Raw genomic sequence first — 144,179 nt, 5'->3', positions numbered from 1 at the left:
AAGCAATCTATAGATTCAACACAATCCCTATCAAATTACCCATGACACTTTTCTCAGAACTACAATGAACAATCCAAAAATTTACATGGAACCATCGAAGACCCAGAATTTCCAAAGCAATCCAGAGGAACAAAAACCAAGCAGGAGGCATAGATCTCCCAGACTTCAGGCAATATTACAAAGCTACAGTAATCAAGACAGTGTGGTACTAGTACAAAAACAGACACACAGACCAATGGAATAGAATAGAGAACCCAGAATTAAGCACAGACACCTAAGGTCAATTGATCTTTGATAAAAGAGGCAAGAATATAAAATGAGAAAAAGACAGTCTTTTCAATAAGTGGTGCTGGCAAACTGAATAGATGCATTTGAATCAATGAAACTGGAACACACCCTCATACTATGCACAAAAATAAATCAAAATGGCTTAAAGACTTAAACGTAAGACAAGACACCATCAAACTCCTAGAAGAGAAATAGGCAAAACATTCTGACATCAATTATACAAATGTTTTCTTAAGTTAGTCTCCCATGGCAACAGAAATAAAAGCAAAAATAAACCAATGGGACCTAATCAAACTGACAAGCTTTTGCACAGCAAAGGAAACCATAAAAAAAAGACAACCTATGAAAATAGTTTCAAATGATGCAACTGACAAGGGCTTAATGTCTAAAATGTGCAGACAATTTAACAGCAAAAAAACCAACAACCCAATTGAAAAATGGGCAAAAGTCCTGAATAGACATTTCTCTAAAGTAGATATGTGGATGTCCAACAGGCATAGAAAAAATGCTCAACATCAATTATTAGAGAAATGCAAATCAAAACTACTTGAGGTACCACCTCACACCTTTCAGCCATCATTAACAAATCACCAAACAACAAATGCTGGAGAGGGTGTGATGAAAAGGTTACCTTCCTACACTGTTGGCAGGAATGTAAATTGATACAACCACTGTGGAAAACAGTATGGAGGTACCTCAGAAAACGAAATATAGAACTATCATACGACCCAGCAATCTCACTCTTGGGCATATATCCAGACTTGAAAACGATACAGGCACTCATATGTTCACTGCAGCACTATTCACAATAGCCAAGACATGGAAACAATCTAAATATCCATCAACAGATGAATGGCTTAAGAATATGTGGTATTTACACACAATGGGATACTACTCAGCCATAAAAAAGAACAAAATAATGCCATTTGCACATGGATGGAACTAGAGACTCCCATACTAAGTAAGTAAGAAAAAGACAAATACCATATGAAATCACTTATATATGGAATCTAATATATGGCACAAATGAACCTTTCCACAGAAAAGAAACTCATGGACTTCGAGTACATACTTGTGGTTGTCAAGGGGGAGGGAGTGGGATGGACTGGGAGTCTGGGGTCAATAGATGCAAACTATTGCCTTTGGAATGGATAAGCAATGAGATCCTGCTGTATAGCAAAGGGAAGTATATCTGATCACTTGTGATGGAACATGATGGAGGGTAATGTGAGAAAAAGAATATATGTATGACTGGATTAATTTTCTGTGCAGTAAAATTGACAGAACACTGTAAATCAACTATAATGGAAAAAATAAAAATCATAAAATAAAAAAAATGAAAGTGGTAGAAAAAGAAGCTGACCTAAGTAATTCTGGAAATGACTGAAGTCTATAAAATTAAAGGCAAAGGAAACACTACATAAACATTTACTCAAGTTTAAAAAGTTTTTTTTTGCCATGGCAGTACCAGTTAAATATTCTGATACTGGTATATATGTACACTGGAAATGAATTGTTAATAAATAAATGGCTGATCTGGGGAACCATTAGAATGGGAGTTTAAAGATAAGCAAGGGAAGAGGCTAGAATCTCTTCGTAAAGAAAGATGGATTTGGAGACATCAGTATCTATTCACCATTATATCAATAGTGATACAGATTATTATGCAGAGAGATATTTATAAATATGCTATATACACAGGTTAATATACATACATGTATTAACTTGCTGTATCAGCTGAGAGGGCCTAGAAGAAAGGATACCCTGGTGGCCATGAGCAAACTTAGTACTAAGATCTCCAGTAAAAGAAATCAGCATTCCCTGGGAAATTAACTGATTCTAGGACTGGGGCAGAAAATGTGCAAAAAGAGGCTGGAGTGTTTTATAGTGCCAGAATGTAAAGAATTATTTAAAAAACAAAAGAAGACATTTGTCTTTGTCTTTCTGGCTCATTTCACTCAGGATGAGATTCTCTAGTTCCATCCATGTTGCTACAAATGGCATTATGTCATTCTTTTTTATGGCTGAGTAGTATTCCATTGTGTATATATACCAAAGACAAATACCATATGATATCACTTATAACTGGAATCTAATATCCAGCACAAATGAACATCTCCTCAGAAAAGAAAATCATGGACTTGGAGAAGAGACTTGTGGCTGCCTGATGGGAGGGGGAGGGAGTGGGAGGGATTGGGAGCTTGGGCTTATCAGACACAACTTAGAATAGATTTACAAGGAGATCCTGCTGAATAGCATTGAGAACTATGTCTAGATACTCATGTTGCAACAGAACAAAGGATGGGGGAAAAAATGTAATTGTAATGTATACATGTATGGATAACCTGACCCCCTTGCTATACAGTGGGAAAATAAAAAAAAAAAAAAGAAGACAAAAACCTAATGGTGATGGGGACATATCAAAAGGGACATAGAAGCCAACTGAATAAGCTTTCAATGGTCATATATGGGATCATTTGAGCAACAAAAGAAATAGAAGAGTTTTAGATTATAACCTCAAATATAAATACATACCCACACATGGGTCCATCCATACTCATATAAATAGATGATGACATAAATAACAAATAGGGAGAAGAGACAAATCTGTGCAGAAGGATTTGAAGTAATTTCTTCAGATGCTCCACCCTCAAAAAGGTGAAGCCTAAGTCTCCATTCCTTAAGTGTGGCAACTTCCTTTGGAGGAGTACAACACTGAAACTCTATGGTGAAGATACTGGTTAAACACTACTTCAGTCAGATGCTCAAGATCAACATCAATAGTGACAGGTTATGTTGATAATATGTATGCTTGATGTGATAGAGTGAGAATGGCACTTCGTCTCTGTGTTCTTCCTCCCCTAAACCTATATACCCCGAGTCTAATAGAAAAACATCAAAGAAATCATAGTTAAAAGACATTCTACAAAATGTCAACGAGTACTTCTCAAAACTGTCAAAGTCATCAAAACAAGTAAAGTCTGAGAAACTGTCACAGTCAAGAAAAGCCTAGGTAGACATGATAATTAGATATAATGTGGTATCAGGATGGCATCCTAGAACTGGAAAGGACATTAAATAACAGAAATTCTGAATAAAGTATGAACTTCAGTAAGAAGTAATGTATCAACATTGGTTCATTTGTTATAATAAATGTACCATACTAATGTAAGATGTCAGTAAGAGGGGAAACTGGGTGCAAGGTGTATGGGAATTCTCTGTATGAACTTCATAATTTTTCTATAGATATAAACCTGTTCTAAAAAATAAAGTTTATAATATTAAGACTTTTAAGTTTATTAAAGAGAATAAAAAGGATAGAAATCAGTGTAAGAAAATATTAACATTAATAGGGAAGACATAAATAAATACAAACAAGCTTCTATTCTAAAAAAATTTTCATTGAAATTAAATCTTCACAATGAGAGGAGCAGAATGTCATACGTAGAACAGAGAGAATCTGTGAACTGAAAGATGGAGGAAGTTACCTCAATGTTGAGAGGGAGATAAAGAGACTGAAAATATTAAAACAGGTTAAAAAGGCAAATGAAAAGGCCCCATCTAATGGACATTCTGGAAGAATGAAATAGAGAACATGAAAGGGAGGTAATATTTAAAGATCTGATGATTGATCATTTAGGAGAATTGATAAAAATCCAAGAATGGTTTTAGCAAGGTAAATAAAAATACACCTATACTCACACATTATAATGGAATTAGGGAAGAGTTAAGCCAATGAGAAAAAACTTAAAAGCAGCCTAAGAGAAAAGACAAATCACAAGGAACAATAATGACATTGCCAGAATCAAGTTTCTCCATCTGTAACAGGGAGAAGACTTATTAAATTCCTTCCTTATGGTCAAGAATGCCCTTCTGTGATATTTTTGGTGAGATTGTCTACTACACTCTCCTAGTTGCACATCTTGACTTGTCATTAGTGGCATGTACACATTTCCCTTGTTTTTATGTTTCTGCAGTTACCAGATGAAGAAAGGGACAAGACTGGGTAGTAAAAATGTTCATATAGTCAATTTTCACTTGTTTCTCCAATTCTCCAAGTTAACAAATAATTTTTAAGCCAATTCTAATTAGTGGGAACTGTTAGAAAATCCAAACAAATAAAAATCCCTTATCTCCAAACCCAGAGTTCTGGCAGAAGACACTTATCTATATAATAGCATGATCAATTCTAAGGGAAAGATGTGTAACAGCTGAGGCACATAGTGTCTTGATGTGGAACCTCATTTCCCAGAACACGGATTGAACCAGGCCTTAGTGGTGAAAGCATCACCTTCTAAACACTAGACCACCACAAAACTCCCTGTAATGTACTTTAAGAACCTATACAAGGACCTCTTAACTCAGACTGGAGTTATAAATATGATCACTATTGCTCATAGATCCTTTGGGGGAGAAGTGCAAAGAACTTCACTTATGTTATGACATTGAATCAGATATATGATAAGGGCAATTACAAAGGTTTTTTTTTATTTATGCATTTTTTTCATGTAATGATTTTTATTTGTTTCATTATAGCTGGTTTAATCTAAGCAAATCACTTCAATTTGACTTAAGCTTTCCTTTTCTTCACAACAGTGCTAATTTTGTGATTATGACCCCAGAACGTTCCTGTTAGATTACAAATTCACTAGTGATGAGACTGTACTCAGACTGAAGAGCAGAAAACATGGAATGGTACCCGCTTTCCTCCCCAACAGCCAGTGAAGAGTGTCTTCCATTCTTACCACACTGGTTTCCTACCTGAATCTCCAAACACTAACTATCCAGTTAAGCCAGAGAAGAAACGAGAAGAGAAATAGTGTTTGCAGTCTTTGGAGAGTGAAATTCTATAACTGTCTTGTCCAATACCCAGAATTAAGTTACTAGGTCAATATATCTTCAAATCTAATTGACTAAACAATGTAGTTTACTGTTATAAAATTTCTTATAGTAAATCTATCATTCTTGACCAATAAATGATGTATAACTGAATTTTAAACTTTCTTTAAAATAAAAAATAATAAATAACTAAAGCATAGATGGTAAAATGGGTATAAGTCTGACCCTAACTAGCTGCACTTGAAGGAACAGTTGTCATTTCCTCACCACAGTGTGTGACACTTTTATTTTAGTTTTAAAACTGTAGACACAGCCGCTAAGTAAAAACAGGATGTGGGTGGATAGTCATGCACAGGACTCACCAGACTAGACATGAGCTAAGATTATGGTTCTGAAACAGCAGTTCAGACCAGTGCGACCCTATTGCTTAAGAATCACCTGAGGAACATGTTAGGATGCCTATTCCCAGGCGTAAGATCCCAGGGAGTCTATCAAATAGGTCTGGGAGGAATTCAGAAATCTTCCTTTTAAACAAGGCCGCCAAGAGATTCTCACACTGGGAGCCAAGGTTATGTTCCATCCTCCTTTCTAAAGAATAGGGGGTCCTTGGTTGTGCTTTCAAACTTCCTGAAAAGAGAAATAGAGAATTAAAAAAGCCACTATTGGCTTGAGTTCAGTTACTGCTGCTTCTATTGCTCTCACAAAACGTCCTTAGCCAAATCCTGCACTGTAGAGTTCAAGGCACTGATTCCATTCCTGGTCCTGAGCCTTCAAGATCTTGGCATTTCTGGAGTTCCCTCAGTGGCTCAGTAGTTAACAGATCTAACTAGCATCCATGAGGATTCAGGTTCGATGCCTGGCCTTGCTCAATGGGTTAATGATCTGCCGTTGCTGTGAGCTGTGGTGTAGGTTGCAGACATGGCTCGTATCCTGCATTGCTGTGGATGTGGCATAAGGTGGCAGCTATAGCTCCAATTCAACACCTAGCCTGTGAACCTCCATATGTTCTGGTTGTGCCCTAAAAAGACAAAGGACAAAAAAAAAAAAAAAAAAGAAGAAGCCAGTCTAGATCTCCTGGTGTTTAATTCAGCCAAAAGAATGTGAAGTCCCAGACGGCAGTTCTTTTTGTTTTCATTCACATGCTCAGTCTTTTGTCTTCAAGATGCTTTTTGCTGTGGGATGGCTGAATTGGAAGGAGCTATGGTCTAATTTCCACACTGGAGCAACCTCTCTTTGCATGCGTTGCAAGGTTCTGGTATTGAGCAAAGTCCACTGGTTGGGACTGTTCCTTCCCTTGTGAAATCTCTTATGAACTTTGCCTCTTAGTGAACCTCATTAAGGACAATCTCAATTCATCAGAGGTCTTACATAGCTAATTTTAGAGTCTAAAGAGAGGGATCAGTGTTTCTTTCCTGGCTTCTCAATTCTCCTCCAATGCTATCCAACTTCACATACCAAGGGCAGCCATTGTTAGCTGATGAAAGGCCCTTTTTATCTTCACACCTGGGACAGTAGGTTGCAACTTGTGTTACAACTAGTTAACTAAAGATGCACTCTAGTGATTCTTCCCTTAGTAACAAAATCATACTCCAAGATAACTAACCTCCTATCTATACTTCTAGACTTAGAGAAATTTGCCATAATTTTATATCCCTTAAATATATGAGTATATATACAGACACAAGTATATGTGTGTGTGTATACATGCATATGTATACATCTGTGTATATGAATCCTCCCTTGACTGATTTCTTTTTGCATCTGTTGCTATATCTTTTCTTTCTCCTTCTGTTAACAACCAATCTTAGAAAAGTGTCATTGATAACCTTCTAAAGAACAATGCTATAGATTTTATTAAACCTCATTTTCTTCTATTCTTCTTCTCTTTGTAACATTTGATATCTGCAATCAGACTCTTTCCTTTAAGAAATACTCTACTCCTGCCTTCTTGATTATTCCATTTCTACTTCCTCTTTCAGCCACCACATTGGAGCCATTCCTCAGGTTCTCTCATCTCTATACTCTTTTCCTTGAGTTTCTTATTTGTACTTGTTCCCGATCGTACTTGTTACTTAAAAATTGTTGCTGAAGTTGGACAGAACAGTGTAAAAGATTGGCAGAAAGTAGCAAAAATACAAAATTCTGCACTTAGATTTCTTTCGCAAGGTTTTTTTTTTTTTTTTTTTTTAATTCTCCTTTCACTTTAAAGAAACTGAGACTGGATATTTTGGATAATGTTTTATATAAGAATGATGATGTTGGAATGCCAATTAGTGAACCTATACTCAAAGAAGAGTAAGTGGCCATCGGTCAAAATGGTGGTGAGTGAATCTACACCTTTATATTTTAGGTTAAAATAAATGTCTTCATGCACATACCCTTTAATGATTACCTACTTGAAGACTTTGTAGATTAATCAAACACCTGCCTAAATTATTTTGGACTGTATTTGACATTTTACACCCTCTCAACACCCCAAGTTTTCTTGACATTATTGATTTGTTTATGTAGTTCCCTCAGTTTATTTCTAATTTTCTAAAATCCAGTCCATTATTTATATATTGGATCCATTATTTATAAATTGGATCATCACTCCACATGTGTACAAATATACATAGGCACACACATCCATACCACACCCACAATTTTCCCTTGATTTCTCCATCTCGATATGAGTTCTCCATCCTTCATCCATCTTTGGTCTTGTTGCTTCTCTTTCCTGATGGCACTGATTCTATCCATCTTATGAACTGTTGTATGGATAGTCATTTGTGTTTTTATCTTATGCCTCATTCTTTGAAGGCCAATTTGTTTACATACTCATTTCTGTATCCCGCAATACCAAGCATTGTATATACACATGGGAAATATATAGACTGGTTTGGTTTCTTATACCTCCAAACTCTTCTCTCCCTTTTATTTAGGATCAAATAACACTGACTGGGTCACAAATGGATGCTCAAACCTGGTGGTAATCAGAAAGGTGTTTTTTTGTTTGTTTGTTTGTTTGTTTTTTCCTGGCTGTACCTGTGACACATGGATGTTCCCGTCTCAGGGATTGAACACATGCCTCAGCAGCAACCCGAGCTGCTACAGAGACAACTGCCATATCCTTAACCCACTGGTCACAGCAGAAACTCCAGGAATGAGAGAGTTTTGAATGACTGTATTTAAATACTTTGGAGACTTAAAATCTCTCTCAGAATTTTCAGGCCAGTAAAAATAAGTGAGTTTCTTCCTCTATCATCAGAGTTGGCACATGAACCAATCCATGGTAAAAACATAACACTGAACTTAGAAGTGGTATATTGCCAGGGTAGTGCTGAGTTGATGTTCATTGCTTTTAGCGAAATCTTTGGATTTTAAATGTATGATCATGTCTGCAGTATCTACACTGATTTTACCATTCAAGATTGTAAATTCATGTGCTTTATCTTTGTGCAGTTGGAGGTTTTTTGATGTTGCTATTTTAGGGGGAAGGATTTCACATTCAAAATTCTTGAATAAATATCCAAAAGATATTTATTGACATTTTTGCCTTTAAAGAAAAAAAATTAAAAATGTGTATATGCATTACTAAGCATGGAACAGACAAAAATTTGGCAGTCACTTTAGAAAGGCAATAGAAATATGTGTGCCCTTTGGGCTTATTTTGGAAACAAAAAAGAATTTGAAAATGTCAGGTTTACAAGAGCAGAATCCCTTTGTGAGATGCCAGAACGCAAAGTAGGCTTAGCAGGAATCAAGCATGGATTATTGACAGACCTCAAATGAGAATGTTCATGAGCATAGTTGCTTGGCAGAGACAAAACAATTTTTGTGTTTTTGTTAAATTTAAGATGTTCATATCAAGGTCTACTCACTTCCTCAGAGGCATTTTTGATAATATTTTGGTGAGTTTTTTTAAATAGGCCTTTGTCTTGGCATTGATACATTAAATTGTGCTTAAAATATTAATAATTTATATATTAAAAATCATAGTTTTTAATATCTAAACCCCAAAAAACATCTTATATATTTATGTAAACTGAATTATACCACATATAATTCTCAGCAACTTGATGTTTTAAATTTCATCAGAAGTATATTTTTGGAGCCTTGATCTATGAAAATGTCTCTGCCGTCTCGAATGAATGCTATGTTGGTAGGTTAGTGCATTTTAGAAAACATCACAGTCCTTTCTCAAGATGGGAATAAATATTATTTGCTCTTCTGGTTTTTAGTTTTGCAGATAAATGATCCAAAGCCAGTTTGTTTCTCTTGTGAAGTCTTTTTTGAAATACTTAGTCTTGGAATTAAAATGTCTTGCCTATAAATCAGAGTAGGAGTGTGAGTGGTATATGTTTTTATTAAACATGTCTAGATCGATCTTTTGATCAAAAATTAATCCTTTCATCTTAATGATAGTTTACTTCTTATTTCTGTGTTTTTTGACTCTGTACCATCTCTATTCTCTTTTCCTTGCATACCCACTTTTTATAGTTTAAAAATCCGAGTATTCTGTTCTCCAGGTCTTTTATCTTTCTTTTTCCTGATCTCCATCTTTACATTGTTTCTGAAGGCACTCCTTCACCAATCAAGGTCAAATTTTCTATTCAGTACCTCCCTTTATTTTCTAAAATTTAGAATCAAGTTTTTAATATCTAAGGTCTTTTTAAATTTAATTATATCACCTTGAAATTTCTTATTACATTTAAGATTTTCTTCTTCTAATTAGCATTTTAACTACCTTAATGAGTCCCCTGATCCTTGTGATTGCCCTTGCTTATGCTAATCATTTCCTGATTTTCTTCTTCCTTGCCTATGTTAGCTACAGATACCCACACCCATCCCCCCATCCTATTAAGTTAAAGATTATCCAAAACTGTGCTAGTGCTAATCGTGCTCCTGACTTTTTTTTTCCCCCAGGGCTGCATCCACCGCATATGGAGGTTCCCAGGCTAGGGGTCTAATCGGAGCTGTTGCTGCTGGCCTATGCCAGAGACACAGCAACACCAGATCCGAGCTGCATCTGTGACCTACACCACAAGTCATGTCAACGCCAGATCCTTAACCCACTGAGCGAGGCCAGGGATCAAACCCGCAACCTCATGGTTCCTAGTCAGATCCGTTTTCGCTGCACCACAATGGGAACTCCTGTTCCTGACTCTTAACTGAACCATTTTCCTCATAGCCCTGTGGATGAATATTCCAGTCCTTGAAGGCTTGGTAAAACTCAACTGTAAAATCATATAGGTCTACTATTTACTTTGCAGAAATACTTCAAAATTTTGATTTGATTTTTTTCTACTAATTTTATTATTATTGAAGAATTCTGTTCCTTCTTGAGACTTTTTAATAACTTATGTATTTCTAGACCTCTATTCATTTTGTGTAACTTTTCAAAGCCCCGAACATAATATTTTTCATAGTATCATTTTATTTTCTTTTTAATCTTTGCTAATTTTTGGTTATGTTACCTTTTAAAAATCCTAATATTGTTTATTTGTCTCTAATTTCCTCCTTCAGTCTTGGCAAAGGCTCGTCTTCAAAGAATACACTTTTATCTTTATTGAATTTATTGTATTTTTGTCTTTGATTTCATTAATTTCTGCTCTTTCAAAATTTTCTTCTTCCCACTACTTTTTTTCAAATTTAGTATACTATTGTATTTTCTAAAGCAATAATTTAGGGCTGTAGATTTCATTCTACTACTGGTTGGCATATATCCCATTGCTTTTGACTAATATTTGATATTTGTATTATTGTATTGTTGTTTAGTTCTAATATTTTGAGTTTGCATTATTACTTATTTTACAAATGGAGTATATAGAATTGTGTTTTCTATTTCTAAATGTATGCTTTAACTTTTTGTTATTTATTTCTTAGTTAACTATAATGCAAATAATATGGTTTGCATCATGTGTATTGTTTAACATGAGCTGAGATGTTCTTTTTATCTATGATAATCTACCTTTTGCACTACAATATGTCTAGGTGTTGGTTTCTTCTGTTTATCTTCATTGACATATATTTTGCTTCCATCTCTAAGACTTCCATTTAATCCATCCACTCAATGCTTATATCCCCTAAATGTTCTAAATGATTCTTTTTCAAATTTTCATCATTACTTAGTACTCTTTTGTTCCTTGCTTATCTAAAAAACAAACAAACAAACAAAAAAACAAATGAACCAAAAAAACCACACCTCTCTTTTATTTTTAAAAATACCTGGTAGTACATAGCCATTTTTTTATAGTTCCAATATCTGAAGAACTTGATACAATCTACTATTTCCAGTGACTCTTACCCAGGGTGACTTGTTTCCTTGGTATGTTCTTGGTCACTATAGCTCTTCATTAAATCCTTTTCAGAGTTCACAATCCTTTTATTTTATTTTAATTTGGGGTTTTTTGTTTGTTTGTCTTTGGCCACTTCCACAGCATGTGGAATTTGCTGAGCCCAGGGATCAAACCTATGCCACAGCAGTGACACCTCTGGACCCTTAACCCATTGAGCCATCAGGGAACTCCCATAATCCTTTTAATTTCATAAAAGGATAAGGTAGAGTTTGATTTTCTTCTTTATCTTAGGGTACTATTTGATTTTTTGTTGTTCTTGTCCTTTAATTCATTAAAAAAAAAAAAATTGTGGTTTCTGGTTGAGGTTCCCATGTTGGAATCTTTGTGTTTATTACTCTTCTTGAATGAGGAAATTAATATGCACCTGCATTTTGATTAAGAGCGGTGGGACTGACACCAATGGCCTGGGCTGGGGCTGAGGGCAGCTTTAGATTAGGAATGCTGCCTCACAAGTCCTCATTAATTCAACATAGTTTTTCTGGCCCTGCAGCACCATTTCCTTTCAGGATGAGCAGGTGAACTAGTTAGAGGTCATATTGAGTTTCAGTAGAGCATTTTGGCTTATGATGTTCTTGGAAGTGATTGTTCTGGATTTACGTCTGCTCAGTTGCATTTATCCTTAACTGCACATCAGGCCTTTGTTCGCCTTTAGTCTCCTCCTCCTCCTCATGTTACCTCCAGCTGGTGATTTGAGATCAAATGTCCCAGGCTTCAGGACACTTTCTCCTGTGCTATTTGCTGGTGTTTGCTTTGGCTTTCTTATGGCTCTACTAGAAGTCTTCAGTGGAAGTTTTGCTCTTAATTCTTCTTATAATATGTAAAATGCCATTGGATAAATCTTTGGGAAATCTTCTGGCTCACTTTATGATGAATTTATAGCTTTCTCTCTCATTATGACCCACATTTTACTGAACTCAGTAGATTTTGTATGAGTGTCCCCCTTGATTTTCAATTTGTATGTTTGTTAGGTTGGTTGTTAGTAATTTTTTCTCAACTTGTGAATAGTCCTTCCTCCCAATTTAAAACTTTTTTGGTATTTTTGGTAGATTCCAAGGGAAAAGTATAGAATAAGTATACCTTTAATCTGACATATTTCCCTGAAATTCCAAACCAAACAGTTTTAGAAGAATAGGGCTAATTGCAAGGCCTGCCTCTTTTTCAATATAAGCCTGTAGGATGGTCCTTTGATATGAGACACCATCCAAGGTGACTCCTGAAGAGCAAAACAGTACAAATTTCTTCTCAGAAGAACATTTTTAGGAGACTTTCTTTCCCTCCTATTACTTTGACTATGAAGAGTGACAACACCTTGCATTCCTCTTTCTATCCACCAGAGTCTTATAGATATTTTGGGTCAGAAAAATACTGTGGGAGCTTTTACTTACAGTCTCCTTTCTCCATAGTACTTGGGCACTGAGCCAAAGGACAGGGCCAGGCAAGATTAACCATCACCAACTTAGCACTTTAGCAATGTATAATCAGGTAGAAGTCTTTCCAGGAGGCTTCTCTGTCTTGCCATTATTGCAACTTGGTGCTTCATGGACCCAAGATACATGCAAACATGTTTGTTTAGAGTTTATCATTTCAATAAAAATTCAAATAACATCATTGGATAGAATTAAAATTTTCAGTAGCATTTATTTAATGCTTACAATGTAGGCTCTAGAACTCTTCAAACTCTTACAGATACATTATCTCATATTTACTCATCTCAATGTGAGAGTATTATATTATTATTATATTATTATTCCCATTTTTCATATGAGGAGATTGTGGCTTTTTGGGGTTGTATGCGTTGCCCAAGTTACACATAACAAATAAAAAGTTACACTAATCCAATGTTACAGTATCTAAGAGTTTGGCTTTGTTGTTGCATGACTCTGGAATTAAATCTTGTCCCTAGTTTTTGCTAGCTTTGTAGTGTGAGGCAAGACACTTTTTTGAACCTCAGTCTCCCCACATATAACATGGAGATAATAATAACATCTACCTATGAGATTTGTGAGGATAAATGGGATAAGTTACATACAGAGCTTAGCACTGTGCCCAGCACATACTAAAACTCAATAAATGCTAGATATAAAAAAAAGTAAAAAAATTAAAAAATAAGTAACATATCTTTATTGAAAGCAAGAGTTTACATCAGAGGAAGGAATTCTTTTTTTTCTTTTTTTGTCTTTTTAGGGCCACACCCATGGCATATGGAGGTTCCCAGGCTAGGGATCCAATAGGAGCTTTAGCTGCCAGCCTATGCCAGAGCCACAGCAATGCAGGATCTGAGCCGCGTCTGTGACCTACATACACCACAGCTCACGGCAATGCCGGATCCTTAACCCACTGAGCAAGGCCAGGGATGGAACCTGTGTCCTTACGGATGTTAGTCAGGTTTGTTAACCCCTAAGCCACAACAGGAACTCCAGAGGAAGGAATTCTTGAAAATCAATCTGATAATCAGAGTTTACTGAAATTCGTACCTATTGATACTTGCAAGAGGAATAGAAAATGGAGTCTTTTGTTTATAAATTCACTTAAAAAAAAAAAAGAAGCCTGATATGGAGATTTTCACAGGCTCTTTAAGAAAATGATCACAAAATTTTCAGACTGTGTCTGATGTTATACTGCTGGTCATGAAGAATTCGATCCCATAAGTTATGGTTAAACACCAGGAGGCTGTTATTGACAAATGGAAATATTTGAGCAGAAGCTCATGAGATCTATTGGTGTTGTTAAAAAGTACAGTGAAAGGATTGAGAGCTCGGACTTTAGGGTCTGATGCTGGTGTTCTGTCAAATAATTGTATGATCTTGACCTGTTTTTTAATTTTTAGTCTTTAAAAAGGAGATCAAAATATTACATACCACACAAAGTTGTTGTTTGATTACATGAGATTAACATAAACTCTTAGTACAGCACCTAGTCCATAATAAAGATTCAGTAAATATTAATTATGTTTAAAAACTGCCACACATTATTTGGTATTTATCTCCCCAACTCTTTTAAAAGTGTTAAAGTTGGAATATTCCTTCATTGGTTCTAGGATTTCTCTTTATGGATAATCCTACTTGAGTGCTTATAATTTAGATCATTACTTTCCAACTAACAAAATTCACCTTAAACAAATCCCCACTTTGTGTTTTCTCTAGACACTCCAATCCCTTCTCTGAAGATACCTTTGAGAAAGAAGAAATCGTCTGTCTTGTTAGCCTCTTACTTTCACTCAGTTCCTTTATCACTAAGGCTGTAAAAAAGGCAAGTTTCTCATTATCCTTTATCATGAGCTTCTAAGCTAACCAGAAGAAGCACACTTGTGTAAAGAGGTAGTTAACTCGCTGCCAATAATAAAATGTCTCAGTGTAATTACAGAGAAGGTATAGTATTTTAAGGGAAAATGAAAATATGAAATTCATTTAATTTTTATATTTCTTGATTAAATGCTGTTTTCCTTTAGATGCAAATCGATATAGTTTTTCTACCTACACTAGTGATAACACTGTGAATTAAATGTAAAAGTGTTCTAGTTATTACCTACCTGAGGGTCAAGTGCTTCTAAAGTAATGCCTTATTTATGTCTTTGAGCAAATAGATGAGATGAATTTTTGCATCTTAATTTTACAGTTAAGGACATTGAGGCTCAGAAAAGTGAAGTGACTGGTCTGAGATGTCCTGGCTGATAAGCAATGGAGGATGAATATAAAAATATCTTTCTTTCTAGATACTCTGCACTCTTTTTGTAATACTACATAGTTTTACAATAAAGCAGTTTAAACATGTGAATTAAGCTCTAATGCATAATCTTGCTTTTGATATTTTCCCCCAGGTTTACCTTAACCATCCACATATACTAGTTGTTTTTTCTCTATTGATGGAAAATACTGTTTTTAGAGAGGCACATTGGAACTTACTGATTACCAATATAAAGGAAAACTTATTCTCTACTTTGTATCACTACTTTTGTATTTTATATAAAAATAATGTCTCCCTCCCTCCAGCCCATTATTCAATTTACCTTGACCATTTTACCATGAAAAGTTCTATATAAATACTCAAAGTATAGCTTTGTTTTATTTATTCATGTTGACAAAATATCTTCTGTAACAGCTTTCAAGAAATGAGTTAAGAAGTTTAGACCTCTGAATCTTTAAATTTCTTTTACTCTTTATCCATGGCTAAAAGGAGCTGTCTATTTCCCAGAGGTAATGAGCTGGTAAAATTGGATGCTTAGAATTACCTTGAGACTTACAGAAGTAAAGCTTTATAACATTTTCTACAACCCAAGTCTATTTTCATGAGATTCTTATTGAAATCTCCTTGCATCATTTATAAGGCTATAAAACTAGGTTTACCAAAATACCAAGGGCCATGCAGTTCAAGGCAGATCTTTCCATTGGAAGTCTCATACAATCATATTTGTACTTCAAGGACATAGCCTGAGGTCCTATGCTATTCTTCCTCCAAGTACAAAGAGTTCTGGGCATTATGCTTGTAATACAAATACAGGTTTGAGACTTGTTCTCTTGGTTGTTACTGTTTATCTCCACAAATAGAAAGCATTGACAGACATAATGTTTTTTGGTTTTTTTTTTTTCCTAATGCCTGTCGCAGAACATTCAGACCTTTGCCTTGCCTGGAAGCCTGATGTATGGTTTCTTGATTGACCAACAAAAAGGAAAACAGGGGAAAGGCCTGAAATGCAGTGGTTTGGAGCCCCAATTCTCTGCAGAGTTTTTCTTTAAGCATCCATAACATTTGTTTCACTAAGACTTTCCTCTCACTCAGAGAGCTAACTTACTAAACCAAAAGGTTAGGTTCAGATTTTTTTTCCTCCATGGAGAAGGTCATCAGAAGACCTCTAAATAGGCCTTCCTCGGGTAGACTGATTTAACATGTTTCTATTAACAAAGACCCATTATCTGTTCTGGCCACCCTTTGAACACTCAGTTCAAAACTTCCTCTGTTCAAAAGTACACAGAAGCTGCTGATTAGAAATGAATTTGTTTTGTATTTTCCAGACATGTTTCAGGCTTCCCCCTCTATTTCTTTCATCTTCTTTGCCTATACATATTTTTTTCACTTTCATTTTGTTTTCTCTTCATTTGGCCACATCTACACTGACCAAATTTTATTGAAATTGTGTAATAGAGTTGTGGCTCTTAATGAAACATTGTGAAAAATGTATAGTATTGTGTAAAGTAAAAAGACAGCAGTAGAATAACCTGTTACAATAAAGGAAGGATATGGAAAATTCCACAAATCCAGAATCCTGGTCTTCCTACAATGATCTCTGAGATAGAGATTTACTTTTGCTTCTACAAGTGTCTCACAATGTGTTGTCCTGTAATTCTCTAATATCTAATAGACCATTCTTTGTTCTCAAACCTTCTCTTATTTAGATACTCTATTTTTATTACCAACTTTGAACTCCTACCGTGCAATGCAGAGACTGGGATAAAATGGACTGAAGAATAAAGTATGACAGTTACTGCCTCAATTCCTCGTTTTTACTTCACACATCACATCAGTCCAATACCAACTGGCTTTATCTCTGAAATATAGCCTGAATTTGATCATCTCTCACTGTCACTATTTCTTCTCCCCACCTGCCTTTAACAGTAATTCAAGCCATTAACTTCTTTTGGTCTGCATTACTAAATGTTTCAAAAACCTAAATGATTTCCCTACATTCATTCCTATCCAAATAACCAGAATACAAACTAGACCCTATTGGTCCATTGCTAAAAATCCTCTAATTGCTCCTTCCCATTGAAGAATACAAAGACAAATTCCTGGTCAGGGTGCCCATGTCCCTGCAGAATCTGGCTCCTGTTATCACACTGACCACATCTCCAACCACACTGATTTCCATGCTTCTGTTACGCTGGCCTCTCTTTCCTAAACATGCCATGCTTACTGGGGTGATTGCCTCTGCTTTAACCATTCTTCCTCCCAGTGTTCAAGTATCTGGCTTCTCATTACTCAGTTCTTCAGAGTCTGCCATAATCATCCAATAGAAGTAAGCTCTTCCAAAGACAGAGGGGAGGGAGTGGGATGTACTGGGAGTTTGGTGTTGGTAGATGCAAACTATAACATTTAGAATAGATAAGTAATGGGGTACTACTTTATAGCACAGGGAAATATATCCAGACTCTTGGAATAGATTATGATGGAAGATAGTATGAGAAAAAGAACGTGTATGTGTGTGTGGGTGTGGGGGGGCCTGGGTGTGTATGGATCATTATGCTGTACAGCAGAAATTGACACAACACTATAAATCAACTCTACTCTAATAAAAATTAAATTAAAGAAAAAAAGGACAGAAGTTCTTCCTTGTCCCCACCTCTGCTGCTTTTCCTTATTTTGTTACCCAGGATTTTTTTCATTATAACTCTTATCTCCATCTGGAATTATCTATTCATTTATTTTGTTTTTTAATGTCTGCCTTCCTTGAACAGAATTGTGAATTTATGTGAAAAGGCAATTCATTGTCTTGCTGAATGCAGAATTTTTAGCCTTGGGAACAATGCCTGGCACATTGTAGATGCTCAATAAATGTTGACTGAATAAGGAGTATCTAACACGAGTCATGTGTTAAGTAAAAGAAAAAGAGGCATGGTGCCTGCTATTTAGATCCTGAGTTCTTTATGAGTTAACCACAATGGGAAGATTGGTCTCAAACAAATTTATTGTTATGCACATAAAGATATTTAAATAATCCATCCAGTTGTCATCTTAGTAACTACAGCTTCCTGGCTACTCAGTGAAATGATTCCCAGTGGCTAAATATGTAGCACATTAAAATAAACGTTTTAGAGCTCCTGTCATGGCACAGCAAAAAGGAATCTGATTAGGAACGATGAGGTTGCGGGTTCAATCCCTGGCCTCACTCAGTGGGTTAAGGATCCGGCGTTGCCGTGAGCTGTGGTGTAGGTTGTAGACACGACTGGGATCCCAAGTTACTGTGAGCTGTGGTGTAGGTCACAGATGTGGCTTGGATCCCACGTTACTGTGGCTGCGGTGCAGGCCAGCAGCTATAACTCTGATTAGACTCCTAGCCTGGGAACTTCTATATGCCACAGGTTCAGCCCTAAAAACCAAAAAAAAAAAAAAAGGAAAATTAAAATTAAAAAAATAAAATACAATAACCATTTTTAAAAAGCTTAGTTGTGTGTTTGACAAAAAAAAAAAAAAAAAAAACAAAAAACAAAAAAAAACACAGGAGGTCTATTTTTGGTGACATGTCATGTGAGTCTTAACTATTATCTCTGCTTATGCCAGAGAACAAGAAATATGTCATGGCAGTCTCTTGGGTATTTTCCCTAGGATTTATTGTCTAAGTTATAAGTCAATGTGACTTACAAAGACTAATAAGAAATATAGAGTAATTGTTGTTTCTATACATATTAATTAAGGGAAATTAAGGGAAAGCAAATGGGAAAGAATATGGATTCGGGAATGTTGAAAATCAAGACATCACTATTGGCTGGTAGTGAGGTTGTCACCTAGAAATGTGCCTAAAATTCCAAATACCCGATTTTCTTACGAGCACCAAACAGGTACTATACAGTTTCTTGAAAGAATATACCTTGGTAACTGGAGATACTGAGGAAAACAAAATCCTGTGATTTTAATCATTTGTGGATTATTGATTAAGGGTATTAAAGAAATGTTTGCAATTTATAAGGAATTATATAATTTGATTCCTACATCCTGAATGCCAGGTGATAGTCTCTGCATGTTCTGAATAGGGAAGCGGAGTCTCAGATTAAGAGATTTGCTTAAATTCAGCAACTAAGAGGCAGGGTAGAACTTGTAAGATAGATGTTTGAGTCTGTTTACTTCTATCTTCTTCTCGTTTCCCTCTTTGATCTTGTTAACAAATGGTCTGGGTTAGAGGCTTCTGTTGGCAGAAATAACATTATGTTCAATTAATGTTTTGTAGTAAATATGAAGCCAGTGAGTCCACTATTTCCTTAAGACCTAAAATTTAGTTTATCTGTGTGAAGAAAAATAATGGTTTAGAGTTATGTTCTAATGTAATAGAATACTGGTGTTGGGAGAGACTATAAAGGAGATCTTATTTAACTTTTCATATGAAACAGAAGCGTGATTCTGGGTGATTCTTATGAGATGGTGGTATTGGTAAGTCATTGAAAATATCTGCTATTTATATCCCTGCTAAAGAACTTCCTTCATGAAGACTGTGATGTTTGCTATCACATGACCACCGCATCCTAGTAGAGGTGGAGGTTGAGTGGATTATGCTGGCCAGCTCTCCTGCACACACCTATCTAGGGAAGGTCAGAGAGCCTGGTGAAGGAAATCTAACAGTGATGCATTCCACTGGATGTTGGCAGGCCAATACAATCAGACGATCTCCAGGATGTTTTTAAGTAAGTCATAGAGAGAATCATCAGGTAACACAGATGTCAGAAGCCAAAGAAAGAAACTAGTGAGGACATTCCATGGTGCAGGTTCTCCTGCCCTAAAGCATCAGAAGCCATGAATAAAAGAAGCCATGAGATAGAAATTAGTCAGTCATGGGCCAGGTCAAATCTTCAGGAATAGCAAAGAGGAGAGGCATTGCCACAAGCGTAGCCATTGACTGGATGTGCTATGCTGGGTGAACAAAACAGTTCTTTGATAACTTTTTTTTTTTATGTTATTGAATTTGAAATATCAGTAAATACAGTTCTATTGCTTCTTTAAACATAGATCTGAGATTTGCTGTATCAGCGACCTATGCTGCAACTTGCAGCAATGTTGGATCCTTAACCCAATGAGCAAGGCCAGGTATCAACACATATCCTCACGGATATTATGTTGAGTTCTTAACCTGCTGAGCTACAATGGGAACTCCTCACTAATGAAATTTCAGAGTGAACCTCTGTAAAATAACTGGGAAAAATGCTTCTGTTCCTTGGCAACTTCAAAGAGACTACTAACAGGTCTAATTGTTTTCTTCTCAGATACTTTATTGAGTCATTTTATTATGCTACACCTAAACTTAACCTCATAACTATAATTTCTTAGTTCTAGTTCAGCACTCTAGAAAAACACCAACTAATTCGACCTCATTATCTTTATGATAATCCATTAACTATGGAAAGATAACTACCTCCTCTTAGCAACCCCAAGCCTACAGCCAAATATTTACATTAGTTAAAATGTTCTCAAATTCCCCAGTAATATCAAGTGATAAAACTCCCAGAACTTTCAACTTTGTTATCAATATTTGATTCTTCTTTGTTAACATTCTACTTCAAGTTTTCATCGAAGGCCAGGCATACATCCTCACCTGCCTTGATATAGGCAAATTACTTCTTTTAATGTAGCCTAATTTTTCATTAAATTTTAGTTTTGTCATCATCTTTGGACTTACGGCAGTGCTCCTCCTGGGGATTTTAGACGACATCGTTGGCCTGAATTTGGTCCTTGCATAATCAGACCTTAAAAATACCCAACGCCAACTCTAAATTGCTCTATAAAATGCTCTTTGTTAAACTTAGTCTTATTAGTTTAGCTCTATTATAGCCTTTTGCTGTCTTTTCCAAAATGCTTCCTATAGAACATTCCTGTGATTACAAAGGTAGTAAGAACACAAAAATGTACATACACAGGCACACACACATACACATTTCTCCTCATAAGTTTGAGAAGTTCTGGGTTAAAGAAAGGTTTAAAACATTTATCTCTGTACTGCCTCTCCAAACCTAATGAGAGAAATAGCATAAGTTTTTTTTTTTTAATTATTTACCATCAAATTATTTTCTGTAGAGTACTTACCAACATTTGCAGAAATGAAAGTATCTCTGTGACCTCAGACACATTTTGAATCTTCCAGGATCATGGCCTCTTAATCCATAAAGTGGAAATAATGATATTTGTTCTTATATTACGAATAAGTGGTTGTTCAAGGTGATAAATTTGTACCATAGAAAGAGTCTAATATTAAAGGGGGGGGCAATGTTTCATTTTAAAATTCCTTATCATTAAGATTTTTAGTTAGTTTATGATTTTTCTTGACACATTATTATATTTAGCCACCTAAGGCCACAAAAATGTTTATGTCTGTCTTAAATTTTTCAGTGAAATCTGGGACTCCTCTATGATTCTTTCTCTAATCTTCTATTCTAGAATTCTCTTGGTCTATTCAAATATCATATTGAAATTCCACCTTATTAGCTGTTTTTATTAAGTGCAATTCAATGCTGTTTCTTGAACATTCTCACCATACATGTTGACCTTGACCTTCTTAGCCATGTATCACAAGTCCTCATTCCTCCTCTCCATCACCTTTTCTGCTTCTTAGAGTGCAATCACATTGAGTCTAGGGCTTTTCAGGCTTTCTTTGATTGTCTCAACCCAACCTCTAAATCAAAAATTCAGCTCTTGCCTGAGATGAATAGTCGTTTGCAGTAAAGTAATTATTTTAATTGAGAACTCAATCTCAAAGTGATCTTGGCTGATATTTGCAAATCTTTTTCAGTTTCGTTTTTTTGCCTGGTAGAAAACGGAAGAAGAGTTAAAGGAACACATGAAAAAGAGACAGGGATTAGGACCGTACTTGGAATTCTTCTGTTTTGGTGGATCATCTCTTCATACAAAAGTAGCAGTCTCTCTTTTGTCTCTCTACCCAGGTGTCTGGGGCCATCACAGAGAATGCCCCAGCTGCTGCTTTCAGCTGGGATGCGCAGTCACCCGAAAAGGGCAAGGTAGTGAAGGGAAGGGAGCCAGTGTGAAGGAAACATGTGGCTGAGCCAGCACATTTGCTTTAAAATAACAACTCCTAATCATTTGGGAATATTAGAATCTATTTTACATTGTTGTCTCAGGGCCTCTTCCTAGTAATAATTCATACACAAGAAATTCTATGTTGGGAAATTATGTGTATTGACAGAACTCTTCAAATTACTCAGAGTCCACTCTTTCCTTTGAGACCCTCAGAAGCTGATAAGAGGGATTATGTATAAAGGGCAAAATGGAGCTTGGTCTTTCACAAAGTAGTTATACCAGATTTCTTCTTGAGGGCAGATGGAAGACTGGGAGAATGCTTGTTATCAGCTAGTAGCCTGCTCATTGTTCAGAAGGTCCAGAAATCTAGGCTCTGATGACCAATCTCACATGCCAGAGGAATGTCAGAGTTTCAGATTCTAGCCAATGGTGTTATTTTGTTAGTCAAATGTCACTTTTTAAAAAAAACTAAAGGCCTTAAGAGTAATAGTTAGAAATAAAGAAAAAGCATATATGGAATTGGTGTGAAATTTACTACCTCAGCTTCAAGAGCAGATTTTTTTTTTTTTTTTTTTTTTGTCTTTTTAGGACCATGGCAAATGGAGGTTCCCAGGCTAGGGGTTGAATCAGAGCTGTAGCTGCCAGCCTACACTACAGCCACAGCAATTGGGGAAATGAACTATATCTGCAACCTACACCATGGCTCATGGCAATGCCAGATCCTTAATGCACTGAGCAAGGCCAGGGATCAAACCTGCGTCCTTAGGGATACTAGTCAGATTTATTAAACACTGACCCATGATGGGAACCCCGAGAGCAGAGAATTTTGAATCTACCTTTGGCTGGCCTTCCATGGAAGGCTTTGGTTTTCCTTTTAGATATTTTAATGGTAAATTATGCTTCTCATGAATATTGAAGTATCTTCCAAGATGAGGTGCATAGAAATATTTTTCCTTCCTTTTTGGCCTAGGACTTTGAGCAACCTTCTTTGGGAATATGTGGAGAGGTTATTTTCTTTTTCCTGTTGGATATGAAGGATTTAGGTATTTCAGACATGAAAATGTCAGAGACCCACAAGCAGAGAATATGGATATGGATGAGATCCTTGAAAAGTCAAAATGTCTCACTTTATGAAGGTTGTTAAAGCCTCCCTTTATAGGATATGTGTTGTCATGGTGACGGGAGACAGAGACTGAATTTGGAAGGGATTAGAGAAGACATATATAATTACATTTAATGATATATAATTATTATTATAGCACATATAAACTATGGATAAGAGTATGCTTCCTTGATCTAGTTTTGGACATCACACAGTCTGCTCCTCGGGTACTGGCAGACATTATGCTAAGCAGCTAAATATTCCGTGAGTCAGACTAGTTTATTCATCTCTACATTATCTGAGCTATAGCTTCAAAGTCAAGAGTAGGAGTTAGGTGTGGAAATTGTCCTGCTAGTTAACATGGGGAGCTACTTTGAGAGGAGTTGGGAGGCACTGATATCTTAAACAGAAACTTTCTTAATATAGTAAATGTCAGTTCAACACATTTGAATATTTACTTAGCAGCACTTGTGCACTCAGTGCTCTGTTACCATAGGACATACAGAGAAGGTAGGATATTATCCCTAAATAGAGAAGGTAAAAGTCAGATACCAAAAGAAAGTTGCATTTTTTATTATTTATTGAAGAATTCTTCTAAAACTCTGTGTAAGATGCATTGGGAATCCAACAAAAGAATGTGTACCAAACACCAATTTTCAAAGAATTATTTGTCCTTAGCAATATATAGTAAGAATATAATTTCATTGATAATACCAGTATAATATATTAAAATGTGTACACTGCATTATGGGATATTTTCTCAGTCCTTTTTATACTAATTTCATAATATATAGCAGATCTTAAACCATCTGTACTGATTTTTACCCACTTAAAATAAGTCAATTTTCTTTTTATTTAAATTAGTTTATTTGAAAAATAAATGGGAACTTGAAAACACATAGGGCCTAAATGAAGGTAATTATAAAAACAGCTAAAGTTAAAACAAAATAATGTAATTAAATTTGAGATAAAGTCTGTCTGCTGAAGGGAGGCATATGACCCACTTTCTTTGTGTAAAAAGATTAACAAGTTCTAGAAAGGTGTAAAACTATACCAGCCCCAAACAGAGATTGTCTTCTTTACATAATTTAAAAAGCTTTGAAATAATTTAATGCAACTTAATGTTTTTTAGTACATATCCAACAGCCATTAAAGAAGCCATCATGTTCCACAGTTTGAATTCGTTGCTTTGAGGTTTTCAAGGTTAAGATCATGTACTTATTTCATTTACTCTTACAAAAACGTTACGAGGTTAGCATTAACAGCTTGTTCAGTTATTAGACCAATTTTAGAGATGTGAAAACAAAGGCATAAAGACTCTAAAAGACCTCCCTGGAGGGCATTGATAATAAATGAACTCAGAGAGTGGCTCAGTGGTTAACGAATGCATCTAGGAACCATGAGGTTGCGGGTTTGATCCCTGGCCTTGCTTAGTGGGTGAATGATCCGGTGTTGCCGTGAGCTGTGGTGTAGGTTGCAGACTCAGCTCGGATCCCGAGTTGCTATGGCTCTGGTGTAGGCCAGTGGCTACAGCTCCGATTAGACCCCTAGCCTGGGAATCTCCATATGCCGCAGGAGCACCCCTAGAAAAGGCAAAACGACAAAAAAAAGAAAAAAAAAAAAAAAAAAACCTCCCAGTGTTTAGTCAGTGTTAGATACAGACTGGAACACAGATTTTTGAGAAAGAAATCTCTTTTAAATTACACATTGTGTTATAGTATTATGTTATATGCTGTTATATGTTACACATTATACAACAATTATCTCAAGCTCTTTTCTCCCAAGCTTTATTGAGATATAATTGACATATAACATTGCGTAAGTTTAAAGTATACAATGTGTTGATTTGATACACTTATACATTACAAAATGATTATCACCATAGAGTTAGCTAACACCTGCATCACATCACATAATTACAATTTCTTTTTTGTGATGAAAGCATTTAGGATCCACTTTCCTAACAACTTTCAAGTACATAATACAATATTATTAACTATAACCACCATACTCTGTAGTAGATGCCTAGCACTTACCCACCCTAACAACTAAAAGTTTGTGTCCTTTGACCACATCTCCACTATTCCTACCATTCCTCAACCCTTGGTAACTACCATCCTAGTCTCAATTTCTGAGCTCAGTTTTTTTTTTTATTCTATATTTAAGTGAGATCATATAGTGGTTGTTTTTCTCTGACATTTCACTATACACTTTAGTTATTAAATATCTCATATAATTAATGGTAGAAATTATCAAAGAAATTTTTAACAAGACACAGGAAACTGATTTCCCTTACTCAAATACCCTGATGGTAGACATTGTATTAACTAGTATTCAGCCTCTGCTAGTGATTTATTTCAAAAGGGATCTAGGTTGGTAATTAAATTTCATTCATCTGCATTCATATGTAGTGTAAGAGACGGATGGAGAAGGAAACAATTTGGCCTAAGTGGTGGTATAGAAAATGTACTAGACTCTCCAATGACCTCAGATTTAGAGCAGTAAAAATAGGGTATCTTGATATTGAAAAATTTCAAGTGACAGCAGAAGGGGAAGCAAAGATCTGAAAAATCAGCTTTGGGAAGGCTAAGGTCTAAATTGGTTTGTAACATGTGAGAAAATCCAGGATGCCCAAATGATCTTATTACATTTGGGAAAAGAATACAACCATCAAAAGGATAGGTTCAGGGAGTTCCTGTTGTGGCTCATTGGAATCCAACTAGTGTCCATGAGGATGGGGGTTCCATCTTTGGCTTTGTTCAGTGGGTTAAGAATCTGGCATTGAGACGGATTAAGATGGTGGAATAGAAGGACCGGAGCTCAACTTCTCTCCTAAAACCAACAAAATTCACAACTAAAAACTGAGCAATCTCCACCCAAATGGACCGGAAACCCATACCTTACTCCAGAAGAAAAAGAGGAGGCCACATCCACAGGTAGGAGGGGTGATTTCGTGATATAAACAACCCCATACCTCCCGGGTGGGAAGCTCCACAGACTGAAAACTAACTGGCTCACAGAGACTCGCCTACAGGAGTGAGAGTTCTGAGCCCCACATCAAACACTCACATTCTGGGATCTGTCACTGGGAGAAAGAGACCCTGGAGCATCTGGCATTGAAGGCCAGTGGGGCTTGTGCGCAGGAGCTCCACAGGACTGGGGAAAACGGAGACCCCATTCTTAAAAGGCACACACAGACTTTCACGTGCACTGGGTCCCAGGGCAAAGCAAAGTCTCCATAGGAATCTGGGTCAAACCTGGCTGCAGTTCTTGGAGGACATCCTGGGAGAACAGGGGTGAATGTGGCTTGTTGTGAGGGAAGGACATTGAAGGCAAAGCTCTCAGGAATATTCAGCAGTGTGCTTTCTCTGGAGGTGGCCATTTTGGGAAAATCTGGCCCCACCCGTCAGTCCTGCTGAGAAGTCTCAGGGCAAACAACAATCCAGGTGGGATCACAGCCCCACCCCTCAGTAAACAGGCTCCCTAAAGAGCCTCAGGCACACAGCAGCCCCTAATCCCGTCCAGAGACTAAGCCCCACCCACCAGAGGGATTAGAATCGGCTCCGCCTACCAGTGGGCAGGCATCAGCCCCTCTCATCAGCAAGCCCCCCATACCGACTTCAGCCATAAGAGGGGCAGACACCAGAAGTAAGAGAGGCTACAGCTCTATTATCTATAAAAAGGTCACCACACCAAAAACCTATAAAAATGAAAAGACAGAGAACTATAACTCAGATGAGGGAGAAAGGAAAAACCCCAGAAAATCAGCTAAGCAATGAGGAGATTCTCAGCCTCCAGGAAAAAGACTTTAGACTGTCGATGCTGAAGATGATGCAAGACATTGGAAATAAACTGGAGGCAAAGATGGATAACTTACAGGAAACACTGAGCAAAGAGATACAAGATATAACACTTAAACAAGCAGAGATGCAAAATACAATAACTGAAATAAAAAACTCACTAGAAGCAGCTAACAGCAGAATACAGGAGGCAGAAGAACGAATAAGTGAGGTGGAGGACAGATTAGTGGAAATTATGGATGCAGAACAGAAAAGAGAAAAAAGATTGAAAACAAATGAAGAGAGTCTCAGGGAACTCTGGGACAATGTGAAACGCACCAACATCCGTTTTATAGGGGTGCCAGAAGGAGAAGAGAGAGAGAAGGGGACAGAAAAAATATTCCAAGAGGTAATAGCTGAAAATTTCCCTCACATGGGAAAGGAACCACTCACTCAAATCCAGGAGGCACAACGAGTACCACATAAAATAAACCCAAGGAGGAACACACCGAGACACATAATAATCAAACTGACCAAAATTAAAGACAAAGAGAAAATCTTGAAAGCAGCTAAGGAAAAGAAATAAGTAACACACAAGGGAACCCCAATAAGGTTATTGGCAGATTTTTCAGCAGAAACTCTGCAGTCCAGAAGGGAGTGGCATGATGTACTTAACGTGATGAAAGGAAAAAACCTCCAACCAAGCATACTCTACCCAGCAAGGCTCTCATTCAGATTTGAAGGAGAAATCAAAACCTTCTCAGATAAGCGGAAGCTGAGAGACTTCAGCAACACTAAACCAGCCTCACAACAAATACTAAAGCAACTTCTCTAGGCAGGAAAGAAAAGATCAGCAATAGGAAACAAAAATTCCACAAATGACAAGGCTCACCAGTAAAGGTATATATACAGTAAAGATATGAAACCATCCATGCACAATTATACCATCAAAATCAGAAATCATGAGAAGAGGTGAGTACAAATGCAGGACACCGGAGATGAACTCGCAATTAAGAGAACAACAACTTAAAACAATCTCACATACATATAGACTCTTACATCAAAACTTCAGAATAACTGCAAACCAAAAATCTACAATTGATACACAAACAAGGAATCTCTGGAGAAGAAATATATCTCATAGTAAATAAGTGCATAATCCACCATGAAGGGGGTCATTTGACATCATTCTTGGAATGCTGAGGTCTTCTTACATCTGATTCTGATTTCCTCTCCATCAAAGAACTTATGATAATTATAATTAAATAATGCCACTGTACAATTAAATAATACGGTTCTACAATTGTATTATGAATAACCGTTTCTCTCTGTGGTGCCATGTAAAGTCTATAATGTCTTGTTTATCACATCACCTAGAATGGTGTAATGCCTTTATTGAAGAATCAATGAGATGGAACAAATTGTGAGGACATATTTATATAGTTACACTGTTTTTTAACCAACTTATGCATGTTATATTTTACTTATTTTTGGAGGGTGTATTATTTTTGTTATGCTTACCAGTTATGTTATTCTTTTTACTATGCCATATAAAATATTTAATGGTATATAAGGCTTTCTTCTTTATAAATTTTAGTTGCATAATATAACAATTTAATATAATGCAAATTTTTAAAGAAAAATTGAAATGTAATAGATAAAACTAATTAGTAAAGATGAAAGCCATAAAATTGGGATAAAGTATAGAATAAATTTTCTATTTGTCTCAGCATATTTTCCATTCCACTTCTCCAGTGGGAGTCACTTAATCTGTTTCTTAAGATCCATTTTATAATAATCTGTGTGAATGTAATTGTGTGTAAATGTATGTATTTTATTCTGTTAAAAAAAAAAAAAAAGAATCTGGCATTGCAGTGAGTGCGTGTTGTAGGTCACAGACATGGCTCAGATGGATCCTGCATTGCTGTGGCTGTGGTGTAGGCTGGCAGCTGTAGTTCCAATTTGACCCCTAGCCTGGGAACTTCCATGTTCCACAGGTGCGGCCCTAAAAAGAAAAAAAAAAAAAAAAGAGAGAGAGAGAGGTTCAGGAATTTGCAGGTATAGGCATTTCACCATTATGGTATAAAGCTGCTCACTGACTCACTGACATAAAAAGTAGAACTCTTTAATTTCTAGTTGTCTTTTCTGTGAGATACTAACTTCTACACTAAACAGAATAAACATTGGTAAGGCAGACATAAGATAAAGATGGGATAAAACAGTCTAAGAGATAATCCTCTGACTATAAACGAATTCAAATTTCCTGCTGTGGCAAATCAGGAGTACAGTTTCCTGCGATGCAAATGAGGGCACCAATATATGAAGAAATTTGAGGGATAAAGGGAAAGCTGAAGATAGGAAAATGCAAATGTAGCTTCACATCTTAAAAAGAGGAACAAAAAAGAGTGTATTCTGCCATTCTAGATTAGTGAGCTTTAAATTAATGTTGGGTAAATTTCCAGAATAAATTATTAAAGAAATAATTCAGAAGAACCTAGAAGAAGATCCAACAAGAGTTCACTAAGATCAGTTCATGACAGAATAACATTATTTCATCTTTTAGCAAGAAATATTGCCTTTTGTATGAGTGTATCTGATTTTATACAAGTATGCTGAGAGTTCCTTCATAACATTTCTGGGGAAAGGATGAAGAGTAATAGGTTTAATGCACTAATATATACCCTTTTGGAAAATTGTCCACATGTCTGAACAAGGACTGCTTAAGAAAATGATGTCATCCAAAGAGGAAGTTCTAAATGCTACTTCCTAGGATTCTTCTGTGTTTAACATTTCTTTCAATAGAATTTGTCTTTAATAAATGTTAACCACTACTGGCAATTTAGTTATTATATCTAATCTGTTTGTAATTCAAAAAAAGAAAACATTTCTTTCAGGATAGGTTTGCTTATGATTAATTCCCTCCATTTTGTTTGGCTGAGAAAAATATTTCTCTCTCATTTTTGAAGGATAATTTCACTGGATATAGAATTCTACATGAGTGGATGGTTTTTTTCCTTCAATACTCTATTTCACTTCCCTCTCCTTTTGTTTCCATAGTTTCTGATGAGAAGTCTGTGGTAATTCTTATTCTTGTTCCTCTATGGGTAAGATGATTTTTTTCCTTCTAGCTTCTTTCATGATTTTTCTTTTTTGCATTCGGTTTTCTGCAGTTTGAATATGATACGGTTAGGTTTTTGCATTGTTTCTCCTATTTATTCTGCTTGGTATTCTCTGATCTTCCTAGATCTGTGGTTTTGTGTCTGAAATTAATGTTGTAAAGTTCTTGGTCATTATATTTCAAATATTTCTTCTGATTCATTCTTTTTTTTTTATCTTGGTACTCCAAAGTATGTTATACCTTTTGAAATCACCCCACAGTTCTTAGATGTTATTTTTTTCTCATTATTTTTTCTCTTTGTATTTCAATTTTTGGAAGTCACTATTGACTTATTTTTAAGCTCACTGATTCTTTCCTCAGCAGTGTTGTATCTATCAATGAGCCCATCAAAGGCATTCTTCATTTCTGTTACTGTGTTTTTTATTAGGAATATTTTCTTTTTTAGAGTTTTCATCTCTCTGTTAGCATCGCTTATTCAATCTTGTATGTTGTCTACTTTTTTCATTAAAGCCCTTAACATTAATCTAGTTATTATAAATGATCATTCTGATATGTCACATCTGAGTCTTGTTCTCTTGATTGCTTTGTCTCTTCAAAGTATGGGTTTATTTTATTTGTTTGTTTCTATGTTTTTTTCTTTGGGAACTCCTAGTAATTTTTGTTGTTGTTGAAAGTCAGGCAGGTAAATAGGTAATAAGCTTTTAGTGTGATGATTTATGTTAATCTGGCTAGTAGCTGAGCTGTGTTTAGTGTTCACTAGTGTTTTAGGTGCCAGAGGTTTCAAATTTGTTCTTAATTTTGTCTCCTCTCTTGATTTTGGGCTTCCCTGTGCACTATTCCTCAGAGAGTCTGTGTCTTGAAGCTCCATCATTAATCATCCACTGTTATACTTGAGCCCCCTTGCTGTGGTCAGAAGGTAGGGGGAGCAGAAAAATTAAATAATTTTATGATTAAATCTCAGTCCTTTGGGGGGCAGTGTTTCTGGGCTGTCACCTTCACAAGTGTTTGGTAGCATACACTTTTTGGTTTCTCTCTTAGGTGAAACAGGAAGGCTAGAGGGAGCTTAAGAAGGATAGCTTCCTTCCTATAGTTGGAATAAGGTTCAGGGAAACTCTTTCCTCAGAGAGAGGGGGCCTTTGTTGTGAAGAAACCTCTGAAGCATATTTCATGATTATTCTTCCTTTTTTTTTCTGCCAGACCCTGTAGAAGATCTTCCTCAGATCCTCAGCATGAGAACCTGGCTGGGTTCCTGGAGGTAAAGCCCACAAATGTATGGGGGCACCCATGAGACAATGGCCCCCAGGAATTTCTCCTCTCACACTACTCCTCACTCAGCATTTGGCAATTTGTCAAAATTATTGTGTAAGTGTTCCTAACAGTTTATGGCTCTTGCACCTTCTGCTCTAAGTAAGAAATATGAACTGTGTCTCTCTGGTTGAACCTGTCTCTTCAGATTCGGGGGTAATGTTTTACCCTCAAACCTCTATTCTCTGACAGGTCCAAGAAAAGTCAGTGATTTTTCAGTTTATCCAGATTTTAATCATAAGAACATAGGTGATGACTTCCTACCTCATGATAAGTTAGAACTGAGACCAAAAGTCCTCAATTCTTCTATGTTTAATATTTATAATTCCCATTCTAGGTGAAGATATAGAGACTATGGTCATCCAGTGTGAGGATGATTAAAACAAGAGGAACAGTGACTACATAGGATGGTAGATGTGTGGTATTGACAAGCTAGAACAAGACAGGAATTGAGCTAAAGGTTAATTAAGAAAGACAAATTTAGGTTTTCGCCCTTGGGTTCAAAGCATATTGAGATCACAATCTTTAATGATGACATCCATGAAAAAGATCTGGTGCTTTAGACATTATTTAGATCACCATGAACCAACAATGAGGACCAGCTTCCAAAATAATTAAAGAATCTATTCTCCTAAGTGGTTATGTGTAATAAATAACCTCAAATAGGCTGGGTAAATTCTTTAGTGAAGAATGTCTTAGAACCTTCAGTGTGCTCAAGTTCATCATGATTTTCCATGAGGATAAAGAACCTGTAGGATTTGCCAAATTTATTTGACCATTGATCTGTTTTTGAATTTTGGCTCTGGCCTTAATAGTTGGAAAACACTGGGTAAGATATGTGATCTCCAAGGATCTTAGTGTTCTAATTTCTAGAATAGGAATAATGATAAGTACTTCACAGGCAGGCTATGACAGTTAGAAGAGAATAATGTTTGAAAAAACTTGCCATATTGCTGGGTACCTAAGAAGTGCTGAGTAGATATTGGAAATTTTCTCTCAGTTTTTTTTTTTTTTTAAATTTTCAACCATTACTTTAAAAAGATACTTAGAAATAGGTCATGTTTAAAATATCTTTCAAGTGATATGATTTAGTTATTTACTAATCGACACATTGTTCTAGAAATAACACTTGGTTATTGGTCACGGAGATGTCATGAGAGTACCAGGTGATGGGCAAGGGCAGTGGTGGACACCAAGAGAGAGACTTAGAACCACGGGGTTTTTTAAATCAATTATGATGAAACTATTTCAATATTTTAGTAGACAGTGTGTCTACACTCGTATTTACCTGACCTCTGTAAGCCCTGTACATGAGTATATGGAAGTATGTTCAGAGAAGAATGTTTGACAGTGTAAAGTTACTCAATACAATGTTATATGATGAACAGCTAAAGGAATCAGAGAAGTTTATTCCAGAAAAGGAAAGACTTGGGTGATGGGGGCGGGCATGAAAGCTGTCTTCAAATATCTGAAGGGTTGTCAGGTGGAAGACAGGCTAGACTTGTTCTGGGTGGCTCCACAGGGTTCAATCAAGCAGAGCTGATGCGTGAAAGCTTCAGGGCATGAAAGTTCACCTCCACACAGGGATCAGTTTTCAGAACTCAGAGCAGTTCAAGCATGGCTGTCTTCCTGAAGTGCTGACTTCTCCATTATTTAAAGTTACTCCAAAAGAGAATAGTCAAATGCCTAGAGTGGGTGTTATAGAGGAGATGTGACTATTGGACAATCAGTGTCATAGATTTAACTCAAAGTTCTCTTCAAACTGAACGTCTTTGATTATATGACCAAGAGGTAGGCGTATCAGTGGTAAGTCTGCCATTTCTGTGAACTACTTACCTACATTATGTCAAATTTATTCCTCTCTTTAGCCTTAAAAATAAAATAAGGTCCAAGAGCAACATGAGTTAACTAATAAGATAAGCTGCTGGTAAAACCTCTTTATCCCTGAAGGCTACTAATCCAAACACCAGAGTATTCATATCATGGAGAGGTACACAGCAAATCAAACCTAAGTTCAGGTAATGTTTAAGAAGCCTGTTTAAACATTTTTTTTTTTTTGTCTCTTTTATGGCTGCACCCATGGCATATGGAAGTTCCCAAGCTAGGGGTGGAATCAGAGCTGTAGCCTACACCACAGACACAGCAAGGCCATACACAACTGTGTATGTAATGTATACCACAGCTCATAGCAATGCTGGATCCTTAACCTACTGAGCAAGGCCAGGGATTAAACCCACATCTTCATGGATACTAATCAGGTTTGTTACCACTGAGCCATGATGGGAACTCCCTCCATTTTTTCTTAATTCTATATATTAACAGAGTATTTTAGTTACATTAATGACAATTAATTTAGTGAACAAGGAGCCAAGAGAGGATAAAAAAGATTCAGAGGCATACCCAAGAACAGATGAGAGAGAACTAGGAAAAGGGAAGGTATCTGGCAGAAGGATGGTCTCATTTGTTTGCTTGGCTCTTTTGCCTCTCTTTAAGCTTTACCTTCTGCTTTGTGAATCTTTCCATTTCCATGAGGTTTGAGTTTTTCATTAATAAGTATAGGAGGTTGGGTAAGATACTGTATTTATTCATTTAACTAACATTGGATGAAGTACATCCTTGGTGGCAGGCACTGCACTAGTTCTCTGTGATGTAAAGACACGTGGCCTGGCTCACCCTCAGGGCTCTGAGTCCACAGCAAATCAAAGGCAGGATTGCTGTGACTCTGGGCTGCCAGTGTTGACTTTGAAAAGCTTCTAACCAGGCTCAGCCTGAAATGATTTGCTTCAATAATATCAAATAAATGACTGTGGAAGACTGTAAACACTGGAACACTCCATCTATGCATATAATCTCATTATCCAAAAGCCTGGGCACAGAGTGTGAGGGATTAGAAATGAGAAAGGAAACAAACCACTGTTGAATTGCCCTTATGAGTTCTGAATCCTGTCATTCTCATATTCATTTTTTTTTTTCTCCTTCAGGATTTTGGATAGAAGAAGTGGCAAGTTGCTCCTTAAAATTGGTTGCAAACCCCAGCCTTAGGCATGAATTTTATTCTCAGCCATAGAATATCCTGAAAACAGAGCCTGAGAGATGTTATGCACTAAGTTATGTCTCTTACTGTTGATAGTAAAATCTAAGCAAAAGCTTTAGGTTTATTGATACACATTAGCTCTTTCCCTCAAAACCAGCCTTTCATACCCATTGGTAGGACCTCTCTATCCCTTTAGTCTTTCTGAATCTTGACTTTTCAGGAGGGGGCATTGGTTTTATCAGGAAGCTCATTGTTTAATGAAAAATGCAAGCAAGTGTAAAGATGCAAATCTATCCACAAATGTAGACTAAAGCATGTTAAAATGGAAATTCAACATTGGGGTACTATAAAGCAAAATAAGTGAAGACTATTAGAACAAATTAAAAAATATATCAAATGTCAGATGGTGAAATGCATTAAAAGGTGGCCTGCGACTGTAATATTACTGTTCCCCTGGGGTTTCTAGAAAATAGAAAATGTCTATAGGAAATTTGGTCCCTTATTTGAAGAATAACTGTTTAGTCCTTGTGACTTTGTTCTGTAGTGAGTATTGCTGTATTTTGATAAAGGGTGGATTGCATTTAAGAGCATAGGCTCCAGGACTTCCCATCATGGCTTAGCAGAAACGAATCTGACTACTATCCATGAGGATGAAGGTTCGATCCCTGGCCTCGCTCAGTGGATTGGGAATTTGACATTGCCATGAGCTGTGGTGTGGGTCGCAGACATGGCTCGGATTTGGCATTGCTGTGGCTATGGCGTGGGCCAGCAGCTATAGCTCTGATTTGACCCCTAGCCTGGGAATTTCCATATTCAGCAGATGGGGCCCTAAAATACAAAAAAAAAAAAAAAAAAAAAAAAATAGCATAGGCTCCAGAGCCAGACTTTCCTTGTATAGATAGGTTCCAGCTCCTGCTTCTATGTCTTACTAGATAAATGACTTTGACAAGTTACTTAAATTTTCTGTGCCTCAGTTTCCTCTTCTGTAAAATGGTAACCACAAGAATACCTATCTCAATAATTGCAAAGATTAAAGGACTATTATATTAAAAGCTCATTGACCAATCTTGGTGCATTATAAGTGCTAGAGTGTATTGGTTTTTCATTACTATTGTTATTTTTTATTGTTTCTGTCATTTCCAGAAGTATATTTGTTCTGAGTCTTTAAGTTCTTAAGTAATATGAATAATGAAAATTTTTTTCCCTCCAAGAGTTACTGCTATTTACTTTTTTTTTCAGGTGCTTGTTTATAGCACCTACTCTGGTCCTGAACCATGTCAGAATATCTGAGGATACAATCTAGAAACTTGGGTTTAAGTGAAATGTCCACAATATTCTGAGGCAAACTGAATATTCAAGATGACTGAGTAATGCAAGCATAGCCTTTTTTTTTTTTTTTTTTTTTTTTTTTTTGCTGAATCATGGCAACAGGCCATCTCCAGAGTAGATGTTAGATACTAGTCACTGAGATCTCTTGTTAGGACCTCATTAAAACCCTAGAAGAGGCCTCTGAGGGCAGGTTCTATCATGACCTCAGTTTTTTTCAGATCTGGAATTGGATCTCTTGTGGGTTAAATAATTGCCCAAGAGCTCCAAGTGAGGGAGTACTTTGGGGATGGGATGAGGGTCTACCTGATCAGAACCTAGGGTTCCTAAAAATGTCACACAAATCACATCCTGAGTACATGCTCCTCCTTCTGCTGAGTCTTTCTGCTCTGGGAAATCTGACCCAGAAGATTCACCTCCAACTTAGAGCTGGAAGGAAGATTGTATTAGCCAATGGGTATTTTACTGAGACAATCTGTCCAGTGAACAGCCAGGAGGATGAAGATCAGAATCTTGTGAGAAAGGTCTTCTGTTGTACAATGGAGCTCTATTAATTCATTTTCTAACTTAAACTCTACCTATTTACCAGTAGGTGGCGCCTTCTAAAGCCACGTCACAATCTTAAACCATAGAAAACCCAACTCTTAGATCCTGAACCCCTAATACTTAATTTTAATAGGTAAAAACAGGTTTATAAAAGAAGGAAAAAAATGTGGTGGTATTAAAATGAATTTTGCTGTAACATTGTAATGCCAGAAAGCTCTATTGCCATCTCAAAGCATTCGTATATAAACTAGACCATGAACCTGCTTGCCCCTAAGGAAGAACAGAAATGAGTCACGCAATGCCTGCAAGGATCTGAAAATATGTTAATAAATAGCACTGTTACTATTCTTCAACTCTCAGTATGTGTCAGGCACAGTGCCAGGTGATCCACATATATTTTGTCATGTAATTTAATCTTCTCAAAAACTCCATGAAGTAGGCATTCTCCAGATGTTCTGAAGCTCTGAAAACTAAGTAATTTGCCTAGATTCACCTAGCTTTTCAGTGCCAGAACTGAGCTTGAAATTGAAGTCTTTCAGTTACAATATAAATGTTTCTGGTAGTGAGACAAGGCAACTGTGCCAATAACAATGCAAGGCAAAATAATGAGGTGTTATTAAAACAAAATAAGATGAATCGTTAAGGGGGCTCACAAAAAAGTACAAGTAGAGCCTCTGGGGAAAAGGGTCACAAAATTCTCTGTAGAGGATGTCATGTGTGAGATGGGCCATGAAAGCTGGTTCTGGCTTTTGTAAAGAGAATGAGGGGATACCAGGGGATGTGAGAAGGCAGGCATTCCAGAAGTGGGGGAAATAATAAGCTAAGGCATGGAAATGGGAGTCACATTTGGTAACATGCAATACTTTTTTGAGGCAAGGGTAGTAAAAGGAATGGGGCAATTTTGCATGATTGATCTGAAAATAAGCTTATTGAGTTATAAGGAGCTGGTATTTAATATGACAAGCAACGGCTGAATTTATGTGTGAGAGAGTGAGTGTGTGTGTGTGTGTGTGTGTGTGTATGATTGGAAAATAGAGACTTTTAAAAATTCATTTTTTATTACTGTGAATCAGACAATGTATCAATATTATCACTTGGAGGTAGGAGATAGAGGATTAGAAACTGGAGGTGGGAGAGCAGTTAGAAGACTATTACTTATCAATAAAAAATATGTCATGTTAAATACATATATATATACACACACACATATGAAATAATATATATAGGAATATATATGGAATATATATAACAGAATACTATATATGTATAAAAATGAATATATATGGAATACTGGAATATATATATAATATATATATATGGAATATATATAACAGCATACTACTCAGCCATATAAAAGATATGTTGTGTATGTAATGGAATACTACTCAGCCACAAAAATAATGAAATAATGTCATTTGTAGCAATAAAGATGGACCTAGAGATAATCATACTAAGTGAAGTAAGTCAGAAAGATAAAGACAAATACCTTACGATATCACTTATATTTGGAATCTAAACTATGACACAAATAAGCTTATCTACAAAACAGAAACAGATTCATAGACATAGAGAACAGACTTGTGGCTGCCAAGGGGGAGTTGGGGAGAGGGATGGACTGAGAGTTTGGGATTAGTATATTAGTAGAGTTTGGGATATACATATTATATATAAATGTAATATATATATACATCTGAATTGCTTTGATGTACAGCAGAAATTAACATAACATTGTAAATCAACTATACTTCAATTTAAAAAAAAAAAAGACTACTACAATTCTCTATGGCAACAATTCTAAGAACCTGCGTATACTTTGTATAGACCCCACAGAATGAGATTACTGTACTTCTCCCATGTTTCTTTGAGTTGAATGGTTCCTGGAGTGCATTTCATGTCTGGCTTCAAATGTTGGTGGGTAAATAAGCTAATCAATAAATAGAGCTTTCAAATCATTGCTCTCTGCATCTAAAAGTCGGGAGAAGCTCTACATCTGTCCAGTGTTCCTCCTTTGGATTCAACTCAGAGGTTTTACAAGAAATTCTAATCTCTCTGCAGATGTATTTCATGCCTTGAGAGTGTGTGAATTTTTCCTGAGTCTTCTGAGCTAAATTACCAGAGGCATCTTAAGAGAGATTATATTTGTCCACGGTCCCATCACTATCACCTTTGTACAAAAGCAGAGATGACTTGTTTATTTTTTTTTCCTTTTTTTCCTGAAGGAAAAATGTGTTTAATTATTATGGTGCCCTTCTCTTCTGAAAAAACAACATGTTGCCTTAAACTCCTGGTGACATTCAAAATAGTTCAGGCAGGCTGCTGCTGACAGTGATATGACTTTCATACTGCTCTGCTTCCCCAAGAGGATTCTAAAATGCTTTCAAACTACCAAAGCGTGTGTATGTATATACTGTTAGAAATTCTCTTTCTGTGGTTTTATAAACACCTGCCCAAATTCCATTTCTATCTAACTAACATACATGGACTGTCAATGCACTAGAGTTTGTGTAGTGGCCATAGGCTGGTACCCACCAAGTCAGTGCACTGGGGTTTGTGTAGTGGCCATAGGCTGGTACTTGCATTTTAATCCCAATTCAAGATAGGAAGTATGAAGCTATGGTACTCACAAACAGTGCGTTTTTAGGTGGAACTGTTTGCAAGGACCCCCTACAACAAACCATCCAAAAGGGTGTCAGTGAAGTTTTCTCAGGCACTACAGGAAGGGACAGCATTGAAACCACATTAGGTCTAAACTCTATGTATGTGTCTCAGTCTCAGGAAAAGCCCCCATATTGCCTCTACTGAGCAAAAAATAGCCTTTCAGTGATCTAATTCTACTTATCTCAGAAGTCAAATTTCAGAGTTTGGCTTGTAAAAAATCCATGAATATGTAGATGAGATAGTTGTGGTCCTGTTCCTTCTTTCTCAGTAATAATACAAATGATATCTACTCTTCATGGCTCTCTCCCATGTTCCAGCCCTGTGCTAGGCATCTTGTACCCACCAGCTTACTTTTCATTGTCATGTGATCAGGGGTGTGTCATATGAGCCATGGGCTTAGGCATGTTAAGTGACTTTTCCAAGGCTGTAGCTAGTACTCATAATAATAGCAATATAACTAAGTAAGAGTAAAACAGTAAAAAATAAATGTGAATGAATACTCACTATGCCACACTGTGCTAGGCAGTTTCCCTAGATTAACTCATTTAGTTTTTATAACAATTCTACAAGGAACATCATACTAGAATCTACCCTTTAGGAGTTGCCTTCATGGCTCAGCAGTTAACCACCCAATTAGGATCCTCGAGGTTGTGGCTTTGATCCCTGGCCTCACTTAGTGCATTAAGAATCTGACATTGCCTTGAGCTGTGGTGTAGGTCACAGATGCCACTCGGATCTGGCATTGCATGGCTGTGGTGTAGGCTGATAGCTGTAGCTCTGATTCAACCCCTAGCCTGAGAACTTCCATATGCTGCAAGTGCAGTCTTAAAAGCAAAAAAAAAAAAAAAAAAAAAAAAAAAAAAAAAAAAACAAAAAAAAAAAAAAAAAAAAAGAAAGAAAGAAAGAAAGAAAAAGAAAAAAGGAATCTACCCTCTTCAAAGGTTAGGCATCTGCTGCTGTCTGGGGTTTTCTTGTCCTATAATCTTTGTCATTGTCTATGCCCATTTTTCTGTGCAGGAGTGGACACTGGCTAAGGAATTAATCCTTATTCCAAAGTGGTCCAGTGAGGACATCCCAAGGACTTAGGCTGGAATTGATGGGGAAGACAAGGCATGTTCCCATCTTTCACATTATAAGCTTATGGTTACCAGAGGAATATTTGCTATGGCAAAAAAGCCAGTATAGAGGAAAGTAGAATAATGAGAGAGAGAAAGAGAGAGAGCAAGAGAATATGAAACTTTCTGGAAGACAGAATAATTCTTATTTCTGTGAAACTTGTTTTGAATTGAATCTCAGTTTCAACCGGTGAAATATTATATATCAAAGAAATGACAGCAAGAGTGAATTGTAAATTATAGAACTTAAAAGATTGACGTGGGCCACTGGAGAAGCCATGAGAAACAGTGAGAATTCTCTTATTCCTGATTGTGAAGCTGACCATCCTGGGTCAGCTTGCTATAGCAAGCTATCCTCTTGACTCTTCATTCAAACCATTTCCTACTAAAGACTGAATTTTGAGTAGACTTGATAGAAAAATATCAGAATCCCAGAGAGTTTGTTATTTTCTTACAATTTTTAGTAAACTGCTACAAGTTTCAGTCAAACATGTACTGATGGACAGATGAGAGAGAAGAAAAATATAAGCTTATTTTGAGGGTATGAGAGGTTTTTCAGCCAGGATGGAGTCATCCAAGTTAACTGAGATTCAAAAATAAGTATCTCATAAAGAGTTGGAAAAGCTGACTTTTCTGCCCTTAGCCAGTCGAAGAAAATAAGACAGAGAAACAAACAAACAAAAAATCAGTGTTTTAATTTCTTATTGCTGCTGTAAAAAATTATCAAAATTTAATAGCATCAAATAGCACAACTCTATTTCCTCTCAGTTCTGGATGATGGAAGTCTAAAATCAAGGTGCTGGCAGGGTTGCTTTTCATTCAGAGACTTTGAGGGAGAATCCATTTCTTTGCACTTTCCAGCTTTTAGAAATGGTCCACGTCCTCGTTTTTTAGCTCATGATCCCTTCCTTGTATCTCTCCAACCATTTGCTTTCCTGTCACATCCCCTACACTTTCTTGCCTCTCTTTTATCAGGGCCCTTGTGATTATTACATTGGATTTAATCTGATCATCTAGGATAATCTCTTTATAGCAAGAGCCTTAATTTAATCGCACCTGCAGAGTCCCTTTGGTCTTGTAACAATTCACAGGGTATGCAGACCTTTGTGGGGTGGGGGTCATCATTCACACTCAGCTGGAGATCTTATGGAACCTCAAAAATGGGTTACCTGAGTACCTCCTAATCATCACCTTCCTTGGATTTGAGAGAGAAAGGTTACCTGTGACATTGTTTAAATCCTCAGATCCAAACAAGCACAAAGCCAACTCTGGACTTTGTAGTAAAATGATCTGTTATTTTCACAGATTAAGATTCTTTGACTTGAGTTTCTGTAATCTGCCACCCAAACACATCTGATTTGTACTATGGCCCAGGGTCACAAAACAGTAGAGCTAGGATTTCATGCCACATCATTTGATGCCTGAGTCCCTTCTCTTGATCACTCCAGGGGTCGCTGACCATAATGCTCATTTGCCTTCTATCTGAGGGATCCTCTTAATTCTTGGTTAATTCTCTCCTTCCCTACCCTACTCTGCCTGCTTGACCACAGGGATTTATGTTGTTGCTTCTTTGTTCAGGGATACAATTTCCTCTAATCCCCATCAAATTCCCAGACTGTTTCTTCCCGTATTTATATATATAAAAAAAAAATGTATTTAGTGACTCACTCAAGTCCCCAGATTCTAGGTTTGCAGAAAGCTATACCTTTCCTGGGGTACAAGAAAAGCTTTGTCTTTAGAGAGATGATTGATGATCCCCTTCTAACCTGACCCACCTCCAAGGTTGGAAAGCACATTCCTAGTATGATACAGTTGAGTTGTCCAATTCTGTTACATTAAATTCTTAAAACTCACGTGCTACCCATGAACTTCACTCTTGGCTGCCTGGAAGAAACTTTCTTTTACTTCAAGATCTTATATTGCCCAAATGACAGCTGTTGCTTCACACTACTCTTAAACATAAGGTACAAAGATGGCATGAGATGATTAACATAATCTAATTTATACAAAGTGGCAGGCAATTAGTGAGATATATGATTACTGACTGACTTTATTATGTTACAATATTTCATATTTCATGTTTCTGTAAGAGTTCACTTTAGCTGGGCTATGCCTTCAATTTTGAATGTTATTCCCTTAAGTGACTCAATCAGGTTATGCTGGCACCTCAGGGCTGCTCAGGTTCTCATATTCCCTTGACACGTTACTCTATCCTCTCTAGCAGATTCTGAGGGTTATTAGTAGGACTTGGCACTGAAAGATTGCCTGTGGGGCCACACTGGTTCAGAAAGATGTTGAAAAACCATCATGAAGGTGTTGTTTGGTGTCAACTTGACCAGTCTAAATTTCATTTTCCAGTATTATTTTTCCTATATGATTCTAGAAAAAGAAGGGTAGGCCAAAAGAGGCAGTCTAATGTTGTTCAGGTAGGGCAGCACTGAAGCCACCACTCTCTGTAGTTCACACCCACTCTGGCCCATCCACCTGTTACCTGGGGCACCCCTGGGCAGCAAGGGCTTCAGCTTCCTTTATTTATTCCTTCAGCTTCTTTGATTCCAGGGCCATGGCCAGAGGACCAGCTTACACCCATGCCCACCACTAATGTCAGAGGCAAAGTGTTCCATCTTGCCCTTGTGTCTGCTCCTTGTTCTTGCTCTTTACGTCCTGCTTCCTGCCCTGAAGACTTCAAGCTCCTGAGCCAGACTCCACCACAGACTTACAGAGACAGCTTCAGCAGCACCCAGAACTGCATAGAATTAAATCTCTTCAATATATGGATGGATGGAGAGAGAGAGAAACAGAAAGAAATTAAGAAATAGAAAGAAAAAGAAAGAGAGAAAGAAAGAAAGAAAGAAAGAAAGAAAGAAAGAAAGAAAGAAAGAAAGAAAGAAAGAAAGAAAGAAAGAAAGAAAGGAAATGTAGATACACCTATCCATCCCTTATAGGTTCTGTCTTTCTGTTTCAATCATGATTGACATAACACCCATGTCCCAACAATGTTAATTTCTATTTGTGTAAGAATTTGTTTCAATCTCCCAGGTTAAAAAAATGATCTCTAAAATCCGTTCCATGTTTTCAGTCAGTACTCACTAGCCATATTTTAGCTATATCATTAACTTGTGGCTTAGCTTTTCACATATTATTAAAGGTCAGGATTTTATGACTCTTCCCCAAATCTTGTTTCTGGACCTAATATAACCTTAACATTATCATTTGGCATATGACAGGGGAAATGTGGATGTTAATATAATGTTATTTTGTTACTTATTACCTCCCCATGTGAAAATTCTTTCATTATCATAGATAAAATAATGTTTTCAATTTTGATTATTTTCTAATATTACTGCCACATTTAATTCTGACATTTTAGCACCATGAATGTCTATGTAATCTTACTAAACATATTTTCAAAGTGGCCAGTGAGGGTCTATGCCTCGACAAAGTGTCATGTATTACTTCAGTAAAGTGACCACATACCCTGTCTGTCCAGGATTCTTCATTATTAATAACAGTTCCCTTTTTTCTCTCTCAAAAGAGAGTCAGTCTATTTTAAATAATTTTGTACTAATGTTTCTGATATAAGTTGGATTTCAACCAAAGAAATGAAGCAAAAATTTACATTGCATTAAAAAAAAGAAAATTCTTTCATTATCATATTTTGTTAGAAATTTGATCATGATTACATTTATATGATATCCTTTACCATTAAAAATAATGACGAGCAGATTTCCTGTTGTGGCTCAGCAGGTTAAGGACCTAATATTTTCTCTGTGAGGATGTGCATTTTATCCCTGGCCTCGTTTGGTGGGTTAAGGATCAGGTGTTGCTACAAACTGCTGCATAGCTGAAGCTGAAGCTGAAGCTCCAGTTTGACCCCTGGAACTTTTCCCAGGAACTTCCATATGCTGCAGGGGCAGCCATTAAAAAAAAAAAAAAAAAAAAAACAAAACAAAACAAAAAAAAAAACAGGGAAAGAAAGAAAGAAAGAAAAAGAAAAGGATGGAAAGAAAAGGAAAGAAAGAGTAGTAACTAGGGAAAAAGATTAATACTCCAGTAAATTCTCTTAAAAAAAAATTCATGTTTCATACAGTGATGATTATGCACTACTATTTGAATTAAGGATTGTTAGTGCAAGTTCTAACATACATTACAAATCATAGCTTGTTACAGACAATGGGTGACAACATACCTCTTTATGGATAAAATACTATATGCTTTATTTTGTGTTTAGATAGACTCATCTTGGAGCTAAATGTTTCTTGTGTTACCATCTACTTGTAGGAAAACTAATACATGTAACAAATCATTGTACCTGTTCTCCATTATTCTGTAAAACAACATTAAAATACTTTTTATAAAAGTGAACATGCTAGTTAGCCAAGGCTGACCGAACTCCGGATCATTTTTCTATCTTTTTAAGTCTGAAATAATTCTAATGCCAAAAAAAAAAAAAAAAAAAAAAGAAAGAAAAAAGAAAGAAAGAAAAACCAACCTGTTAAAGCAAGACATTAGGGGGAAAAAAAAAAGATAATTTCCCCTCCCCCTACTACCACTGATTTTAATCCCCATAAAAGCTAAATGTAGGTATAAGTTGCTGTCCCTGAATTGAAGTGCCTGGCATTCTCGAGGGAGACATTTTATGTTTATTGCTGGACATTCACTTGAATTAGTACTGCTTCTTGCCCTTAAGAATCTCACAGTCCCATGTGAGATTCCCATGTGCCCATGTGTCCCTAGGCTTGGACTTAGGCTTTTTGTCCCCCTGATCTGATACTCCCCAATATTTTTTCTTGTCCTAAATCTGGGCTGTTCTAACTCTAAATTAGTGGAGGTGTACCAACCTGGCCCTGAAGCTCCAGGCTCTGATTTTCTTTTTAGCCTTTTTTTAGGGCCACACTCAAGGCATATGGAAGTTCCCAGGTTAAGGGTCCAATCAGAGCTACAGCTGCTGGCCTACACCACAGCCTCAGCAATGAAGGGCTAAGCTGCATCTGTGGCCTACACCACAGCTCAGGGCAACGCTGGATTTCTGACACACTAAGGGAGGCCAGGGATTGAACCTGCATCCTCATGGATACTAGTCGGATTTCTTTCCGCTGAACCATGATGGGAACTCTGGTTCTAATTTCTGAATTAAGTGAATAGCCCTATTATTCCTGGGAGGAAAATCCCAGCATAGGCTGGGAGGGAGGAAACTCCATGACCCTTCCAACCCTGTCCTTAGCAGCTCAGGTGTCTGTCTTAGGAAGGCCTGGATATCACATCAGGCCCTCTGGTGCCCCTTCCTGGCAAAAACAACTTCTGCTGCTTAGGTGGTTAATTCCTCAGGCTGGAGCCCAACAGGTTCTTTGGCTTAAGGAAACATCAGCACCCAGACCAGAGATAGTGCTTGGCTTCATCTAAGTGGCAAAGTCAACAACAGTATTGTACTAGCTGTGTGACCTTAAGCAAGTTTCTTCATCTCTCTGTGCTTCATTTTTCTATTCTGTAAAAGGAAGTTAATCATAGCACCTACCTGACAGGGTTGTTCTGAAGATCAAATGTATTACTGTTTGTGAAGCATTTGAGTAGTGCTTGACGTAATAAATGTTATATGAGGGTTGGTTTAAAAAAAATTAACAATGAACAAATGAAGAACAGCAGAATATGCTACCCTGACATATGTCTCTTTGCTATAAGGATATTTTGAGCTAATTATTTTTGAGAAAAAATAGATACTGGAGAAGCTCAGAAAAGAGAAATTTACCTTTTGTAAGGGACATTGACATTTATAAAGGAGCTCTCCATTTGTAAGGGTGTTTCCCTCTCTAGACAAGGAAAGGAAGGATGACTCTAAATCATAACAGAATCTTGTCAGTGGAGAAGGTGCCCCAAAAATCTGCATAATAAAACCTCTTTTTTACTGTGCTTTACCTGGAAACCTCTAACTAACCTTCCCACTCCTCTCCTAGCACACACCTCACTTTCTGTCTTTAGTTGGAGATGATATTTAAGGGTGTGTCTTACATCATCTTAGGGAGTTAGTTTCCCTGGGTCTCTCCCCTGAATACAGAAAGCATATGTTATTAAATTAGTTTAACAAGGATACCATTGGACTAATGTGGCTCTGATGCCTGATGGCCTATGTAAGCAAACCAAAATCAAAGCCTGTAAATGCCTCACAGTTACACAATCAAAACACTAAAGATAACCAGTCACAACCTCCTGACTAGACTTTAAGCTGTATCACTAATTCCCTTACTTTGCTTTTGCCTTTTCTTTATAAAACTTTCTCCCCCATATTCTGTCCCATGGAGAGCTTCAACAATTTCCAGTTGGAATGGAGTAGATTTTTGCTCAAAAAAAGCCTCTTAACACTTTAACTATGCCTCAATTTATCTTTGAACATGACAATTAACTTCTATTCCCCTTTCTCTTCTTGTTAATCTGCCTTATTACAGGGATCTCAGATAAGAACTTGGAGGGTGGAGGGTAACTAATTTTCCTCCCATACAGGAAAAAAAAAACAATCAGTGTGCTGGGTACAGAAGCACTGTGATGACAGGGAGAGGGTTCTAGGATTGTAGAGGTGTCCTCCAAATACATGGGAGAAGTGGGTGAGACCAGCGTGCCTTGTCTTTGTCATACCCTAATGGGCTCAGCCCTCAACACGGTTTTAAAGGTGGTAAATGGGCACTTACTCTTCAACCTTTACTCGTCTTCCTTTTAGAAAAAACTATTAGGAGTTCCCGTGTGGCTCAGTGGTAACATACACAACTAGCTTTCATGAGGATGAGGATTTGATCCCTGGCCTCACCCAGTGGGTTAAGGATCCAGCATTGCCTTAAGCATGGTGTAGGTCGGAGACACGGCTCAAAATCCCACATTGCTGTGGCTGTAGCGTAGGCTAGCTGTTACAGCTCAGATTCAACCCCTAGCCTGGGAACTTCCATATGCCGTGGGTTTGGCCTGAAACAAACAAACAAAAAAAACCTGTGTATTCTCTAGGGAGTAACATGTATTCATTTATTTAACAGTGTTTTTGTTTTTTTGTTTTTTCTCCTTTATTGAGTACCTACTTATTTTAAGGCAGATGCTACATGCTGGGGTCACACATAAGCCAGTTAACTATGGTCCCTGCCTGGAGAAAGCTTAGATTCTAGCTGGTGAAAGAGACATTAAGCAGATAATTGTTCAATTACTTATTAATCACAACTGTGAAGAGCACTTTGAAGGACGAAGACAGTGAATAACAGGAGTTCCACTCTAATTCTGTGGGTCAGGGAAAGAGTCACTAAAGAAATGGTATTTCAGCTTAAGAGCTGAAAACTTAGGGTTGCTGGTTAGACCAGGCGTTTGGCCTTGAGGAAAAAAGAACGGCATTGCAAGCTGAGGGAGCAGTGCAGGCAAAGGCTCTGAAATCATTTTGCAGTAGATGAGATTCAACAAGGAAAAAGAATTCATGTCTTACTTTAAGAAGGAAGGAGTGGTAGGTGGCAGATGTTTTGCATAATCACCTGTTTCCCCCAAAGGCAGACAGTGTTGGTGCTGTATAATTTTACCAGCATCATGCAGCATCCACAGGGAATATTGAAAATGATTCTGACTGAGGAAAAGTGAAATTCCATGAAGGCAATTATGTTAGGGTTTTACAGGATGGGTAGAGCTACAATAGAAGGAGCTATAGACCAAGTGAATGACTGAAATGTAAAACGTTTGGTATTAGCAAAAAGATGGCAGAATTTCTGTTTGTTTTTTCTTACATCTACGTTCCTGGGTTCCTGAAGGCATACCATGGAATCTGCTGCCAGAGCCACTTACGATAAAGTTGTCCTGTTTACAGTTTTTTGATAAGCTGTTTTTATTCTTTAATAAATAAGAAACGATGCCATTGTCCTTTACAAAATAGCCGAGGTCTTACTTGAACAAAATCTGTTTGGAAATGTTAAGCTGGTTACACAGAACTAATATGCCTCAAGGTGGTCATTCTCTCTGGATTAAAGCTGTGGAACAATTGTGGCTCCTGTTACAAGGAAAATGACAAAGGGCCATTATAAAAGGGACAAAAATCTCTGTTCCCAAAGGGGGACTGACAAGCTGAAAGTCCCCCTCCACATGCTGACACAAAAGCCTGATTGCCTCAGATTGTTTGTTTATGTAAATCAAAAGGTTGCCATTAATTCTGCTGCGGAGACTGCTAAGCAACAAAGAAGATGGTGATTGGCCAGATTCTTGCTCATGAGTTGTGGCAAGTCTGACAAATTCAATTACTTTTGTTCAAAGCTCTATCTTGACAGCTTTAGGTAAAGGAGCTTGCTATGATGTACTAAAGTAAATAATTTGTGTTCCTAGAGTAAGCTTTGGAACTATAGGATTTGAAGGCAAGAGAACATATCAAAGATCTTGCCCAAAGCTCCCTCCAAGTCGGACTCAGCTGTACATCATGACAGACATTCCAGTGACATTCAGTCGGGTTGAGTGTAATGGGGATGCACCCCCTGAAAATGGTCAACAAAAATTCGCTGAAATCCCTGAGGAAGCCAGTGACGTGGATGGCACCCCACCATACTGCAGGGTAGAACCTAGGCTTGAAAATGTACCCCCAGAAGGAAATCCGGAGCAAAGTGAAAAATTACAAGGGAATATACAGCTCAACTCACCCATGGATGAGAAGATTCTAAAAGGTAAAGCATTTTTCTTTTCTCTAAATTGCTGGATTTGACCTGTAAACTCGGGAAACTTTGGACAAACTGTTATGACAGCAATAATCTTCATGTCCTCCCACTCTCATCCTGCCCAAATGTGGCCCCTTATTCTGTGGGAGCTGCATAGCATAAGGACTAAATTTCTGCCCTGGGTCAAATCCAGGCTTATTTGTTTGATAACTCCGTGATCCTAGACAACTTTCCTGGCCTTCTGAAGCCTTAGTTTTCTCATTGGAAGAAGGAAGAATAATAGTCCTAATGTGGAGAATTGTCAAAATTACTGTGTGGGTGAAATGTTAACTACTTTTATTCATTGTTGTATGGACACCTCCATTATTATTTGATCAAAGGGAAATCATAAATTCAACTTTTTATTCTAAATACACCTGCAAATGTCTTATGTAGACATTAAATGGAGGTTCTCATTAAGTTTACAAATAAAAGGAATCAATGAAGAAATGAATTTTAAGAGTGAAATAGTTATTTTTAGTGATCACAATTAAAAATCAAAGGCATCTACCTAGTTAGAGTCTAAATTGGTCATATATTTACCTTTACCTACTTAAACATTAAAATATTAAATTTTTGGGTTCTTTTTCCCCCAGAAAAACCAGAAGAGAATCTCTATATTGTTCGTAAGGCTATCACAGATCTCTCTCTCCAAGAAACAAGTGTTGATGAAATGACATTCAGGGGAGGTAAGAGGAACATCCATTTTTTATACGAAAATTGTGTGACTGAATGTGGAAGACAGTTTTTGCATGGGATGTTGCTTGAGTGTGGTATTGAAAAAGCAATCCAGGCAATGCCTTCAAAAGCTCAAAGCTGCTATAGGCAGATAAGGGAGTCTGGACTTATCTGTGGTTCCACCTTAGAAAGCATTCAGACTCTTAAAAACTGAGACTGTATGGATCAGTATAACTGATTGGCACGCTTTGACCTGACAATATGATATCTGCAGCTTATTAAGTTAGTCCACTAAATCAACCTTTCCTTTTGACTTACTGTCAAGCACAATGTTTAAATGTTTCAAAAATGTGATTATCCTAAAAGTTTACCATTGGCCTATAAGTTTAAATCATCTTATAAATTTATTTGATCTATAGAAAAATTCTAGGTCTCTGACATAAGTATAAGATGGTTACCTCATTCTTTTCAAGGAAATCTTCCAGGTGATGGAGTTAATTTCAATTACGTTCTTTTAGAAAATGGGAGAATAAAAAGAACGAGCTTTTTAAGTGATTGTATTATTTTTCAAATAAACTCAAGAGTCTAAGAGACACAAAATCTTTTAGACCTCTAAGGAGACATCCACATTCAAACAATTTCCAAATAAAGTGAAAGATAAAAATCTATTAATTAATCATCCCTTTCTTTCTTGCAGCCATAAATATCTTATCTCAAAATTGAAGCCAGCTTGGTAGACTTTAGTCATTTAGCTTAGTTAGACCTTAACAGGAAAAACATTGAAGAGATTATTTTTTGAAATATTGGAACATCAAATAAAATAGTAGATGCCAAGGAGGACATGGAGGTGATTGACAGTGTCCTGTATTTGTCCACTTTGCCTGGACACCTCTCCAACTGTTTGCTGATTACATATAGTGGTCCACTGTGTAGTCACTTGCGGAAGAATGTAGTAAGCAACAGTCATTGTCAAGCCCTTACATTATCTCAGATAGTCTATAAGACCTAAATCCCATGAAATGAATGAAATAACCTCTTTGCCCCAATGCTTCTGCTGCCAGTGAGCAAGCAAACTCTCAGATGCAGGGATCGCAACCTTTCTTTTAGAGCCCCTTTCAAATTTCTGACCAAGAAGTCCACTGGAGGCAAGAATTTCTAGGATCTTCATTTTTATTAAATAAAGAATAAAAGCAGTCTGGATTTTTAAAGTGGATGGTCTCAGGATGAATCTTTCCCTGCATGAATCCTTTTGTGTTTGGTGAAACATGTTTCTCCTGTAGGATAGAAGGACACATTTTAGTTTCTGTTATTTTCACAATGGCAAACAGCTATAATATCTCCAAAAAGAATACTTATGAGTTGAAAAAAGAGGAAGAAGCTAAAAATATTGAGAAAAAACTACAAAGTCAAGAAGTAATTTCATGCATGACAACTCCATGCCTGAGTGAGGAATATGAGAAAAAAAAAATAAGTCTCTTTGGTTCTTGCAGAAAGAAAAAGGAAAACAAAACAAAGCTTAAGATTATAGCAAACATTCTAATGTGTATTTATTATGTAAAGAACACTGATTGGATGCCAGTGGCCTGAGAGGCGCTGTGTACAGCTAATGAGGAGTGATAACCCATCCTCACTTCTATCTCTTTGTGTAAGTTTGCAATCTGATTCCTACAGCTGAAACAGAATGAAAAGAGAATTAAAAATCTTTGATGGACATGGACTCAACATCTTTCAGTGCAAATAGGAAGTTGTGGAGGGGAAGGGCAAAGAGGAAGGGTACCTGTCACTGTATTTAAAGACTGCTGTGGTATTGAGAGGGAATAGCAAACACAATCCCGAATCATGTACACTGCAGGCTGAAGTGTCCCACAGAAGTCCTTTAGGGGTGAAAGCTCTGAAAACAACCTCTACTCTCTTGTTATTAACTCATTTTTGCATGCTCAATAAATATGATTGAGGGTATGCTGATATAATCGGTTTGAAAAGTGAAATTTGCCGTGAAGTAAATGAGCCTTTTAAAAGTCACTTCATAGTACCAAATAGCTTGTGTCAATTAGTCATCAGTAGGACCTATCTAAAACAATAGGCTAAGTTAGCACTGTGATAACATGGCCTCAATACGATTTTTAAATCTTAGCTCACTAGAAAGCAGTGGCCAATCTCAAACTAGTTGTGTGTCCTTTGGTGGACTTGGTGCCTCCGTTAGCCAAGCACATGACTCTTGATCATTGGTGGTTCCCTGTTTCTCCACTACGTGGGTACTTAAGGACAACTCTAAGAAACGTGGTGGTAGATGCAGAATTTGCTACTCAAAGTGTGACCAGTCATGGCAGTCATTGATTTTACTATTGGAAGAAAGCCTTTTTATACGGTGAGATATTTTCTTAATTTTCCTTGAGGGGTGTGCGTGTGTGTGTGTGTCAATTAGTCATCAATAGGACCTAAAACAATAGGCTAAATTAGCACTATGATAATATGGCCTCAATATGATTTTTAAATCTTAGCTCTCTAGAAATCAGTGGCTGTGTGTGTGTGTGTGTGGTAATAGGAGATAGGTTCAAATATTTTTTTTAGTATAGTCACATATCCAGCCATGACAGGCTAGAGAGAATATTTTAAACTATGTTTCAGAGAATTCCATCTGTACACAACAAGAAAGTTCCACAGTCCAATGAGGTTTCATTGCTGTCTTACTTGGATGCTAGTACTTAGTCACACTTTAAAGGCTTGGATAAATTCTGAAGAAGTATACTTAACTGAGTTTAATGCAGTGTTTGTCCACACTAATTTGATGGTGTATCCTGTTTTATGGTGTAAAACATATTAGTAGCCCACAGAAAACTATCCCCCCCAAAAAATGTTAGAAAGTGGTAGTCTAGAAATATAATTTGGAAAATATCTGGGTATTTTGGAATCTCTGCACATCTCAACTACCCATTGATTTTGCTACAGGGCATCAGTGGGAGAAGATTCCTTTGAGGAGCAGTAACCAGGAAATAAGTAGACAAAAGGAAAGGATTGCTGAGCAGCCTCTAGAAGAGAGAGAAAATGAGGATCTGAAGAATGAAGCTCAGCAGGCAACTGAAATTGAATGGTTAGGATTTCGGAAACCTAGCCAAGTTGATGTGTTCCGTTCTAAGCATGATGAGCAAGAAGTTTGGGATGAAGAAATTAATAACGATGATGATGATTACAAAGATGATGAAGATGAAGTTCGAGTGATCGAATTTAAGAAAAAAAATGAAGATGGTTCTCAATTAAAAGAGGAAGGCCATGCAAGGGAGGACTCTCCACTGAGCAGCCCCAGTTCCCAACCTGTCACACCTGATGAGCAGCCACCCTTCGGAAAGAAGGGTGATATCTCCAGAAATGCTTATTCAAGATACAATACGATATCCTATCGGAAAATCAGAAAGGGGAACACCAAGCAAAGAATTGATGAATTTGAGTCTATGATGCATTTATAAGCTAACTGGAACTGAGAAGTTATCAAGCCCACTAAAGCAAAAGCTAATTCTATTTTCCTGAGATGAATCTTTGTGTGCCTTATTTGAATCATCCCCTTTAAATAAGTGGAAGCTTAATCTCAGTTTCACTGTAGAATAATGTGGGAATAACCCTAGAGAATATTCAGTATGGTAACCTCAAATCAAAAAACTTGATTCACCCTTGGACATTTGCTTGTTAAAACTTCACTAATATAGCCTTGTGTGATAAGCACTAAACAGCCAGCACCACTGGGGAATCTGGCATTTAAAAGTTTGGCTTTAAACGTAGCAAAGCTGGGAAATGATGTCTTTCTTCCTGCCTACTAAGGGTGATAGAAAGTCAGGTATTGAATCTCTCTTTTAAAGGTGGTTTCATAGACTCTGGCAATAAACTTTCCAAAATGCTTTGCCTTTTTGATTATCTTCAAAAAAGATTTTAAGTTGTTTTTCTTGGCACCTTACAGAGTGAAATTCTGTATAGACTGCTTTTCTAGGTGTTACCATTCACTGAATTTTCTCACCTGAGGGGCTGAGCAATTGTCAGTCAGAAAAATTCTGTTTACTAAATGGTGGTTTAATGCTCTCAAGATGAATTAGATCCATTGTGAGGTTGCTACAGGGAAGCACTTGAAGATTGGTGGGCAATAGACTAAAGAGTTATATCAGATAGTTTATTCCCGTGACAGAAAATAAAATCTTGTCTAGCACAGTTAAAGTCATTAAACATGAAAATGACAGCTTTAGCACAATTTTGAGAAAATACCCCTCTCTATTACTACACTTTCTCTTATTAACAGTATCTCAGAATAATTTTCTTTCCTTAGAAACCTGAGACAACTCTAGTCATAACTGTACTAGTTACTATGAAAATGGAAATAATTATCTTAGAGTATTTTCAAAGCAGAGTGTGAATGTGTATTTTTAGTGAGAAAGCTCTGATGGTTGTTGGGAATATATAATTTACTGGACCTCAGCCCAAATCAAGATGCTTAAAATTGTGCTTGTGAAGCTTCACTCAAATCAATGTGTCAAATAATGTATTGAATATTTATGAAAAGGGAGAGTCTATATTTATATTCTTAGATAGTTCCATAATTTTTCACTTCATGCTTCTATATATATTATCCTGAGCTTTCTGTCACCACAGATAAAGAGATTTTTTTGGCCCTGAAAATAAGAGACAATTCCTTATTGTCTGAATGTAATACAGTCTTCATTGTACTATTCAACCCTTTGTTTATTTATTTTTCATTTCATGAAAAACTCTGGGATAGCCCTTCTCAGATTATTGCTTATTTATGTGTAACAAATCCCACACATTCTAAAGGCACTTTCCTTAAATCTTTCTTGTCATATAATATATGTCCATAGTATCATGTACTATTATTTACTGTTCACAAGACTCAACTTTGAATTCTTTTTTCCTTTTATTCTTTCAAACAGATAATTCAAAATCTGACCATATAAAAGTCTGTCTTGCTTAATCTATATAATCTATATATTACATTCTCAACAGTGCAAATTTTCAGAATAAATCCAGAGAAATTAGGTCTTTATTGATAAATTTAGGTAGAAGATTGATGTACTAGGACAATGACCTGTGTATTTAGATCCTCTTAATCTTTCCATCTGGACAACCCACTTTCTTTTTGGATTACTGGTGACCACTATAATTTTCTACTTAACTTCAAAGCACAGTATTGTGTTAGCCATCATGGGATAGGACCATATTGCTAACCTACCATCAACAGAATTATTCCAGCAGAGGTGGAGTATTCCTGAGGACCCAGAGTGAGGTGGGTGATCTGTGGCCATTTGCATGGCCAAGCAACTAGTTCTTATTGGGCTCCAAAATATAGTCCTTTTAGCTCTGTGCTCTTACCAGATGATTAACCAACTATGAAAGATTTTTGTCAACAGAGACTATTTCAGGCTACATGTAATGAGTAAATGCTTAATGCTCCCAGATGAGGCAATGTAGTTGCAAAAGAGCACTAAAACTATTATTTGGCACTGGTGTCCATTGCCTTAGGCTGATATCTCACACTAAGATCACAGAGTTAAGTGACTATAAGGAACATAACAGTGATAGATGGTTGTTTGATTCCTCGTAACCTAGAAAAGACAAGGGACTGGCTCAAATCGTATGGAGGACATTTAACATATTTGAAAAGCATATGGGACATATTAAGAACACAAATTGGTAACTACATGCGAAGGCTGACCACTTTTATGATTGAAGATTTAGGGGTGAAATAAGGACTCTGGTACCTGGGAGGAAGGAGAATTGATTTATTGTGAGAATGCTGATATTTCTTACATTATTTTTTATTTTCTTTAGATGCTGAGTGAACAGGAAGTAATAACAGTTCTAGTTCCCTATCAGTATAAAACTTACCTTTCATATAATGCTACCTTTGAAGACACAGAATATATCAGACTCTACCTACTTGTTAACAATTTAAATATGTGTTTGACCGGCTCGCAATAAAAGCTTGTGTCTATGTTTTTGTCAAGACTTTATTTTCTTCAGCTGACTTTTAAAATTTAGAAGAACCCTTGCATATCAGCAACTATCAAATGCTGCTTCAGAAATCAAGAGAACACCTTGTTTTGATTCATTTGCATTATTTATTTCAAAAGATCTTAAAATGATTATGTATGAAGTTGCGAAAAGAATTTCTGATGTGTAGATATATAATGTTCATGAAACATTTCAAATATTTTTTACAGGAACTGTACTATTGTTATAGATGCATCTTAATTCCAACAACCTGAAAAAAAATACATGTATATACATATATGGAATATATATGTGTATATATGTATCTGTAGTCATTAAGATAATAATACATTGCTGTAAACTACGCTGACACTTTTATAGCAATTGTTTCTACATATTTATTTGGGGTAGTACTTTTAGCTCATTTTCAAATGAAGAACGGACACTTAAGTTTTTCAAAATGATAGGAAAAACATTAAAAATAAGTAATAATAGAGAATTACAGAAAAAAGATGAAATATCAGCATATCATAAAGAAGAAATATTTGACCATATGAGAAAGACACTACTTCTTTTAAAGCCAAAACTTTCATTGCTCTATAAAAATAAGAGGGCTATAAAAAGTAACGTCAAAAGCTATAGCAAACATTTGACAATATTAAAATATCAGACAATAATGTAATAAATATAAATACCAAAATGTCTATACAGCTCATGAAGAACCCAAAGTGAATAAGCCATACAATCAACATAAACACAATGGCACAGGTAGTAAGGAGTAGCAGAAATCATCCCATACATGGCAAACTACAAAAATCAAATGAGTTTTGTAGTTAACTGCCAGCTTGGAAGATTTTTGGAAATGAATTTGGAAAGTAATTTGAATTTTTACTCAGAAACTTAAAATTACATATTCAATCCCTTCTTTATAATAAATTTGATTGGTCAGAGGAAAAAACACTAGGTACTTAAAAATATTCAAATTTACTCCAAATTCCTTTCTACTCCATAATCTCCAAATGTGTTCAGGCAATCAATGACAAAATTCACGAATTTAACCTTTGCTTTCTGTTGTTTTGATGCCCACTTCTTATGGCTAATATGTATAAAACTAGCAACATTTGGGCAGTTGTTTGAAGGAGAAGAAATAAGACATGTGCATAAACCTAAACTGAAGAGCAAGCATTCTGATAATTCAGAATTTAGTTATTCCTTTCAGGTCTGGAAAACAATACTTAGGGTGAAAGTCCACATGAGATAGAAGGTCAGCTGCAGACAAAGCTGTGCACTTAAAATAGAGTTAAAAATATCCAAAGATATTTAAAATTTTCTTTGTTAGTAAAAACTCTTAGTTTTACTTTCCCCCAATTCAGAGCATAAAATATAAAAAAATATACCCACACATACACATATGCACACACACATGTGAATATACATATGCATTTATGCATTTTTAATGGTCAAGTAAAGACTATGATATCAAAAATTTTAGTTGCAACATCTAACATAAAGGCTTTATATAGATATTTATGATCAATGTCCTTGAACTGGAAAAAATCTAATCAACAACAAATAGAAAACCTGTTTTCAAAAAAAATATTTGTTACTTATTTGATGGCAACTGTTGTCATTAGAAACTCAGTATATTAGAAGTTGCTCTATGTGCTGGAAAATGAGAATTTTTAATTTTTGCTTTCCAAATACCACATAAATTTGCAAAGATTCCCTAATTGGAGTGATAACTATTAGTTGTTCCATTAGGTAAAAAAGAAGGCATTAAATCTGCTTAGGGTGATAATATTCTTTTCCTTTCTTTTAGACACAGACACCACCAACACCTGAAATACCATCCATTAAACCTCAAAAGGAGTAGATAATACTTTATGGTTTATTCACACCTGTCCATGAAATGACTATTTGCCAAAAATAAATATCTGTGTACATTAACTTTGGTTAGTGTTCCTTTTTCTCATTTCAAAACATCTTAGCTTGTAGCAATTGTTGAGTAACCTTATGTGAAAGTTGTGACCATGCACTGTGGCAACCACCTACACAATGAAGTGAAAGTTACAAGTCTTGGTTTTTGTTTTAAATTTAAGGACTCCAATTTTTCACTTCCCGCCTCTGTTCAAATTGAGCAATCTGTCAGTTTGATTAATGGCTGAGGGAACAAAGAGTTGGTAATATTATTCACAGAAAAGTAATCTCTTTTATGTCCACTTCTTCCTGTCATACTTGCTCTAGAAAAAGGAAAGGACTATGTCCTGCAGGAAGTCAAGGAGATCACTGAGAAGTGTGTGAGGACCACTGTCCTTAAGCCTACACTTCAGTTGCTCAACAGAGAAGGATACAGCCTCTATTTCCTGTCTATCTATATAACATACAAGAGAGAGACCAAAGAGGTATAACTCTGTAATGAAGAGATTTTAACTGAGCCCACCTGAATTGACTGCCCTACTTTCTAAAAGAATGAAAGAAAAATTCTCAGCAGCATGATGTAGTGAAAAGGGCTCACACTTTTTTTTTCTTTCTTTTTTTTGAGCCTAGTAGAATGGACTCTGGGTTTTAACTCTTACCAGTGGGATGACTTTACACAATCCATCTCATCCATCCTTATCTGCATAATGAGGAGAATAAGACTCACCTCACTGAGTTGTGCCCAATAGTGAGATGGGGCACAAATAGTGCCTAGCACATAGCAGATACTCAAAGGTAATCAGTCCCATTCTCTTTTCCCTTTACTTCTTGTAATTTCCTTGTTTTTGAATCCAAGATCTGAGGATTTCTTTTGAGACAGAATTCCTCTCCTGTGTTTGAATGTGACAGTTAAAGATGTTACAACAAATAAAGATGGTGCTCTCTGGTGCACTTCAACTCCATTCTCTTGCCTGAGAACCCCTTGAAAGTCATTATGAGACATTCATGAAATCAAGGTTAACTGGGAAAATTGAATTCCTATACACCATAAACTGTACTTTTGCCCCTATATGATCCCCCAGATGATTCTAGAGGCAAGGTGTTTTAATATCTAAGAAAGTATTTCCAAATTAGTGTTCAAAACCAGCCATACATAGTGATCACGGCACATGGCAGTTCTTGCCCTTGTAAATGACAGCTGATTGAATGTCAGCAAGCCAAATTGAGCACATTTGATGCTGGTGACAAAACACAGTTGTGCCAACAACAGCTGTGTCATCCTTCAAGAGAGTAGGGTGGAAGCTCTGGGTAACTGTGGAAAACAAGAAAGGAATTGTACAAACTAGAAGGCTTAGAAGCACTAGATGGTTTGGTAAGTTAGATTTTGATCAAATAAGTTCTATAAAATATTATCAACTATGCTTGTGTTTAAGATAACAAGATGCATAGACATTTTTTTTTTTTTTAAGAAAAGGCAATGACTTAAGCCAATCTAGGGAAAACTCTGAACTTCAGAAGAACAGAGTCCCCAGTTGAAGATTTGGGGTTGATTAGGACCCTGATGTGCGCCATCCAAGGGTTTACCATTAAAAGTACCAGATGACCTGGGGCATTTATACTTTTATTACAGTCTTCTGAAAACAAAAATTAGAGGGCAATGCTTAAAAGAATGCTGGAAGTATGTCTCACAATTAGTCAGTACTCTTAAGGTTAGGTCCATAAGATTCCTAACTGACTAGTTCCTTGTTTTTTAGGGTAATTGAGCAAAAACATGCTAAAAGCTGTTTTTAAAATTCTACCCAAGAGCAAATATGTGATGTATAAAAACAGTTCTTTGTTATATTGACAATATAAATTCAAATATAGCTTCACATAATAAATATGTCAAGGTAAAGTGATACACTGAGCAGACTAGAGAAGGTTCTTTTGAACAAAAACACTCAAATTTCTTCAGCTGGTATACCCAAAGGTAAGTGTATCTAAAACATAATTCATCTTTTTCTGAACTGAGTTGACATTTTGGAGGAAACTGTTTTTGAATAAAAAGAGATTCTTTCGACTTGTGGAATACCTTTCAGCACTTTTCAGTTCCACAAAAAATTGTATGCAGCATCTAGCATATGTAGTTTGGTCAGCAACTTAATTAATCCTTTGGCAATGGGCTTGTGTTTTATCCCCCACATGGCTCTGTTTGGAAAAGGATGATCTCATTTTCTAGTCATTATCTTAGCTCATCTGCAATGTCAGTTATTTAAATAAAATATCTTAAATATGGTGCAAATATGCAAAAATATTTCCCCTTCCAATGCTTAGTTATTGCTCTGCTGCTGTGTAATTAATTGGAAGTTAAAATTAAATTTTAAATAGGAAGTGAGAAATGAGGATACGCAGTTTTACTATCATCTCAACTGCACATTGTTTTTTTTTTAATATTAACAAAGATATTGCATAATTATTTTCCAGAGACCCAACCCCAACAAGAAGATTTAGGTTTCTCTTTCTTAAAAATATTGAGGAGCAGATTTGTTTAGGCTAGTAGCCTAGGACAGTAGAATAAGCTCTAGCTCTGGAGATACAAATTCTAATCCAGATTCTCTCATTAAGTGGCCTGGGATTTTCAGGCAGGTCATGTGTCTTCTGCAGATCAATTTTCTTTCCAAAATAAATGTAAATATTATTAGGGTTTCTGAGGTATCTTCTAATAGGTCTAAATATTGGCACATTTAATAATAAGGGCTCAATTTGGATCAAAGAAATACTGGAATTGTCCCCAAATTTATCAGTGTTGTCAAAGAAATACTGGAACTGTCCCCAAGTTTACCAGTGTTATCATCTATGACGTCTTCCTTTCTCGCCACCACCCCCCCCAATTGAAGTGCCAGATCCTCTTCCTTTTTTTGGCTAATTCTAGGATATTTTTTTCTTAACTCTCTTCCTTTTTATTTCATTATCTTCCCCTTTCTTTATGTCTCCTTCACTTTATTCTACCATGAAATCTTTTAGAGTCCATTTTTAGCATACTTCATCCCTGTGGGTGCTGTTGAATCTAAAGTAGAATTTTCATATAAAAGAACTTTAATACTTTTCAGTGCCCTGTTTCTGCTTTGTTCATTTCAGCACCTCTTACTTGATCCTACATTAGAGTAGGTTCAATGATTAAATGTATTTTTGGTTACTACAATGTGTTGTGACCCAGCCTCTCTTTCTTTACATTTTTTTCTTTTTTAATATCACATAAATCTAGATATTACTAGGACGGTTGTTCTGTAAAGCACAGTTTAAAAGCATAAAATGCATGGAAACAACATCCATTTCTAGAATTGACTAAGCATTTGACTTCCTTGCTTAATATTTTTTCCACTGACTCAGATTGGGAAAAACATTATGCAGTCATCTAGATCAAACCCTGCTATCAAGAAGTATTGTATCAATACTATTTCAATCTGTCAGATAAACAGGCATGTAGTTAGAGGGATTTCACCAAAGTGACAGCTGTGTGTTTCTGAGGTCTTTTAACCTAGGAACTCAAGTAGTTTTCCTTTCTCTATGACGAAAAATAGCAAAGAAAGAGCATATTTTCATTGATTACACCCACCTGTGGATCAAAAGAGCTGGTTATTATCAAAATCAGTCATCATGTGTGCTTATCCAAGTACTTCTGTCTTCATTTCCAGTTACCTGTTAGATCACATGGGGAAACTTGCAGGCTTTGTTCCAGCACAGGGAGGAAAGCAGGCAATACAAAAGGCCGCCTAGTGCTAAAGAAGGACTCCAATCCAATGTTGGACTGTTTCCCTGAGTTAACTTTTGGTATCTCAAATATTATGATTTAAGAAAAAAAAAAAAAAACCAACAAATCTTCCATGCAAATGCTACTAATTTTGAAAATTTTAAACTACCACGGAGAAATATAGTCACCAAGTTCACTGTCATATTCACAGTGTTTATGGGCTTACTAGATAAAAACATCAGTTCCTCTTTAGTCTTCATAATATTTTTCGAATTTCCACTTTTGATAAGGCTTCACTGGGTCACAAGCAGCAACTTTCAGGGTCTTCAGAGACATATTTCCTTCCAAGCACAACAACTGATGATAGTTTCCAAAAACAATGTGATTCACCTGGAGGGAAAGGGGATCTTGGAATGAGCCACAGATCGAATCTGACAATTAGGATGTAAGAAAGGGAAAACCAATAAAAAAATAAGACAGGTAATTATATTTTTTGATTTTTTTAGGATTTCTTCTGAACTACATTAATAACATGAGCACAAGATTTAGGCATTATCAACATCTTTATCACAAACCTAATTCTTACACTCTCCAAGCTACAAGACTTTTAATTCTTTGGGGAGCAAAAGATAAATTTTCTGATGATATGGCTGATAACTGCATTATTTAAAGGAAATAATTCCAGACGGCATTTACTCTGATAGCAGACTCCCTCACTAATGGTGATTTAAAAATAAAACAAAACAAAACAAAACCACATACCATTACAAAAAGTGAGTTAGTTAATTTTCTTGTCTATGCCTTAAAATGAAAATTTTGAATACAAAGTGCTAGAAACAATGTGTTTTAGTTATGAGCTCCCTATCATGGTCACTGATAGTACATAATGCATGATGTTCAGAAAGTCAAGATATAATTATAAAAAAGTCACAGGTATTTCAGATGGTTCTGTATTGCTTAGTATTTATTGAAAGTCTTTGAAATGGTCAATAACCTACTTAGAACTTGATCATAGATTTCCAATTTGTTTTCAACTATCTATCCTCTCAATTATCTGTGACTATGAAAAAGATCATTTTGATTATATATATATATATATATATAATTACTTTAGAATTATCTGAGATGCCGTCCCCCAGGCTTAAATCCTCAGTTTTGCCCACCAAATAAAACATAACTCTCAAATTTTAGGTTGTGCTTTTTTTTTTTAAGTCAACATTACCAATATGACATCACTGAACATGCATGAAGCAAAAGCTGCACACAGTCAGCTCCTGCAAACTGGTTGGAGTGGCTCCAGCACCCCTTCAGAGCCCAGGTGTCAAGGAACCAGAGGGTATGAGAAATTCTCTCTATATGAAAAGGAGGCTGGATGCAGAACCAGATTCATACTAAGTGCGGGGCTTGTGGGACGCACATTATTCCTTAATTTTCCCTTATACTCTCCCTAGAAGATTTTCTGGTAATCAGTGAGAACCAATTCTAGCCCATACGCCTTACTTTTGGCATTGTCAACTGACTAAAGCAAATGACTTTTAGAAACAAAGTTGATAATGGCAATATAACCAAAAGAACCTGGTGATGATTCTATTTTAAATAACTGATTTGAAATAAATTTTATAAAGGGAATAAAAAAGGACTCAACAATTTATAAAAAATCTGTTTATCTGTCTGTATGAACTTCTACACTGCCTCTCTTCTCCCAAACGCATTTAAAACTCCTGATTGAGGAGGCTGACAATGAGAGTTTTATGTCCCATTTAATTGAAAGTTGTATTTGTGGTAAGAAAGAGGTACAAATATTTTGCTTACCAGTTCTGGATGAAAGACTGATGTTGATTTATGCAGCCATTTTAGCCCTTTGTTTCTGTTATCACAAGGGTGCAGTGTCAGGGCTCCATTATCAGGGACAGGAGCTAAGCACCATTCTCCCTGTTTAATAAGTCTTAACCAGGTGTAATTAAATTGCTGAAGCTGTGGGAGAAATGAATAAGCAGACAGTCACTCTGGCAGTAAATACAATGCTTGGTCAAACATTTTTGTTAGTAATGCTTACGAATATAGGCACTCTGGTCTGATGTTTTGTATTCAAATCCTGATATTGCCCCTTTTAATTCGGATAGTACAGGCATATTATTTACTCCTTTTAATGTCATTTTTATTATTTCTAAGTTGGTTAGCAATAGTGTCGATCTCAAAATCTTGAAGTAATGGATATCAAGTGCCAAGCACACAGTAGGGCTTCAATAAGTGTTCATTGCAATAATAAAAATGATTTAGTACAATTAACACATCTGTGAATGAATGCCACTTCAGGTGTTCTGAATCCCTTGTATTTGAAGTACTGAAGTACATTCAAACTACCACATGACTAAGGTCCCCAGCCACTGCGGCTATAGGGAGATCCAAAACACACCTTAAATCACTTTGATGGAAATTATTATGCTTCTTTTCTCAAGACTAACTAGACAATTGAACTCCTAGAAGCTCTGTTTTATTTGCTGTGCTGTGTTAGCATTCCCCCATCTCATAGAAACTGCTTTTGGAGAAGTCCAGTTTTGGAAAATCATCAGTGTCTAAAATAAATACTGATTTAAGTAAGGGAACCATGTATTTAATTTTTATAAATATTTTTCTCCAGTTTTTCACAACCCTATCTGGTCAATTTACACTAGGGCTCTGGGCCTGTGGAAAATTTGTTGTTTTGCACTAATGTAAATGTATGAGAAAAAAATAGACTGCTGGTAAAATCTATCTAAATACTTTTATCTAATGAATTATTTGTGGTGTAATGAGATTTAACTTAGATTATCAAGTATATTATTGTGCTAGAACACTCCTTTCAAAGGGTAGTCCTTGGACCAACACTAGCATTATCTGAGAACTAGTTGGAAATGCTGAATCTTGGTCCCCACTATGGACTTACTGAATTAGAATCTGCACTGTAACAAACTCCTCAGGTGATTTGAATGCACATTAAATTGAGAAGTATGGATGTATAATACAAGGATTTATGTGGCTACTAAGAGAAGCTATTACCTTGAAAAGGGATATCTCAACTGGTTGAAAAGTTTACAACTAAGGAGACATTTTAGGTAAGGTGAAGGATAGGGCTTGATAGTTTAATCTTAGGGCTTTTTTCCTTTTGAGCTTTTTTGAATGAACGCTATGGACACTGCCTTGATACTAAGCATCATTAATTCTGCCAAAAGTAAGTTAACCTCCTCCAGTTTCCTTTACTTTTTATTCCTCAAACCAGCCACAAGAAGCAGAATCTAAAAATGAGTAGCAAAACAGTAAGAGAGACGGGCATTTGTGGAAGACAGGGGCTGCATAATTCATACTTTTTACCTCCCAGCATCCTATAGAGAGACTCAGTGGTTACGGAGACCAGAATGTGGGTTTTAAGATAAAATATTGGTTAATCAGATAGAGAAAGTCACTATAATGATGAGTCTGCATTATTTAATAATTTAGTTTCATATAATTTGGACCACATGCGGTTGTGTTTTACAATTTATGACTTCATTTACCCTTTGAATTGTTAATATGTGAAAACTATTTCTTTCAATTGATTTTTGATACTTTTCTCTTACCTGTCTCCTCTTCCCTAATTAAGAAAAAATTCCTTTAGCCTCAAGTTTAGAATACATAGTTGAATTACATCAACAGAGATGACAAAAAGTTCTTTTTTTTCTAGTAGCAGCTTTGAATTAAGAGGTAGAGGTGGGATGTGCTTGAAAATATAAGTCATGTCTCTAAGTCAAAGCAAAGAAGCAAGTCTTAGCAAGCCTAAATTATCATCATAAAAAATTTCTCTGTCAAAAAATTGCTTGCAGAGTTCCCATCATGTGCAGTGGAAACAAATCCGACTAGGGACCATGAGGTTGCAGGTTCGATCCCTGGCCTCGCTCAGTGGGTTAAGGATCCATCATTGCCATGAGCTGTGGTGTAGATCAAAGACATGGCTCAGATCTGGCGTTGCTGTGGCTCTGGCGTAGGCCGGCAGCAACAGCTGCGATTAGACCCCTAGCCTGGGAACCACCATATGCCGTGGGTGTGGCCCTAAAAATACAAAAGACAAAAAAAAAAAAAGTTACTTGCAATTTTAAGGGGCTGAGTTCGACTCCTGAATGGATGTTCCTATGAGTCCTGATAGTCCCCACAGAATGAGAGTGGATAGGAAGCATACGTTGGAGAAGGAGGTATCTCCACTCAGAGCTCATCTCCAGACCTTCTGAGCCTGTGCTCTGTTCTCCCTGGCCCCCCTCCCTCCCCTAAACATTGTGCTCTGAGTTGGTTGAAGTTTTACCATAAAGTTTTTCATCTTGGATCATGAATTGTGCATGAGAATGAGGGTGGGAATGGGGGATAGAGACAGAGAATAAAATTTCTCCCTTAGATTATTTTAAAATATGTACTATCTTTATTTTCTTTATCACTTTGTCTATATGTAATGTGTTACTTTTCTCATGTTTGTCTTTTTTACTCTACTAGTGAACATTTGTGGAGCACCAAATGTTAGATACTGTTCTAGAGGTTTCATATGTATTATCTAGTCCCATCCTCACACCAGCTTTGGGGGGGGGTACTATTATCACTGCCATTTACCTAAGGGTTAAGGAATTCGCAGTTAACACATTTTTACAAGTGATGGAGCCAGAACTCGTCCACGGTGGGTTAACTACAGTCTCCACCTTTATTCCCTCAGTCACTGTCTTTACATTTAGAAGTGGACCATGCCGCGGGAGCGGCCCAAGAAATAGCAACAACAACAACAAAAAAAAAAAAAAAAAAAAAGAAGTGGACCATATTACCACCAACCTTATGATTATGAAATTCAGAAATGAATTATTCTATAGGCAACAATAATTTCTTAGGTGAGTGATGAATATATCGTACCCTGCACCTATCAACGATACCTGTACCCACTATCAAGTGAGCCTACTATGAGGGAGAAAACCCCAGCTCAGCATACCTTGCTACTCCCATCACAGTCTTCCAGAATGGCTGTGGTGTTTTTGATGGAAATGCATTTGCCCAAGGCCACGTTAATAAGCTAAAAAGCAAAATATAAAATATACATTAATAAAAAATATTGTATAGTTGAACACAACATTCAGAAAATACAGAATATAAAACTATAATAAGGTTAAAAGATAGTTAAGATAATAGCTTAGCATTACTTAGCACTATACGATTTTATTGGTTGCTGTCTCTAACAGAGACATAATGTAATCTTGCTAAAGTACAGCTTCAGTCTGTCAATTCAGGCCTGTGATTCAGCCAGAGAGCCAGCAAACAGAAGCTTTTAATTAACCCTTGCCTGGAATGCTGAATAGGAAATGAGCAAAAGGTGGCCTGAAAAGTAGTTATTTTCTTGTCTCAAGTTGTCTGATGCCTATATTAAAAGTCAATGCACATACTTGCAATTTAATCAAACCAGCGGTTATGGGCTCTGTTCCCTGGCTGACCCCTCCAAGCTATTTGACTGCTTAGGCACTGAATCATAGATAAATTGAGTCCTTCAAAAACAGCAGATTCCATCTGACTCCTGGTCAGAATCTTCCTAACGATTCAGGCAAGCCTCAATTCATTATGGGAAAGTCACGAAAGCTAAAAGAGAGCCAAGTTGAAAGGCACTTTCTGGCAGGCCCCCAGGTTTTTAATGGATTTTCAGGGCCCAATATGGAGGCAGCTTTCCATAAGTCACCATTTAATGCAGGAAAATGTTGATTCCCTTGCTCTCTTTGACATTTTGGGCAGGTCTAATGAGAGGGGGGGTTAATAGTGCAATTTAGACTTTTCAGATTTCTGGAAGAGCTGCAGAGAGCTAAATCTACACTCAGGAAAGCCCCCTATGCTGGGAAGTGGGGAGGTCTTTGTTGCCAGAGACCCTATTTGTGCCCCTTCCTGTTCCCGGGTGCCTAACAAATAGCTGTAAGTAGAGTGCTGGATGAGGCAGGCTATGCAGCTCACACAGCTGCCAGGCTTCATAACACAGTGCTCACGGGGTTGGTCCTCACTTTTACATGCATAATTTTTTTCTGCAAGAAAATAAGGGGCATCTTCAGGGTCCAGAAAGTGCAGAAAAAAATTAAAAGCTAGCAGGAAAATTGCAAATACCGGTAAGCAGCGGCCTGATATTGAGAATGGATAAGCCAGAGAATTGGAATTGAGGTCTTTCCACACCCACAGATGGAAAGGGAAAATGTTAGACACTCATTGGCAAAATAATTTACCCATTAGCACACACAGCAAAGGGGGAAGACAGACTTCTCCCCTGGGAACCAAAAGCTTTACATCAGCCTTCAATGTGGGTTTGAGATGCAAATTTACACTATTTGCATTGGATAGGAATGGTGATAAAACCCTCAAGGCACAGAAATGAACTTAAAAATGGTACTAGTTTCATGACTGGCACCCAAAACAATTCTAGAAGGGCAGAATCTCTATCAGAAATCCTCTAAGGAAGCACTATTCACAATTTAAGATGATAAAATTGGGAGGAAACAAGCTACCATTTAGTAAGTGGGAGCAGTCAGAACCCACAGAAGGAATCCACCACCATGAACTTTAGAGAAGAGAGTTAATAGATGTGCACAGAGGTAAAATAATCCAAGGGTTTAAAGACAAGAAATGATTTTCAATTGTTTTCTGGATCTTAACAGAAATAAACATAAACTCTTGCACTTGTGCATTATTCAGAAAATATCTCCAAATGAGTCTGGAAAACTCTGGCTTCAGTACAGCTGACCAGGTTGCCCTACTCCACAACTTCTCAGAACCATTGGTGCTGAGTGCTAATAGTCTGGCCAGAACAGTATTAGGGAACCTCTGGTTTAACTAATTTCCTTGCTTCCTTTTCTTTCTTTCTTTCTTTTTCTTTCTTTCTTTCTCTCTCTCTCTCTTTCTTTCTTTCTCTCTCTCTCTCTTTCTTTTTCTCTCTTTCTTTCTTTCTTTCTTTCTTTCTTTCCTTCTTTCTTGATTGCCACTGTGGCATGTGGAAGTTCCCAGGCCAGGGATCAAATGCATGTCACAGCAGCAACCCAAGCCAATGAATGCAGTGACAATGTGTGATCCTTAACTTGTTGTACCACAAGGAAACTCTTTAACTGATTTCCTTGTATTTATTTCTCACAATCCCTTCTCCCAAGCACCGAAAGACATTAGAAGGAAAGAAAACTTTTCCATCCCTTGCTTCCCCTTTCCCCACTTCATCTGAAGATGTTTCTCTGCCCCCCTTTTGGAAATTACTGGAGAAACTACTTTCTTTCATATAGACATGGTCTATAAAGTGCTAAGGAATTATTATTCTTTATCTCATTATGAACAGTTCTTAAAATTTGTTTTTCACTTTTTATTTTTAAAAAATTATATCCATGCTTTTATTGTAAACCATTTCCATCTTTGTTTTTGAATCACGAAGTATATAAATTTTAAATCACCCATTTTCAGTTATTTCATTCTCCAATTTAAGGAGGTGGGCGTTTTCCAACATGTTATCTCAGAAAGGGTAAATCCTAGGCTACAGGCTATTTGCTAACAGTTTAATCCAATATAAATACAAATTATTGGTGAGAGAGTTCCCATTGTGGCTCAGTGGAAACAAATCTGACTAGTATCCATGAGGATGCAGGTTCGATCCCTGGCCTCACTCAGTGGGTTAAGGATCCAGCGCTGCCTTGAGCTGTGGTATAGGCCACAGACACAGCTCAGATCCCACATTGCTGTGGCTGTGACGTAGGCCAGCAGGTGCAGCTCCAACTAGACTCCTAGCCTGGGAACCTCCATATGCCATGGATGTGGCCCTAAAAAGACAAAAAACAAAACAAGCAAAAAAACCCTTGGTGAGGTTCTTTTACTTTATAATTTTCAAATATTTTCTGTTCAGTGAGAAAAGATTTGTTATTTTTTAAAAAAATCAAACTTTCCTAAGTATGTAGGCTGAAGAAGGGAAAATATAGAGAAAGGTCCTTTTTATTTGATGGGGTTTTTTACAGTGGTAATAATGCTCCCTACTGGTTGCTTCAGAAGAGAGAAAATGTCATCTTTATTAAAATTTGTCTAAAAAAGACAACAAACATGGATGAAATAGAATTTGTTAAAAAAATTTTTTTAAAAACATTTTCTGCATTTTGATGTATTATAGCTCAGATATCAACAGAAGGTTGTTTCATTAGGAGAGCTCTTTGAAAATGTCATGAGACCTATTATAAAAGCTAGCCTTGCAGAGAAGGCAAAAGATAGTTTTTTAGTTCCCTCTGGTGGTTAAAATTTGGTAATGCTCTTGCCAAGATTCTGTGTTAGGATAGGAAGAAATTAGTATAAGAATTTCTTTTTTGTTTTATCTTTCTTGGGAAATAGAATTTTGAAAATGTAAATTTATTTTAGAGACATATTATTTGAACAGTGTATAAACCCAGGGTATTCTTCCTAATGAGTTAGCTAAGACAAAATATTAGGTTGAACCATCTGAAGAAGTAGCTATTCCATTTTCACCTACAAAGATGGCATTTATGTTACATAGAGACAGGTTACCTGTACTTATTTGTCAGCTGAATTTTATAAACACAGAACAAATTCTCACAATGGTTTTCTATCTTTCCCACTTTTCCGGGATCTCCCCGTACCATCAAGGAGAATGGCCATACAAAGTATCTTATCATCAGGAGATTTACTAGGCAGTAAAATGTTGGTTTGTACAATCCACTTTCTAGAAAGAACTGAAGAAACTTGGCCTAAAAAGAGGAGGCTTCCTGATGGTCAAAAGTCTGAGAACCCTTTTGCAAGAAGAAAAAGAAAGAAAAAAAATTCTGAAAGGAAACAGCTCTGGGAATATTTATAAGTAAAAATTAATTGAGAAATAAAACAGTAAAAGAGATTAAAAGTTTGCATGACCAGAGAAGACCTTTGCTATTGAGTGACAATTTTCATCATTTTATACCCCTCTTTGAAATCTAGACCCAGTCTGTGGTAAATGACCTCAAATCTGACCATCCTCTTCAAATTAAGCCTCACTTCCAGAACAGGTTTGAATGGCTTTTTTCGTGTGTGTTTTCTCCCAGTTTCTCTCCTTCCTTGATTTTATCCTTAGCTTTTCACTTTATCCACCCTGACAAGTTTGGCTTCTTCCCTTATGGTACTTTATCTTGTGTCCTGGAATTTTCTCTGCTATTGTCTGACAACATCTGTCATGTTCAACCTCTCTTTGAAATCTATAAAACTCTAATTAAATCATGTCATCCCATTGCTTAACCCTCTTCAGTAACTTACAATTACATCCTGAGGAAACAAAGAAAGAGAGAAAGGGAAGAAAGAAAGGGAGAGAGAAAATCCATCTTCAGCCCCATGGGCCTGTGTGACCCAATTCCTTCTTTCCTCTTCACCTGCATCTGTGCCATTCTTCCCTCCTTCACACTCTGATAACAATACTCATCTTTCCACTTCATAAATGCCTCAAACCATCACTCATTTTAGAGTTTTTGTGCAAAAGGGCATCTTCTGCCCAGGGCTCTCTTCTTTACATCTCGGCTGATGCTTAGTCTTTCAGGCCCAGTCTTCAATGTCTCCATAAAATTGACTACTCTAAGAAGAATTCATCACTTGTGGCCATTTCCCTGGATTAAAGTTACTATATTTTTTATTTACACTTGCTTATTGGCTTATTATCTTTCTTCCCTACTCAATCTGAAGTGCCAAAGAAAAGGGATCAAGTCTACTCTATTCAACACCCTATAATCCTGTTCTGAAATACTGCCTGGTTTACTGATACTCAGTAGGTGCTGGCTGAATTAATCAATGAATTTGGAGGATTGGCAGCCTCCCTCAAGTTGACCTAATGTATGCAGTCCTCAATTAACTTGGTGTTTATTTATAAAGCAGTAATTCATTCTTCTCCACACATTTTTAAAAGAGTTTTTGCATTTTATTTTTACAGTGTCATACTTTAAATGGCTGCTTGAACTTACCACACCACTCGCCCTCACAATGGGAGCCTTCAAGTCAGGAAAAACATTCTCCAAGTACCACTTGAAACTTTTGCATTTTAGTTTCTTTCGAAGTTCTCTTTGCTGGGTGAGGTTTCCAACATCTAACCCCTGGTCTATGAGGTGATCCCCATGGCCATAAAAGAGCTCCTTGTACTCATCCAGCCAGACCTCGGCCACCCGCACCAAGTTTCGCTCCACCGTCTTCATCCGGTCTTTGGGGAAGGAATAGGGATTATCATTTCTGAATATGTGGCCCACTCGGGAACAGGGAATGATCTCAATTTCGCCCCCACACATCCACACCTAGAACAGTTTGATAATAAGCATAAATTATCAAATGATTGTCCAGATATCATGGACAGATAACAATGACAAAAAACCACCTGGTGACTCCCCTCCACCCCCGTCCCTTTTAAAGTAGTACTCTTCTAAAATCTTTCTCAACAGAAAATTAAACTCAACAGGTTTATTTAGTTTTGTGTATTGCTGTGGGCCATTTTAGGATTCGTAAAATATTTTTTTCCTTTCCTATCCTGAAATGTAAATCTTTTTTCCCTAAAGAAATCCTCACAGAATCCCAGTGCATAAACTATATAACATGAGTTCTTGCTTTGATTGAATCAAGGAAAGGAATATGTATTTCCATTTTCTCCAGGTCCCCTTCTCACGTCTTGGGATGACCCATATGACTTATGGAACACAACCTGAGGACCATTCTTCTTCATGAAGAGCTCAAAGCAATACCCCTGCTACTATATACACCTACACTAATCCTACTCCACAGGAAAGTATGTGCTTTGGGAGCTTATCACTATGGCTCCTGCCACAGGTTTCTTAGATATTAATCAATGATTATATACATATCCAGAGTTATCAATATCCAGAGTTGCTGTACTATGGTCTGTGGGTAGCCTGCTCTAGTAGCACTTTTTATACTTCTGTCACTATGTTCTCCAAGATAGCTCATTACTAAATAATTTTATTACTTCCAATATATTAGGAGAACATATGAGCTATTTTACATCAGAATTTACACTGAATGGCAGAAAATTATTTCTCCTGCATTGAGATGCAGAAACTGTGTTGTGAAATATGAGGGACCTCTAATAAATTTCATGACGGCTATTGATTCTTCCAAATTCAATCTGAGATATGAAGACATTAATCCAGAGGCTCCAATACTTCTATGAAATATCCTCCTAGAGGCAGTCACATGTCTGATTGCATTAGTAAAATAAAACCACTTAAAAATGATAAACTCCTAATTAGAAAGAGAAGTTGAGAAGCACTAAGTAATACCTTGAATGAGAGCTCCATATTTTCTCCGCCCCAAACATCAAGCCCAGGATCATATGTTCCAAGTTCAAAAAAGTAAGTTTTGTCAATGGAAAATAATCCACCTGCCATGACAGGGCATCTATAAAAAGAAAAGTTGGCTTTTTATCTTGCGTGTTGTGGGAGCTCAGCTTTGAGTGTGGGTCCCTCATTAAGAGGCATTTTAGAACAACTACGCAGGGCAGGGAGGTCTTAGAACGAAATCACGAATAGCACTTAAGTGCCATGGATCATGTGGCCGACCTTGATTAAGATTGGCAAAGATAGAACCCGGAACTAGGATTCTTATTTGTCCTTTAAGTTCTGACACAAATTCTCCCAAGACATTATTCTTAGTGACATTATTAGTACTGTTTAGGGAAGACCAGCCAGGCACTGTTGTAAGTATTAATGTATTAACTCACAAAAATCCTATGAGTAGATGCCACTAAGAAACTATAACACAGAAAAGATAATAAACTTTCCCAGAGTCTCAGATTGGTGGGATATACATCTGGGGTTTAAATTTAGGTGGTCTGGCTTGACTCTGATTTCTCCTCCACAATAATGCCTTAAGTGTACAAACTTTACTGACAGCTTCTTATGTGGCAAAAACTTTTTTAAAGCACTTTACATATAGTATTACCTGACTTAATTCTCAAAATAATCCAAGAAGTAGTTACTTCTATCAGTCAATGTAAAAATGAGGGAACAAGAGTTCCCATTGTGGTGCAGCAGAAATGAATCCGACTAGTATCCGTGGCCTCGCTCATCGGGTGGAGCATCCAGCATTGCCGTGAGCTGTGGTGTAGGTCGCAGATATGGCCCGGATCCCGTGTTGCTGTGGTTGTGGCTGTAGCTGGGCAGCTGTAGCTCAGATTCAACCCCTAGCCTGGGAACTTCCATGTGTTGTGGGTGCAGCCCTAAATAGAAAAAATAAAAGGGAAACAGAGATGCAGAGAGGTTAAGCAACTTTTTAAAGCTCACGTCCTAGTATGTAGTAGAGTTGTGATTCGGGCACAAGTTTCTGGCTCCAGAGCCTTCGCTGCTGTTATTGATCACAGGGAATAGAAACTATGTTTGAGTTAGCAGTTAGACAAGGCAGTTACCTCTTGCCATGGTGGTCACCACTGAGCCAGTGGAAGGCGTATTGGGTGGAGAGCCTGCTTTGTGTTTAGGTTATCCAGCAACCCCAGGGGTAAAGAAATTCCTGTCCCACACCTACCTCCCTTCCCCCCAGAATTACTGTCTGCATGTTCTATCTATATATCAGATATCTTTGCTAGACTCTTCAGAATGCATTCTCTTTCTTACATTATGTTGAATATAATCTTTACTCCATCACTACATTGACCCTCAAAATCAGAGTCTGAAAAAGGCAAGGAGGTTCTTTAGATGTAGGATCAGAACGAGAGTGTTAAATCTAGGCAGATCAGGGTTTAAATCCCAACACATTCTTTTAAAGGTTCTATATCCCTGGAAAAGTTACTTACCTCTCCTAAGTCTCAATTTCCTCATCTCTGTAATAGGAATATTACAGCCCCTTTCCTAGGGTTATAGAGAGGGTTAAATGCATAGTGTTTATTATATTATCACACTCTTACCTCACTTGCTAGGAATTGATGCAATTCTGAAAGCATCAAATCCCGCAGGGTATGGGACGTGCTTCACTGGGGTTAAATTCAGGGAAAGATTCTACAATGCACAGCCTGGGCTTTCTTTGCAGACTTGCTGGCTCACATCTGCTCAAGTTCTCTCTCCAACAGAGGAAGCTTCGGGGGTCCCACTGCTCTGCCGGGGGTCCCACTACTCTGCCTTGAAGCTGGCTGCATGCTCAACCTGCAGGTCTAGCCTTGCATAAGTGTAAGGAAGCCCCCACTTTGGCTCCAGGTCTAAGCATTGTTTTTACTTCAGTTTCTTCAGCAAAAAAGCCCCACTTTTAATTCATATGCAGCTTCTGTGTCTATTTCTCAATTCATTCACAGAATTTGGCACCCCTTCCATAGTAACCAAAGGATTGGACTTGAAAAGAAATTCCTAACAGTAGCTATTATTAGAATGATATTTCTATCACTATTTACTCTTAATTTTTACTTATGTTGACTTTAATATTAAGTGTGTTTATACAGTATTTATGCAGCACATTTAAGTAACTTACGTTTCTTAGTTTGAAAATTCCAGAGAATAGGAATAATGTGAGTGAATTTCTCTGGTTCAGGGTTTGCTTAGGGTGCAATTGCCCATTTAAAAGGTGAGTTGTGGTTGCAGGAAACTAATTTCTCAGGAAAACTTTGCTTTTGGTCGTCTATTGGCTAGAACTGTAATTCCTGGTGTTCTATAGACTGGCAGCATATACTTGTTTTATGGAACTGCTTCCTATACCTCTATGAAAAGATACATGTCTCCTCCCTAGTCTTAAGTTTCACATACTTACCTTATTATGTCAGTTTCTTTAATTTTGTTTTTTGCAACAATGTCTGGAGGAATTGTTCTCCAACCAAAGTTCATGGGCCACACAAAGATGCCTCTCTGAAAGTTGTCCACTGTCATATAACTAATTCAGGAAAAAAAACAAAAGTGCTGAGATCACACACATTTACTTAATCAATCTGACATCACGTCTTGTGCAAGTGAATGAAACAAGAGCTTACACAGATGATTTCAGATCATCATAAATTTTTTTATAATGTTTCAAGAAAAATGTATGAATATAATTTATATCAGTGACTGATTAGCTTGCTTGCTTTTAACTTTTCTTTTAATGATATGGCCATTTTGAGGGAAAAAAAACCACTTAAAAGCATATGTGTATATATATATATATATATAGGTATATATATATATATGTATATATATATTCTACAAAAAGAAGAAATAATCTTAAGGAAAATAAATATTTTGAGGTTCAGCTGAATAGAAAGAGGAAAAAATTGGACAATGAGTATTAGTATTTATTGACATTAAGGGTTAGGAATTTGTGATGATCGAATGAACTGTTGGATTGGTCTGCTTTTGTCCCAAGATATCCATTATATATTTCCATTTATTTAAACAGATAAACTGTATATTACTCATATTTGCAAAAATATATGTATTAGGATTATGACCAGCACTTTCTGCTGCTGTTGGTTTAAGAGTCACTTAGAAATACCTTGTTACCTATCTACAAAAGAGAAACAGACTCACAGACATAGAGAACAGACTTATAGTTGCCAAGGGGGAAGGGGAAGGAAGGGGGATGGACAGGAAGTTTGAAGTTAGAAGAAGCAAACTATTACATTGAGAATGGATAAACAATGAAGTCCTGCTGTACAGCACAGGGAACTGTATCCAATCTCTTGGGATAGAACATGGTGGAAGATAATATAAGAAAGGGAATGTATATATACATATATATGTATATATAAATATATATGTGTGTATATAAATATATGTGTGTGTTTAAATATATATATATAAATATATGTGTGTGTATAAATATGTGTGTGTGTGTGTGTGTGTATGATTGGGCCACTTTGCTGTACAACAGAATTTGGTACAACATTGTAAATCAACTATACTCTAATAAAAAAGGAAATAATCTTGTTGAATATGACAAATTACCTCATATCCTTATCATTGATGACTTCAATTACTGGACAGGCTACTTTCTTCCTACTTAAATAAACTCTTTCCAGCAGAGGTTCCAACCAACCAACGTTACATTCCACATGAGAATCTAAGAATGTCAACACATCACCTAGAAAGCCAGAAAGAAAACAATTGTTTGAAAATGTGAACTACTGAATGTGTGTATTTCCTTCAAAGATCCTGGGATTGCTCCAGAAATGTGGTTGTAAAACCAGTAGCTTTTCTTCTCAGGGAACTTCTTCTTTGACTCTCTAAGTTCATTTTACAATGAAATGAAAGAAACTTGGGTTCTGGCAGTCCTGTGGGGCAAGCATCATTTATGTTTGGAAAAAAAAATGATAAGCCACTTAAATGGAAGGCTCTACGGGGAATAATTAGTATTAAAGGGAGTTGCTTATATTCCTTCTAAGGATGGTGGGTCCCATTTACTCTGGGGGTGGAGGACTAGGATTCCATTTTGCAGAAGACAGGGCAGAGTTTCAGATTCCAGGTTTGGCCTTAGTGATGATGAAGAGGAAAAATCTCTCTACATAAGAGTGATGAAAAGAAATTAAAGTGGGGGAACTAATAAGACTAGGGGTAGTGTTAAAAAGTTATCAGAGGGGGGAAGGAGGAATTGTTTAATGGGTGTGGAGTTTTTGTTTTATAAGGTGAAAAGAGTTCTGGAAATTGATTACCCAACAGCATGACTGTACTTCATAATTCTGAACTGTACACTTGGAAAATGGCTCAGATGATAAATTTTAGAGGTGTGTTTTACCATAATTTTAAAAAGAGTTACAGAATGAAGAAAAGAAATTTGGAAGCCACAAATACTTATTATGAATTCTTATTTTTTTCTTTTGATTGTGTGAATTAATACTCTCCGAAATGAAAATCTCAGTAGTGTTTTATACTACATTTTTCCAAATGATTTTATATAAGTGGTGTGTGTGTGTGTGTGTGTGTGTGTGTGTGTGTGTTTAATAGTAACCAGAAGAATCTGGGTCCTGGCCAAAATTATCTGTGTCATCTTTGAGGCCCAACAATAGGCAATTGCAAAAGCTTTACCTGGCTGGCCTCACAGGGGAAAGCTGCCTTCCCCACACCAGACTTGGTTCACAGCCTCTGGCCTAGAGTGTCTGAAGGAAGTAACAGCCAAGGACAGGCCCTGCCACCCCCTTGGTGGGACATGCTCTTACTCAGAGCTGCATTTTTGGTCCAGGTTCATCCACTTGGAGACCTCGCTCAGGCCAAGACCTCTGCCTCATTTTGTGGGAGGTGGGTAGATCTTCAGGACATTTTTTTTCCCGCTCTAGCCCTTCCCAGGCCCTAACACAGGAAGAGCCCTTGGTTTGGGGCTGCTTGTCAGTGAGATGATCCTCACATCTGCTCCGACCCACTAGTCCTTTCTCTCCTGAGGGAAAATGGAAACTTGAGCGAGTCAGCACTTTCTTTTGTTTCACTTCTTACTTTTACTTTTCACTTACACAATCATAGGAAGTTATTAAAGACTCAGCCAAGTTACTTTTGTTTTGGTTTATTGTTTTAACTTACCACTCTGACACCTGGCTGCCCGCCTCCATGCCTGACAAATCTACAAGAATATCACTTAACTTCTGTAGAGTGCTTACTCTATACCAGACACTGTTCTAAGCATTCTGCATGATTGTCTCATTTAATCCTACAACAAACCTGAAATATAGGTCTAAGCGTTATTCCCATTTAAGAGGGAAAAAAAAAAAGAAACTTAGGTGACTTTTCAATATTTGTACAGATAAGTGGCAGCCTCTTATTAGGAAACAGATAATTCACTCCATTGCCTGTATCCTCCACCCCACCCCATCCCCCTCCAAGAAAAGCAGAAAGAGACAACTATGAGTATGGGAAGGCTTAAAGTAAAAACTGAAGACAGCATTAGGCAAAGAAATAGGTGCAAATAAATATCTGGAAAATAGATCATTATTCACTGAAATTTCTAAACTACTTCTCAATCAATGGATTCAGTATCCTATTAATTACTTGGCCAACAATGGAGTTTTTGTATGAAGGTAAAATGATCAGGCTTACCTAAACTCTTGGTAGGGAGTGGTCCTGAGAAGTCTCTTTAGACAGAAACAGGTTCTACTAGACAGAGGCCCCTACCTATTTCATACCCTACTCTTGGAGACAACAGTTACATCTCCTGATCATTATGGAGGAGTCCTATTTTCAGGGAATTATTGCTAGCTTGATAATGGAAGCATTATTTACTAAGGGTATCCCTTACCTCTTGGGAAGACTGATAGGGTCCAGCTAGGTGTATAGGGCATACAAGCATGCTGGCTAAAGTCCCCTGGGTTAGTTTTATAGAATGTGTACAAGACCATCCTCTTTCTCTCACCACTCCTACTCCTCGTCCATTCAGAGCCAGAGTGTAAAGCACAGTCTCTTCTAGACTGTGTGTCCCTGTCCCGTACAGGCTCACAGGGTCAAAGAGTCTGGATCTACTTCCTCAGTCCCCAGTGGCAACAGGATGGATTCCCAAACCAGCATTCACTTCCCACCTGTCTGAGTTCCCCACAGAGGGATTTGTTGCCAGGACCTGAGAGAAGCAAAACATAACCTGGGATTTTATACCATTTATTTTGGGTGAGAAGAGAACAACCCCCCACCACACACCATATATGAATGTCAGTGATCCACTTCTAGACATTTTATTTTAAAATGAAGTTCCAGAAATTGGAACAGGATGCTGTCTGTGTAGCTGACCCTCGACAGGATTTCTCACTGTGGTGGACATTGTCTGTGGCCACCTTACACCACTGTTCCTGACCCCAAGGGTCTGGGAGTTATGGAGAAATGAACATAAGATTGAAGCGCTCAGAACTACCTCCATCCCAGATCTTCTTTTCTTAGCCACATTGGCTTGGATAAATTTCTTAACCTCTTTGAGCTCTTCCTAATGGGTTTATTTATAAGATCTACCTGATACCTAATACCTAAATTCCTAATAGATAACTAATATGATTACTATTTTTCAATGATTGTTTAGGCTAGAGCTCAAAATAATTAAAGCAGTCTTCATGACTACCTGGCAGGTTGTTCTGTTTCTTGGGAGTAGGTCCTAGCAATGCTGAATTGTTTACAGATGGGTTTGGTTGTAATTACATTTATTTCTTAATTTTTTTTTGGCCAGCTCAGACCTGCTTAATGTGCCAGATAGCTTTGGCTCCTTGTTGAGGATGGACTCCCACTTATAGTTAGCTGACCAGCTCAGGACACTGCTGCTGGCATCAATTAATGCTAGAGTGCTGTTCTTTATGGCTCCTTCATAAATATGGACCTGCCCATTTAATTTTACAGAATGATTTATAATTGATGCTATGGAAACCACATGTTTTACCTATAGCAGAAACAAGTTGCAGACATTTACAAAAGGACTGTTATTCTTCAGGAAACCTCAGAGTTGGCCGAAAGTTAGAGGTCACTTGTTGTCCACATACTTAAAGTTAGCCAACTGATCCTTTGGAATGCTCAAGGCAATGTCAAGTATTTTGCTAAATGCCATGTTATAGAGGAAATGAGAATCTGATACCCTGGATCTCTGGAGTGTAATACTGAGCCTGCCTGACTGCAGGCTGCTCTTGGCTGGACCATTACTAGCTCTCTGTGTTATATACTGGCATGAGATCTGCATGGTTGGCTTGTTCTTTGTACCTCAGTTACCCCATTTCTTTTCACTTCTGTTGCCTTCATGTAAAGGATTTCTAGAGATCCAGTGATCGTGAACTGTCCTTCAATTTTTGAAATCTGGCTTGGCCTCTCTAAATCCTCATTCACAGTAAACAACGGATTGAACCTGATCTTTCTGCCTGAATCAGATTCAGAGGAAGAAATATCATGCCCTGGAACCTGAATTTGGAGTAGACATTGCTAGAAGTCAGAGAGTTAGAGTTGTGCCCTTATGACATGTAGAAGACTCTTTCAGACTCTCAGAGAGCCTGATTATACTCTGAGACCAACATTGGACCAACTTGACTTTTGTTTCTGCCTGTTCTTGGATATATCTCAGCCTTGCCTGTGGCTTCTCCTCCCTTTTCTCTGATTCCTAAAGGGGAGATCTTTAGGGAACAATACCTGTCAAGGCCATCAAGTTCTGGATTCAGATTCTTACCTTCAATTGCTTTGTTTGGCTAAAGCATTCTAGAGATTTCTGCCCTGGTATCTTTGCTGATTTCTGATAACAGAGACTCTTTGGACTCAAGCAGTCTTTTGCCTATGCTCCACATGTGAGGGCTGGGAATGCCTTGGGGAAGTTTGGGAGGACTCACTCGGCTGCCCAGCTCTGTTCTATGTGGTCTCTGAATGGCCCTTGAATTTCATCCTAAGCTAAAGCTAGTTCAGGCTCCTGAGTCCCCTGGAACTCCTCATAGTCTTCAGGCACACTTGAGCTGTTGGTTTATCCTTAGACAAGACTATTACTAATGACATCAATAAGGTAATTTCTGGGGAGTTCCCGTTGTGGTTCAGCAAGTGAACAACCCAGTGTTATCTCTGTAAGGATGTGGGTTCTATCCCTGGCCTTACTCAGTGGGTTAGGGATCTGGCAATGCCACAGGCTGCAGTGTAGCTCCCAGATATGGCACAGATTTAGTGTTGCCATGGCTATGACACAGGCCCCAACTGGGTCTTGATTTGACTGCGGCCCAGGAACTTCCATATGCTGTAGGTGTGGCCATTAAAAAAAAAAAAATCAGACATTTCTGCTTCTTTCCAGACCTAGGCTTCAGCCCTCCATTAATGATGTATGTGAGCCATAGACACTGCCATCTATAGGAAGATAGGGACAGAAATTGAGAACAAATGTTTTGAAACTTTATAGCAGTTTGCTAGAGTAATTTGTTAATTTATTTTGTGTATTTCATATATGTGTGTGTTTTTGTTTGTTTGTTTGTTTGTTTTGTCTTTTTGCTATTTCTTAGGCCGCTCCCACAGCGTATGGAGATTCCCAGGCTAGGGGTCCAATCGGAGCCGTAGCCACCAGCCTATGCCAGAGCCACAGCAACGCGGGATCCGAGCCGCGTCTGCAACCTACACCACAGCTCACAGCAACGCCGGATCGTTAACCCACTGAGCAAGGGCAGGGATCAAACCAACAACCTCCTGGTTCCTAGTCGGATTCATTAACCACTGCGCCACGACGGGAACTCCATATATATGTGTGTTTTATGTGTGTATATATATGTGTATAAAATTATGCATGTATCTATATGCATTATATGTATACATAATTGTGTATATAGCTATGTATTTTTCCCTTTTCTCTTTTAGGTAATCCATTTTTTATTATCATTTATAAAAGGGACCACAAAAAGTGGAAATTAGAGAAAAAAAAGTTCTTCTGTGATTGTTTGGGAAGCCACTCTCTGCTAGAGAGCTGCAAGCAATTAAGGTGCACCTCACTAGGGTTTTTCAGAGTTGTGACACTTAGTGAGTCACTAAAACATTTTAGTGGGATTGGCTAGAGTATAAAAAGATAAATAAAATAGAAAAGAAGATATTAGAATCTATGGAGGTCATGGTTAAAAGGATTTGAAAGTTGCTAAACTAAAACTGAGCTAATGTGTTCAAGGGTGTTAAAGAATGACTGAGAAACAAATTTACACTTTTACATTTGGATTTACTAAATTCAAAGAAATTATTTTATGGCTGTAACTGTGAGTAACAGAGCCAATGGTAATAGCTCTGACTCATCATACTCCTGAAGGCAGCCTCTCCTGTTGTCTGACACTGGCTGTTCCAGAGATCATTACCAGCATGTTCTGTGCTCCATGCAGGTAGAGAGACATTTTTTATAAGCAGCACATTTTTGTTCCTGTATTCATCAGCTTTTCCTACATGATGTCTCATTTTCATCTCAAACTTACGTGGATAAAATCAGAACTCAATTGCAGTCCCAAACCTGTTCCTCTGGTTATAGCCCCACCGCCCACCAAGTTGTTCAGATTCCAATCCTAGGGTTCTTTTTTGACTTCTCTCATTATCACTCTCTTCACATCTTGTCTGATGGCAAGTCCTATAGGCTCCATGTCCACAGTAATTCTAAATCTGACTACTTCCTCCATCTGCTCTGGTAGCTCTCTGGTACTTAAACAGTTACAATAACCTCCTAATTGGTCTTCCTACCTCCTCTTTGATTTCCTAATGTCCATTCTCTGCAAAACAAGCAGAATAAGCTTTTAAAATGCAAGTCAGATAATTTTATTCTCCTTTTTAATGCCCTTCATTGGCTTCACAATATACCAAAAATAAAGCCTGCATTTCTTAAGGGACTCAGAAAACTTTATAAAACCCTGCCTTGGCTTTTCTCCCCAAATAAATCTCTTACCACTCCCTCCATGGTCAGCACCCATCAGCCAAAATAAACTTCTTTCTTTAACTTGAATATACAGAGCTTGTTTCTACATCAGGACATTTGCATTTCTTGTTCCTTTTGCCTGGGAATGTTCTTCACCCAGCTCTCAGTTCTAAAGTTACCCACTTGGACTATTTCTTGACTATTCTATTTTTGTATCATTTGTGGATAATTTTACTTTCTGAAGGAAATCAAATGGAGAATTTCATTTAATTTTTCCAAATGCCATCCATAGTTAAGAATTTTAGCTGTCACTGCAGTGGTAATTTTGGTGTGATGTCTTTGTTGTCAATTTAAAGTTTCCATTATAGAGAGGAAATTTGTTAGCAAACCCATGGGATAAGAAGTGTTCCAAATTTGGAACAAGGAAGTCAAACTCAGGTGAGCAGATAATTCACCATCAGGCAATTCTTGAATCCAAACTGGAGGAAGACTGCAATGCTGTGACAAGCGTGGTGGTTAACAGTTTAGAAACAGCAAAATGTAGTAGAAATGAGTGTAGATTCTAGAGCCAAGATTTCTCTGTTCTAATCCTGACTCTACCATTTACTAGCTGGGAGAATAAGTTATAACCTCAATGTGTCTCCTTATTCTCATCTGTAAAAAAGGAAAATGTTTGTACCTACTTTGTAGAGTTATTGTAAGGATTAAATCAATTAGTATAGAAAATGTTCAGAATGGTACCTACAGGTCCTTCCAGAGAGGATGTGAAAATGAACCAAAATGTTTGATGCTACTTTTAAAATACTTATGGGAGATTTACCTTCTTCCATTCACCCACCAAAACCCATCCACTAAAAAGAGGTGAGGAAAAAATTACACTGCTCTTCAGAAAGACAGGGCAATTGGAGGAACAGACAAAAGTCAGGGAGGAGAGAATTAATTCTGAAGTTCTCAAGACAGATGGGGTCAGGTCAAAAAAATCACAGGCTTGAAGGAGTTCCTAGTGGTCAAATTTTAGAAGGTTTGAGCACACACAGAAAATATGAATACAAATAATAATACTAACTAATGCTGATAATCTACACATTGAATTTTCTAAGGCATAGATCCATCATGATGGGTTCATGACAGGGGTTAGAAAGGAGGAAGTAAAAGAAGGAGGGAGGGGAGAGAGAGACAGAAAGAAAAAGAGAGATGTCTTTTTTACAAGTTGAATGCCAGTCAGAAAGAAAGCAATGAGAGATTTAGAAAAAAATTGCCTCCCTCAGCATAATAATTAATCCAAGCAACAACCATCAATGGATTGGATGTTGTGAGGAAACAGAATATTCACATGAATCAAAGTAGCGTCACAAATTACTTCCTACTCCCAAAGGAAAACTCTAGCTGTCAACCTCTTAACCAACCGCTTAAAATTAGTATCGCTCACGATGGTACAACATGACATCATGTGCCTCTTGATTTGAAGCAATAAGAAGTTCACAATTCCCACCACCTATGCAGTAGAATTCTATATATTATTCATGAAAAATACATATCCTATAAGATAACAGTGAGAAGTTCCTATTGTGACTCAGTGGTAATGAACCGGACTAGTATCCATGAGAATGTGGGTTTGATCTCTGGCCCTTCTCAGTGAGTTAAGGATCAAGGGTTGCCATGAGCTATGGTGTAGGTCACAGACAGCTCAGATCCTGTGTTGCTGTGGCTATGGTGTAGGCTGGTAGCTGCAGCTTGATTTGACTCCTAGCCTGGAAACATCCATATCTTCAGGTGCGGCCCTAAAAACAAACAAACAAACAAACAAAACAACAAAAAAAGTGTGTATATATAAATATGTCTGTGTATGTGTGAGATTAAGAACATAACTGTAAAAAGTTAAAAGTTGGTGGAATGAAATGATGGGCTATATGAGTGTTCACTGTGCTATTATTTGAAATTTGCTGTATATTTGGAAAAAAACTAAACTAAAATAAAAAATGTAACTAAAACAAAAAATCAGCAGCTTCTTACCTGTTGCAATCTGTGCCCCTGCCAGCCTGGCTCTTATTAAGCCATGTCTCTCTTTGAGGCGAAGAATCCGAACTTTTGGAAACTGAGACATGTATTTATCCAAGTTATCTTTTAGGTAGTCTAGATCAGGGTGAGGAGAGGCAAGGAAACACTTCGATTAATGAGATCTAGATAGTATCTTCCACATCAGATTCCAAAACCTAAAACTATGACATTTATAATAGTCACTGCTATTTATTTTTTGAGCCATGATACCATTTTCTTGGATGGATTTTTGTCTGGGTTCAACACTCTAAGATGTCTGTTTTCCAAAATCTTAATCTGTCTTTTCAGTATAGCCAAGTGACTGAGAGGAGGGCTCAGTTTTCTGCGTATTTGTCAGAATAGGTACAAATTTGCCTTGAGATAAATAAAGCTCAGGTTTCTGCATAATATTTTCCCCTTGTAAACACCCCTACTAAGACCTGGAAAAGAGACTAAGCATTGTATGCAAATTGAATAATTTGTAAAAGAAAGATATTGCAACCACAACTGGCTAGGACCACTGAGACTTCCTACTATGACAATCCCCTCACACCTATTTTTTCACTCTCTCTCACTCATTCACTCTCCCTCTTTTGGGGGTTTTGTGGGGTATATTTGTGTAGCTTTGAGTCACTTGTATGTATAGTTAAGCTATTGACGTATCCCAGGTAGGAATAGTTTCTATCAATACTTCTGCTACTCATTTTTCTACTAGTTGTATATTCTTTTTCTTAAAGAGGCCCCATAGAAGCTTTGGGTCCTACAAAATCAGAATAGGCCATTCCTAAAAGGACTACTATCTGCTTGGTAACTAGATGCTGTTTCTGTTTATGCTTTTAAAGCCACTTTTTAAATTTTTCAACCAGCTTTCCTTAGATATCTCACTGGTCCTGGGGCTCAGGGTGATCCTGGTAGGCACTTAGAGGCTGAGAAAACTGGCTCCTGTCCTTGTGGTCATGATCAAGGATAAGCTGTTTTATTAAGGTTGCTATCTCTTTGCTATTTTCTAATTTTTCTGAAGTGGGATGCAATTTGGGTATTTCTAATGTGGTGGTCACAGGACCTCTGGTGGTCCTGTGACCACTTATATACTTAAATCATTTGACAGTCCAAAGAGAGAGATTTTTACTGCAATACGCAAAAACACAAGTGAAGACAATGGTGGATTCGCCCTTTGAACTCTGTTGGAACCTCATCTTTCTGGTCCCCTTGGCAATTTGTCTTTTCAATACTTAATTGAACATGTAATATGCTTTTCTCTCAAGCAAGAAGCCATAGTCCTTCCACTTTATTGTTTTCTACGGAGTATAACTCTAGTTACTGCTAGTAGGAATAGTATCCCAGGAAATGCAAAGCCTTTGCTTGTTAGATCCCATTAAAAGGTGTTTGTGCAATTGTGGAGAACATCTTCTCATCTCTGGAACTTCAAAGTGCTCATCTCCAGGGAGCTATAGTTAGAAAAATCACTCTTACATGGCAGAGAAGTCACAGCGGAAGGGAAGTCTGAGGCACGGCGGCTGACTCAACAAGGTCATGCGTGGTAGAGTTGACTTTCCGTGACCAGCAGGCATTTGGGCTTGTACCTCTAAGGCACAATGTGAAATAATGATTGGGCATTTGTAAAATATTTGTGTTTTATCAAATTACCCTGTAATTTCACCATCTATCCAAACTGCTTTTGCCACATATCAAACTTTGTTATTCCGGGAGTCGTTTTCTTACCTTTGGTGCTGAAGTCATCCACCAGAAGAATCTCCTTGATGAGGTGTGGAGGAGATCGGTTGAGGACACTGTGAACAGACCTTAGGAGAGTAGACCACACCTCATCCACAAAGCACATGATGACACTGGTGGTTGGGAGCTTATTGTGAACTAGCTGGTCTGCACACCTGGGCCAGAATGCAAACAGAGCACAAAGGATTTGCCAACAAGGCCCACAAAATGGTTTTAGAACTCACAGAATGTAAGTGTGTACACACACACACACACACACACACACACACACACACTTGCCTGTCTATATCCAACCACCCACCATATATATATATGATGATTTTCTCATGTTCTTTTTTGGGGGGAGAAGTATGAACAAAATAAGAGAGCAGAGGAAGAATACCCAGTAACAGTTGTTGCTCTAAGGGAACTAGTGATGTAAGACATGAGAACCTTCTGTGGACGCATCACCCCGTAGTGGAAAGGACTTGGGATTTGCAAGATATTAAGATACTATTTTGAAGCCCCCACCAGTATTTCTCAGATCTGTGTCTATTGATACCTTACTCAATCTCTCTGTACCTCAGTTTCTTCATCGGTAAAATGAGGTCATCGCTCTTATTGAACAGAGATTTATGGCTTAGTGAAAATGCACATACAAAGTCTAGCACAGTTTCTGGGCATAGGAATTCACCAAATGGTGGCTATTGCTATCCTAATTAGGTTATATCCCACAGGAGAACATACCTATTCTCTTATTTAATGTTACTTAATCCTCATTAAACCATTTAATATCACCCAGTAGTTTATGAGTGTCTTCCCAATTGGCTTCTGCCAAGTGCCAAAGAAATTTTTTTTCCCACCGCATGTGATGTATTTATGAATATATATATATATATATATATATATATATAAACATATATATTGTATATAATAGTTAAACTCTAGCTTTCCTATCTATTTAAGGGGTCCTTGCTGAGACTCTTGCACTACAGAGTAGCCACAATTGAAATCATTTTGCTGGCATGGAAATGAGAACATGGCCACAGTGGGAGTTGGTATTCAGGCGGGTTGTAATTGGTCCTGGGTTTTCTCCATGCCCTGAAGTGCATCCTGCCTCACTGCTGGCATTCTTCCCTCTCCTGCCTGTGTGACTCTTCACAGGATGGTACCCGGTGGAACCTTACAAATAGTATCTGCCATCTTTCTAACAAGTTATTCTTAGTGATGTAATAATTAAATTATGATGATCATAAAGAAATATTATTGGCTTTCTGCTTTATTTCATTTTAAATCTCAAACCAACAGCATCTCTTCCCCTTTTTATAGAAGAACAATTGAAATCATGGGGAGACTAGTCCATGATTTCCCTGCTGGTAAATGGCAGAGTAGGGACCCAAGCTCTGATCCAGTTTGTCTCCAGAAATAACTATTCAAGAAGACTTAAATTCACAAGAATATAAACAGCTGGCAGCAGATGTGGCATTTTGTGGAAGCAGGCACTTCTGCCAGACAACATAAATATGCTGTGTTTAGTTGGTAAATAAGAAATATACATGATAGATACTATATCCAATCTCTTGGGATAGAATATGATGGAAGATAATATGAGAAAAAGAGTGTGTATATATGTATGACTGAGTCACTTTTCTGTACAGCAGAAATTGGCACTACATTGTACATCAATTAAACTTTAATAAAAAATTCTAAAAAGATAAATAGATATGAGTAAAATCCATAAGAAAAAAAGACATTTGCATGGCACTTAACAGTTGGTACAATACTATTATGCACATGGTTAAATTCAGTCTTTAAACAACTACTTGAAATACATACTATTATATATTCTTCAAATAAAGCAAACTGAAGCCTGAGAAGTTGAAAGTCCTATCCAGCATCATTCACTAGAAAGGATGTATATGGGAGTGTGAACAAATAGTTTAATCCAGGTCTAGGGTTCATTAGAAAAAATGAGGTAGAAAGAAAAGTGGTAGAGGGATTTGAAGGTCCTGGGGTAGTATGGTTAAATATTCTGTCTTGGGCTCTACATTGGGAAAGAGAACGTAAAACTAAGCAGAGTTTTTCAGCCTGAGTGAAAAGTGTATAGAAAACTTTAGTGACCTCCTCTACTCCCTCATCTTTAATTTTATAGTGTAAATGAATGGGAAATGTACCTTTCACACTTCAATGCTGTTTACATTTGGTCCTGAAAAAAAAAATCAATTCTAAGACAGAAGGGTCAGCTGCACAACTTCTGCCTAAGCCATCTTAATCAGTAAGTCTTAGCTATGAAGTCCTAGAGTTGCTTTATTATTAAAATTTGGTCAACTTTACAAACATCTAGTTACGCATGAAAATACATAGGGGAGAGTTAATAAGCAGGTTAACACAGATGGATCTTCTCAGAGTATAAATCAGTAGATTGGGGTCTCTTGTAGAAGAGAGTTCTAAGAAGTAACATTAACCAGTCTGAAATTGGAGGTTGAAAGAATGCTCAGAGAGCTGAGAGATTTGGGGACCTCCCGTCACCGAATATCTGCTTCTTTATTCCTCTCCTCCTGTCATGATGCCTTAATTTCCCTGTTCGGAATCCATATGGGTAGATCATGAAGGTTTTCACAAGATCCACATATGGATTTCTATCCCAGGCAATAGTACCTCTGCCAGTTTGGACAAGTATATATTTTAGATGCATTTAAAGAGTTAACTGAAATTGACCCTGTGGGCGATTATGTCACACAGATCGTATTGATGCCTGGAAAAGGGGGCCACGTACAAAGGTGTGGATGAGAAACACAGGAGCTTTGAGAGATTTCTAATACAAAGTCTCAGAATGTGTCTTGATTTGGGTGGCTGAGATGTCAGGCCACTCTGACATTTATAGGTCCCTGGTTTCTTGCATTATGAAACAAGTTAAATGTGTTTCCAGGTGTCTAGAAAACCTGGCGTGCTTGTTTTGTCCAGAGGCACAGTAAGCTGGACCAGAAAAGATTTCAGCCTTATTAACTCTGGCATCAGTCTTACCTACCGACTGCCGTCTTCTTCTAACAGGTGGTGAAAACTGTTTGAAGTTATCCTACACGGACCCAAGTGAAGCAGATTTCCTTTCCTCCAGTTTGCTCATTAGAAACTTTCCGGCTACATTGGAAGGAGAAACAGCAGCTCAAGCAAAATCTAACTTAAATGGAGATATTTCTGGGTTTATAATCTTTTTTGAGGTTAAGAAATACTTTTTGCCTTCTATATGCCTATTTATTACACAAATGAGGTTTTTATATAGGCCCTGTGCTATACTTAAAATTAACCCAGTCTGTTTGTTTGGGGGAAGTCTAGACTTAGATTACTGTTGTCATTCCAGGTACTAAAAACAAAAGGGAACTCTAACATGGCAGTTCCAGTGTCCTGCACACAACTGGTACATGCTGTGGTGGGGCAGAGAGCCTGGGCTTGAAGAAGATGACCCAGGACCAAGTATTGAGACTTTTCTGATATTACTTGGCTGCAAGACAGTGGCAAGTCACATAAATTTCCAGAACCTGTTTCCTCCCTTTTAGGATGAAGATTACAATGCCTTCATCACAGAATGCCTGTAAAGATTTGATGAGATAATGGGGATAAAAATACTTTGTAAGCTCCATGGTTAAAAAAAAAAAAAAACAAAACCCGTGCGTGGTCCTATGATTACCCACAAAGCACATGTTCACATGCACGCTGCCCTTTTCCCAGACAGTCTTTTAATCCAAATCTATCAAGGGCTCATCATTACCCAGGTACACAGAAAGGGATGTGTTTTTGCCTTCTTGGCTTGTATGTGCTGAAAAGCTCAGCCACAAACCTGGTTTGAATGTAGCCTATCGAATAAAGAAGGTTTTAAATCAGAAGATTGAAGGACTGATAATCTTCCCTTATGTCTATGAATTTTTCATTTTATTCCAAAACAGTCATAACTTACTATGTGGGTCAAGTCTCAGTGTTCTCAGTTTTGAACAGAAGGTCGAGGAGAATATTTTCTCAGTTTGTATTTGCAATTCAACTACTGCCTCGCTGTGAGCCTTTGGGGGCCTTCCCTCCCCGAGCTCCAGTATCTTCCAAAGGATCAGAGAGAGAGGATGGAGTGTCTAGCTGAGGAGCTCTGTCCGGAATTATATTCTTTTCTCTAAGGCCTTAGAGTTATTGGGGCTTCTTTTCTTCTCACTGATAAGAGGGCATAGTTATATAAGACTTTACTTTTATGTTTTATTCTTTCTAGAGTAGACCACCCCTGACATTTAGTCAGAATCACCTGATGACTAAGTTGAAAGATTTCAGTCACACTCAGCACCCCTACTCCAAAGCCTAGAGCCATGGTTCCCGAGGAAACTTTATACCCAATCAAAGCTATTGGACTCAAGCTTAGAAACATAAACCACCAGCATCAACACTCACCACATCAACAATAGTCTATTTTGAGGAGGCAGCTGTCAGAGTGAGGTTTGGAGGGGAGAGGGAGGAGCAGGAGGTGGTGTGATGTGGCAGAAATAGTTCTGGGTGGAGGTTAGGGCACCTGGAGGGGGGTGGTTCTGTTCCTCCCAGGGCCTGTGACCTTGGGTGAGTCCTTTCCCTTCCTCAGACTTCTCTGTAACATGAGGGATAGGATTAGACCTCATTTGAAATGTCATCTAGTATTAACATTCTGTGACTCTCTGCAATTTTAGCCTCATTCACCCATAAGTGCTTCCCTCTGGGTCATGAGACTCCTGAGAAAAATCAATTTAATTGTTGTTTGGGTCTTTAAATCTTTGGACGTTTTCCCACTTGTTCTTAGAAGAACCACAGCAAGGTACTGCATGATCTGGACTCTGCTTACTTTTACGGTCTCATTTCACCCTCACTTCTCCCTTCACCCCATGTCAGATCTCTTCAGTTTCTCAGGGGATCGTTTTTTTTTTTTTTTTTGGTCTCTTTAGGGCCACACCCATAGCATATGGAAGTTCTCAGACTAGGGGTCAAATTGGAGCTGCAGCCGCCAGCCTACGCCACAGCCATTGCAACTGGGGATCTGAGCTGCGTCTGAAACCTATACCACAGCTCAAGGCAATGTTGGATACTTAACCCACTGAGCAAGGCCAGGGATTGAATCTGTGTCCTAATGGGTATTAGTCGGGTTCATTATCACTGAGCCACAATGGGAACTCCTCAGTGGATCATTCTTTTTATCTCCTTTCCCCACGTCTCTAACCCTCTGGTCACAACACAAACACTTCTGCCCTTTCCGAGGCCAGGCTCAGCCTTCTTCTTCTTTGCCACAGTAGTTCACTGTGCTTCCAAAGAACATTTTGCATTACTCAACTTGAAGGCAGAAATTATGCTCAGGTGTTAGATTGCAGAATAGGTAGGAGCCCAGAGGTATTTGTCCATGGCTGAGCTGTGGCTGTTGGACAGTTTTAAAGAATAACCTTTGCTTACTACTGTATAGAAAATGACCTCCTATCAGTTTTCTCCCTGACAAGGTACCTGCCATGCAAAACTAATGCCTCTCACATACCTCTGACCATGCACTCACTGCCTCACGTATAAGGAAGACAGACGTTTTAATTTCTGCTGAAGTTATATGATTATAAGGAAACAAAGGGGGAGCTATATCTCATGGAAAGAGCTCTAGAATTAGGAGTCGGAAGTTTCTTTTGAATCGCAAATCTGCTACTAGCTTGCTGGGACACCAGATCTATCATTTATTTTTTTAAAGCCTCACCTTTATCAGCTGTAAATCATATGAGAGATGTAAATCATATATGAGTGTTGCTGTGAGGATTGGTTAGAATTTAAACACACACACACACACACACACACACAAAATCGCTGCCTGGAATAAAAATAAGCACCTTTTGGATGATGCTTAGCAAAGAAGAGATTCCCCTTATTCACAGAGCCTTGGCCAACCCAGGAGAGGTAGAGGTGATGATGCTCTCTATGAGGGCAGAGCAGGTGTGTTGGGGAGAGAGCCAGCCTGGTGTAGAATTATTACTTAGTGAGGCAAAAGTAGAAGACTGAGTGTTGGATCCCACCCATGCCACTCATGAGTTGTGAGTCCTGGAGCAAGTTACCTTTCCCTGTGCTTTTTTCCTCATCTGTAGCACTCTATCAATTTGGCATGGCTTTTGCATGGATCAAATGAGATGATGAACGTGGAAGATGAAAAGTCCCAGCTTCCCACCTCATAAGAGGCAATGAACAAATAGACGTGGAATGAAATGAATGGCCACATCTGAATTAATCTGCTGCCATCTGAAACCTCAGCTTCCTCTTTAAGTCTCAGCTTCTCTCTAGGTAAAGACAGGATGGTGGTAGTAGTTGCCTTGAGGAATGGTTTTTGAACAAAATGAACAGGCTCGTAAATACTAAGTCATAATACCTTTTTGATACAAAGTTCCTCTGCATTGCTCCTTCTCACATATACCCAGATACCAGCATTTCAGAAGTGGAGACAACTTAGAAGATATTTTAGTTTAGAATAACATAGTTTACTTTTTACACATAGAGGGGACTCTAAAAAGCTCCTTTCTAAAAAGCTCCTTTCATTCTGATAGCAAACAACAAAACAGAGCTTCTAAACATTGCTATTTCCCCCCAAATGTTCTGACCCTTGAGCAAAAAATGTTCCTTTCTTGAGAGGCTCTGTTCTAAATGGGTCACCCAGAACAGCCCAACAGGAAGTTGCCACAAGAACTTGATAAATAGTTTTATGATGGTTAAACTGGGCCCTGGATTAGGTGTGTAAAAAAGAAGTGTAAACAGGCTCAAATTTCTACATTTACTAATTCCTCTCTCCCATAAATATTTGTAGGTCTTTAGTAGCATTTAGGAGACAACGTCACTGATTTGCTTTAATGTTTCTCAATTTTCCGTTAATTAGGCACCGTTTAACTATTTTCTTCTCTTTGAATTAGTAGCAGAAGAATGTTTTATGTTCTCTGATCAACTTTCTCTGTATTATTCCCTTAGAGAGGAACAGTGTGATAAGTAAAACTGTGGAAAGGTCTGTAATCATCTTTTGACATTTTTTTGTGTCTTTCTTTTTTGTCTTTGTCTTTTTAGGGCCACACCCATGGCATATGGAGTTTCCCAGTCTAGAGGTACAATCGGAGCTGCAGCTGCCAGCCTATGCCACAGCCACAGCAAAACCAGATTTAAACCTTGTGTGCAACCTACACCTCCCTCACAGCAATGCTGGAACCTTAGGATCCTTAGGATCCTTAACCCACTGAGTGAGGCCAGGGATCGAACCAGCATCCTCATGGATATTAGTCAGGTTTATTACCACTGAGTCGCAGTGGGAACTCCCTCTTTTGGCTACATTTAACCTCTGTTTTGTTATGGTCTAGCCTGCAGCTTGTAAACTAATTTTGCTTTATATTTCTAGCTCTCTGATATAATTTTTTAGTGAAATAGCACCCTGTGTTTTAAGGCACACAAACACACAAATGTACATGAATGCGTACAGACACACAATTCAAAAGCAACACTGCATGGTATACACTCAGAAGAGCCAAAGGAGGAAATAACCCTTTAAAATCTATCTTGTGAGTTTTTTTTCCCCGTGCCCTTGTTTGGTTTCTCAGGGAGGTCTCATTGCCTCCCCAGTCAATTTTAGATAATATTCTCCTATCACTATTAGTCACAAAAGCTGTCTCATTTTACCCATTAAAATAGTAATCCTATATAAAACTAAGGAAATTGAACTTCACTTAACTGTTGCTCTTTTCTCCCATCCTGCTACACATTTAGAAGCCTGTTTGGAAGACTATGTGGTCAGTTTATTTTCTGTCTTCTAGCTCCACCTCCAGTAATTCATTACCTGTGGTTTTTGACCTCGCTAGGATTGGGAGGGTAGGGCAGAGGTGGAAATTAAGGTTCTGCAAAAGGTAATTTAGACTGGCTTGTGGCAAACACATGGTGCTATCTTTTGCTTTTCCTATGTGCCAAAAGAAAACTCTCTTTAACTGCGTAGGAAGGAATCAAATTATTGGTGCCAGTTCCAGCTCTGATCTAAGAGAATTTTAATTGCTTTATTGAGGGGCTTGCGAGAGTACTATAGGCAAATCAAAGTATTAGATTAAGCAGTCAGCTAAGACCATAGGATGAGGCGGTGCTAGAAGAGCTTGCTGTAATTCTTATTGTCCACTGAAAAACTAAATGCTGGCAGCAAACATTTCTTTGAGTCATTTTTCTCTACCTGCATATTCAGAAAGTGCACTCTAAAAATAATTTAGTTTTTGGAATTCCATCTTCATTCTAGTTACAGGTCACAGGACAGACTTCTTTAGGTAGAACTGCCCTGCATTTCCAGTGGACAGGACCATGTTTTAGAAAAACCTATGTGTGTGTATTGAGAATGGTGCAAGACTGTGGGAAGGGACCAGTTAAGGAAAACATCAGTGACAGTAATGAACATGATGTTCAGAGAAAGATAATGAGGCCAACTTTCCTTTTGCTGAAGGGCCCACATGGAAGAGCAGGTCACAAGCAGCAAATGATAACCACACCGCAAGGGGCAGAGACCTGGGTGGCCCTGAAAAGGACCTTGGGAATAGTGCTGATGGCAGAAAGGAGTTTTTGTGATTTTAGAAAAGACTGACTGCATTTCAACTTCTTAGAAATGGTTCTTTTGAACTCAGGAGAAAAGGAGGGAAGAGGAGTTTTGGAAAAGAGAGTTTAATTTTAGAACAAGAGCAGGCGATGTTGTCCTGGGAAGCCTGCTTCTCTCCTCTCCATCTTTATGTCAGCTCCAGCCTAGCATATCAGTTAAGTCATCCTTAAGATAGAAGTAACTGCTTACTATCCTTACTGAGGGGAACCAAATTTAAATAAATGTACTAGCAAATCTGTAATTTTTATCCTTGTTTTGGTACAATGTATATTCAATCACCAGTTGTGATACACCAGTCACTGTGTTCATCAACATAAAGGTAGGTTTGGGGAAAAAAAAAAAAAAAAAAAACAAAAAACAGTAAGGGGGGTATTCCCTAGCACTCTTAAAATTTAAAGGCATCAGTGGGTTATTATTGCAGCTTCTGCCTTCTTAGAGATTCTTCTCTCTCTCTCTTTATTCCTTCCTTCCTTCCTTTCTCTCTCTCACACACATACCCACACAAACACATTCTTATTATATTCTATAACAATTTTCCCCTATGGTGACTTTTAAAATTTATTATCTTAAAAAACCTTATAGTGTGTGTTCTTACAAGCATTTCATACACTATTCAAGCAAGGTCAAAAAATAAATAAATAAAAGTAAGAAAACTTCAAATTATGCCAAACTGATGAATCAAATATTTTTCATTTGTATTATCCTCCAAACTTTTCCCACATGAATACATAATGTGCATATATTTGTAGCCACAGAGTTTGGTAAAAGAAAAGAAAAATGATTTATTCTCTTTCCCATAAGAATAACATGAAAGGCATTCTATACATCGGATCCTTGGTGGCTAAACTGTCACTTCCATCCCATTGGTGGAGCAGAGCATCAGGTAGGCAGCTTGCCAAGGGCTCCTATATTTAGCCAAGGTGGGTTGTGTGATAAGAGGGAGGGGGCCTAGCCACATGCTATCTGACTCATCCTCTCAAGCACACGTGTCACTTTCTCCTGGAGTCAAGACAGGCTCCTTCAGAAGACAGAGCCTGACCTTGACTTTCCTGGGCAGCAACTCTTAACTTTAAAAGACTAAATTTCAGACACTAATAAGCACCAGGAGCCATTAAGCCTTTGATAAATCACATGGATGATAATTCATGATTACTTTCTTTGGCCCACAAACAATTGCCCTTTCTCTAGTTTGGAATTGCAGCCTGGGTTTCTGTGCAGTGTCTGATTGTTCCCCAAGCTCCAGAGCCATCTGCCAGTCCACGGAAGAGATGTTAAAATATGGCTACTGTACTACTTCATTCTCTGGCATTTTGTGCTCAAAGTTAGCCTAAGTAGTATATGGCCATGTAGTAGATACTATATAGTGTGTGTATAGTAGTATGTCATGCATAGTATGACATTTATAGTGTATTCCATATACTGGCATATTTGGATATGCCATGCATAGTGTATATATGTAGTAATATTGTGATATATATATATATATATATATATATATCATTGATATATGTGATATATGTTATATACAGTATTTCATATCAGCACTTGTCCAACAAAACTTTTGGGATCCTTTTCAGTGGTAATTAGCCAGAGATGGAAAATAAACAGAACAGCATAACTTTTAATACTTCATAATTACTAGCTCTATGACTGCAGACAATAAAATTTCCCAGGACCTCTGTTTCTTCTTCTTTATTTTGTGTGTATTGTGTTCTCCTCAAGGCTGTGGGCTTCCCCAGGGAGGAACACAAATGGCATAGTGCTTGGTCTAAGCAGGTGATGAGTACCTGATAGCCATCTGTCAGTGACTGAGAGAACTGAAAATGGCTAGCATCACACCAAAGGGGATCCCCTTACCAACATGAACATAGGCACATCTCTATCTGCCTTCCTCCTACTAATACAGACTACTCATATCACAAAGAAGAGTCTTCTTTCCACAAGCCAAACAGGACCCTTGTTTACATACCACACGTGCTAAGTCTGAATTTTTCCATTCCCTAATTCTAACTTCTTGACAAATATTGTTTGGCTCAGGAATGGAATATCAAGGCACACATATCAACTAATGGGTAATGAATGGATTTCTATAAGGTACCCTCACTTATGAGTGAGCCCCAAAGAACTAGGAACCAACTATATTTGAATCAGAACAAATACTTGGACTTGACCTACTTTCTGGTGATAGAAGAATTTAATTCTTTAAAAACTGGTTCATGAGGTTTCTCATTGGGCAGCTTTAGAGACGTGCTGCCTTGGGGAAGTGACACAATTTCTGAGTGCCCTTGTTAATTTGAACCCATAATATCAGCAGCCTTCTTTGTAGGGCTCTTGTGAAGTTCATGTGATCTGTATGCAGTTGCCTCATAAATGGTGAAACTCTAGAAATATAAAATATTCTACTTTGTATGTCCTGCAGGTGTTGCCTACTTATTGGCTGATTGACTTTCTCCAACATTATTATTCCTCTATCATGGAAGCTCTGAAATATCTACCACCATCATCTATAAAAGTTACAAAATTCTAGAGAGTAGAGTCACTTTTTCACTTGCCATTATGGTGATCATGACTCATGATTAGGTAGAATTCTTCTGGTTAAAATATGGTTCCAGAGAGACCTAAAATACTCCTTCTCTGTGCTCTTTTCCCACATATATTCCTGACCAACTCGCTAATAATAAAAAGTTCCCAAATTGGGAATTCACTTCATTGTCACTGTTTTAATGGAGTTACAGTGTAAGCTCTACCATTCCTACATACCTTATTAGGAATTGAGCTCCTCTAATCATTTTAGCAGATTTTCAATATAGGAAAGGAAATGGAACATGAGCTAATATGGGTGAGGTCCAAAGTCTCAGAGAAATAAGTGAAGAAAGAGACTGCAGAGGGTGTGCTGATGTTGAAATTTTTTTCTGTATGTCCAGCAGACTATTTGGATTGTCTGATGATGACTGTTGCTTTAATTCTCTAAGTGACGAAATATTGCACAAAATTATCTAAGAATAAATCTGCTCTACATAAGAACCTAAGCATCTGTGGCTGAGGAAACAGAAGAGAAATGGATCTTACCCTGCAGGTCTCGTGTCTTCAATGGCTCTGTCCACTGGGATCAAATCACTGAGGTAGACGTTGAAATTTCCTTCTTTCCATCTTTTTTCTACCTCCTTTTCCTTTCCCTGGGGGACGACTACTGGACGTCCAAACTGACCTGGAGCTTTGGGGTCCCTCGGAGAAAGCGTCAGATCAATACTTAACACCCGGTGCATGCCGCCATCTTTGGGTGAATGGGCTGTTATATGACTTCGGTTGAGTTGTGTAGGCTCAGCCTTGGTGGTGGAGTTGATTCTTGATGGTTCCAACCCCCCAGGTAAGGCTTGACTGGTTTGAGACACTATGGCTCTCTGTGGAGCAAGTGAAGAGAAAGATGCCTCACTTCTATTCTTAGCAATGTGCTTCCCTTGGCTCTCAGCTGGTCCTATAGGAAATAGAGTTTTTGTTTTTGTTTTGGGGACCTCTTTGGTTTCTGTCTTTAGCTCCTCCTCTTTGGTTATAATCACTATGTGGCTTTCAGGCAAATGGAGTTTCCTCCCATCAGCCACTTTGGCTCCACCATCCTTTGGCAAGCCTCTCAACTGTGTCTCATTAATAGATTGCTTCTTTAAGAGATTTGAATTGGCAAAGAACTTGGAAAAGGGAAAGTTCTTATTGGCTTTGTGTTTATTTGCACTTAATTCTTTGCTCTGAGTCTCAGTTTTATTTAAGGCTATGGCTTCCCTGGGTTTTGGCACTGGTGGGCTGGCAGGGTGTGTCCTTTCGTTTGCTACTGCCTGGGATTGCTGCTTTGATCTGTCAATATTAAGACTGATGGTGGCATTCATGTTTCTCTCAGCTGTTTGTTTTGATGTGTCACTGCTGAGACTATGATTCTTCCGTGCCTCCTGGTTTATACTGACAGGTCCTTGGTGGATAGAAATTTTGGCCAATGGAATTCTTCTTGTTGTTATGAGTGGCACTTTCTGAGCCCCCTGAGCTGTTGTTTGCTTTGGTGTCACATGGTGAGAGGAAGCTTTAGGGCTGATGTCTCGCGCCTCTGTCTTCCTCTTGATAAAAGTCACTGGGAGGGTCTGAAGATATGCAGGACGCCACAAAGGTGCAACTTTGCCCCTTCCAGGGGCATTCTGCATTTTTCTTTCCTTCTGGGTTTGGTCCAAATTATCTTCAACCTTGAGCTTACTCTCCTCAGTCTTTCTAAAGTTCTCTTTGCCCCATATGCCCTTCCTGTGTCCCTTCAATGGGGGCTTCATGTCTTTTACACTGCTGTAAAGGATCTTCACTTGGTCCGGCTGAACTCTGAACCCTATCCTCTCCCTCCGGACAATGTCTTCCTTCAGGACCCGACTATTGATCTCACTGAATGAGAGGCGGAGAGCTGCCATGTCAAAGAGCAGCCAGATGACAGAAGCTACAAATATAAATGCCAGGACGCGCCCACTTCCTCGGAAAAACTTTCGGATCTTGTTCATGGTACAAAGGCTTGCAGCCTGCCCTCCCCCTGAGCCTGCTTACCTTGAGTGGAGCGGGGGCTGAAGTAGCAGCAGCAGCAGCAGCAGCAGCGGACTTGCCAGAAAGCGCCCCCCTCCCCTGAACACAGCAGGAAGCAGCAGTCCAAGGGGAGAGTTCAGTTCCTACTGCTTGTCAGTCTCTGCCTGCGTGGCATTTCACAGCAGAGCATCCGTGCCTGTGGGCTGGCCCCTGGCTAAGCCCTGTTAAACATTGCCCTTAGGTCACTCCAGGAGCAGTCGATTCCAGCCGCCAGGCAGTTCCATAGATCACTCTTCTTGTCTCTGTGAGCCCACCACCACCTTCCTATAAGCATAAGAAAAGGTTGGGGCCGGGCTGGGGCTGCTGCTTCTCTCCTCCCAGTTCTTGGTCTGCACGCTGTAACTCAACACCACTTTTCATAAGGAAAACATTTCAAGCCATTACCCAGAAAACTTAATTCAGCTCTCACCTTCCGTGTTATGTGAGAGTGTGTGTGTTTTCAGGGCAATTAAAGGGAAAGAAAGCTTTCTAACTTGGAGGGCATGAGTTCCTGGTTTGTAACCCCACCTACCCCATTCCTGCTTATTAACCCTGTGGTACCCAGGTCTCCAAGTGATTTGCCCAAGCAATTAATTACAGATCTTAATGTTTCAGCTTAGAAAGGTCACAGCTTCAAGAAGGGCTGGAGCGTAATCTCAGTGCCACAGGTGGTTGTGTGATTATTCAGAAACATTCTTTGTGGGGGGTATCAAATACGTTTTTGTAACTCACTTTAAAAAAAAAAGAGTTGATCTGTTTTTATCGTTAGATATAGTACACATAAACTTAATTCGTCACGTTGCTGTGAAAGTTTCTAAATATTTACTCTCGGTTTTGGTACTTATCTCATCATAGATATAACAAGAGTTTGCAGATTGAACCAGGATTTGGACCAGACTCTGAGTGGCACTGGTGGACTGGTAGAACACTGGTTCCACACAGGCTTTATGGTAGAATCACACTGAAGATATTCCCCCAAATTTTGATTAATTGATGAGGGTAAGAGCCAAAGATGACCATTAGTCTGCATTGTGTGTGTGGTTATTTTGGGTGTGTGGGGAGGGTGGGGGACTGTGCCCATGGCAAGTAGAAGTTCCTGGGCCAGAGATCGAACCTGACCCACAGCAGTGACCAGAGCCGCAGCAGTGACAACACCAGATATTTAACCCGTTAGGCCACCTGGGAACTCCTGCATTGTGTTTTTAAGAAGCTTCCCAGATCTTTGTAATGTACAACCAGAGCTGAGAAACACTGGTCTAGAATAAAACGCCTCACCTTTGTTTAGGGGTTTTTTGAACACTGTCCATAATTTTTGTGAAATTTTCTCCTAGGCATGGGTAAAATCTAATAAAAACTATACATTCTTAGAACAACTGAATCAGAATCACCTGCTATAAACATTGTTCATACAGTTTGATCAGCAATGTTCTCTGAGGAACTCTGAGTTATCTGCAGTCAAGGATGCCACTTATTTGTCCAGTATTAGAGGGGTGTAATATCCCTAATCTCAGATAAACTCAGGCTTCCAAAGACTTGGGAAAGGAAGAAGGAAAGATTCTGAATTCTTTATACATAGGCATAGGCATTTCTATCTTCAGTGTTCGGCCATTAAGTGTATACTTTGTCCCAGTTTGGAATATCCACATGGATGGCAGTTTTGGTTACTCAGCCATTGCTTCCATGCATTCCTGCCTCCATTTATTCATCCTTCTAGTATTTGTTGAGTGTATCCCATCATTCAAGCCCTGTGTTTGGTGTCAAAATATACTGAGTGAAAAGGACATAGTTCTAGTCTTTGAGATCTCACAGTCTTTTGGTGGACACAAATAAGTAGTTACATATACCATACATGGTAAGTAATGAGAGAATTATAGCCTTTACTCTTTGGGGATGAAGATTAGTTTGGGGAGACATGGATGATTTTTTGGAGAAGTGTCCTTAGTCTTAAGGGATGAATGAGAGCATAATTATCTCTGCTCATATTGTGGTCTGAGAAAATAGATATTAGTTGCATAGTGAAAGGCAGATAAATGAGCAAAAACATAGAAGTGAAAAGAGAGTGCAGTACTATAACAACACAAGTTTCTGAGAATTTGCATGATTGAAAACTCCGGCACGTGTGTGTGTGTGTGTGTGTGTGTGTGTGTGTGTGTGTGTTTGTACCCAATGTGCCCCAAACTCTGTACTAAGCCCTTTCCATTGAGTATCTCATTCAATCTTCACAGCAATCCAACAGGGAAGATAAGATTATTACCATCATTTTGTATGGAAACAAAAACTTGGAGAGGTGAAGAGGTGATGGAGAAGTTAGATCTGGAATGAATGAGTGAATGATGCTACAGTCCATGTGCTTAAAGACCACCCAGTACTGTTTCTAAAGCTGTATAACCTTACAAGTTAGTTCATTTTATGTTTACTCAGCTATAAAAAAGAAAATAATTTCTGTTTTGCAGATTAATGTGAAGATTAGAGAAAATGACTTAAAGTTCTTGTCATTTGAATGCACTCTATAAATGATAGTCACCTGTATTAATACTGTTGCTGATACTTTGTCTCCATAGGAGTGTGCAGTGCGTGTGGGAGACAACATATCCATTCTTCCAAAAAAATTGAATAGAAGATTGATGACTAACATGATTCAATAGGATAAGAAGTACATCTGAGCATTTTATGTTTTTATTGCTGTCCTAACTTCCTTTTATAATGGATTGAATCAATAAACAATTGTTCACTAAGAACACATTACATGCCCAAAGCTTGAAGTTGGTGACATGTTTCCACCCCCAATGACCTTAAAACTACAATGAACAGGACACCTTCAACATAACACAGCTATTTAGGATCCACCTTCCAAAATAAAGTAAGAAATGGTTTTTTTTTTTTTTTCAGTTTCATGAACAAGTGGTTTGCACTGCAATATTTTAAAAATATAAATATAGAATGCTTTGAAGATACTTTACAAGATTTAAATTTTATCCAACCACATTCCCACCCCAAATGGTGGCTGGAATTATTTAAACTCCCTCTTGAAAAGTCAACACCGGTCATAGCCTTACTATATTTGATAGCTTTAAAACACAGCTTGAAAAATATCCTGTATTCTACATTTATTTAATCTAAGACCAATGATTTATTTATCTCTATCTCTGTCTATCTTTCTCTCTTTTTCTCTCTCTGATCTGTCCGTATTAACCAAAAGATAAATTACTTGCAACAGGAAAGAAAAATGTTAAAAAAATTAAAGGAAAGTCTTGACTTCTCTACCTTAAGTAAGCCACTTAGTAACTCTGGCTTGGCCTTCAGCTTTCCTTGGTATAGAATTCTGAGGAAGATATGAAGAATATACAAGAGAGGAAAGAAACCTTGCCCAAGTCTCTAGAAAAGGAAGAGTGGGTTGATAGACCTTTCTCAAGTACTGATTTGACTATTAATAGACATAACCACAGATATGTACACATGAAAGAGCTCTTCTAGAGGTGTTTTCCAGCCTCTTCCATGTCTTTTCCTCACTAGTCTGCAAGGTTAGTCTATAAGACTCTGTAAGGGTGACAGAAGTTGGTTATAAATAACTCTATAGACTCAATACTATGGATCTTCAGAAACTCAGTAACAATTTCTACTGATGGTTCCCACCATCTAGACATGACTCCTCTTTTTTTCCCTTTTAGTTGGGCCCCCATGATGTTCAAAGCAATGACAAAATATGGATAAAAAAGAATAGCAAACAAAGAAATTATGAAATTTTGCATTTATCAGCAGTTGATATACACATTATCCAATAGATGACCTTTCATGTAGATAAATCATCCAGCAGAAAATTAAAATACAGGTGAGCTGGATGGCTATTTAAGGTCCTTCTGGCTGTCATCCCAAATGGTAAATTTACTTGCTCAAATTTTTCAAGAAATTACACATAATCATTTGGAGTGGATATAATTTTATAAACCTAAGGCTATGAAGTGGTCCTGGGAGGTTTTTGGAGGGATAATTCAAATTTTGACTACTCCTGTGTAAAAAATTAAAAATATATTTTACTTTCCTCTTCCATAAAAGAAGTATATTGGTAGAAGGATTTATCCTTTAACTCTACTTAGTTGCTGGCAAGTAAGTATTATCATATTAATAGCTACCATTTATTGAGAATTTACTCAGTGCCTGACACTAGATTCTCTTAGACTAAATTGTGGGCTGTTTAGCAGGACAGTTCTGCATACAATTAGAGTGGGATCTGTACTCTTGTTCTGCTTTGAAGGCAAGTATCTCTGAATCATCCTCATTGATAATCAATAAGAGTTCAATAAACACTTTATATTTCTATTCTCAAATTTTCCCAATGGGAATACAAAATCTTAGATGTCCTGGTTTCACTTCTCTGGCTTTGCTCTGAAGTAACTCTCTCACGGTATTTGAATGTTTTTCGACTTAGTAAGTGCATTATGAGTAAATAAATTTATTTTCTTTTATGCTGTTTACTCAACTGTTTACCTTTACTTATTAATGAAGAAAAAGGAAATATATTTAAATATACATTCTTTAGAGAATGAGAATCTATGGATGCATCACTGGATTTGAATTTAGATTTAAATTTAGAGATTCCAGTTAAAGTCAAAATGGGATAAGGTTATTATTTATTTGGGAAATTTGAATGGGAAAACCAAGTAAATATTAAATATTGTTTTGCTTTTTGTTTTAATATGATTACTTTTTTCTTCAAAATTCTTTTTTTTTTGTTAAAAAAAGAGAAAATGTATTCAAGAATATAACACTGTCCTATGGAAAAAATTCACAAAAAAAAAAGAAAGTTAGAATTCATAATTTAAAGGCTGGAGTTTTTGTAAAATTCATAGGTACTATAAATATAAAAATAATTTTATTTCAGTTTAACTGGTTCTTCCAACGAAGATGAATGAGTTCAGCTTCTGGCGGCCATTTACTCGTTGGCGTATGTCTGCTTTTTTATAAGATCTGGAAGCTCGATAAGAAACAGCCTCAATGGAGTTCCCGTCGTGGCACAGTGGTTAACGAATCCGACTAGGAACCATGAGGTTGTGGGTTCGGTCCCTGCCCTTGCTCAGTGGGTTAATGATCCGGCGTTGCCGTGAGCTGTGGTGTAGGTTGCAGACTCGGCTTGGATCCCGCGTTGCTGTGGCTCTGGCGTAGGCCGGTGGCTACAGCTCCAATTCAACCCCTAGCCTGGGAACCTCCATATGCCGCGGGAGCGGCCCAAGAAATAGCAACAACAACAACAAACAGACAAAAGACAAAAAAAAAAAAAAGAAAGAAACAGCCTCACTATCTATAAAGCCTGGAGAATGAGGACTGCTGTGACCTTCACTCAGAGATTTGTTCTTAAAAAATTTTCCCATATTAGTGTCAGTAAATCATAGCCCATAAAGCCTGAGTTTAAAGAAAGCATTTTTATCATTGCAAAATAATACACTGTGCTTAGACTTCAGGTTTCATTGATATTTGAAGAGTGGAGCCAAGCCAACACTTGTGTTTTATAGGCCCCTGGCTAATTTAAATGTTTTAGTATTTTATTTTGATTAAGAAATAGATAATACATTTAAAATCAAACATTAATTATACATCTTAGACAAAGAATTATGCTAGTTATAAGAAAAAAAATTCCCAAAGGAACAAGTTACCAATGAATCTAAGACTTTTAATTCAAATACTAAGTTAACAGAGTCATTGGTATTGGTTTGTTACAAATTGGGGGAGAAAAGGGAAAATAGCTTGGAGTGACTATGATAAAGCCTTTGCTAACTCAGATAGGAAAGGTAGGGAGAAAAATGATAGCTTGGAAGAAAACAGAAATTCAGATTTAAACATGTTGGGTTCAAAATATATGTGGAATATATAATCAAGTATATACTGAGCAAATATTGATTGAATACCAATTATGTTCTAGGCTATGGAAAATCAATGAAGCTGAAGATCACAGTTTAATGTAGTTGTTTTCAAATTTTTGTCCATCAAAAAATCTCATAGGGGAGGGATTGTTAAAATATAGATTCTCAAATTCTACCCTCAGCAATTCTGAGGTTGGATATAGGGCCTGGAAATCTAGACTTTTAACTAGAATAGCATATGATTCTGACGTGGGTGGACCAGGACCCACACTTTGAGGTACACTGGCTCAGTGGCAGAGGCAAAATATTAATATTAAAATGGGAAAAGTGAAACAACAACTATTACTAGGGTGGTTGGGAAGATAATGAAATTCACATTATGGATTGGGAAGAGAGATTTAAAACGAATATTATAGCAGAGGGAAGAGCAGTCTCAAGGCATTGATGAAGGAAGACATGAGAATGACATTTATGAATAATTGTGTGAAATCCCTGGATTCTATAGCGGATTGCCAAACAACGGGGCGCAGATTGTTGGCTGTGCCTGAGCTGTGATAGGCTCTTAAGTAAGTTGCAAGTGTTATATTAGACTATTTAAAAGTTATTTTTATAGATCCAGATTATCACTTCCTACTAAAAGAATGAGCCTATTAAAGACAGAGACTCTTAGAATATAAAGTGCAAATATAAATGCCCCAACCCCATTGTTAAAAGCCTAGGGTGTGTTTAACCTTCGAAAAACTCCCAAAATTTTCTCCAAAGCACTTACACCATTTTACATCCCCAACCACAGTAGATAGGAGTTCCAGTTGCTCCAAATCTTCACCACATGGCCTTTTAATCTATGTCATTCTTTTGAGCACATTGTGGCTCCTATTTGTGATATTAAATTTACATTTCCCTAGTGACTAATGGTTTTGAGTCAATTTTCATGTGAATATTGACCATCTGCATACGTGCTTTGATGAAATGTCTATTCAAATCTTTTGCCCAATTTTAATAGATTTATTTTCTTATCAATTAGAGGCACAAAGGAACTTTTAGTTATGATGGATATGCCTGCTATCTTGATCCTGGTGAGGGTTGTAAAGGTGCATATACAATGTCAAAATTCATCAAATTGTACACCTTAATAATGTGCATTTTACTATATTATACCTCAATAAAGTTTTAAGAAAAAAACAAAGGAAGAAGAAAAATAATTTCTGGAAAAGAAGACAAGTTTGGTGTTTCAGTTTCTTACCATTTCTTGCAGGAGGATAGGAGCAGCCATTGAGATAGCCTGAAGGTTGCCAAGAAATCAAGTCCCTAGCTCTCATCCTAAGAAGGACCCACAGTTGTGTCAGTGGATTTTAGCAGGGCAGTGAAGAATCTATGACTTGTGTTGTGTTGCTTCAGGCTGTCAGGGAAAGCAGGCTAGTGTATAATTTTAGTTATTTCTTATGCATGAATTGTATGTTTTCTTGTTTAATGTCTGACCCTTTCTAGATTTTAGGTTCCATGAAAGCAAAGACTGCATTTGTTTTATTCACCACTGTATCCTTATAGCCAAGCACTCGATCAATATGACTTTTCACAATATTCTTGGCAGCAAGAATACAACAGTGATTAAACCAGAGAAAGTTCCATCATCTAGTAGTTCACACATAACAAAATAAACAGAAAAAAAATGTATAATTTTTAGATAGTCATGCATTCTAGAAAAAGAATTAAAGGAACTAGGGAGAGAAAAATAGGCATATAAGTCAGGGAAACCTCTTTAAAGAGGTAACATCTGAGCAGAAACCCGAATAAAGTAAGGGAGTGAGCCATGAAAATATCTGGGGGAAGAGACTCCAGATGGGAAAACAGAAAAATCAAGATAGGAAATTGGAAGCAAGCCTGGCATTTGGGGGATTGGTAAGAATGTGAGGGTAGCTGGAGTAGAATGAGTAAGAAGGAGCGTGGGAAGAGATGAATTTGAAGAGGTAAGCAGTGTCCATATTCCATAGCTAATTTATTGTATATACAATTAAATTGGTTGAAAGAGTGGGCTAACAATCAGAGCCATTACCTACATTACTTCAAGTAGTCTTTTCTTAAAATCTGTCTTTGTGAATGGAGATTGTATGTACATGTATATGTGTGTGTGTGTGTGTGTATATTAATATATATATTTTACTGTAGCTATACTTTTTCATTTCATATTATTTTATATTATTTTAAAATTTTTTATTAGAGTATAGTTGGTTTACAATGTTGTGCCAATTTCTGCTGTACAGCAAAGTGACTCAGTTTTATATATATATGTATGCGTGTGTGTGTGTATATATATGTATATATGTATGCATGTATATATATATATTTCCTTTCTTATATTATCTTCAATTATGATCTATCCCAAAAGACAGGATAGAGTTCCCTATGCTATAAGATAGTTCCCTTAACTATATCCTGTCTCTTGGGACAGACCATAATGGAATATATAGTTTGCCTCTAGTAAACCCAAACTCCCAACCTATACCACTCCCTCCCCCTCGTGTTGGCAACCACAAGCCTGTTCTATATGTTTGTGAGTCTGTTTCTGTTTTATAGATAAGTTCATTTGTACCATATTTTAGATTTCACATACAAGTGATATTGTATGCTATTTGTCTTTCTCTTTTGACTTACTTCACTTACTATGATAATCTCTAGTTTTATCCATGTTGCTTCAAATGACATTATTATTTTATTCATTTATCTGGCTGAGTAGTATTCCATTCTATAGATGTACCACATCTTCTTAATCCATTCATCTCTCAGTGGACATTACATTGCTTCCATGTCTTGGCTATTATAAACAGTGCTACTATGAATATGCAGGTGCATGTATTTTTTTGAATTATAGTTTTGTCTGGATATATGTTCAGGGTGGGATTGCTGGATCATATGGTAGTTCTGTATTTAGTTTTCTGAGGAAACTCCATACTGTTGTACTAATTTACATTCCCACCAACAGTGTAGGAAAAACCTCCATTTTATAGGCAAGAAAGCTGAGGCACAATGAGGTTAAGTAACCTGGCAATGGTCTGGTCCCACAGCCCGCAAAGTAGGAGTGGGCTCAGGATATGAACCCAAGTGACCAGGATACTCTACATGTGTGTTTCTCAATCTCCTTCTCATGATCAAATCTCACTCCTGGGGAGAAAAATTAAATTAAAATTCTCCCTTAAGAAAGAGAATTTAGGAGTTCCCGTCGTGGCGCAGGGGTTAACGAATCCGACTAGGAACCATGAGGTTGCGGGTTCGGTCCCTGCCCTTGCTCAGTGGGTTAACGATCCGGCGTTGCCGTGAGCTGTGGTGTAGGTCACAGACGCGGCTCGGATCTGACGTTGCTGTGGCTCTGGCGTAGGCCAGTGGCTACAGCTCCAATTGGACCCCTAGCCTGGGAACCTCCATATGCCATGGGAGTGGCCCAAGAAATAGCAAAAAGACCAAAAAAAAAAAAAAAAGAAAGAATTTAAACACTAAGAAATACTACTTTGTCAAGTAGAGTTAAGCTTTGTAGGGCCAGAAGAGTTTGTGATATTTTAGAATTTTTGGCTCCTCAAGAACCAATTTTTGTCCCATTGAGAGTGACATCACCTCCTTGAGAAAAATGCAGACACTACACTATAATGTCTCTCATAAGCACATAATTTTGTAAAACAATTTTCTTATAAATGTATACTTTTTAAAAATAAATTATATCTCATAAATACTTTTATTGTTTAATTTTCTTACAAATAGGAAACTAAAAGGGCTAAGTCAGTAGCTTTATGAGATTGCCTTTTATTTGCAGATGGATTAGACCAGAATTTTTTTTTTCTTGTCTTTTTGTCTTTTTAGGGCCGCACCTGAGGTATATGGAGGTTCCCAGGCTAGGAATCTAATGGGAGCTGTAGCCTCCGGCCTACTCCACAGCCATGGCAACATGTGATCTGAGCCACAACTGCGACCTACACCACAGCTCATGGCCATGCCGGATCTTTAACCCACTGAGTGAGGCCAGGGATCGAACCCATAACCTCATGGTTCCTAGTCAGATTTGTTTCCGCTGTGCCACGACAGGAAATCCAGACCTGAATGTTTTTAAAAACTAAGGCATAGAGGTGGTAAGATTGAAGATAAAGAGTGGATAAACCCTTATCATATTAAAATGAGAGAGGAAATAGGCTTGGGAACATGGGTGGATTATTTAATTCATTTTAGATATGACTAGGGGCATGTTTCATTTTGATATTGTACCTGTTTCAGGGCAGATAAGGATGAGTGGAGTTGGCAGGAAGGAAAATTCAGGGAGTTTTTGCTCAATGGCTCCAATTATTTTCCATAAGCACAAGGCAGACAGTGAAGAGTTGGAAGTGGGTGGGTAGAGAGTCCCAGCACTTGTTAAATGTTGGAATCAGTTGGTATGAAGAGGAAGAAGTGCTGCTAATTCCAAATAGGAGTAAGGACTGTCAGAGAGCTTAGAAAATCCCACTGACATTTAAACCAATGCCTCTAATCCCAGGGAAAACACACTGAGTGACAGTGGAACAGAGTGGGGATATGGACAGTCCCAAAGTATCCATGATGCAGAGTGACAAAGGTGATGGGGAAGCATATATAGCATGATGATCTCTGAGGGGCTTGAGGGGAGGAGATTCCTCTAGGAAGTGGGATGGTTGGATCTTGTGGAATTAGTAGAGTTTCTAAAGGTTAGAGTAGGAAGTAGGTCCCAGGGTTTTGTTGTTGTTTGTCTATTTGTTAGTTTGCTTGGTGGGAGGAGACATTCTTTAAGGACCACAGACATATTAGAGGATTTATCCTTTGAAAAATCGATAACTGATTATCTACAAATCCTTCCTCTGTCTCTTTTTGCATACATTGGATTCATCTTCAGCTGCACTCTGATTATCATCCACTTAAAATTTTCAACAACTCATATGCAGTTGAGAAAACAAAGACTTGTATGAGTCTCTTTAGGGCTTGACCAGAGCCGATCTGTCAGGTGAAGTGAAATGAGTGCTTGGCACCCCTCCCTCTCCTCTGACCCCCAGGAGCCCTACCTGCTTAGCTGGGACCACCTCTGTTGCATTCCAGGTGCGACACCAATAATACCCTCAACCCATGTCCTGACACTTCATCCTCTTCTTACCTGTCCCATGCTGAAAATTCTGTTCTCTACAACCCTCATTTTAACAAAGAGAAGAGAAGGAAGAGGAGAGAAGGAGTGGAGAGAGAAGTGTTGTGGGAGGGGCAGACGTGGGAGCTCTGGAGGGCACTTGAGGGCACTTTCCATGTGCTGTGAAGAAGTGGGATGAAATTAAATCCTTTCAAAAAGCACTAGATGTTGCTTCATATCTCCCCCCACCACCTCCAACTCAATTCCTGCCCCCAGGAGCAAGATCAAAATAACTTTCTGTGGGATGAAAGGATGACAATGACTTTGGATCCAATTACATTATCATAACCTGGAAACAACCCTTGCATTTGAGGCTTGCTAAAGTACTGAACTGTGAAACTCAAAGAGCAATGTGAGAAATGAAAGAGATTTGAACTCAGAGCCCTTTGGACATTTTCCTCAATATCAAAGAAGGTTTCTTTTCTGCTTTCCGTAAATAGTATTGGAAATGGACAAGTGATAAAGTGAGAAACAGTGGAAGCAATGCTTAATTGGAAATGAAACTGGGAAAGGAAAAGACAAATGGGTTTAGATTAATGTCAGACTTTCAGTTGTCATAGGATCTGAATTCTGTTTACATTATCACATATTTTCAGAGTTATTCAGCTTCTCTGGTGTGGAATTCTAAGTGTTTTCCTTATGCTTGGAAGCTAAGAATTAATTAACTATTCAAGGCTGGGCACACAGGAAATAAGAGCATGCAAGCATCCACTCATGGTTGAACTAAGGAATGTAAATTTAGCCCTCAAGTCTCCACCTTATTTCCAGAGGGATGAAATAAGCCTGGAAATAGATGAACTCTCCCCATGAACAGAGACTGGACTGGAGCCATGCAAAGAAGAAACACTCGAGAGAAGGGGAAAAATGAGCAATGTGTATATTTTACACATGTGCACACATATGTGTCTATATATTTATATGCAAACGTACAAACTCCATGTGCGGTTTACCCTTGTGTGTACATATTCATATTTATACACATATGTATGTGCAGAGTTCACAGAGCACACCCAAACAAATACACACCAGATGTGCTGATTTTGAGCTCTCCAAGAAAAAGATTACTATTGAGAAGGAAATGAAACAGGGCTTTTGAGGACATCGGTCAAACTACCAGGTATACTGATTTGGGGAGGGCATATCATATGTTTTGCATATGTTTATTTTGGGTAAGAGAAGACTCTGGACAACATAATAACTGCTTTAAAATTTTGGAGAGATATCATGTGGAAGAAGGATTTAACTCATTCCATATGGTTCCAGAGAGTAGAAATGAGGCCGAAGCAGAGCAGATTTCTGTTCTAAATGAGAACAACTTTCTAACAATTAGTACTACACAAAAGAGACATGTATTCCTTCTAAAAGTAGATAATGATCTGCCTACTCTTGTAAATGACATGTGGCAGAGGCTGCATGGCCATCTGTCACAGAAGTTGTAGGGGGCATTCTTCTGTTTGATGAGGGTGTTGCACTATAGTTATTTGCTGGGCCATCTCCATTCTGAAATTCAGTGGTTCTCTAAAATACAGAAACTTGTTTTGAGGGAAATCAAGTCAGATGACAGTTTTGGTTTTCTGATTGCTTTAATTTTATTCAGTTAATGAGCATCTAACTCCTATCTCAATAGATACTGGAGATAATGATTTCTTCTGTCTTCTATTTGATTTCTGTTTCCCCCACTTCCATTCCTCACCTTTAAGTTCTGTGTTTTCTATTTTCTTTTCCTTGTCTTTTCTTTATCCTGCCTGTGCCCTCTAGATGTAAGGGATGGAGGAAAAGCAAAATTCATTGAGACAGTAAAATGAGGAAGAGAATGTTTAATTCAGGTAATTTTTTTTTCTTGGAAGGGAAAATCCTGCCTGTGTATAAGTATGTGAATATGTATATGTAGAGTGGAGTCTGTGTGTGTGTGTGTGTTTGTGTGTGTGTGCAGACCTTCAGTGAGCTGTGGTATTGCTTGGAGAATAAGGCTTACAGGTTTTTTGTTTGTTTGTTTGTTTGTTTTAGCCTAGACTATTCCTCTCCCAAGTGGCTGTTTGGAAGATCAGGGGGTTGGGGCCACTTAATATTTTCACGATGCCTGGAGGCTGCTACTGGCATTTAATGCGAGAAGGGAAGCGATGCTCAATATTGCTTCCATCCAATCAAATATTATGCCATTCCAGATGACAGGAAAACCACTTTGAGGCATACAAAGTGAAGGTTTTGGAGACGAACAATCTGGATTTGAATCCTGGTTCTGCCATTTTCACTCTGTGATCTTGACAGGTACTGGCTTCTTGTTTCCTTATCTGTAGTACGGTGGGTAAGAAGAGCACCTACCTCACAGTGTTGAGTAGATTCAATAAATTAACACATCAAGTACTTAGAGTAACACAGACAAGAAGTCACATTTGACAAAGTGTCAGCTACGATTTTTATTTTCCTGAAATGTTGGGAACAGACTATTTGGATTCATCTTACAAGTTGAGTGTGTGAGAGTTCTATAGGCTTTAACCAGTTTTTAGGGAACTAGAACATAATGAACCAATACTTACGAAATATGACTTATGGACCCTTTGAAGCTGTGAAGCTGCTATGATATCACCATGGACATGTATGCAGTAAGAACTGACAAGATAACGTGAGCATGGCTTTCTTTACTCTCCTTGCAGATATGCAAATATGTACCCAACCCTTTCCCTAACACACACACACAGCGTTGTAATCAATAAAATGTAAAAATTCATTTAAATTCCTAGGCCTTTTTTCACTATTTATTTTTGCTCAATAAATGGATACAAAGTACATTTACAAATAGAGGGACTATAGAAATTTGGAAAAAAAAATTTTAATTCCTTATGTATGAAAAGTTGTGATTCATACAACAGATCATTCTTAATCCTGCACTGAAAGTGAAGATAATTTTATCTTTTAAAAGACTGACTCAAAAGACATTTAAAGTTTTGGCTAATCCCAAGGTCATAATTGTTGACTTTAATAATAATTCTGTGAAGAGTCAGTTTTAGAAGGCACATTTGATTAAGCAGAATCTGTTAAAGCATTGTAGTGCCATAGAAATTGCTTTTAGGGAAAAAAAATCCCTAACATTAACTTGTTTATTTTTCATATTTAATCGATACTATGAAAACAGAATCAGGTTATTGATAATAGTGTGTACTTTGGTATGGTGAAAAATATCAATTGATTTTGACCCATTTGTTTATCATGGTTTTGTCCCATCCCTTTCCCACTTTGACTGGCTTATTTGGAGGGAAATACAAGTACATAGAACAATATGTGGACTGAACCTTGTAATTCCTCTATGATATGACTATTATATTTTAAATATATTAAGATATGTTCAACTTTTTTTCTGCCTTTCATGGACACATTTGTTGATCAGCCTCTGGCATCCATGGAAAGGATGGAAACATTTTATAGTTTACTAAAATATGTATGCTCACCCATTTTTTTACTATTCGTTCAGAGGATTAAATGACTTCATACAAGTCAAGTGCTTAAAAAAGTACAAATAAATAAAACACATTCAGTAAATGTCAGCTATGATTTTGATTTTTCTGAATTGCTAGGAATAGACTATTTGAAGTCATCTTATATGTTGAGTATATGAGAATTTCTGTGTTTTAACCAGTTTTCAGGAAAGTAGACTATGATGAATCTGCACTGAACAAATTCCATGGAGAGGTTGAAGATAGCTTATAATTTATTAAAATAGGAGTACACCACGCACCACTCTGATGCAAAAGGGGGGAGACTGTACGTGGGGAGGGGTGCAGAGTAGGAATTCTCTGTGCTCATTTTTTGTGTGTGTGGAAATAGAGCTGCTCTAAAAATTAAAGTTTATTAAGTGCTTAAAATACAATTGGGATTAAGATTAGGACCCAAAATAAATAATAATAATAATGTTTGCGTAACTCAGGATCCATAAAACCAACATTTTGTTTTATTTTATTTTATTTTATTTTTAATGCCGCAATCGTAGCATATGGAAGTTCCCAGGCTAGGGGTTGAATCTGAGCTACAGCCTTTGGCCTCCACCACAGCAACAGCAACGCAGGATCCAAGCCGCGTCTACGACCTATACTGCAGCTCAGGGCAAAGCCTGATCCTTAACCCACTGAGTAAGGCCAGAGATCAAATCTCTGTTCTTATGGTTACTACTGCTAGGCAGGTTTGTTACTGCTGAGCCACCACGGGAACTCGAAAAACCAACATTTTAAATTATTTCTTTTCTCTCATGTGTACCCCAAACCCTAACTCCACTGGTGTAGGGGCAAGTACCAAAATTTGATTTTATGAGGAATTTCATTCGCTGAATTGTGCCTGTCTGCCTCTGAGGAAGCCCATCCTGGAAAGGAAATCCAACAGTTATCTTCATGCCAGACTAAGGATCCTGCTCTTTTGTCTGACGTGCTCCTGGTTCACTGGTTTATATGGCCATAATCTGGGTATCACTTTCACTATTGTCTTTTGTTTTTACTGTTTGTTTCTACTTTAAGGCTTAATCACATTAAAATATGCGTACTCACCCATTATTCTTTTTTTAGTAGAGAAACCAGATCATTAAATAGAAAATCACATGTACAAAAGAAGTTCTTTATAGGGAGACTGTCTTTCCTAATAAAGAACAGACGGAGTCTCAGCCTTGCTATTTTCTTGTGATGTTACAGGCATCTCATTATCCTTAGCATATGTAAAATTACCATGTACCTTAAAGTTTCTAAGAAGTGATCCATATTGGATTATAATCTGGATACAGGTAATCAATGACCTTTAGATATGTGTATATGTGTATATATAATGCAACTTAACTTATAATCAGATGAAAATATAACAACATAAATGATAAATCAGAACATTATGAATTTAGTTGCCAACTATTCATTACACAAATGTTATGTAATAGATACTGTGTAACATGCTGGGAGTGAGGGTGTGGAAATTTATAGGACCTAGTCTTCATCATCAGGTTTCTTAGGCCAACAAACCATTATTTTTAGCACAGATAAATGATAAATACTATAGAGAGTTTCATGCTGCTGCTATGGATGTCCACAGAAGAATCTGGTTAGCTTAGAAAGATCAGTGGAAGTGTTAAGGTAATAAAGCTTGAATAACAATAAGTAATATATACTTACTATATAACAAGTAATATATACTTATTATAATAACAATAAGGTAATAAAGCTTGAATAACAGCTATCAAGAAAGACAAGGAGATTGGGTAATTCCAGTTAAAAGGAACAGTGTATACAAGGCACGGGGAGTTAATAGCCTGTGGCATATGTGATAGGTCAGGAAAAATTCAGGAAATACACCTGAAGGGTCAGCAGGGACCAGATCATGACATTGTTTATGGACACCAAAAAGGGTAAGAAGAGACTCAACAATCAGCAGCAGTTGGGAGAAATTTCTCAGTTGCGCCTTAGGTCGGTGAGCTGAATTCTTTAATGTTCTGCATCACTTAGGTTTTTATCACAAGTTTGTTCTTGCACTTAGGTTTTTATCACAAGTTCGTTCTTGCAGATTATTTTCTTTGCTGTCCTGACTCTGCTCCCCAAAGGGAACTCCTTATATTGTGCTCACACTGATACAGAGCATTTTTGTGCCTTATGTGGAGCAGAGACTTTTCAGAAGTGAAATTTTTGGTAGAAGGGGAAAAGGAGCTTGCCATAAAATTGTGTAATATGGTTAAAAAAAAATTGTTGGTGAGCTTAGAAAAACCAGAGCCTTCTCTGAAAAATCATTCTAGTGCCTCCTCACCTGCTAAACCATGTCCTTGCTTTGCCAGCTCACATCCTTCTACCATTTGCTACATTCATCTTGGATATTAAGAACCCATATGACGTCTTCCTACATCTTAAGACTCTCCCCCTGTGATTTATCATTTAAAATAGTCCAGAGATTGAGTCCCACTTTCTGGATTTTTCCTTCTCTGTCAACCTTCTGACAATTCCCAACCAAATTATCCTGTATACCTTAGTGATTAATTAAATCCTCTGACCAATTAATGGTTTATCATGGCTCAATAGCGTGGCCTTCTCTAAGAAGAGGATTATCATATTTAATGTCTTTACTGTTATAGTCCCATTGTCTCACCATTCTTGCCTACAACCAATTAATGCCTTTGGCCATATTTCATGTGTATTTGTAAACCATTTTTTTAATAAAACCTACTTTTAGTAGTTTCAGGTTCACAGTAAAACTGAGAGAAATTACACATATTCCCTATATAGCCCCTTTCTACCGTGTATACATAATCTCCCCTATTATCAAAATCCCACAGCAGAGTGGTACATATGTTATAAATAATGAACCTACACTGACATATCATAACCACTTAAAGTCCATGGTTTACATCGCAGATCACTCTTGGTGTCGTATATTCCATGAGTTTTGGCAGACATAGGATATCTATTCCCCAGTGTGTTGTCATACAGGGTATTTTCATTGCCCTAAAAATCCTCTGTACTCTGCCTTTTCATCCTTTCCCCATACAACTCCTGGCAACCATTGATCTTTTTAACTGTTTCTATAGTTTTACCTTCTCCAGGATGTCATATATGTGGAATAATACATTATGTAGCCTTTTAGATTGGCTTTTATCACTAAAATTCCTCCATCTCTTTTCATGACTTGACAGCTCATTTTTTGGGGCTAAATAATATTCCATTGCCTGGATGTACAACAGTTTATTTTTCTCTTCACTTACTGAAGAGCTTCACTTACTGAGAGCTACATCCTGGTAGCTTTCAAGTTTTGGCAATTATAAATAAAGCTGCTATAATCACGAGTATGTGCAGGTTTTCCTGTGGATGTAAATCATTTTCAACTTTTTTCCTTATTTTTTGGAAACAAGACCATTGAAATAAATAAGGAATGGGAGGGAGACAATATCTTTGCTTCCAAATGATTCTTTAATGTTAAAACTGAACATAGGCCTCCATGGGTGGAAAGACGTATGTTAGGATGGTCCCAGGGACATTTGGCGCAGAAGGGTCTTTGGCGTCTCCTTAGATCACTCAGCCCAAGGAAGTCATTGATTTTGCTACATGAAGGAATTTCCTTGCTAAAATTCAATGGTTCTCATTCTTCAATTTCAGATCTTGCTATACATTTTAGTGCTCTTCTATTCAGAAGAATTCCAAGAGCCTCCCCTGCACTGGACAAATCAGCAACCCTTACTGCAGTCTCCCAATGTTCTACTATGTCCACAGCAGCAACTATAATTACTGAACTCTTGACATTGACACCATCCAAACTTTTTCCTGTCCAATGTAGCACTTACTGTCTTAACCATGATTACATACATCCTCACCAGGCAAAGTTCTTAGGGGAAACACGTTGCATGACTCTGGCAGGCACCAGTAATTTATTCTTTGAGAATAGTGCCCTCAGAGTGGCATGATACTGCAGCTTTGCACACTGTGTAAGCACAATGTTTGTTTGCCTTTGACTTGACTCTTACTCCATCTTCCTTCACCTGTGTTATCCACTATCTCCTTATATACCCTGTCCAGCTCAACATTATCTCTGACAAACCAAAATAAACTTCTTCCTATTAGCTAGAATAAAAGAAGGTCTTTTTCTTTTTGACTTCAGGCCAGTCTCAGCACTGAGATCTAGCAGGGTGAGCTGAGGGGGTGGAGAGCACTGAGACTATTTGTACTTTGATAATTTTATTCTGATTCCATGCTTTCACTTGAAGCAAAAGTAAATGTTATATGTTGATTAAAAGTTACCTACATTACTTCTAAAATCTTTTGAAGATAGTGGACCCTCCTTTCAGTCAGACAATTTATATACAGACATTTATAAAATTTATCAGCATCACCACCAAAGACAGTAATCTTTTCAAATTGAAATACTTGGTCTCTCTTTCCTTGTTACCTTTGAGTTACATAACATATTGGTCACTATTTTTATATCCTTTTGATCACTAGCTGAAGGGGCTTCTTAGTCATACAGCATAATTTGCTATTTTGACACTTTTAAGAGCCTCTTGACACTTAAATCAAAAACTCCTTTATCTGCGAGTGTTTAAAATATTCGTGCTATTTTAAAGTTGGAGTGGTATGGACTTAACTAATCAATTTATCCATATAGAGGTGACTATTTTCTCAAGGGAAGGCATTCAGTTCAAATAGCCAGGAATATGTATGTGTATATTTGTAGAGAAATTCAGTCTATAGGGCTTATAGTGGGAAAGTTTGATCAGGCTAACCGAAATAATTTTCAGAGTTCAGGCCAAGAACACAAAGTTTAAAAGTATAAATGTTGTCTTGGACTCTTTGTGAGAAACTACGAATGGCAAGCTATCCAACTGAGCTGTGTCAAATAAAAAACCTCATTTTCCCAAAAAACTCCTTCCACCTCTTTCAAAATGGTAATTTTTAAGTAAAAAACAGTGACATACTAACTGATTGCTATTGGAAATTTATTTTAGAGATATCTTTGTAACTGGAAGAATTGTTTCTTTCTTTTCTTTTTAAAAACCTTCTTGTTTCATTTTAATACAGAACTAGCGACCTAATTTACTATCAGATATCCCAGATATTGTATTGAACACAGCTTTAACTTGCTAGTTCTTATGTATTGCACCACTCACAAGGAGAGGAATTTTACAGCAGGAGAATATTTTATGATCCTCCAGTATCTAAAGAAACTTCCTTCCTTTTTCTCTTTTTCCATTTATTCACCCACAGTATCCATCTGCCTGGTAAGATGCTAAAGTCTTGGGCTATCAAGATAGAAAAAGTTTTGGGAGTTTCAAATCTGACTAGGAACCAAGAGGTTGCAGGTTCAATACCTGGCCTCACTCAGTGGGTTAAGGATCCGGTGTTGCTGTGAGCTGTGGTGTAGTTCGCAGACGTGGCTCAGATCTGGTGTTGCTGTGTCTGTGACATAAGGCAGCTACAGCTCCGATTGGGCCCCTAGCCTGGGATCCTCCATATGCCTCAGGTGTGGCCCTAAAAAGACAAAAAGACATATATAAAATAAGTTTTTGTCCCAACTATCCAGAAATTCTCTGAGGGGTGATTTGCACTCTTCTATCTTCCAGGTTGCTTATGTGTTCTTCTGAATCATCTAATTTGCTGTTGATTCCCTCCAGTGTATTTTTCATTTCAGTTATTGTATTCTTTAGCTCCAATTCATTCTTTTTCTATTTTCTAATTGTCGAAGTTCTCACTGTGTTTCCCCATTCTTTTGACAAGTTTAATGAGCATCTTTATGACAATTGCTTTAAGCTCTTTATTAGGTAAATCACTTTTCTCCATTTCACTAGGGTTTTTCTCTGGGTTTTTATCTTGTTCTTTCATTTAGAAAAAACTTCCTTTGTCTTCTCATGTTGTTTGACTTTCCATGTTAGTTTCTATAAATTGGGCAAAACAGTTACTTCTGCAAGTCTTGAAAGAACAGCCTGGTGCAGAAGCATCTCTATGCAGACTGCATGGGCCTGGTGGTTTTGATGGTAGGGCTGGAATTGGAGTGGGCATAGGCCAAGGCTTTACCCAGGATGCTTCAGGGACCACCACCTTGGTGGGAGGGCTAGGGTCAGATCTTAGGTTAGACTGGGGCTTTTTCTGGGGTGCAGTGGAGGTGCCATTTCGATGGGAAAGCTGGAGCCCAACAAGGGCTTGGACTTTTGTGGGGGTTTGCCAAGGGCTGCAGTCTTGCTGGGAGGGGTGAAGCTGGAGCTGAGTAAAGAAATGCAATTGTCATTATATTTCAGGTGACAGAAAATTCTGAGACATCTATAACTAAATTATTAGAATTTCTAAGTTAATTTAGCAGATTGCTGTGTAAGAGATCAATTGAAAAATACTGATTATATTTATGTACTACACACTACATACATATTAGCAGCTAAAATAAATATTTGCTAACTCACTTAGCCAAATGCAAAATTTTAAACAGAGTTAGAAGTGGAATTAAGCTTTTTTTTTGAAATATAGTTGATTTACAATGTTGTGTTAGTTTAAGGTGTATAGCAAAGTGATTCAGTTATACGCATATATCTGTATATATCTATGTACATCTATTCTTTTTTAGGTGTTGAACAAATTAATTCAGTTATACACATATATCCATGTGTACCTGTGTATATCTATTCTTTTTTTTTTCACCACAAACACAGCATGTGGAAGTTCCCGGGCCAGGAATCAAACCTGTGCCATAGCTGCAATCTAAGCCACAGTTTCAGCAATGCCAGATCCTTAACCAGCTGAGCCACAAAGGAACATTCCATCTATTTGTTTTTAGATTCTTTTCCATTATAGGTTGTTATAGGAGAAGCAGAATTCGTTTTAATCTAACTGAATGTGGGAGGATTTTATCCCAAATGTCTTTCAAATTCTCTGATACATGTTTGGTTTTTATAGCCTTTATTTTTTTTTTCATCAGAATCCTACAGGTATAGTTATTTGAAAAATAATTTCATAAAAAAGAAGTTATTTAAAGAGTGAAGTGTTTTTTTGTGTGTTTTTCGATTTTTGTTTTGTTTGTTTGTTTGGTTTTTTTGATTTGGGCTTCTCAGTATCTGTGTAACTACTTCCAAGATAGCAATGACTAGCAAGCTCTCATGCTGGAGAAGCCATCATCAGTAGTTAAATGGGATTTTGTTATGCTACATTTCCTCCCTGCTTTCTTCCCCAATGTCAGCATCTCCTCTTGAGCAGCCTTTCTCTTTCCAAGCCCTCCCTCGGTGAACCCAAATGTTGTTTATCAGATGGGTGTAATTCAACCCACTAAAATACATCCTTGCCAATGGGATTCATGCTATGAACTCCAACCTCCTCTGCCTGGTGACATACGCATGTTGTTCTCAGTCTGCGTCATGAAGATTTGTAGGCAGATGTAGGTGGTACCTAACAGATGCAAACTTTTTATTTTTTTGGAGTTTTTTCTCTTTGTTATTTGGACATAATCATAGAAAAGCAGTCATTCTTTAGTTACAAAGGATTCAGGGAAAACTCGCTTAGGGGCTATCCACTAAAACTGTCCAGTGTGCCCCGGGCGAGGAAAGAAACCACATGAGCCTTGGTGATATGCTGAACACATGTTGATTTTGCCAGATTGGGCTCATAGTAAAATAAACTTAGTTTGTTCAGAGCCTGCCTCCATTCCCTGACACAGCAATTGGCCTGACCTCCTTTGCTTCCTGACGCCAGGATAGCACCCTACTTAGCCACTTCTACTGGAGCTCCTCAGTCCAGAAGGCGCCCTGTCGGACAGCATCCTGCTGACTTGCCTTGAGTCTAGCTACTTTAAGTAGTGACCACTTGGCCCAAGGACCTTAGGGTTTTGAGGCACACTAGGTTGAAAAGACAGGTTGATGACAGAGCTGACTTGTCTCCTCTGACCATCCACCCAGGTCCTTTGCCTTCAAAATATTCCAAGCAGGAAGCAGATGTCCATCTCTTTGTTCATCTATGTTCCTGGCCTCCATGGGACACTTAAACTATCCAATCACAACCTCACCTCATTCATTTCTGGTTCCTCAGGATTTCCTTAGCTGAGCAAATACTTAGCTGGGAAGTTAAATGCTTGTCTGAATTGCAGGCACGCCAATCTTTCTTCACTTGTGAGTGGGGATTCCTTTCTTTCTCTTCTTTTTAGGTGAGGAAAGTAAATGAATGGCACAGCACTCTTTATTTGATAGTCCATTTCATCTTCCCTTTCCAATTTATTTTCTACTCTATAGAGGCAGGAGGTGGATCAATATGATGTTTCTGTTAACTTTTAGTTAGGTCTAGCATAGATGTATTTAGTGGGGTTTTTTTTCAGAAGGTAAATATATTTATTGCCTACTCTTTTCATTTTTAGAGCTTCAGTAGAATTTCCAAGACAACAGGAAAATTTCCCTCGACACATTGCATTACCTCATAGAGTAGTCAGCAGGTTGTTTAAAATTATGGCTGGCAATTTTCATGGTTTTGAAAGGAGCTAAACATTCTCATTAAACAATCTCTAGTTTTCTATTCACATACATCTGATTAAATTTTTGCATAATTATTTCTGTGATGTGGTTAAATACACCTGAAAAAGAAGAAGTCTTAAAATATTTTTTTCCATTTTCCCATCCATGTGCTTTCACTTTATTAGGGCATACAAGACAAAGTCCCTCTTATTGATGCAAATTATCAACTGGAGTTGAAATTGCTCTAATTTATGACCTTGAAATTAGAATCTAAATACTCTCTCTGTATAAAGTGTAAAGCATGAATATCTGAACTCTTGTGACTAGTTGTGCATGTACTGGCCCCTTCCTCCCTTTCTTCCCTCTCTCTCTCCTCTCCCTCCCTTCCTCCCCCTCTCTCCCTTCCTTCCTTCCTTCCTTTCTCTTTCTTTCTTTCTTTTCTTTACTTTCCCTCTCTCTCTCTCTCTCTTTATTTCTTTCTCTCTTTCTCTCTCAGAGCTATAGAAAGGGATTACTACCAGAGGTAATTCATGGAATTAAAACCCAGAAGCCCATCCAAGTCAGGTTTACTGCAAAAGCTGAAGCTCAAATATCAGAAGCAGAAATAAATTTGAGAGTTACCGACCCAGAAGAGTGGGGTTCGGTGAAGATGAAATGAAAGAATAGATTAGGAATAAGTGAGAGGAAACTCATGAGAGAAGCTATAAATACTGGTGTATACTTAAAGTTAGGTTTTGTGGTACATGTATGTAATCGAGTTGGCCTCATTTAAATAGCCAGAGCTGTGAACGAGATAGATTCATTTTTCTTATTTAAATGTCATTTTTTTTTTTTGGTGGAAACCTGAGATGCTTATGAGAATGAAGCTTTGTCTCCTTGCATTTCCCTAAAGCTATTAGGAGATACCTGAAACTCCTGGCAAGTTATTATTTATTTATGGTTAACACAAGCCAATCTATTTTAAACATATTATGCTCTCTGGGAAAACAACAATAACATACACAATATGGCAAACCTCAATGGGTCCAGAAGGCAGATTTTAGCCAATGATCTGAAACCAAATTATGAACCAGGGAGTAAGTGAAAAAGCCCTCTAAATGATAAATGACAGTTCAGAGCTTCCTCCGGAGGAGAGGTTGGCACACTTTCAAAAACTTGCCAGACAATTGTATATAGAGTAAGGGAGCAGGTGAAAAGTGGTAACATACTAACAGTCAAGAGAGATAATAGCAGATTTCAAAAGAGGGATGGAGGACTCCCCATGCAAAAGAGAATGACTGGGGGGCCAGTGATACATCCCTGCATGGCTTGTGAGTTCCTAGGACATTGTTTCATTATACCCAGTTCAATAATTAATAATTAAAATGATAACCTTGAAGGTACCATAACAAGTTAAATAACTTTCTCAAAAAGATAGTTTTCCAAAAGTGGCTTCAGTTGTGTGGTAACTGTTCAATGCCAAACAGCTGATTTTCCTGATAATGTTAGACATATTAGATTTTGCTAATTATATTGCAGATGAATACATCTTGTCTGGAAAATGACTGACATATTACTAATGAACAAAGCCAATAATTTGGAACCCCTCCACCTCATCCCACAATGGAATATGGCTGCTGAGTAGCTATGTTTGGAGTGGTGGTCAAGGGAAGGGGCAGGGTTTGTGGTACTTACTCTTTGGAAGCCTGCATAGTTAGACTCCCAATATGAAACCCCTAGGACCAGATTTCCCACTGTCAGCCAATGAGTAGTATTTTTCAAATTTTGCGGTATGTGTTTCCATCTTTAACCACTGCACATGTTATGGAGATCAAGATTAAGAGGTTACTTTAGAAAGAGGAATGGAGCCAGAATGACATTACTAGGAGTCACTTCTGCCTAGAAGACTAGCTAATTTGGGAGGCCTCTGCTATGATTGCTGGTGTTGCTTGTAATCTGCTTCTCACCACAGAAGGCTCCACTTTTAGGACCCTGAATAGCTAGAGCAGTAGACACCAACATTTTTATCTTCTTTTTTGCTTTGGCTGCAAGAGAGTTCAGAGCTTAAATCTGGGGCTCAAATATTGCAGGTATCTTTTGCCATATTTTAAAAATTATGACTATTGCAGGTTGTGCCAAATTGCTTATGCTTTTTTTCTTTATTGTGGTCTTAATGGGGTAGTTCTTTGTCTTCTAATATATATCTTTTGTAGTAAACTTTGATTAAAAAAATTAACTTGAAGTACTTCATAGGACTCTGAAATAGAAAAAAAAAAGGAAAAAAGTAAGAAAATTCTAAACTAAAAAAGAAAGGAAAAAGTGGAATATTTCAGACAATGGAAGAATTGTCATTATGAATGGCAATCTTAGAAAATGACAAATGAAACATAAAAGTTTTCATATGAGTTTAATATATTCAAAAAGCACCTGAAAACACTTGGGAGTTCCCATTGTGGCACAGTGGATTAAGAACCTAATTGCAGCAGCTCAGGTTTCTTCTGATGAGCAGGTTCAATCAGTGGCCCAGCATAGTGGGTTAAAGGATTCAGCATAGGTCACAACTACAGCTCTGATTCATTCCTTGCCCTGGGAATTTCCTTATGCTGTGAATGTGGACAATGAAAAAAAAAAAAAAAAAAAAGGCACTCGAGCTATATACTCATTTAAACACAAATTCCCCTTCATTATAATACTCAAATATGGCTTGTCTATGGTGACATTGCCCTGAACTGGGCACATTTGTTCTTTAACTTATTCATCATTGACATGGTCCACAGTGAAATGCAGATTTATTGGATTTTATGACTTCCAGTATGACATTTACATACTATATAATCATGACACAGTTTTTCCTTTCTTCCCTCCTTTCCTTCCTTCCTTTCTTTTTTTTTTTTTTCTTTTAACATAAGAAAGAGAAATTTTTTCTTTTTTATGGTCCAGGTACAGACTCTTTTATTGGGGCATGGTGTATAATTTTAGTTCTGTCATGGAGTTATTGAGAAGTTGCCGGACTGTGATTGTATGCCTTGCTTTTGGAATTGTAGGCCCTAGATTTAAGAGTGAATGTTGCTTAGGATGAAATGCAAGGTATAAATAATGGCTTTAATCTTTTTATTTTAAGAGATGAAACTAGTATAGACACAACTGATGAAGTAATTTATCAATGAAATCTTTTCAGTGAATCCTAGGCTGGGGTGGAATTACTCTCCCCACTATTCTCAAGCTATTTTAAACAGGCAGTGTTTCTCAGTTTAACTGCCTCTTTGGTTTAAGAGGTTTTCAACCTGATTATTTTAATTAAGCCAGGATGTTTCTATTGTAAAATGAAAGCCATTTACATAATAAAAATGGCATATTTAAAGGAGGTCAGATTACGTTATTGAATCATTTTGAGCTTAATCTTTCTATTATGGCTCCCAATTTTTTTCCATCATCTAAGTATATAGTTCTTAGTTTTTGAATTATTTTTTGTTATTCTTCACTGGATTATTTAAATTATCTCTATACACCAACAGTAAAATGGCAGTAGTTTCACTAAGAATTGCTAAATTATACTAAAATATGTAAAACACAGGAGAACCAAGACTGCTTAGCATCATATTGTATTTTTTTTCAACCCTCATTCCAAACTTAACTATATAAATACATACTTGTTTATGTCTGCAAATAATAATATCTAGAAAAATTTAAGAAGTAAGCTTTTCATGAGCTGTGTGTATAGGTATTCCCAATAGTTTGGTTTTAAATTTTTCAGGCAGGGAAGGACAAACATAATCTGGAAATTGAACAGTAGGGAAGGATTGATGAATAATTGGTGAGCTGGGTATAGACAATACTATTTATGTCTCTAGTCAAGTCGCTATAAATTTAATGGTCACACTTTGACTTTTGCATTGTTAATCAAAATTCTTTAAACTTCACTGTCCTCATAGGTTAAAGGAGATAAAACACGCATTCATAGAACTGAGCTACAGATACCGTGAGTGGTGGATTTTCCCATTTGCTTGGCCTCACCAAAACTGAGTTTCTCTACTTGAATGAAACTGGTGCTCATTTTCTCTTCTCTGTTAGAATGAGTTGCTGCTGTGGCCTTCTTATAAACAGACTTGTGATACATATACTTAATCAGTCCTCCAGTCATGTCTAGTTCATCTTGAGTCATAAGATGAACATAGCTTAGTTTAGGATAGGAATAACATTATAAATGCATCTGTTTTATAATTTGTTGAGACTCCAAATTGCTTTTTTATTCAGTTCGTTTGGAAGCTTGGTATATGTTTTTACTATTATAATTTCAGATATGTTGTCTTGTTCATACTATTTACTTTAAATTGTTAAAATTATTTTTAAAATTCTTGATTTATGTCTATGTTATCCAAACCACTTATTGGAGGAATGTGTAGGATCATCTATACATATTTACATATACCTCTATGCAAAGTTTACAGCTTTGTAAAGATGTCCTGGATATTTCACAGTATCTAGGAATTTTTCCTCTATAATTCAGTATTTTGAGTGTGGATATGGAAACAGAAGGTGATGGACATCAGAGAGAAGAGTTTTGAGTATGTGTGAGTGCATGTACAATTCACCCTTGAACAACTTAGGGGGTTAGAGGGGAGAACTGCTATGGTTGGCTTAGCATATAACTTATAGTTGGCCCGTCATATAGATGGTTGCTCTGTATCTATGATCCTCTGCATCTGCAGAATCAATCAATGACAGATCATGTAGTACTGTAGTACTTACTATTGAAAAAAATATGAGTATAATTGGACCCTAGCAGTTCAAACTTGTGTTGTTCAAGGTCATCTGTGTATGGGTGTATACTTGAATAAGAGTAGTGACTGAACACTGGACTACTTGGTACTGATGAGGTGAATTTTTAGCATTTACAGTGTATTTTATGAAAACATATTAAAAAATGTTAATAATTTATTGTTTCTTTAAAATGCCATGAAAATAAACCCCAAATCCTTGGCAAAGCCAAATGGTATTTTATATTTTCCATTTGTATGAGTGTTACCAAATCCATCAAGCTACTGTAGAAGGTGAAAGTAGTTCAAAAGGACTGGTTTTTCACGGCCATCTATGTTTTGTTTTTCAGTGCACTACCTTATTCAGGTATCTATAAATTAATCTCATTTTAAAAAATTAAAATTATGCTATAAATATGTGTTTGTGCACATACTGTTCTTTGAACATAGCACAAAAACTAGGCAATAGTATAGCTTGACTCCTTATGCATCCCATAATAATTGAAAATATTTCTTATGAAAAGCACAGTGAACTTCAGAATGTGAATGAAAATAAAAATCAGGCAAAATCAATTTGGGCACATATATGCAAAGATGTTTACCATGAAGCCGATAAAATGATACTGACCTTAAGGGAAAAAAAAGGCTCAGTAATTTGCATAGAGGTTGTGTTTCATTAATATGTGTCTCATATAAGCAGTCAGCATGTAAAAAGAGATGCCAGATATGATCAAGAGTTTAAAATTATGAATTATACAAAAAAATGTGCATTAAATTAATTACAGGGTTAATTGAGAAGCATGAACTAAGAAGAAACCTAGTTGATGTTGCACAACATTTGATAATCAGAGTCATTTTTCTACAATGGTTAAATATAATTTGTCTCAATGTTATCCATTGGTAAATTGTTACAGCATGGTATGATATATGTAGCTTATTAACAGTTTCATTAATTGCTATTAGAGGAAAGAAGCTATGAAAGCTGGTACACATAGGAACAAATGTTGAGGCAGATGGTTGAAATTAGTGAAACGTGATCAGTTGCTGAACTAGTTTACTTAATTAGCTTTCTACATCAGAATGGTTGAAATAAATGTGTCATATTGTCCTCAGGAAACTGAAATTCAGGGGACAACTGTCATATATCATATTCTTAAAATAACAAGATTATCAGCACAGAACTATTGACACTGACCCCTGCCCCTTAGTTTGTTTTGTACTGAGTGGACTGAACCGTTAGAACGAGTGGGAAATTTTCCTGTGAAGGAGTATCAACAACATGGACATCTTTCCATGGCCTGTGAGAGGGAGAACAAGGAGAAGAGCAAGTGGAAGATGGCCACTGCCCACAAAATTTCCTTGATGCTGTTACTTCTTGGTGAATAATTCAGGAATATTCTCAGAGTGGCTGAAACGGATTTTTGAAATAAAAATTTCATGAAACAGTTTCATCTTCAGTGAGATTCCAGTAAATTCTAAGTCACCAAATTATAATCATTTTCATTCTCAGGTCACTCTTGGCTACATTACTAGGGATGAACGGGAAGGAATCAACTTTTCAGGTACTTATTTTGTGTAATTCTTTTGGGTTTGAATTTTTCACCAGCATTCATAGTGGAAACATATAATCAAAGATGGTGGAGACTTTGGTAGAAATATTGTCCATGTATGAGAGAAAATATGATGGTATTCTGAATTGTTAAATAGAATTCTTCAAATTTGGTTTATATCTGCTGAAGTTTAGGTGGGTTTGGAAAAATTTACTATCCCTTCCCAAAAGATTTTTTTGCACCAGCAGCATATGGAGGTTCCCAGGCTAGGGGTCAAATCAGAGCTGTAGCCACTGGTCTAGGCCAGAGCCACAGCAATGCGGGATCTGAGCCACATCTTCTATCTACACCACAGCTCACGGCAACACCAGATCCTTAACCCACTGAGCAAAGCCAGGGATTGAACCCACATCTTCATGGATGCTAGTCAGGTTCATTAACCATAGATCCACGACAGGAACTCCTAAATTTTCTTTCCGAGATACTTTTTTTCTTTTCTTTTTTTTTAAGCAGCATTTTGCTTTGCAGCAAAAGTGAAGAACTAGGCTAACAGTATACAGAAGATTCCAATAGCACAGTCTTTATCTATGTATTCAAACATACTAAAAGTGATTTTTGGGTGATCAGATGTTAACTCATATGAGTCTGAATGACAACTACAAACATGTATGATCCATTAATGACACAGCTAAACTTTTTCCTATCAGAAGGTATAATGGGGTTCTCGCTACTAATGTCAGTTTATAAATTGTTTGATTTAGGAACAATGAAGCTGCTGCTGCTAGTGGTTTAGACTTTGTCACCTTTCCTGACTGTATTATCAACCTTGGACTTGGGAAAGAAGGTAAGGGTAAGATCGTTTTATTCATAATATACTTACAGGTACTGTTCCAAGAACCTTTGAAATTTTCAAGGTCCCAGAGAATATTTGCATCTGAACTTTTAAAAAGTTATTTTTACAATATAGAAAAGTTGAGGTCAAGTTTTTACATACTACAGTATGTAATTTAAAATAAATGGCTATATTACTAAACTCTTAGTAACATGTAAGTAATATTTATTGTGAGAACTGAGTCCATTTTTATATGTTTGCTATGGGGAAAACTAGAATATAAAATGTAGTCAGGGAGACGGGATTAAGATGGCAGAATAGAAGGTCTGGAGCTCAACTTCTCTCCTAAAACCAACAAAATTCACAACTAAAGACTGAGCAATCTCCACCCAAATGGACCGGAAACCCATACCTTACTCCAGAAGAAAAAGAGGAGGCCACATCCACAGGTAGGAGGGGTGATTTCGTGATATAAACAACCCCATACCTCCCAGGTGGGAAGCTCCACAGACTGAAAACTAACTGGCTCACAGAGACTCGCCTACAGGAGTGAGAGTTCTGAGCCCCACATCAAACGCTCACATGCTGGGATCTGTCACTGGGAGAAAGAGACCCTGGAGCATCTGGCATTGAAGGCCAGTGGGGCTTGTGTGCAGGAGCTCCACAGGACTGGGGGAAACGAAGACCCCATTCTTAAAAGGCACACACAGACTTTCACGTGCACTAGGTCCCAGGGCAGAGCAAGGTCTCCACAGGGATCTAGGTCAAACCTGACTGCAGTTCTTGGAGGACATCCTGGGAGAACAGGGGTGAATGTGGCTTGTTGTGAGGGAAGGACATTGAAGGCAAAGCTCTCAGGAATATTCAGCAGTGTGCCTTTCTCTGGAGGTGGCCATTTTGGGAAAATCTGGCCCCACCCGTCAGTCCTGCTGAGAAGTCTCAGGGCAAACAACAATCCAGGTGGATCACAGCCCCACCCCTCAGTAAACAGGCTCCCTAAAGAGCCTCAGGCACACAGCAGCCCCTAATCCCATCCAGAGACTAAGCCCCACCCACCAGAGGGATTAGAATTGGCTCCACCTACCAGTGGGCAGGCATCAGCCCCTCCCATCAGGAAGCCTAGAGCAAGCCCCCATACAGACTTGAGCCACAAGGGGGGCAGACACCAGAAGTAAGAGAGGCTACAGCTCTATTATCTATAAAAAGGTCACCACACCAAAAACCTATAAAAATGAAAAGACAGAGAACTATAACTCAGATGAGGGAGAAAAGAAAAACCCCAGAAAAACAGCTAAGCCAGGAGGAGATTCTCAGCCTCCAGGAAAAAGACTTTAGACTGTCGATGCTGAAGATGATGCAAGACATTGGAAATAAACTGGAGGCAAAGATGGATAACTTACAGGAAACACTGAGCAAAGAGATACAAGATTTAAAACTTAAACAAGCAGAGATGCAAAATACAATAACTGAAATAAAAACTCACTAGAAGCTGCTAACAGCAGAATACAGGAGGCAGAAGAACGAATAAGTGAGGTGGAGGACAGATTAGTGGAAATTATGGATGCAGAACAGAAAAGAGAAAAAAGATTGAAAACAAATGAAGAGAGTCTCAGGGAACTCTGGGACAATGTGAAACGCACCAACATCCGTTTTATAGGGGTGCCAGAAGGAGAAGAGAGAGAGAAGGGGACAGAAAAAATATTCCAAGAGGTAATAGCTGAAAATTTCCCTCACATGGGAAAGGAACCACTCATTCAAATCCAGGAGGCACAACGAGTACCATATAAAATAAACCCAAGGAGGAACACACCAAGACATATAATAATCAAACTGACCAAAATTAAAGACAAAGAGAAAATCTTGAAAGCAGCTAAGGAAAAGAAACAAGTAACACACAAGGGAACCCCAATAAGGTTATTGGCAGATTTTTCAGCAGAAACTCTGCAGTCCAGAAGGGAGTGGCATGATGTACTTAATGTGATGAAAGGAAAAAACCTCCAACCAAGCATACTCTACCCAGCAAGGCTCTCATTCAGATTTGAAGGAGAAATCAAAACCTTCTCAGATAAGCAGAAGCTGAGAGACTTCAGCAACACTAAACCAGCCTTACAACAAATACTAAAACAACTTCTCTAGGCAGGAAAGAAAAGATCAGCAACAGGAAACAAAAATTCCACAAATGATAGGCTCACCAGTAAAGGTATATATACAGTAAAGATATGAAACCATCCATGCACAATTATACCATCAAAATCAGAAATCATGAGAAGAGGTGGGTACAAATGCGGGACACCAGAGATGAACTCGCAATTAAGAGAACAACAACTTAAAACAATCTCACATACATATAGACTCTTACATCAAAACTTCAGAATAACTGCAAACCAAAAATCTACAATTGATACACAAACAAGGAATCTCTGGAGAAGAAATATATCTCATAGTAAATAAGTGCATAATCCACCATGAAGGGGGGTCATTTGACATCATTCTTGGAATGCTGAAGTCTTCTTACATCTGATTCTGATTTCCTCTCCATCAAAGAACTTATGATAATTATAATTAAATAATGCCACTGTACAATTAAATAATATGGTTCTACAATTGTATTATTAATAACCGTTTCTCTCTGTGATGCAATGTAAAGTCTATAATATCTTGTTTATCACATCACCTAGAATGGTGTATTGCCTTTATTGAAGAATCAATGAGATGGAACAAATTGTGAGGACATATTTATATAGTTACACTGTTTTTTAACCAACTTATGCATGTTATATTTTACTTATTTTTGGAGGGTGTATTATTTTTGTTATGCTTACCAGTTAAGTTATTCTTTTTACTATGCCGTATAAAATATTTAATGGTATATTAGGCTTTCTTCTTTATAAATTTTAGTTGCATAATATACACACTTTTAATATAATGCTAATTTTTAAAGAAAAATTGAAATGTAATAGATAAAACTAAGTAGTAAAGATGAAAGCCATAAAATTGGGATAAGGTATAGAATAAATTTTCTATTTGTCTCAGCATATTTTCCATTCCACTTCTCCAGTGGGAGTCACTTAATCTGTTTCTTAAGATCCATGTTATAATAATCTGTGTGAATGTAATTGTGTGTAAATGTATGTATTTTATTCTGTAAAAAAAAAATAAAAATAAATTAAGGCAAAAAAAAAATGTAGTCAGTCTCTGTTAAACTACCTTCCTATTTCCATGCATTTACTCAGCAAAGAAAACAAAATGCATCTTTACTATTTGTGTAAGGTCATATAGCATTTCAGCTCTCAACTCCAATATATTTCAAAAAAGGTAGGAAAATATTAAGCATGATACTGGCTTGTTAGAATTTAAGATGAAATTTAGAGTGCCTAGAATGATCATTCAAAGTAGGAAGAAGCAATTTTATCCTCAATATATTAACAAGTATAAGACAAAGAATACTGTTATGAAAAAGAATGTGTATATATATATATGCCTAAGTCACTTTGCTGTATAGCAGAAATTGGCACAACATCATAAATCACTATTCTTTAATTAAAAAATAAAATAAAGCAAATTAAAAATAATATCCTGCATGTGAAAAATCTAGATAAAAGTATACTATACACTGAGTAATCAGGCCAACGGCACTATTACTTTTAATTTTGAGCAATAAAGGACTGGCTCTAAGCAAAATCTGAGCCAGCATAGCTATTTTTGTACATTAGAGAGTACCTTGGTGACCTAGGTTCTTCACTTAAAGAATATTATTATTAAATCATTCTCCCTGGAACTACTAGCATTATTTGTTACACAACCATCATTCCCATGCATTAGGTCAGATCAGTAATGCATTATGAGCAGAGACATTACATTATTACTTATCTTTCCAGTCATTGTAAAAAACACAACTGACAGCTGTTCAATGAATATGTCTTGATTCAAAACCTTTTTACCCTGATGATAGGAGTACTCTGGAAACTACTCCTACTTTGAATATAGATTGTTTCTATTCTAACAATAAAAATAGGGGATAATCTACAAAATTATAACTTGTTTGAACTCATCAGAGAGTTGAAAACGCTAGTGTCACTGAATTCCAAAGATACTGCAAGTCCCCAGGCCCCCCACATAAGTCTTACACTTAGTAACAAGTGAAAGCAGGTAGTCTATCCCTAAGGGAGGGGGAAAATTATGAAGAGAAATCCCCTTGTGATAGGCATGCAAACTCTGCTGAAAGTTGAGAATGGAACAGAAATACTGATAAAAATCCTCCATCACTGTAGGTCTCACACTAAGCACAAAGCAGTAGCAGTCTGCCATTGGAAGAATTTGAAGTCAATGGTAAACTAAAATTAATTAGAGCAACAACCAAATCCAACTGAGTTCAACTACTGTGTAGACTGACCCAACCTCCACACCAATGGACTGACTGAAAAAGAAATGTGCTTATTTCCTGTTTTAAATTTACCTCACTATTCTTCTTTTCTACACAATGTCTATATTTGATCAAATGTTATATAAATAAACAATAAATCAGCAGCAACAATAACCCATTAGCAACAGGTAAACAATTAGCAGTATCAAATTAAGATGTGACCCTGATTATGGAACGTTAGATGAAGTACTTTGAAATAACTATGTTAAATATGTTAAAGGGTGTAGTGGAAAAGAGAAACACATGCATGAACAGATGGGAAATTTCAGCAGGCATATGGAGATTAAAAAAGAATCCAATGAGAATGCTGGAAATGAAAAACATGCTAACAGAGAAGAAAATTTCAATTGATGGGCTTATCAGCAGTCTGAATATAGCAGTGGAAAGAACTGGTTAACTTTAAATGAAATCAATAGAAACATTCAAATTGAAACAAAAGGGAAAAAAAAGAATAAACAACAGAATAGGGTATCCAATAGCTATGGGATAATATAAAATGATTTAACATATCTATTATTGCAATTTCATGAGAAGATAGAAACTGTAACACAGAATAAATATTTAAGGAGATAATGGCAAGTTATTTTCCAAAGTGAATGAAAGACCACAAACAACAGATCAAAGAAGGTATAGACACTCAAGCATAACACATTAAAACAAAAAACACACTTAGGCACATCATACTCAAACATCTAAAAACAAAATATGAAGAGAAAATCTTGAAAGCATCTAGAGGAAAATGAAACATTACATACATAAGATCACAGGTAAAAATGACAGCAGGTTTCTCATCAGAGACTAAACAAGGCAGAAAGTAATGGATGAGTATCTTTAAAGTGCTAAAAGGAAAAAAAAAAAAAAGCTGTTAACTCATAATTTTATACCAAGCAAAAATAGCTTTGAATAATGAAAGTAAAATAGAGGTCTTGTTCAGCAAAAAAAAGAGAAGAAAATTTATTGGCAGTGAATTTTCACCATAAGATACATTAAAGGAAGTGTTTCAGTCAGAAGAAATATAATACAATATGAATATTTGGATCTACAACATTGAATAATGCTGTGAATGATAAAAAGTGAGAATATAAAATGATTTTTTTTTCTTTTTTAAAACCACTTTAAAAAGATAATTAAAATCTAAAACAAAAAATAGTAACACTGTACTGTGGGATTTATAACATAATTAGGAGTAAAATACATGAAAACAAAAGCAAGGAATTAGTCAGAAGGAAATAACATACTGTGCTTTTTACAACATAGCAATATGTATATTTTGGGGATGCAGGTTGTGAGAAGTTAAAACTATATATTGTAAACCACAGAGAAAACATGAAAAAGTAAAACAAAATACTATAACTATTAGGCCAATAGTGGAGACAAAATTGAATCAGAAAAATACTCATATAAACTATAAAAAAGACAGAAAAAAAGAGGGGGGAAAGAAGGGTATATGGCATATTTATAAAATAAATAGTAAAAAGGTCCAAGAGTGTTGGTAACTATATTAAATGTAAATGGTGTAAACATGACAGTTAAAAGCTACGTATTGTCAGATTGGGTTAACAAGAACAAGATCTGGAGTTCCCGTTGTGGTGCAGTGGAAAAGAATCTATTAACCATAAGATTGAAGGTGTTTGATCACTGGCCTTGCTCCGTGGGTTAAGAATCTGGCATTGCCATGAGCTGTGGTGTAGATTGCAGATGCAGCTCAGATCCTGCGTTACTGTGGCTGTGGTGTAGGCCTGCAGCTGTAGCTCTGATTTGACTCCTAGTCTGGGAATCTCCATATGCTGCATACAGCCCTAAAAAAAAAAAAAAAAAAAAAAAAAAAAAAAAAGGCTATAAGAAACTTTAAATATGGAGCTATAGATAGATTTAAAGTTAATAACAGAAAAAAGATATGCCATGTAAACACTAATCAAATGAAGCTGATTAGGTATATTAGCATTAGCAGAGTCGATGTCAGAACAAGAAATGTTATCAGACATATAAAGGGGCATTACATAATGATAAAGAGGTCTTTAATCCAGGAAGTTTAACAATTCTAAATATGAATTCTTCAAATAACAGAGCTTCAAAATATATGAAGGAAAAAACTTATAGAAGTGAAATGATAAAGAAGGAAAATCACCATTATATTGGAGAATTCAACATTCTTCTCTTTATAAATGGCTCATGTAGACAAAAACGTCAGTAAAAAGACTTGGACAATATTATTAAAAATCTTTACCACACTGACATTTGTAGAATATTTCAACAAACAATAGCAAAATACACAACATTTAAAGTGCATATGAAACATTAATCAAGAGAGAACATTTTCTGGACCATTCAAAATTCTGTAAATGATGAAGAGTTGAAATCATACAAATTATGATGTTCAGATAAAAATAAAATCAAATTAAAATTTAATATCAATCCATTTATTTCCATGTCTTTTCTTACCTCTCCCTAATTTTCTCAAATCTACCCAACAAATGGATTTATATTATTGTGATGCCTTATAGTTGATCAATGAGGACTGATTTTAATTGAGCGAATAGTAATAATCAATATGTTTCAGAAACAGAATTATAGGAATTCTAATTTAAATGCATATTTTTATCTTACTAGAATTCATTCTCTTGTTATGACAAAGCTTTGATAACAGCTTATAGGTCTAACTTTGGCATGGACATTAAAATGTATAACCACATAGCATGATATTAAAAACTGATTTTAGGGAAGAAATACTTTTGTTTTTTGTCATGTGCCCTATCTTAAGCTATTGGTAAACTATTGGCAGGATTGGTGATTCAATCTTTCTTTTCTTCAGTGACTAAAGAACCTAATGGACTAAAAGCATTTTTATTTTGGCTTCTTGTTGATTACGACTCTAACAAGTGAACAGAAGGGCTTATTTGTTAGAAATTCTGGTGAACAGCTTGCTGTAAGTTTAATCAAAACAAGTTTTTATGCAGACTAAGATTGTCATTCTTGGTACATGAGGCAATAGATAGAGGACTTCATGGGGTCTAGAGGCAATTCTAGACCAAAAGAAGGGGATATTTACTTTCAGGGCTCCTAGAAAGTCCTTGTTTTAAGGCTGTATGTTTGCTGATGTCCTATGGGAAACTGATAAATTTTTGCAATTTTCAAATTTTCTGTTGAAAACGTGTCAAAAAATAGCATGGACCTTTTATGATTAGCTACTTAAAGTGATTATTTGAAAGACTTTGCATTGCAATCTTATTTTTAATGATTATATTCATGGTTTCGAGAAAAAATCAGGTTTGAACATATTTACTTTGCATAGCTAGTATCATTTGCACTGTAACAAATTTAATAGTAGAACAATGAGGAGAGTAAATGTGAATATAGAGGTTCAAAAGAACCTAATACCTAGCCTTTAACATTTGCCTTTCCATATAATTGGAAACTAGAGTAAATTTCAGGAAACAAGACCACAAAGACAGTTTTGGTCAAAAAAGCCTGTCAGGAAAAGTTTAAAGTATGAGGGCAGTTTTTCTAGAAAAAGGTCAAGATGATTTTATCTTTTACATTTTTGAAGGTCACTATTACTGTACAGCTGGGAGTGATTTAGCTCTCCTCCCCTCTCCTCAGGACATTTGGCAATTTCAAAGGACTTTTTCAGATGTCACAATGTGTAGGGAGGTTTGCTACTGGCATCTAGTGGGTAGAGAACAGGGATGCTGCTAAGCATCCCACAGGGCACTGGATGGCCCCTCCCCAAACAAGAACTATCAAGCTCAAAATATCAGTAATGTCAGGGTTGAAAACCCCTTATGCATGGTCTCTGATAATTTTCTTGTCTTTAAAGCATAAGTACGTAAAATTTGGTCCATTTAATAATAGGATATTCCCTACCAATTAAGAGCTATTGAACTTGAACAGGGTTATCAGAAAAAGTTATTTCAACAACTTGACTATAGACATGAGAGAGAGACTGCTCTTGTGATTGTTTAAATTGTATTTCAGAGGAAGGGAAAGAGATTTGTTCCACAATTTTTTAATCATAAATGGAAGTCTTATTTGAGCTTTGTTTTTTTGTTGAGCACCATTTTAGATGTGTTATATCTACTCTTCCTCGTAAATAGGTATTAGTATGCCAACTTACCTGTGAAGAAAATGAAGTGAAGAAAGGTTAAGATAACAATCACAAGGCTGACTGACCAGGTAGTAGCACTAAGCATTTTGTGTTTGGCTGTGCCTGTGGCATGCAGAAGTTCCCACGCCAGAGACTGAACCTGCTCCACAGCAGGACAACAATGAATCCTTAATCACTAGGCCACCAGGGAACTCCTAAACATTTTGAATATTGGTGTTTCGACTTCTAATGTGTTCTATCCCCTGCATTCTTCTATTAGCTGCTTTGTTTGGGATGTTTTTCCTTTTCCGTATATGTGTCTTTTAAAATAATAAACTTGTTTTTAGAGCAGTTTTAGGTTCACAGTAAAATTGAGCAGAAAGTAGACAAAGTTCCCAGTACACTCCATCTGTGTCTGTCCCTTAAACCTCCCCCACTATCAGCATCCTGCACCACAGGGTACATTTATTTCAATGGATGAACCTACATTGACACATCTTCACCCAAAGTTCACAGTTTACATTTGAGTTCACTCTTGGTAAGGTATTATCTTTGGATTTTGACAAATGTATAATGACATATAACCAGCATTGTAGTATTATACAGAATAATTTCACTGCCCTAAAAAGTCCTCTGTTCTTTGCCTATTTATCGCTGCTTCCCCACCAGCCCCTGGCACTACTGATCTTTTGTATTTTCCAGAATGTCATACAGTTGGAATCATAGAATATGTAATCTTTTCAGATTGGCTTCTTTCATTTAGTAATATGCATTTAAGTTTCTTCCTTGTCTTTTCATGGCTTAAGAGTTTATTTCCTGGAGTTTATTTTCCATTGTGGCTCAGTGGAAATGAATCTGACTAGTATCCATGAGGATGAGAGTTCAATCCCTGGCCTCCCTCAGTGGGTCAGGGATCCGGCGTTGCCATGAGCTGTGGTGTAGATCGCAGACGTGACTTGGATCCCACGTTGCTGTGGCTATGACGTAGGCCAGCAGCTGTAGCTCCAATTTGACCCCTAGCTTGGGAACGTCCATATTCCATGGGCGAGGCACTAAAAAGACAAAAAAAAAAAAAAAAAGGAGTTTATTTCCTTATGGTGGTGAATAATATTCCGTCGTCTGGATGGACCATGGTTTATTTATTAATTCACCTACTGAAGGACATCTTAGCTCCTTCTAAGTTTTGGCAATTATGAATGAAACTGCTATAAACACGTGTACAGGTTCTTGTGTGGACACCAGGTTTGCATTTTTTTCCAAAACATGGGAAAATAAATAAAAGGTTCTTCAAGTAAATGTATTATTAATACTATTTTTAATAGGTATTTCCCCAATACATCTTTTTACTACTGTACAGCTCGGTGACCCACTTACACATACATGTACACATTCTATTTTCTCACATTATCATGGTCCATCATAAGTGACTAGACATAGTTCCCAGTGCTACACAGCAGGATCTCATTGCTAATCCATTCCAAAGGCAATACTCTGCATCTATTAACCTCAAGCTCCCCAACCACCCCACTCCCTCCCCTTCCCCCTTGGCAATCACAAGTCTGTTCTCCAAGTCCATGATTTCCTTTTCTGTGGACAGGTTCATTTGTGCTATATTTTAGATTCTAGATATAAGTAATATCATTTGGTATTTGTCTCTCTCTTTCTGACTTACTTCACTCAGTATGAGAGTCTCTAGTTCCATCCATGTTGCTGCAAATGGCATTATGCCATTCTTTTTTATGGCTGAGTAGTATTCTATTGTGTATATATATCACGTCTTTCTAATCCATTCATCAGTCACATCAGTCAATGGACATTTGGGTTGTTTCCATGTGTTGGCTATTGTGAATAGCACTGCAATGAGCATGCGGGTGCATGTGTCTTTTTTAAGGGAAGTTTTGTCTAGATATATGCCCAAGAGTGGGGTTGCTGGGTCATATGGTAGTTCTCTGTATTGTTTTCTAAGGTACCTCCATCCTGTTCTCCATAACGGTTGTACCAGCTTACCTTCCCACCAGCAGTGCAGGAGGGTTCTCTTTTCTCCATACCCCCTCCAGCATTTGTTATTTGTGGACTTATTAATGATGGCCATTCTGACTGGTGTGAGGTGGTATCTCATGGTAGTTTTGATTTGCATTTCTCTAATAATCAGGGATGTTGAGCATTTTTTCATGTGCTTGTTGGCCGTCTGTGTATCCTCCTTGGAGAAATGTCTACTCAGGTCTTTGGCCCATTTTTCAATTGGGTTGTTGGCTTTTTTGCTGTTGAGTTGTTTAAGTTGTTTGTATATTTTAGAGACTAAGCCCTTGTCAGCTGCATCATTTGAAACTATTTTCTGTAGGTTGTCTTTTTGTTTTCTTTTTGAATCCAACAACATATAAAAAAGATCGTACACCACAACCAGGTGGGATTCATCCCAGGTTCACAAGGATTGTTCAACATATGCAAATCAATCAATGTCACACACCACATTAACAAAAGAAAAGTAAAAAATCACATGATCATCTCAATAGGTGCAGAAAAAGCATTTGACAAAGTCCAACATCCATTCATGATAAAAACTCTTACCAAAGTGGGTATAGATGGAAAATACCTTAGCATAATGAAAGCCATTTATAACAAACCCACAGCAAATATAGTACTCAATGGATAAAAGCTGAAAGCCTTTCCTTTAAAATCTGGAACAAGACAAGGATGTACACTCTCACCACTGTTATTCAACACAGTATTGGAAGTCCTAACCACAGCAATCAGACAAACAAAAGAAATAAAAGGCATCCAAATAGGAAGAGAAAAGGTAAAACTGTCACTGTATGCAGATGACATGATATTGTATATAGAAAATCCCAAGGACTCAACCCAAAAACTACTCAAACTGATCAACAGGTTCAGCAAAGTAGCAGGATATAAGATTAACATTCAGAAATCAGTTGCATTTCTGTATACTAATAATGAAATATTAGAAAAGGAATACAAAAATACAATACCTTTTAAAATCACACCCCCAAAAATCAAATACCTTGGAATACACCTGACCAAGGAGGTAAAAGACTTATATGCCAAGAACTATAAAACATTAATCAAGGATATTAAATAAGATGTAAAGAAATGGAAAGATATTCCATAATCCTGAGCTGGAAAAATTAATATTGTAAAAATGGCTATACTACCCAAAGCAATCTACGGATTCAATGCAATCCCTATCAAATTACCCAAGACATTTTTCACAGAACTAGAATAAACAATCCAAAAATTTATATGGAACCACAAAAGACCCAGAATTGCCAAAGCAATTCTGAGGAACAAAAACCAAGCAGGAGGCATAATTCTCCCAGACTTCAGGCACTATTAAAAAGCCACAGTCATCAAGACAGTGTGGTACTGGTACCAAAAAAGACATACAGACCAATGGAACAGGAGAAAGAACCGGGAAATAAACCCAGACACCTCTGGTCAATTCATCTTTGACAAAGGGGGCAAGAAGATAAAATGGGAAAAAGACAGTCTTTTCAGCAAATGGTGATGGGAAAACTGGACAGCTGTATGCAAATCAATGAAACTAGAACACACCCTCACACCATGCATGAAAATAAACGCAAAATGGCTGAAAGACTTAAATGTAAGACAAGACACCATCAAACTCCTAGAAGAGAACATAGGCAAAACATTCTCTGACATCAACCTTATGAATATTTTCTCAGGTCAGTCTTCCAAACCAACAGAAATAAGAGCAAAAATAAACCCATGGGACCTCATCAAACTGACAAGCTTTTGCACAGCAAAGGAAACCAAAAAGAAAACAAAAAGACAACTTACAGAATGGGAGAAAATAGTTTCAAATAGAATGTGTACATGTATGTATAAGTGGGTCACCGTGCTGTACAGTAGAAAATTTACAGAACACTGTAAGCCAGCTATAATGGAAAAAAATAGAAATCATTATACAAAGTAAAAAAGAAAAAGAAAAGAAAGAAAAAGAAAAGAAAGTAAAAGAAAAAATAGATTTGAATAGAACAATAAAGGAGCATTCTTAGGAGTAAAAAAAAATATATATTCCCTAGCTGAATAATACAATTTTAGGCGATTGATTTTTGAATTAATGACATTTTACTTAAGTTGAATAAAATGCAAACTGTAAAAGACCTAAATGTTTATCTCTTTTTATAGCCTGTTTCTTCTCAGGTATAGAAACTTTCTACAAACTTTGTATCTTAACAATTTTGCGCCATTTCAGTGTTGTCCTTTTTCTATTTGGACCCTTATCATGCTTGTAGGCTACCATATCCCCTCACTGTGGCCTTTCATGGATAATGGCAATTTCCATATGTCTAATTTATACACTTCCCATTTTCTTTACCCTAATTACTTCACAACTTGATATTCCTGAGTAGTTTCTTGAAAGTGACTAGCTAATGACACTGCAATTTCTTTTGAGGTATTAATCAATAATACCTTTGTTTGAAGACATAGTCTTTTTGAAATACCTGAAAGAGTAATATGGAAATTTAGGCAGCCATGGTAGAGTGGTGATGACTTAGGGATAGTTTTAAATCATGGTTTGGAAAACTTTCAGGGTATCTCACACAATATTACAGACAGCCTACTCTCCATTATTTATTTGAAAGGCAGAGTAGGCTGTCTGAATTCTTCACTTCATTATTTAGCCATTGCATATTATTTTTAACCTCAGGGAAAGAAATAATCAAATTATGGTTCAAATAATTCCAATGGTTATATTGGTGTGCAATTATTTAGTTCCTTTTGTTTCCATCAAACAATTATATGAATAGATTTGGGTAAGTTTCCTTCAAGTAGCTTCCAAGATATCTATTATTAATTTTTTAATTCAAATTTACAATATATTTACTAAAACAAGGTTCCACAACCAGTTAAAAGTGCAGACAAAATTTTACATTTACCATTACCTTCAGAAAATTTATATTTTCCATTTCATATAAGTGATAAAGAAGAAAAGTTATATTAGCAAGACTTCAATGCTCCTTTTCTGAAAATTTTATTAGATTTTAAATTTACATGGACTTTAGAAAAAAATGAATTAAATTAAATTCTCTTTGACATCACTTTTTAGAAAAATATCTCTTTCTTACTGTTTATTTCCCTCTCTCATTGCTGGGATGAATTTTCTAATGATAGGATGTATTTTTTGATAAATAAATTTTGTTCTAGGTTCCTTAAGCTTCTTGCTCCTTAATAATAATAGTTAAACTGTAACTCAAAAAAAAAATAATTCTAGAATTAGAATGTATCTAAAAAAATATTCTGTATTAGACTGAAAGTTAACTTTAATTTCTATAGTTAGATGGAAATTCAATAAGAACTAGCTTTAAGTTAATTTTGTATTGTTGTGTAACAAAATTATGAGAATCTACTTATACTAAAAAAAGTATCAGATTTTATGGGAAATTTTAGAAGAAAAAGGACACAAAATTCAAATTACAAGAATAAAAGGTCACATATAATAATCTTTGAAAAATATTTTCAGGTAATATATAGGTAAGAATTGATTAATATTGTAGAGATGGGTAGGGTAGGTAGGTAGTTGAGAGACTGAGCAAGCGTACCAACTGGAACTGAAGAGACCTGGTTTTGAATCATGAGCTGTTTTTATTTTTTTTAAGATGCAGGCAGGATGAATCAACGATTTGTATTACTCAGTTTCCTTATCTATAAAATGTGAATAATTAGAGTTGTATTGGAGCCTGCTCGCACTGGCTTACAAGAGCCATTTGCTAAATTTCCAGGAATTTGGAAATCTGATTATTAAATGTCATTATTAAAAATTAAATTATATAAACTTTCATTTAAACAAATTACATAAAAATCAAAGGTAACATATACCTTTGATATATGTCAACACTCAAGATATCCTAATTAATTTGCCCACATCTTAGTATTACACATGCTTTTGAAGTTATTTATGTCAATGATATTCATAGAATGGCAATAATACAGAATAGTATATACTGTACATAAATTCCTGACCATATAAATCAGGAATTCACTTATCATTTTGTTCATTTCTAGATTTAAGAAAGTGATAGCAAATAATATTATGGGTTAAATCTAAAAGTATGGCATGTTTGTAACTGTTGCACTGTAAATTGCGCAAAAATGGAGGAAATAGTCTCCTAGTATTTAAGAACTATTATTCAATTCATCAAAATAGTCATTCACTCATTGATGAATGAATG

The 144,179-nt window shown here is 37.2% G+C and overlaps 2 protein-coding genes across 3 annotated transcripts; one reads left to right on the top strand and one right to left on the bottom strand.

The window, feature by feature from the left end:
* ERMN (ermin) lies at window positions 48,319–55,551 on the top strand. Its single transcript, XM_003359517.4, has 3 exons — window positions 48,319–48,842; window positions 49,469–49,561; window positions 52,500–55,551. Exons 1-3 carry the CDS (start codon window positions 48,602–48,604, stop codon window positions 53,012–53,014), a joined length of 849 nt encoding a protein of 282 aa, XP_003359565.1. The 5' UTR covers window positions 48,319–48,601; the 3' UTR covers window positions 53,015–55,551.
* Window positions 56,971–99,917, bottom strand: GALNT5 (polypeptide N-acetylgalactosaminyltransferase 5). Of its 2 annotated transcripts, XR_002339066.1 has the most exons (11): window positions 97,886–99,917; window positions 86,200–86,366; window positions 84,454–84,573; window positions 76,095–76,230; window positions 74,926–75,045; window positions 72,477–72,594; window positions 71,157–71,480; window positions 66,164–66,244; window positions 62,998–63,159; window positions 61,051–61,575; window positions 56,971–58,767 (listed from the first exon to the last, which is right to left on the bottom strand). XR_002339066.1 is itself a non-coding variant. In XM_021075050.1 (10 exons), the coding sequence occupies exons 1-10, from the start codon at window positions 99,337–99,339 to the stop codon at window positions 61,435–61,437; spliced, it is 2,823 nt and encodes a 940-aa protein (XP_020930709.1). In that variant the 5' UTR covers window positions 99,340–99,917; the 3' UTR covers window positions 58,070–61,434. The 2 variants fall into 2 exon arrangements, 1 of the variants encoding a protein (XP_020930709.1); XM_021075050.1 differs by having other exon boundaries at window positions 58,070–61,575.

The sequence above is a fragment of the Sus scrofa genome, chromosome 15 (assembly GCF_000003025.6).
Source record: "Sus scrofa isolate TJ Tabasco breed Duroc chromosome 15, Sscrofa11.1, whole genome shotgun sequence".
Lineage (NCBI taxonomy): Eukaryota > Metazoa > Chordata > Mammalia > Artiodactyla > Suidae > Sus > Sus scrofa.
This window is presented reverse-complemented; position numbering and strand designations above follow the sequence as displayed.

Coding starts and splice junctions, on each gene's coding strand:
- ERMN (XM_003359517.4), top strand. CDS start 48,602: ATGACAGACATTCCAGTGACATTCAGTCGGGTTGAGTGTAATGGGGAT. Junction 48,843..49,468: donor GGATGAGAAGATTCTAAAAG/GTAAAGCATTTT, acceptor TTTTTCCCCCAG/AAAAACCAGAAGAGAATCTC. Junction 49,562..52,499: donor TGAAATGACATTCAGGGGAG/GTAAGAGGAACA, acceptor ATTTTGCTACAG/GGCATCAGTGGGAGAAGATT.
- GALNT5 (XM_021075050.1), bottom strand. CDS start 99,339: ATGAACAAGATCCGAAAGTTTTTCCGAGGAAGTGGGCGCGTCCTGGCA. Junction 86,367..97,885: donor GAAGACACGAGACCTGCAGG/GTAAGATCCATT, acceptor ATTCTGGCCCAG/GTGTGCAGACCAGCTAGTTC. Junction 72,595..74,925: donor AAAGAAACTGACATAATAAG/GTAAGTATGTGA, acceptor TTCTTTTTATAG/ATGCCCTGTCATGGCAGGTG.